Source organism: Palaemon carinicauda, chromosome 35 (assembly GCF_036898095.1).
Source record: "Palaemon carinicauda isolate YSFRI2023 chromosome 35, ASM3689809v2, whole genome shotgun sequence".
Taxonomy (NCBI): domain Eukaryota; kingdom Metazoa; phylum Arthropoda; class Malacostraca; order Decapoda; family Palaemonidae; genus Palaemon; species Palaemon carinicauda.
The window spans coordinates 57903535-58042356 of NC_090759.1; the positions used below are offsets into that span (position 1 = coordinate 57903535).

A 138822-nucleotide genomic window follows, 5' to 3' on the forward strand; every position below is an offset into this window, starting at 1 on the left:
GTTGCAGAAAATGCTTGAGCAGGTCAACCCCACTCAGTCCCCGTGGCCTGTTATAAGTAATTTCTTCACATTCCATGAGATAATGACTGAGAGTGTGCTTCCTTAGCCCGCCACATAGTCTGCAGCATGTTTCTGATGGACTGGCAGCTGGCAGCACCTCCCATAGGTATCGATTCTGCATCCTAAGTCTGCTATACGTTGTTTGTTCTCTTCTGCTCTCTAGTCCAAGGAGTTTGTAATCAGGTGGTTTTCCTTCAGTAATTTCAAGATATTTTCTTATTGATGTGTGTGTTTCTTTGAGCATCTCTATTCTCTCATTGTAACTATTCATTATTTCCATTCCAACAGAGTCCTTCAACATATTCAGGGATGGTGTCAGTTTGTAGTCTACTCTCTCCTTCCTTGCGCCCTTTTTAGCGAGCTCATCAGCTCTCTCATTGCCTCTAATTCCAATATGTGAAGGCACCCATATGAATGCAACCATTCTGCCTGCTTGTTTGATTTGTGACAGCAGGTCTATAGCTCTTCTCACTGTGGTGTTTGCTTCAGCTTTTCTTGGTGTTAAGAGATTGCAGGGCACTCAGGCTGTCTGTTGCTATTATGGCATTGTCCTTATTCCTTTTTATAATGCTTGGTGCAGCCGTAATACTCAACAGTTCTGACTGTAGTACGGAGCATCCATCTGTCGATCGTAGGGACAGAGAGTGTACCTCTGCTCCATTCTGATACAGTTACCCCGCTTCCTGCTCTCCCATCTTCCAGAAGTGACCCATCTGTGTAATAATGAACTCGTTCCCTTTGAATACTGTCCAGCCTCTGAAAATATTCATTCTTCAACAATGCAGGATTCATCTCTTCCTTTTTCCCTTTTAAAGATGAAAGCAGTATCTCAGTCTCTGGTATACTCCATGGCGGAATGCTTTTTACATCTATCTTGGTTACGTCTAGATATTCTTTCATGCTAGCGGCCTCTATTAGTTTTCTTGCTGCAGTAACCCAATCATTCTTTAGTCTTTTAGGGTAGCTGTGAATTAGAGTATCTCATTAATCCATCGTCATCTGTCATGATAGACCTATACAACTGGATGATTGCTGTTATTGCTAATCTATGATGTATTGGCTTCAGACATGCCTCATTCCTCAATATTTCTTGCCTGACACTTTTAGGTGCCCCTAGTATACTTCTTGCAGCCTTGTTCTGGATGATTTCTAGGATACCAATATAGCTCTTCCTCAGTGGCAGCAACATGCTACTACTGTAATCAATGATTGATCTTATCATAGATGTATAGAGTTGCTTTACCATTGGTACACTTGCACCCACAGAGCCACATGCTACTTTCCAAAGAAGGCGCAATCTCATTGCTGAAGCCTGAACTATTCTCTTAACTTCATACAATTTATGACACCTGTTACTGAGTATGACACCCATGTACTTGTATTGGGCTACCTTCTCTATGCTTTGCCCTTGTATGTGCAGTATCAAGGGGTTGCGTGTGCCCCTTGCTATCATCTTTGTTTTTTCAGGTGATATGACTAATCCTATGCTGTTACATAATGATGTGCAAGCCCTAATTGCCCTTTTTATTCTCTTATCTGTGCTAGCTTGTACCACTATGTCATCTGCATATATGGTTATTATGATTCCTGGTATATTAATTTTCCCAAGTACATTCATTAGAATATTAAAAAGAGTAGGTGATGGAACACCTCCCTGAGGGGTACCCAATTCCATTTTTTCCCATCTTAATTGTACGCCTTCAAAGTAGACACAACTGACTCTATCTGTTAGGTAGTCCATTATAAGCTGTAGGAGTCTTCCTTCTATCATTTCTGCTAGCTCAGTCAAAATAATTATATGGCTAGCCCTATCAAAGGCCCCCTTTAAATCTATGAACACTGTGTATTTTAACCCTAAGGCTGCACTTACTCTATGAATACAGTGGTGTGTGCTCCTCCCAGGTCGGCAGCCATATAAATTCTTTGACAGCTTTTTCCTAATAAAGAAATTAAGCCTGTTTAGTAACATTCTTTCAAATACCTTGCACAGACATGATGTTAATTAAATGGGTCGAAATTCACCTGGCTTTCCTGGTTTTGGTACTGGTATTATGAGGGACTTCTTCCATGCTTTGGGTATGGGCTGCCCTGACCATATCATGTTGTAGAGTTTCAGAACTGGATTTCCACTCACTGTTGTGAGGAACCTGATAGCATTATATGTAATCCCATCTAATCCGGGTGCAGTAGACTTCCCACTCCTTAAAGTTTCCTGCAGCTCTTGTTCTGTGAAGGGTTTGTCATCACACTTCCCTATCTTCTTAAGCTCTTCTCTTAACTTCTTTATTTTCTTCCTTATCCTTTTCTCAACAGCCATTCTAACCTTGATAGGTAATGAATCATTGCTTGCATCAGATGCCCACTTTGTCATAAGTTCATTTTCTCTTTCTCTTGGATTCGGATGGAGTGGTTCTCTGTTTTTCTTCTCTTGGGCTATCCTCACTCGCCTTGCGACCTCACAAGGAGGTGTTTTTTCATTGATGCCTTGCATAAACTTAATCCAGTACTTCTCTCTTGAGTTCTTTTTAACGTCTTGCACTTGTTTCTCTAGTCTTCTATATGTTGTTAGGTTTTCTGGGCTGGGTTTATTCATCCACTTCTTTGCTTTGCTATAATGCCTGTTTATTCTCTTCACTGCATCATCTGCATTATACCAGCTTGTTAGTGGCTTTTGTGGTTCTCTTCTCTGCTGATGTGTGCGCTCTAGCACTTCCTCTTCTAGCCTTTTTATAAGATCCTCATTATACTGGTCACTGCTTTTGGCTTCATAGCCATCATGCCAAACATTCATACTTTTTCTGATGCTGTCTTCCCATTTTTTTGGTACGTTGATTTTCTTTCGTGCTGTAATCTTTCTTTTAAAGGTTATGTTCAGTACAATCTCTGCATAGATGCCAAAGTGGTCTGATGTTAGGGTATGCACTATCTCACAGCTGTGTTGCAGATCTGTATCTCCAACTATACAGATGTAGTCAAGCTTGTTTCCTTTAATATGTGTTGGTTCTGCATCATTTAGAATTCTTATATTGTTTTCTCTGCTCATGAGATATTAGGCTTAATTCGTTGCAGAGCCTAATTTTGGATATACTGCATTAAGATCACCCACTATCAGCAAGGGATTATCTTGTGCTAGTAGGTTATTACTATCAATGTCCAGGGCCTGTGCTGGGGAATATGTATTGCACACACGGAATAGCTGCTTTCCACCTTCATCATGTACTCCTATGGTAAGGCAGTCTGTGTTTGCACCTAATCTCGGGTTTGTGCATTTTTTTTACAGCTAGGTTCTTTCTGTAGTATGTTATTAGCCCTCTACTCATTATTGTTCTGCCATCAGTCCTATTGGCTTGGACACTATCTTTTGAAACAAAGTGATACCCTGGAATGGCTATATAATCTGTGGGCATGTGCTTCGTTTCCTGCAGACATATGATGTCCACCAGATTTTCAAGAGCAAATTGTTGCACTTCAATTAGTCTATTTGCCAGACTGTTTGTATTCCAACTACAGATCTTGAGAAGGTCCATCTTGTTCATTCTCAGAGTTAGTATCTTTTATCATCTCTCTTATTAATTCTCTCATCTCCATACTACTTCTGTGGGCAGCTACTGCCACTTTTGTTATCATTGCTGGTGTTTCAGAGCTATTTTCTTGATATACTCTTGCGAGTAATTCCTTGATCTTTTTTGCTGATATGTCCCTTGGAAAAAAAGAAAAAGAAAAAACATTAGCTAAAATTTTAACCAGAGTCCGCTATAAATGCACCTAGGAATAGCTCAATCCCTCCACCTATTAGTCGAGGTGTTCGTCGTTGGTGTGGGCCTCCTATTTCTTTTCAGATTTACTCTTGGAATTTTCACCAAGGAAAGAGAGCCCACTTCGGCAAGGTGATGAAATGGAAAATCCGAGCATGCGCTGTCCGAGTCTAGGTCGGAACCCCAAATGTCGTATGGGGCGATCCTCGGGGAGACTTCAACTTCTTCTCTGCGGAAATAGTTGTCGGAGGCAGAAGGTCCAGATTCGACGTGTTCGTTATCATATGCGAACTGGAAGATAAACAAAATAATTATATACAGTATATAATATATATATATATACACACATATATATTTATATTATATATACATATATAAATGTGTATATATATATATATGTCTATATATACATATATATGTATATATATGTGTATATATATACATATATATATATATATATATATATATATATGTATGTATATATGTTTATTTACATTGGAGTACCAGAAAAAATAGCTATGGGTGTAATGTTTTTCCTAAATCCCACACATTTAGGCATTGGAGAGATTAAAGAGAATATTATGACAGGTTTTCATGTTTATGGACACTGGAGTGGAAGGAGAGGATTGTGACCAGTTGCGTAGAGTACATACTTTCAAGTGGAAGGAGAGAGCATTTTTTTTGGCATCTGGATACTTGAAAGAAATGAGAGATTATTACCACATGCAGGCCTATTCGACCGCAATAATAATAATAATAATAATAATAATAATTATTATTATTATAATTAATACTAATTAAGCTATAACTCTAGCTGGAAAACCAGGATCCTATAAGCCCAAGGGCTCCAGCAGGGAAAACAACCCAGTGAAGAAAGGAAATAAGGAAATGGATAGTGTCTGAGTGTACCTTAAGTAAGAAAACTCTAAGCCAAGACAGTGAAACACCATGGTACAGAGGCTATGGCACCACTCAAGACTAGAGAACAATGGTTTGATTTTGAAAAGACCTAGAAGAGCTACTTACCATAGCTAAAGAGTCTCTTCTATCATTACCAAGTGGAAAGTAACCACTGATCAGCTACAGTGCAGTAGATAACCCATTGAGTTAAGAAGAATTTTTCGGGTATCTTGGTGTTGTCAGGTGTATGGGGAATGAGGAGATTGTGTAAATTTATGTGTAGGCAAAGGAAAAATTAGCCTTAACTAGAGAAGGATCCAATGTAGTACTATTTGGCCAGTCAAAGGCCCAAATAACTCTCTAGCGGTAGTGGTACTTAATGATTTTTGTCTCGGAAAGTAAAATTTTTCATTACCTTAATAAGAATTTGTACTTTGGTGTAACGGATCTTGAGGTTATTGTATTATCAGTTTTAGTAACTGTGCTTCCTATGCCGATAATATGTTTATGCATATGTATGTTTATGCATGTGTGTGTGTGTGGCCTCTGTGGCCGCGGGGGCATAAAAACAATTAGAATAGTGCCAACATATCCCTGCGTGTCGTAAGAGGCGACTAAAAGGGACATGACGAGGGGGATGGGAACCCTCTCTCCTATATTTACAATCCTGTAAGACATCAAAGAGGTGGAGCTGGGGGGAGAGTGACTGCTCCCTGCACTCTAGTTTTGGGGTGTTTGAATGTGCTTGGATGTAGTACGATAGAGAGTACAAGATGTGAGATTGGAAGTATGTTTAGGAATAGAAGGATGGATGTTTGGTGAAATGTCTGGTAGCGTGTCTGGGATTGAAAGGGGAAGAGCAAGAGAGGGTGTGGCTTTATTGCTGAGTGAATGGATGACAGGTAAAGTAGTGGAATGGAAGGAGATATCATCTAGGTTAATGTGGGTAAGGGTTAGGTTGGGAAGGGAATGTTGGGCTTTTGTCAGTGCGTATGGACCAGGTTGTGAGAAAAGTGAAGAAGAGCGGAATGAGTTCTGGAATGAATTAACTATGTGTGTAGAAGGACTGGGTAGAAGGAATTATGTAGTTGTCATGGGTGACTTAAATACTAGAGTGGGCGCTGGAGAGGTAGAAGGTGTCATTGGGAAGTATGGCATACCAGGTGAAAATGAGAGTGGTGAGAGACTGGTAGATATATGTGTTGAGCAAGAGATGGTGATAAGTTTTAGCTTTTTTCAAAAAGAAAGATAAAAACAAGTATACGTGGGTAAGAGTGGCAAATGGAAGAGTAGTAGAAAGGGCATTAATGGATTATGTGTTGATAACTAAAAGAATGTTTGGAAGATTGAAAGACGTGCACGTGTTTAGGGGTATGGCTAACGGTATGTCTGATCATCTTTTGGTGAAAGGAAAATTAGTTGTAGCAAAAGAGTGGGGGAATAGAGTAGGTGGATATAAAAGGGAGCTAGTGAGGGTTGAAGAGCTAATAAAACCGGGGATAAAAAGTAAATATCAAGAAAGGTTAAAAATGGCATATGACGAAGTGAAAGTAAGAGAAACTGGTAATTTAGAGGAGGAGTGGAAGTTAGTAAAAGAAAATTTTGTTGGGATTGCAAGTGATGTGTGTGGCAAGAAGTTTGTTGGAGGCAGCATGAGGAAGGGCAGTGAATGGTGAAATGAAGGAGTGAAGGTAAAAGTGGAAGAGAAAGAGGGCTTTTGAAGAATGGCTGCAGTGTAATAGTGTAGAGAAGTGTGAAAAATATAGAGAGAAAAATGTGGAAGTAAAGCGCAAGGTAAGTGAGGCAAAGAGGGCAGCTGACCTGAGGTGGGGTCAGGGATTGGTCGTTCATATGAAGAGAATAAGAGGTTTTGGAAAGAAGTGAAGAGAGTAAGGCTTTCTCAAGAATTGAAAACAGTGAAAGATGGAAATGGAAGGTTGTTAAAAGGAGAGGAGGCAAGGAAAAGGTGGGCGGAATATTTTTAAAGTTTACTGAATGTTGACGATAATTGGGAGGCATATATAATTGCTGTTGCAGGTGTTAAGGTGCCGGTGATGGGAGATGAGAATGAGAGAGACACTACAAGAGAGGAAGTGAGAAGAGCACTATAGGAAACGAGAGTAGGAAAAGCATCTGGTATGGATGGTGTGAGAGCTGAGATGTTGAAGGAAGGGGGTGTGACTGTACTTGAATGGTTGGTGAGATTGTTTAATATGTGTTTTGTGCACGTATTGTACCACTATATAAGGGTAAGGGAGATGTGCATGAGTGTTGTAATTCAAGGGGTATTAGTTTGTTGAGCGTAGTTGGAAAAGTGTATGGTAGAGTACTGATTAATAGGATTAAGGATAAAACAGAGAATGCAATCTTAGAAGTAGGTAGGGGTTGTATGAATCAGATTTTTATAGTTAGGCAGATATGTGAGAAATATTTAGCAAAAGGTAAGGAGGTGTCTGTTGCATTTATGGATCTGGAGAAAGCGCATGATAGAGTTGATAGGGAAGCAATGTGGAATGTGATGAGGTTATTTGGAGTTGGTGGAAGGTTGTTGCAAGCATTGAAAAGTTCCTACAAAGGTAGAAAAGCATGTGTTAGGATAGGAAATGAAGTGAGCGATTGGTTTCCGGTGAGAGTGGGGCTGAGTCAGGGATGTGTGATGTTGCCGTGGTTGTATAACTTGTATGTGAATGGAGTGGTGAGAGAGGTGAATGCTCGAGTGTTTGGATGAGGATTGAAACTGGTAGATGAGAATGACCATGAATGGGAGGTAAATCAGTTGTTGTTTGCAGATGATACTGTACTGGTTGCAGACGCGGAAGAGAAGCTTGACCGATTAGTGACAGAATTTGGAAGGGTGTGTGAGAGAAGGAAGTTCAGAGGTAATGTGGGTAAGAGTAAGGTTATGAGATGTATGAGAAGGGAAGGTGGTGCAAGGTTGAATGTCACGTTGAATGGAGAGTTACTTGAGGAGGTGGATCAGTTTAAGTACTTGGGGTCTGTTGTTGCAGCAAATGGTGGAGTGGAAGCAGATGTTCGTCAGAGAGTGAATGAAGGATGCAAAGTGTTGGGGGCAGTTAAGGAAGTAGTAAAAAAATAGAGGGTTAAGCATGAATGTAAAGAGACTTCTGTATGAGAAAGTGATTATACCAACTGTAATGTATGGATCAGAGTTGTGGGGAATGAAAGTGACGGAGAGACAGAAATTGAATGTGTTTGAAATGAAGTGTCTAAGGAGTATGGCTGGTGTATCTCGAGTAGATACAGTAGGGTTAGGAACGAAGTGGTGAGGGTGTGAACGGGTGTAAGAAATGAGTTAGCAGCTAGAGTGGATATGAATTTGATGAGGTGGTTTAGCCATGTTGAGAGAATGGAAAATGGGTGTCTGCTAAAGAAGGTGATGAATGCATGAGTTGATAGGAGAAGTACAAGAGGAAGGCCAAGGTTTGGGTGGATGGATGGAGTGAAGAAAGCTTTGGGTGATAGGAGGATAGATGTGAGAGAGGCAGGGAGGAAAGTAGAGAGGAGAGGTCCCCTTTTTTGTTTCATTTGTTTCATGTCGGCTACCCCCCAAAATTTGGGAAAGTGCCTCGGTGTATATATATAATATATATATATATATATATATATATATATATATATATATATATATATATATATATATATGTGTGTGTATTCATATGCATGTATATGTGTGCATATGCATGTATATGTATGCATATGCATGTGTATGTATACATATGCACATATATGTATATATATATATATATATATATATGTATGTATATAAATGTACATATTTGTATATGTATATATAAGTATATATTTGTATATACAGTGTATATAAGTATATATTTGAATATACAGTATATATATGTATATATGTATATTTATATATACATATATTTATATATATATATATTTATATATATATATTTATATATTTATATATATATTTATATATTTCTATATATATATAAATATATATATATATTTATATATATTTTTATATATATATTTATATATATATATATTTATATATATGTATATTTATATATATACAGTATATATACATATATATATATATATATATATATATATTTATAAATATATACTGTATATATATATATATATATATATATATATTTATAAATATATACTGTATATATATATATATAAATATATATATATATATATATATATATATATATATATATATATATATTTATATATGTATTTATATATATATATATTTATATATATATATTTATATATATATATTTATATATATATTTATATTTATATATATATTTATATTTATATATATATTTATATTTATATATATTTATATATATATATATATATATATATATATATATATATATATATATATATGTGTGTGTATATATATGTGTATATATATATGTATATATATTTGTATATATATATATATACAGTATATATATATATATATTCAAATAAGCCATATATTATATACTCTTCTTAATATCTGGATTCTCTCTGTACCTAGAGATCAGAGACCCAAGGGGGAATCAACTCAAAGATAGCTTCTGGTTGGTTGGGGAATCGAACCCAGGTCCGAGAAACTGATATGACAGTGACATATCATGGCTAGATGGTATGTCACTGTCGTCTTAGTTTCTCGGAGCCAGGTTCGATTCCTCGGCTGACTAGAAGCTATTATCTTTGAGCTGATCCCCCTTTGGGTCTCTGATCCCAAGGTAGAGAGAATCCAGATATTAAAAGGAGTAACTATATGCCTTATTTGAATATGAAAAACATGTCTAAATATGCAAAATTTATCGTAGGTAATAAGTTGGCTAGGACACCAGTCACCCGTTGAGATACTACTGCTAGAGATTTATGGGGTCCTTTGACTAGCCAGACAGTACTACATAGGATTCTTATCTCGGGTTACGGTTCATTTTCCCTTTGTCTACACATACATTGAATAGTCTGGCCTATTCTTTACAGATTCTACTCTGTCCTCATACACCTAACAACACTGAGATTACCTAACAATTCTTATTCACCCAAGGGTTAACTACTGCACTGTAATTGATCAGTGGCTACTTTCCTCTTGGTAAGGGTAGAAGAGACTCTTTAGCCATGGTCAGCAGTTCTTCTAGGAGAGGGACACTCCAAAATCAAACCATTGTTCTCTAGTCTTGGGTAGTAACATAGCATCTGTACCATGTTCTTCTACTATCCTGGGTTAGAGTTCTCTTGCTTGAGGGTACACTTGGGCACGCTATTATATCTAATTTCTCTTCCTCTTGTTTTGCTCAAGATTTTATAGTTTAAAGATATTTATTTTAATGATGTTACTGTTCTAAAATATTTTTTTCCTTGTTTCCTTTCCTCACTGGGCTTATAGCATCCTGTTTTTCCAATTGGGGTTGTAGCCTAGCAAGTAATAATATATATATATATATATATATATATATATAAATATATATATATACAATGTTCTTTAATATATAGGAGAGATGTTTGTACGCTCCTATAACTTGGTTTTCAGAGTAAAGAAAATATAAATTTTCAAGATCACAACTTATGAGACAAATAGTAAAGTATCAGAATTTTAAGTTAAGGGCTCGAAAAGTAAATTCCTCACTATTTGTTATTTAAGAAGGTTAAACACCACCTGTTCTCATCAGTGGATTGGGTGTCCTTACCTTTAAAGCCCTAGAACGGATCTTACTTTTCAAAAGGCTGTGTTGATTAATTTATGTAAGTATAAGGAATGTGTCCGAGGAATTATCGTCATTTCACAAGGATGGTATTGGCTGGTCGAATTTTTAAAATTCATTTTGAGATATTCCAATGTTATGTTTCCTACACATAGACCAGGGAATTGGCAATTAATTACCTAAATTTTATTACATTTTTTTATTTCTGGTTTAATCAATGATTATCAAATTTAGATGTGTAAAACAAATTACTAATTCACTCTTTGTAACTTCAGAAGGTTAAACTTGGCGCAAATGCCTTTTTTTCTGCAGTCTCACATGTCTCGTTTCATAGTTTATAGGTAACCACTATTTAACGTCGTTGTTTATTTTCATATGTCTTATTTTTCACTTTTTTTTTTTTTGTTTAAATTTCTTCGTTTCTCTTCTACATTGGGGCACATCCCTGTTTGAGATCATTGGCCTTGTAACATTCTGCATTTCCAACGCAGAACGCTGGTAGTGATAACAAAATACATATTATGTTGATCTCTCCTCTAATGCTAAAACAACCTCACCATACCCAAGAGGCTGTAGAGTGTAGAGCATTCTTACCTCAGTCGGCGATGACCCTTCGGCTCGTTTCATCCTTATTGTTTTCGTGGCAAAAACAACACCGGTTATGACGAGGGCAGCTAACATAAGTCCCCCTAAGACCCCGAATATAGCTTTGAAGGTAATGGACGTTTGTTCTTTGGCCTCGATCTCATTGATTAAGACTTCCACAACTTTAGTTGCATTATTAATTTCCTGTCAAAAAATGGAGCATTCATTGTAGTATAAATTAGAATAGTTTTCACTCTAACATAAGAAGTGAGAACAATAGCATATGAAGTGTACGTTGTGAAATAGCACACTTGGCAATAATATATGCTTTGACAACTTGCATCATAATGACTGAAGGCAGAGGTGTTTGAAACATCTGACACACTCGTGACCAAAAGTACTTGAAAGGGGTTAGTGACTGATTAAGTAATTTGTTTGAAATAATTAGGCACTAATAAAGGGGCGAGTTTGATATAGACACGCTATAATGAATGAACAAGTTTATGAAATTCGTCAGATGGTTTTCATAAAAAGTTTATAAATCTTTAGACTCTAATGAACGAGTCTGAAATTCATGATATTGTAATGAATTCGTCCAAAATATCATTTAACATTTTACTGGATACATCTCTGAATCCATGAGCCACTATAATGCACAAGTCTCTGAAATTCATATGATGCTGTAATGAAGAGTGAAATTCATCTGATACTGTAATGATTGAGTCTGAAATTAATTTTGCATTGTGATGACCAGGCCTCTGAAGTTTATTCTACTCTGTAATGAATAGGAGTTTGAAGAACCCGTATGGTGGAGCTAATGAATGATTTGAATCTGCAATTAGTCTTAAAGCAATAGGTGTATGAAAAGCATGTTGCAGTAATGAATAAGTGTTTGAAAACAACCTCATACTATGATGGCGGAGGTCTAATATATAATGTGACGCACTGGATGCCTTCTGTAACTTTGTCTTTCATGAATCAAGAAAGTGTACCAGGAGGTGCAATTAAGTAACCTTTGCAATTATCCCTTATTGAGTGAGATAAGAAGTTGGAATTAGTGATACTCACATCAATGAGATCTCCAAATACCGCATTTGTAGCTTCCTTGTTGATATGAACAGTCATGAACGTTATGTCCTTCTTAGCGTCTTCTAGAGTCAAGTTGAGTTTCTCAGTTATCTGTATCAAACCGGAAAGTTGAAAAACTCCCCAGCTATGAGCATCGTTCAGTATTTCATCCACAACCTTATAAGTGTCGTCAAGTATGTCTTGCAATTGTTCACATTTTGGGATTGAAACTTCACATATCTGAGTGGTGGCCATGTGGTCCAATTCTTTGTTATTCTTATATACTTGTAATACTGAAGATAATGGAATTACTGATTTCTTCCCGGCACGTAGGAATATCCTTTCGAGTGCATCCAAGAATGCTATTAATAAGTCTCTGATGGCAGGAAGTATTGCTTGCATTCGTTGTAGTATTTCTTTTTCTAGAAAAGGAAAGTTATTATTTTTATTCAAATAGTGTGTTATTTTTCTTACTTAGTTGGTAAAGATACAAAAGTTGAATGAATCTTGCATAGAGAAGGTACAATTTTCTAAACAACAAAAAATTCTTTAACAAACAGAATAATTTCAAAGCTGATTTCAAAACTCAAAATTTGGTAGTTATTGTTACAAATAATGTGAATTATGAAAATGACATTCCTAATTTCAATAATCATTTACATGGGCATCATTCTTTTATTTCATCTGGATTTGTTGTGCTTACTTACGTGTCAATGCTGTTGAAGCGGGAGAGGCCGTGGTAAGAGTGAACCGTGGAGAGGTCTCACTTGTGACCACAGAGGAAGAGAAGGTAGTAACAATGGATGATTGAGGAGAGGTCTTAATTGTTGGTTCACTGGTAAGGACTGATGAAGAAGAGTTGCTGTTCAATGACAAAGAAGTGGAAGAGGTGATGGTGTAACTGGATGACGGAGAAGTCTCAGTAGTAAGAGATGTGGAGGTAGAAAAAATGGTGATTCCAGTTGATATTAAGGAGGTATCACTTGTAAGTATATTGGAAGAATAGACTGTTGTTTCATTTGATATTGAGGATGTTTCAATAGTGGGTGCAGTAGATGAAGGAGACGAGGTGGTTTCAGTTGCTATTGAGGATGTTTCACTGGTAAGTATACTGAAGGGAGAATAGACGGTGGTTCCAGTTGATATTGAGGATGTTTCACTAGTAGGTGTAGTAAAAGGAGAGGTGTTGGTTTCAGTTGAAATTGCGGATGTTTCACTTGAAATTATATTGGAAGAAGGAGTGAGACTGGTTTCAGTTGAAATTGCAGATGTTTCACTTGAAATTATATTGGAAGGAGTGAGACTGGTTTCAGTTGATATTAAGGATGTTTCACTAGTGGGTGTAGTGGAAGAAAGAGGGGTCGTCATTTCAGTTGATATTAACGATTTTTTACTAGTGGGTGAAGTGGAGGGAGGAGACACAGTGGTTTTACTGGAGTATAGAGAGGTAGTGGTTTCAGTTGATATTGACGATGTTTCACTCGTGGGTGTAGTGGAGGAAGAATAGGAAGTGGTTTCAGTGGAAAAGGGGACGGTGGTAGTTTCAAATAATATTGAAGATATCTCATTGGTGGATGTAGTGAAGGAAAGAGAGGTGGTACTTATAGTTGATATTAAAGAAGTTTCAGTAGTAGATGTAGAGGAGGAAGGCGAGATGGTAGTATTAGTTGATACTGATGATGTTTCATTAGTGGGTGTAGTGGACAAAGGAGAGGAGGTGGTTTTAGTTGAAATTGAAGATGTTTCTCTGGTAGATATAATGAAGGAAGAATAGGCAGTGGTTTCAGCAGAGGGAGAGGTGCTTTGAGTTGATATTGAAGATGTTCGACTAGTAGGTGTAGTGGAGGAAGGAAAGGTGGTGGTATCCGTTGCTGTTGAGGATGTTTCACTAGTAGGTGTAATTGAGGAAGGAGAGCTGGTGGTATCAATTGATATTGAGGACATTTTACTGGTAGGTGTTGTGGAAGGAGAGGTGGCGGTAGCAGTTGATATTGTGGTTGTTTTACTATACAGCGTAGTAGAGGAAGGAGAGTTGGTAGTATCAGTTGATATTGAGGACGTTTCACTGGTAGGTGTAGTGATGGAAGGAAAGGTGGTGGTATCATTTAATTTTGTGGAAGTTTCACTGGTAGGTGTAATGGAGGAAGAAGAGGTGGTGGTATCAGTTAATATTGTGGACGTTTCACTGGGAGGTGCAATGGAGGAAGGAGAGGATGTGGTATCAATTGATATTGTGGTTGTTTTACTAGTCAGCGGAGTGGAGGAAGGAGAGTTGGTGGTATCATTTGATATTGTGGATGGTTCACTAGCAGGTGTAGTAGAAGGAAAGGTGGTGGTATCAGTTGATATTGTGGATGTTTCACTAGTAGGTGTATTGGTGAAAGGAGAGGTTGTGGTAAAAGTTGATATTGAGGATATTTCACTGGTAGGAGGTTGAGTGATGTAAGGAAAGGTGGTGGTATCAGTGAATATTGTAGATGTTTCAATGGTAGGTGTAGTGATGGAAGGAGAGATGGTGGTATCAGTTAATATTGTAGACGTTTCACTGGTAGGTTTAGTGGAGGAAGGAGAGGTGCTGGTATCAGTGAATATTGTAGATGTTTCAATGGTAGGTGTAGTGATGGAAGGAGAGGTGGTGGTATCAGTTAATATTGTAGACGTTTCACTGGTAGGTGTAGTGGAGGAAGGAGAGTTGGTGGTATCATTTGATATTGTGGATGTTTCATTAGTAGGTGTAATGGAGGAAGGAGAAGTGGTGGTATCAGTTAATATTGTAGACGTTTCACTGGTAGGTGTAGTGATGGACGGAGAAGTGGTGGTATCAGTTGATATTGTGGTTGTCTTACTATTCAGCGTACTCAAGAAAGGAGCGTTAGTGGTATCAGTTAATATTGTGTATGTTTCACTAGTAGGTGTAATGGAGGAAGGAGAGGTGGTTGTATCAGTGAATATTGTGGACGTTTCACTGGTAGGTGTAGTGATGGAAGGAGAGGTGCTGGTATCTGTGAATATTGTGGATGTTTCAATGGTAGGTGTAGTGATGGAAGGAGATGTGCTGGTATCAGTGAATATTGAGGATGTTTCAATGGTTGGGTTACTGATGGAAGGAGAGGTGGTGGTATCAGTCAATATTGTAGACGTTTCACTGGTAGGTGTAGTGGAGAAAGGAGAGTTGGTGGTATCAATTGATATTGTGGATGTTTCACTAGTAGGTGTAATGGAGGAAGGAGAGGTGGTGGAATCAGTTGATATTGAGGACGTTTCAATGGTAGGTGTAGTGATGGAAGGAGAGGTGCTGGTATCAGTGAATATTTTGGATGTTTCACTGGTAGGTGTAGTGATGGAAGGAGAGGTGGTGGTATCACTTGATATTGTGGACATTTCACTGGTAGGAGTAGTGATGGAAGGAGAGGTGGTGGTATCAGTTGATATTATGGATGTTTCACTAGTAGGTGTAATAGAGGAAGGAGATGTGGTGGTATCAGTTGATATTGTGGATGTTTCACTAGTAGGTGTAATGGAGGAAGGAGAGGTGGTGGTATCACTTGATATTGTGGATGTTTCATTAGTAGGTGTAATGGAGGAAGGAGAGGTGGTTGTATCAGTGAATATTGTGGACGTTTCACTGGTAGGTGTAGTGATGGAAGGAGAGGTGCTGGTATCAGTGAATATTGTGGATGTTTCAATGGTAGGTGTAGTGATGGAAGGAGATGTGCTGGTATCAGTGAATATTGAGGATGTTTCAATGGTTGGGTTACTGATGGAAGGAGAGGTGGTGGTATCAGTCAATATTGTAGACGTTTCACTGGTAGGTGTAGTGGAGGAAGGAGAGTTGGTGGTATCAATTGATATTGTGGATGTTTCACTAGTAGGTGTAATGGAGGAAGGAGAGGTGGTGGAATCAGTTGATATTGAGGACGTTTCAATGGTAGGTGTAGTGATGGAAGGAGAGGTGCTGGTATCAGTGAATATTTTGGATGTTTCACTGGTAGGTGTAGTGATGGAAGGAGAGGTGGTGGTATCACTTGATATTGTGGACATTTCACTGGTAGGAGTAGTGATTAAAGGAGAGGTGGTGGTATCAGTTGATATTATGGATGTTTCACTAGTAGGTGTAATAGAGGAAGGAGATGTGGTGGTATCAGTTGATATTGTGGATGTTTCACTAGTAGGTGTAATGGAGGAAGGAGAGGCGGTGGTATCACTTGATATTGTGGATGTTTCATTAGTAGGTGTAATGGAGGAAGGAGAGGTGGTGGTATCACTTGATATTGTGAATGTTTCACTAGTAGGTGTAATGGAGGAAGAAGAGGTGGTGGTATCACCAGTTGATATTGTAGATCGTTCAATAGTAGGTGTGGTGTAAGGAGAAGTGGTGGTATCACTTGATATTGTGGATGTTTCACTGCTAGGTGTAGTGATGGACACAGAAGTGGTGGTATCAGTTGATATTGTGGTTGTTTTACTATTCAGCGTAGTCAAGGAAGGAGAGTTAGTGGTATCAGTTAATATTGTGGATGTTTCAGTAGTAAGTGTAATGGAGGAAGGAGAGCTGGCGGTAACAGTTGATATTGTGGATGTTTCAGTGGTAGGTGTAGTGGAGGAAGGAGAGTTGGTGGTATCAATTGATATTGTGGATGGTTCACTAATAGGTGTAGTGGAAGAAGAAGAGGTGGTGGTATCAGTTGATATTGAGGACGTTTCACTGGTAGGTGTAGTGATGGAAGGAGAAATGGTGGTATCAGATAATATTGTGGATGTTTCACTAGTTGGTGTAATGGAGGAAGGAGAGGCTGTGGGATCATTTAATATTATGGATGTTTCGCTAGTGGGTGTAGTGGTGGAAAGATAGGTGGTGGTATCAGTGAATATTGTGGACATTCCACTGGTAGGTGTAGTGATGGAAGGAGAGGTGGGGGTATCAGTTAATATTATGGATGTTTCATTAGTAGGTATAATGGAGGAAGGAGAGGCTGTGTGATCAGTTAATATTGTGGATGTTTCACTAGTAGGTGTAGTAGTGGAAGGAGAGGTGGTGGTATCAGTGAATATTGTGGACGTTTCACTGTTAGGTGTAGTGATGGAAGGATAGGTGGTGGTATCAGTTAATATTATGGATGTTTCAGGAGTAGCTGTAATGGGGAAAGAGAGGTGGTGGTATCAGTTGATATTGTGGATGTTTCAGTGGTAGGTTTAGTGAAGGAAGGAGAGTTGGTGGTATCAATTGATATTGTGGATGGTTCACTAATAAGTGTAGTGGAAGAAGAAGAGGTGGTGGTATCAGTTGATATTGAGGACGTTTCACTGGTAAGTGTAGTGATGGAAGGAAAAGTGGTGGTATCAGTTAATATTGTGGATGTTTCACTAGTTGGTGTAATGGAGGAAGGAGAGGTGGTGGTGTCAGTTGATATTGTGGACGTTTCATTAGTAGGTGTAATGGAGGAAGGAGAAGTGGTGGTATCACTTGATATTGTGGATGTTTCACTGGTAGGTGTAGTGATGGACGGAAAAGTGGTGGTATTAGTTGATATTGTGGTTGTTTTACTATTCAGTGTAGTCAGGGGAGGTGAGTTAGTGGTATCAGTTGATATTGTGGATGGTTCACTAGTAGGTGTAGTGGAAGGAGAGGTGGTGGTATCAGTTGATATTGAGGACGTTTCACTGGTAGGTGTAGTGATGGAGGAGAGTAGGTGGTATCAGTTAATATTGTGGACGTTTCACTGGTAGTTGTGATGGAGGATATTGTGGTTGTTTTACTATTCAGCGTAGTGGAGGAAGGAGAGTTGGTGGTATCAGTTGATATTGAGGACGTTTCACTGGTAGGTGTAGTGATGGAAAGAGAGGTGGTGATATCAGTTAATTTTGTGGAAGTTTCACTGGTAGGTGTAATGGAGGAATGAGAGGTGGTGGTATCAGTTAATATTGTGGACGTTTCACTGGTAGGTGTAATGGAGGAAGGATAGGTGGTGATAATAGTTGATATTGTGGTTGTTTTACTAGTCAGCATAGTGGAGGAAGGAGAGTTGGTGGTATCAGTTGATATTGTGGATGGTTCACTAGTAGGTGTAGTGGAAGGAGTGGTGGTAGTATCAGTTGATATTGTGGACGTTTCACTAGTAGGTGTAGTGGTGGAAGGAGAGGTGGTGGTATCAGTTGATATTGAGGATGTTTCACTGATAGGAGGTGTAGTGATGGAAGAGAGGTGGTGGTATCAGTTAATATTGTGGATGTTTCACTGGTAGGTGTAGTGATGTGAGGAGAGGTGGTGGTATCAGTTAATATTGTGGATGTTTCACTGGTAGGTGTAGTGATGGAAGGAGAGGTGGTGGTATTAGTTAATATTGTGACGTTTCACTAGTAGGTGTAATGGAGGAAGGAGAGGTGGTGGTATCAGTTAATATTATGGACGTTTCACTGGTAGGTGTAATGTAGGAAGGAGAGGTGGTGGTATCAGTTGATATTATGGATGTTTCACTAGTAGGTGTAATGGAGGAAGGAGAGGTGGTGGTATCAGTTAATATTGTGGATGTTTCACTAGTAGGTGTAAAGGAGAAAGAGAGGTGGTGGTATCAGTTAATATTGTGACGTTTCACTGGTAGGTGTAGTGGAGGAAGGAGAGTTGGTGGTATCAATTGATATTGTGGATATTTCACTAGTAGGTGTAGTGGAGGAAGGAGAGGTGGTGGTATCAGTTGATATTGAGGACGTTTCACTGGTAGGTGTAGTGATGGAAGGAGAGGTGGTGGTATCAGTTAATATTGTGGACGTTTCACTGGTAGGTGTAGTGGGAAGGAGAGGTGGTGGTATCAGTTAATATTGTGGATGTTTCACTGTAGGAATGTGATGGAAGGAGAGGTGGTGGTATCAGTTGATATTGTGGATGTTTCACTAGTAGGTGTAATGGAGGAAGGAGAGTGGTGGTATCAGTTGATATTGTGGATGTTTCACTGGTAGGTGTAATGAGGAAGGAGAGGTGGTGGTATCAGTTGATATTGAGGATGTTTCACTGGTAGGTGTAATGGAGGAAGGAGAGGTGGTGGTATCAGTGAATATTGTGGACGTTTCACTGGTTTCACTGGTAGGTGTAGTGATGGAAGGAGAGGTGGTGGTATCAGTTAATATTGTGGATGTTTCACTGGTAGGTGTAGTGATGGAAGGAGAGGTGGTGGTATCAGTTAATATTGTGACGTTTCACTGGTAGGTGTAGTGAGGAAGGAGAGGTGGTGGTATCAGTTGATATTGTAGGATTTCACTGTAGGTGTAATGGAGGAAGGAGAGGTGGTGGTATCAGTTAATATTGTGGATGTTTCACTGGTAGGTGTAATGGAGGAAGGAGATGGTGGTATCAGTTGATATTGTGGATGTTTCACTAGTAGGTGTAATGGAGGAAGGAGAGTGGTGGTATCAGTTAATATTGTGGATGTTTCACTAGTAGGTGTAGTGGAGGAAGAGAGGTGGTGGTATCAGTTGATATTGTGGATGGTTCACTAGTAGGTGTAGGTGGAAGGAGAGGTGGTGGTATCAGTTGATATTGTGGATGTTTCACTAGTAGGTGTAATGGAGGAAGGAGAGGTGGTGGTATCAGTTGAATATTGTGGACGTTTCACTGGTAGGTGTAGTGATGGAAGGAGAGGTGGTGGTATCAGTTGATATTGTGGATGTTTCACTGGTAGGTGTAGTGATGGAAGGAGAGTGGTGGTATCAGTTGAATATTGTGGATGTTTCACTGGTAGGTGTAGTGATGGAAGGAGAGGTGGTGGTATCAGTTAATATTGTAGACGTTTCACTGGTAGGTGTAGTGGAGGAAGGAGAGGTTGGTGGTATCAGTTGAATATTGTGGATGTTTCACTAGTAGGTGTAATGGAGGAAGGAGAGGTGGTGGTATCAGTGAATATTGTGGACGTTTCACTGGTAGGTGTAGTGATGGAAGGAGAGGTGGTGGTATCAGTTAATATTGTGGATTTTCACTGGTAGGTGTAGTGATGGAAGGAGAGGTGGTGGTATCAGTTGATATTGTGGATGTTTCACTAGTAGGTGTAATGGAGGAAGGAGAGGTGGTGGTATCAGTTAATATTGTGGATGTTTCACTAGTAGGTGTAATGGAGGAAGGAGAGGTGGTGGTATCAGTTGATATTGAGGACGTTTCACTGTAGGTGTAGTGATGGAAGGAGAGGTGGTGGTATCAGTGAATATTGTGGACGTTTCACTGGTAGGTGTAGTGATGGAAGGAGAGGTGGTGGTATCAGTTAATATTGTGGACGTTTCACTGGTAGGTGTAGTGATGGAAGGAGAGGTGGTGGTATCAGTTAATATTGTGGATGTTTCAATGGTAGGTGTAGTGGAGGAAGGAGAGGTGGTGGTATCAGTTGATATTGTGGAGTTTCACTGGTAGGTGTAGTGGAAGGAGAAGTGGTGGTATCAGTTGATATTGAGACGTTTCACTGGTAGGTGTAGTGATGGAAGGAGAAGTGGTGGTATCAGTTGATATTGAGGACGTTTCACTGGTAGGTGTAATGAGGAAGGAGAGGTGGTGGTATCAGTTGATATATGTGGATGTTTCACTAGTAGGTGTAGGAGGAAGGAGAGGTGGTGGTATCAGTTGAATATTGTGGATGTTTCACTAGTAGGTGTGGATGGAAGGAGAGGTGGTGGTATCAAATGATTTGTGGATTGTTTCACTAGTAGTGTAGTGGAGGAAGGAGAGGTGGTGGTATCAGTTGATATTGAGGATGTTTCACTAGTAGGTGTAATGGAGGAAGGAGAGGTGGTGGTATCAGTGAATATTGTGGATTTTCACTGGTAGGTGTAGTGATGGAAGGAGAGGTTGGTATCAGTTGAATATTGTGGATGTTTCACTGGTAGGTGTAGTGATGGAAGGAGAGGTGGTGGTATCAGTTAATATTGTGGACGTTTCACTGGTAGGTGTAGTGGAGGAAGGAGAGGTGGTGGTATCAGTTGATATTGTGGATGTTTCACTAGTAGGTGTAGTGGAAGGAAGAGAGGTGGTGGTATCAGTTGATATTGTGGATGTTTCACTGTAGTGTAGTGATGGAAGGAGAGGTGGTGGTATCAGTTATATTGTGGATGTTTCATAGTAGGTGTAATGGAGGAAGGAGAGGTGGTGGTATCAGTTGATATTGTGGATGTTTCACTGTAGGTGTAATGGAGGAAGGAGAAGTGGTGGTATCAGTTGATATTGTGGATGTTTCACTGTAGGTGTAGTGATGGAGGAGAAGTGGTGGTATCAGTTGATATTGTGGTGTTTACTAGTAGGTGTAAGGAAAGAGAGTGGTGGTATCAGTTAATATTGTGGATGTTTCACTAGTAGGTGTAGTGGAGGAAGGAGAGGTGGTGGTATCAGTGAATATTGTGGACGTTTCACTGTAGGTGTAGTGATGGAAGGAGAGGTGCTGGTATCAGTGAATATTGTGGATGTTTCAATGGTAGGTGTAGTGATGGAAGGAGAGGTGGTGGTATCAGTGAATATTGTGGATGTTTCAATGGTAGGTGTAGTGATGGAAGGAGAGGTGGTGGTATCAGTTAATATTGTAGACGTTTCACTGTAGGTGTAGTGGAAGGAGAGGTGGTGGTATCAGTTGATATTGAGGATGTTTCACTGTAGGTGTAGTGGAGGAAGGAGAGGTGGTGGTATCAGTGAATATTGTGGACGTTTCACTGGTAGGTGTAGTGATGGAAGGAGAGGTGGTGGTATCAGTGAATATTGTGGACGTTTCACTGGTAGGTGTAGTGATGGAAGGAGAGGTGGTGGTATCAGTTAATATTGTGGATGTTTCACTGGTAGGTGTAGTGATGGAAGGAGAGGTGGTGGTATCAATTAATATTGTGGACGTTTCACTGGTAGGTGTAGTGATGGAAGGAGAGGTGGTGGTATCAGTTAATATTGTGGATTTTCACTGGTAGGTGTAATGGAAGGAGAGAGTGGTGGTATCAGTTAATATTGTGGATGTTTCACTGGTAGGTGTAGTGATGGAAGGAGAGGTGCTGGTATCAGTGAATATTGTGGATGTTTCAATGGTAGGTGTAGTGATGGAAGGAGAGGTGGTGGTATCAATTGATATTGTGGACTTTTCACTGGTAGGTGTAGTGATGGAAGGAGAGGTGGTGGTATCAGTTAATATTGTGGACGTTTCACTGGTAGGTGTAATGGAGGAAGGAGAGGTGGTGGTATCAGGTAATATTGTGGACGTTTCACTGGTAGGTGTAATGTAGGAAGGAGAGGTGGTGGTATCATTTGATATTGTGGATGTTTCACTAGTAGGTGTAATGGAGTTAGGAGAGGTGGTGGTATCACTTAATATTGTGGATGTTTCACTAGAAGGTGTAATGGAGGAAGAAGAGGTGGTGGTATCACCAGTTGATATGTAGATGTTTCACTAGTAGGTGTGGTGGAAGGAGAGGTGGTGGTATCAAATGATGTTGTGGCTGTTTTACTAGTAGTGTAGTGGAGGAAGAGAGGTGGTGGTATCAGTTAATATTGTGGACGTTTCACTGGTAGGTGTAATGGAGGAAGGAGAGGTGGTGGTATCAGTTGATATTGTGGATGTTTCACTAGTAGGTGTAATGGAGGAGGAGAGGTGGTGATATCACTTAATATTGTGGATGTTCACTAGTAGGTGTAATGGAGGAAGAAGAGGTGGTGGTATCACCAGTTGATATTGTAGGATGGTTCACCAGTAGGTGTGGTGGAAGGAGAGGTGGTGGTATCAAATGATGATGTGGTTGTTTTACTAGTAGTGTAGTGGAGGAAGGAGAGGTGGTGGTATCAGTTGATATTGAGGATGTTCACTAGTAGGTGTAATGGAGGAAGGAGAGGTGGTGGTATCAGTGAATATTGTGGACGTTTCACTGGTAGGTGTAGTGATGGAAGGAGAGGTGGTGGTATCAGTGAATATTGTGGATGTTTCAATGGTAGGTGTAGTGATGGAAGGAGAGGTGGTGGTATCAGTGAATATTGTAGATGTTTCAATGGTAGGTGTAGTGATGGAAGGAGAGGTGGTGGTATCAGTTAATATTGTAGACGTTTCACTGGTAGGTGTAGTGGAGGAAGGAGAGTGGTGGTATCAGTTGATATTGTGGCTGTTTCACTGTAGGTGTAATGGAGGAAGGAGAAGTGGTGGTATCAGTTAATATTGTGACGTTTCACTGGTAGGTGTAGTGATGGAAGGAGAAGTGGTGGTATCAGTTGATATTGTGGTTGTCACTATAGGTAGTGAAGGAAGGAGAGTGTGGTATCAGTTATATTGTGGATGTTTCACTAGTAGGTGTAATGGAGGAAGGAGAGGTGGTGTATCAGTGAATATTGTGGACGTTTCACTGGTAGGTGTAGTGATGGAAGGAGAGGTGCTGGTATCAGTGAATATTGTGGATGTTTCAATGGTAGGTGTAGTGATGGAAGGAGATGTGCTGGTATCAGTGAATATTGTGGATGTTTCAATGGTAGGTGTACTGATGGAAGGAGAGGTGGTGGTATCAGTAATATTGTGGACGTTTCACTGGTAGGTGTAGTGGAGGAAGGAGAGGTGGTGGTATCAGTTGATATTGTGGATGTTTCACTAGTAGGTGTAATGGAGGAAGGAGAGGTGGTGGTATCAGTTGATATTGAGGACGTTTCAATGGTAGGTGTAGTGATGGAAGGAGAGGTGGTGGTATCAGTGAATATTTTGGATGTTTCACTGGTAGGTGTAGTGATGGAAGGAGAGGTGGTGGTATCAGTTGATATTGTGGATTTCACTGGTAGGTAGTGATGGAAGGAGAGGTGGTGGTATCAGTTGATATTGTGGATGTTTCACTAGTAGGTGTAATGAGGAAGGAGAGGTGGTGGTATCAGTTGATATTGTGGATGTTTCACTAGGTGTAATGGAGGAAGGAGAGGTGGTGGTATCAGTTGATATTGTGGATGTTTCACTAGTAGGTGTAATGGAGGAAGGAGAGGTGGTGGTATCAGTTGATATTGTGGATGTTTCACTGGTAGGTGTAATGAGGAAGGAGAGGTGGTGGTATCAGTTGATATTGTGGATGTTTCACTGGTAGGTGTAGGTGGAAGGAGAGGTGGTGGTATCAGTTGAATATTGTGGATGTTTCACTGGTAGGTGTAGTGATGGAAGGAGAAGGTGGTGGTATCAGTTGAATATTGTGGTTTCACTATAGGTGTAGTGAGGAAGGAGAGTGGTGGTATCAGTTAATATTGTGGATGTTTCACTAGTAGGTGTAATGGAGGAAGGAGAGGTGGTGGTATCAGTTGATATTGTGGATGTTTCACTGGTAGGTGTAGTGGAGGAAGGAGAGTGGTGGTATCAGTTGATATTGTGGATGTTTCACTATAGGTGTAGTGGAGGAAGGAGAGGTGGTGGTATCAGTTAATATTGTGGACGTTTCACTGGTAGGTGTAGTGATGGAAGGAGAGTGGTGGTATCAGTTAATATTGTGGATGTTTCACTAGTAGGTGTAATGGAGGAAGGAGAGGTGGTGGTATCATTGAATATTGTGGATGTTTCACTAGTAGGTGTAGTGGTGGAAGGAGAGGTGGTGGTATCAGTTGAATATTGTGGATTTCACTGGTAGGTGTAGTGATGGAAGGAGAGGTGGTGGTATCAGTTAATATTGTGGATGTTTCACTGTAGGTGTAATGGAGGAAGGAGAGGTGGTGGTATCAGTTAATATTGTGGATGTTTCACTAGTAGGTGTAGTATGGAAGGAGAGGTGGTGGTATCAGTGAATATTGTGGACGTTTCACTGTAGGTGTAGTGATGGAAGGAGAGGTGGTGGTATCAGTTAATATTGTGGATGTTTCACTGGAGTAGGTGTAATGGAGGAAGGAGAGGTGGTGGTATCAGTTGATATTGTGGATGTTTCACTGGTAGGTGTAGTGAGGAAGGAGAGTGGTGGTATCAGTTGAATATTGTGGATGTTTCACTAGTAGGTGTAGTGGAGGAAGGAAGAGGTGGTGGTATCAGTTGATATTGTGGGTTTCACTGGTAGTGTAGTGATGGAAGGAAGTGGTGGTATCAGTTGATATTGTGGATGTTTCACTAGTAGGTGTAATGGAGGAAGGAGAGGTGGTGGTATCAGTTGATATTGTGGATGTTTCACTGGTAGGTGTAGTGATGGAAGGAGAGGTGGTGGTATCAGTTAATATTGTGGATGTTTCACTGGTAGGTGTAGTGGAGGAAGGAGAGGTGGTGGTATCAGTTAATATTGTGGATGTTTCACTGGTAGGTGTAGTGATGGAGGAAAAGTGGTGGTATCAGTTGAATATTGTGGTTGTTTACTATTGGTGTAGTAGGAAGGAGAGTGGTGGTATCAGTTGATATTGTGGATGTTTCACTAGTAGGTGTAGTGGAAGGAGAGGTGGTGGTATCAGTTGATATTGTGGATGTTTCACTGGTAGGTGTAGTGATGGAAGGAGAGGTGGTGGTATCAGTTAATATTGTGGACGTTTCACTGGTAGTGTGATGGAGGATGTGGTTGTTTTACTATTCACGTAGTGGAGGAAGGAGAGTGGTGGTATCAGTTGATATTGAGGACGTTTCACTGGTAGGTGTAATGGAGGAAGGAGAGGTGGTGGTATCAGTTAATATTGTGGACGTTTCACTGGTAGGTGTAATGGAGGAAGGAGAGGTGGTGGTATCAGTTGATATTGTGGTTGTTTTACTAGTAGGTAGTGGAGGAAGGAGAGGTGGTGGTATCAGTTGATATTGTGGACGTTTCACTGGTAGGTGTAGTGGAAGGAGTGGTGGTGTATCAGTTAATATTGTGGACGTTTCACTAGTAGGTGTAATGGTGGAAGGAGAGGTGGTGGTATCAGTTGATATTGTGGATGTTTCACTGTAGGAGGTGTAGTGAGGAAGAGAGGTGGTGGTATCAGTTGATATTGTGGATGTTTCACTGGTAGGTGTAATGATGGAGGAGAGGTGGTGGTATCAGTTGATATTGTGGATGTTTCACTGGTAGGTGTAGTGAGGAAGGAGAGGTGGTGGTATCAGTTGAATATTGTGACGTTTCACTAGTAGGTGTAATGGAGGAAGGAGAGGTGGTGGTATCAGTTAATATTGTGGACGTTTCACTGGTAGGTGTAATGTGGAAGGAGAGGTGGTGGTATCAGTTGATATTGTGGATGTTTCACTGTAGGTGTAGTGGAGGAAGGAGAGGTGGTGGTATCAGTTAATATTGTGGATGTTTCACTAGTAGGTGTAATGGAGGAAGGAGAGGTGGTGGTATCAGTTAATATTGTAGGACGTTTCACTGGTAGGTGTAGTGGAGGAAGGAGAGGTGGTGGTATCAATTGATATTGTGGATGTTTCACTAGTAGGTGTAGTGGAGGAAGAGAGGTGGTGGTATCAGTTAATATTGTAGGACGTTTCACTGGTAGGTAGGTGTTGGAAGGAGAGGTGGTGGTATTGTTGATATTGTGGATGTTTCACTAGTAGGTAGTGAGGAAGGAGAGGTGGTGGTATCAGTTGATATTGTGGATGTTTCACTAGTAGGTGTAGTGGAGGAAGGAGAGATGGTGGTATCAGTTGATATTGTGGATGTTTCACTGGTAGGTGTAGTGAGGAAGGAGAGGTGGTGGTATCAGTTGATATTGTGGATGTTTCACTGGTAGGTGTAATGGATGGAAGGAGAGGTGGTGGTATCAGTTGAATATTGTGGATGTTTCACTGGTAGGTGTAGTGATGGAAGGAGAGGTGGTGGTATCAGTTGAATATTGTGGATGTTTCAATGGTAGGTGTAGTGATGGAAGGAGAGGTGGTGGTATCAGTTAATATTGTAGACGTTTCACTGGTAGGTGTAGTGATGGAAGGAGAGGTGGTGGTATCAGTTAATATTGTGGACGTTTCACTGGTAGGTGTAATGGAGGAAGGAGATGGTGGTATCAGTTGATATTGTGGATGTTTCACTAGTAGGTGTAATGAGGAAGGAGAGGTGGTGGTATCACTTAATATTGTGGATGTTTCACTAGTAGGTGTAATGGAGGAAGGAGAGGTGGTGGTATCAGTTGATATTGTAGGATGTTTCACTGTAGGTGTAGGTGGAAGGAGAGGTGGTGGTATCAGTTGATATTGTGGATGTTTCACTAGTAGGTGTAATGGAGGAAGGAGAGGTGGTGGTATCAGTGAATATTGTGGACGTTTCACTGGTAGGTGTAGTGATGGAAGGAGAGGTGGTGGTATCAGTGAATATTGTGGATGTTTCAATGGTAGTGTAGTGATGGAAGGAGAGGTGGTGGTATCAGTTAATATTGTGGATGTTTCAATGGTAGGTGTAGTGATGGAAGGAGAGGTGGTGGTATCAGTTAATATTGTGGACGTTTCACTGGTAGGTGTAGTGGAGGAAGGAGAGTGGTGGTATCAGTTGATATTGTGGATGTTTCACTGTAGGTGTAATGGAGGAAGGAGAGGTGGTGGTATCAGTTGATATTGAGGACGTTTCACTGGTAGGTGTAGTGATGGAAGGAGAGGTGCTGGTATCAGTGAATATTGTGGATTTTCACTGGTAGGTGTAGTGATGGAAGGAGAGGTGGTGGTATCAGTTGAATATTGTGGATTTCACTGTAGGGTAGTGATGGAAGGAGAGGTGGTGGTATCAGTTGATATTATGGATGTTTCACTAGTAGGTGTAGTGGAGGAAGGAGAGGTGGTGGTATCAGTTAATATTGTGGATGTTTCACTAGTAGGTGTAATGGAGGAAGGAGAGGTGGTGGTATCAGTTGATATTGGGATGTTTCACTGGTAGGTGTAGTGATGGAAGGAGAGGTGCTGGTATCAGTGAATATTGTGGATGTTTCACTGGTAGGTGTAGTGATGGAAGGAGAGGTGGTGGTATCAGTTAATATTGTGGACGTTTCACTGGTAGGTGTAGTGGATGGAAGGAGAGTGGTGGTATCAGTTGATATTGTGGATGTTTCACTAGTAGGTGTAGTGGAGGAAGGAGAGGTGGTGGTATCAGTTGATATTGTGGATGTTTCACTAGTAGGTGTAGTGGAAGGAAGAGGTGGTGGTATCAGTTGATATTGTGGATGTTTCACTGTAGGTGTAGTGATGGAAGGAGAGGTGGTGGTATCAGTTGATATTGTGGATGTTTCACTGTAGGTGTAATGGAGGAAGAGAGGTGGTGGTATCAGTTGATATTGTGGATGTTTCACTAGTAGGTGTAATGGAGGAAGAAGAGGTGGTATATCAGTTGATATTGTGGATGTTTCACTAGTAGGTGTGGTGAAAGGAGAGGTGGTGGTATCAAATGATTTGTGGATGTTTCACTAGTAGGTGTAGTGGAGGAAGGAGAGGTGGTGGTATCAGTTGAATATTGTGGATGTTTCACTGGTAGGTGTAATGGAGGAAGGTGATGTGTGGTATCAGTGAATATTGTGGATGTTTCACTGGTAGGTGTAGTGATGGAAGGAGAGGTGCTGGTATCAGTGAATATTGTGGATGTTTCAATGGTAGGTGTAGTGATGGAAGGAGAGGTGGTGGTATCAGTTAATATTGTAGACGTTTCACTGTAGGTGTAGTGGAGGAAGGAGAGGTGGTGGTATCAGTTGATATTGTGGATGTTTCACTTAGGTGTAGTGGAGGAAGGAGAGGTGGTGGTATCAGTGAATATTGTGGACGTTTCACTGGTAGGTGTAGTGATGGAAGGAGAGGTGGTGGTATCAGTTAATATTGTGGACGTTTCATGGTAGGTGTAGTGGAGGAAGGAGAGTGGTGGTATCAGTTGATATTGTGGATGTTTCACTGGTAGGTGTAGTGATGGAAGGAGAGGTGGTGGTATCAGTTAATATTGTGGTTTCACTGGTAGGTGTAGTGATGGAAGGAGAGGTGGTGGTATCAGTTAATATTGTGGATGTTTCACTGGTAGGTGTAATGAAGGAGAAGGGTGGTGGTATCACTTAATATTGTGGATGTTTCACTAGTAGGTGTAGTGATGGAAGGAGAGGTGCTGGTATCAGTGAATATTGTGGATGTTTCAATGGTAGGTGTAGTGATGGAAGGAGAGGTGGTGGTATCAGTTGATATTGTGGATTTTCACTGTAGGTGTAGTGATGGAAGGAGAGGTGGTGGTATCAGTTAATATTGTGGACGTTTCACTGGTAGGTGTAATGGAGGAAGGAGAGGTGGTGGTATCAGGTAATATTGTGGACGTTTCACTGGTAGGTGTAATGTAGGAAGGAGAGGTGGTGGTATCATTTGATATTGTGGATGTTTCACTGGTAGGTGTAATGGAGTAGGAGAGGTGGTGGTATCACTTAATATTGTGGATGTTTCACTAGTAGGTGTAATGGAGGAAGGAGAGGTGGTGGTATCAGTTGATATTGTAGATGTTTCACTAGTAGGTGTGGAGGAAGGAGAGGTGGTGGTATCAAATGATGTTGTGGCTGTTTCACTAGTAGTGTAGTGGAGGAAGAGAGGTGGTGGTATCAGTTAATATTGTGGACGTTTCACTGGTAGGTGTAATGGAGGAAGGAGAGGTGGTGGTATCAGTTGATATTGTGGATGTTTCACTAGTAGGTGTAATGGAGGAAGGAGAGGTGGTGGTATCACTTGATATTGTGGATGTTCACTAGTAGGTGTAATGGAGGAAGAAGAGGTGGTGGTATCACCAGTTGATATTGTAGATGGTTCACTAGTAGGTGTGGTGGAAGGAGAGGTGGTGGTATCAAATGATATGTGGTGTTTTACTAGTAGTGTAGTGGAGGAAGGAGAGGTGGTGGTATCAGTTGATATTGAGGATGTTCACTAGTAGGTGTAGTGGAGGAAGGAGAGGTGGTGGTATCAGTTGAATATTGTGGACGTTTCACTGGTAGGTGTAGTGATGGAAGGAGAGGTGGTGGTATCAGTGAATATTGTGGATGTTTCAATGGTAGGTGTAGTGATGGAAGGAGAGGTGGTGGTATCAGTGAATATTGTAGATGTTTCAATGGTAGGTGTAGTGATGGAAGGAGAGGTGGTGGTATCAGTTAATATTGTAGACGTTTCACTGGTAGGTGTAGTGGAGGAAGGAGAGTTGGTGGTATCATTTGATATTGTGGCTGTTTCATAGTAGGTGTAATGGAGGAAGGAGAAGTGGTGGTATCAGTTAATATTGTAGACGTTTCACTGGTAGGTGTAGTGATGGACGGAGAAGTGGTGGTATCAGTTGATATTGTGGTTGTTTACTATTCAGCGTAGTCAAGGAAGGAGAGTTAGTGGTATCAGTTATTATTGTGGATGTTTCACTAGTAGGTGTAATGGAGGAAGGAGAGGTGGTTGTATCAGTGAATATTGTGGACGTTTCACTGGTAGGTGTAGTGATGGAAGGAGAGGTGCTGGTATCAGTGAATATTGTGGATGTTTCAATGGTAGGTGTAGTGATGGAAGGAGATGTGCTGGTATCAGTGAATATTGAGGATGTTTCAATGGTAGGGTTACTGATGGAAGGAGAGGTGGTGGTATCAGTAATATTGTAGACGTTTCACTGGTAGGTGTAGTGGAGGAAGGAGAGTTGGTGGTATCAATTGATATTGTGGATGTTTCACTAGTAGGTGTAATGGAGGAAGGAGAGGTGGTGGAATCAGTTGATATTGAGGACGTTTCAATGGTAGGTGTAGTGATGGAAGGAGAGGTGCTGGTATCAGTGAATATTTTGGATGTTTCACTGGTAGGTGTAGTGATGGAAGGAGAGGTGGTGGTATCACTTGATATTGTGGACGTTTCACTGGTAGGTGTAGTGTGGAAGGAGAGGTGGTGGTATCAGTTAATATTGTGGACGTTTCACTGGTAGGAATAGTGATGGAAGGAGAGGTGGTGGTATCAGTTGATATTGTGGATGTTTCACTAGTAGGTGTAATGGAGGAAGGAGAGGTGGTGGTATCAGTTGAATATTGTGGATGTTTCACTGGTAGGTGTAATGAGGAAGGAGAGGTGGTGGTATCAGTTGATATTGTAGGATGTTTCACTGTAGGTGTAATGGAGGAAGGAGAGGTGGTGGTATCAGTTAATATTGTGGACGTTTCACTGGTAGGTGTAGTGATGGAAGGAGAGGTGGTGGTATCAGTTGAATATTGTGGATGTTTCAATGGTAGGTGTAGTGATGGAAGGAGAGGTGGTGGTATCAGTTAATATTGTGGATGTTTCACTGGTAGGTGTAGTGATGGAAGGAGAGGTGGTGGTATCAGTTAATATTGTGGACGTTTCACTGGTAGGTGTAGTGGAGGAAGGAGAGATGGTGGTATCAGTTGATATTGTGGATGTTTCACTAGTAGGTGTAGTGGAGGAAGGAGAGGTGGTGGTATCAGTTAATATTGTGGATGTTTCACTGGTAGGTGTAATGGAGGAAGAGAGGTGGTGGTATCAGTTGATATTGTAGGACGTTTCACTGGTAGGTGTAGGTGGAAGGAGAGGTGGTGGTATCAAATATTGTGGATGTTTCACTAGTAGGTGTAGTGGAGGAAGGAGAGGTGGTGGTATCATTGATATTGTGGATGTTTCACTAGTAGGTGTAGTGGAGGAAGAAGAGGTGGTGGTATCAGTTGATATTGTGGATGTTTCACTGGTAGGTGTAGTGATGGAAGGAGAGGTGGTGGTATCAGTTAATATTGTGGATGTTTCACTAGGTGTAATGGAGGAAGGAGAGGTGGTGGTATCAGTTAATATTGTGGATGTTTCACTAGTAGGTGTAGTGGTGGAAGGAGAGGTGGTGGTATCAGTGAATATTGTGGACATTTCACTGGTAGGTGTAGTGATGGAAGGAGAGGTGGTGGTATCAGTTAATATTATGGATGTTTCATAGTAGGTGTAATGGAGGAAGGAGAGGTGGTGGTATCAGTTAATATTGTGGATGTTTCACTAGTAGGTGTAGTGTAGGAAGGAGAGGTGGTGGTATCAGTTGATATTGTGGATGTTTCACTGTAGGTGTAGTGATGGAAGGAAGGTGGTGGTATCAGTTAATATTGTGGATGTTTCACTGGAGTAGGTGTAATGGAGGAAGAGAGGTGGTGGTATCAGTTGATATTGTGGATGTTTCACTGGTAGGTGTAGTGAGGAAGGAGAGGTGGTGGTATCAGTTGATATTGTGGATGTTTCACTAGTAGGTGTAGTGGAGGAAGGAGAGGTGGTGGTATCAGTTGAATATTGTGGGCGTTTCACTGGTAGGTGTAGTGATGGAAGGAGAGTGGTGGTATCAGTTAATATTGTGGATGTTTCACTGTAGGTGTAATGGAGGAAGGAGAGTGGTGGTATCAGTTGATATTGTGGATGTTTCATGTAGGTGTAATGGAGGAAGGAGAGTGGTGGTATCAGTTGATATTGTGGATGTTTCACTGGTAGGTGTAGTGATGGAGGAAGTGGTGGTATCAGTTGATATTGTGGTGTTTCACTAGTGTAGTAGGAAGGAGAGTGTGGTATCAGTTGATATTGTGGATGTTTCACTAGTAGGTGTAGTGGGAAGGAGAGGTGGTGGTATCAGTTGATATTGAGGACGTTTCACTGGTAGGTGTAGTGATGGAAGGAGAGGTGGTGGTATCAGTTAATATTGTGGACGTTTCACTGGTAGTGTGATGGAGGATATTGTGGTTGTTTTACTATTCAGCGTAGTGGAGGAAGGAGAGGTGGTGGTATCAGTTGATATTGAGGACGTTTCACTGGTAGGTGTAGTGATGGAAGGAGAGGTGGTGGTATCAGTTAATTGTGGACGTTTCACTGGTAGGTGTAGTGGAGGAAGGAGAGGTGGTGGTATCAGTTAATATTGTGGACGTTTCACTGGTAGGTGTAGTGATGGAAGGAGAGGTGGTGGTATCAGTTGATATTGTGGATGTTTCACTAGTAGGTAGTGGAGGAAGGAGAGGTGGTGGTATCAGTTGATATTGTGGATGTTCACTGGTAGGTGTAGTGGAAGGAGAGGTGGTGGTATCAGTTGATATTGTGGACGTTTCACTGATAGGAGGTGTAGTGATGGAAGGAGAGGTGGTGGTATCAGTTAATATTGTGGATGTTTCACTGGTAGGTGTAGTGATGTGAGGAGAGGTGGTGGTATCAGTTAATATTGTGGATGTTTCAATGGAGGTGTAGTGAGGAAGGAGAGGTGGTGGTATCAGTTAATATTGTAGATGTTTCACTAGTAGGTGTAATGGAGGAAGGAGAGGTGGTGGTATCAGTTGATATTATGGATGTTTCACTAGTAGGTGTAATGGAGGAAGGAGAGGTGGTGGTATCAGTTAATATTGTGGATGTTTCACTAGTAGGTGTAAAGGAGAAGGAGGGTGGTGGTATCAGTTAATATTGTAGGACGTTTCACTGGTAGGTGTAGTGGAGGAAGGAGAGGTGGTGGTATTAATTGATATTGTGGATTTCACTGGTAGGTGTAGTGGAGGAAGGAGAGGTGGTGGTATCAGTTGATATTGAGGACGTTTCACTGGTAGGTGTAGTGAGGAAGAGAGGTGGTGGTATCAGTATATTGTGGACGTTTCACTGGTAGGTGTAGTGTGGAAGGAGAGGTGGTGGTATCAGTTAATATTGTGGACGTTTCACTGGTAGGAATAGTGATGGAAGGAGAGGTGGTGGTATCAGTTGATATTGTGGATGTTTCACTGTAGGTGTAATGGAGGAAGGAGAGATGGTGGTATCAGTTGATATTGTGGATGTTTCACTGGTAGGTGTAATGAGGAAGGAGAGGTGGTGGTATCAGTTGATATTGTGGATGTTTCACTGGTAGGTGTAATGGAGGAAGGAGAGGTGGTGGTATCAGTGAATATTGTGGACGTTTCACTGGTAGGTGTAGTGATGGAAGGAGAGGTGGTGTATCAGTGAATATTGTGGACGTTTCACTGGTAGGTGTAGTGATGGAAGGAGAGGTGGCGGTATCAGTTAATATTGTGGACGTTTCACTGGTAGGTGTAGTGATGGAAGGAGAGGTGGTGGTATCAGTTAATATTGTGGACGTTTCACTGGTAGGTGTAATGGAGGAAGGAAGGTGGTGGTATCAGTTGATATTGTGGATGTTTCACTAGTAGGTGTAATGGAGGAAGGAGAGGTGGTGGTATCAGTTAATATTGTGGATGTTTCACTAGTAGGTGTAATGGAGGAAGGAGAGGTGGTGGTATCAGTTGAATATTGTGGATGTTTCACTAGTAGGTGTGGTGGAAGGAGAGGTGGTGGTATCAGTTGATATTGTGGATGTTTCACTAGTAGGTGTAATGGAGGAAGGAGAGGTGGTGGTATCAGTGAATATTGTGGACGTTTCACTGGTAGGTGTAGTGATGGAAGGAGAGGTGGTGGTATCAGTGAATATTGTGGATGTTTCAATGGTAGGTGTAGTGATGGAAGGAGAGGTGGTGGTATCAGTGAATATTGTGGATGTTTCAATGGTAGGTGTAGTGATGGAAGGAGAGGTGGTGGTATCAGTTAATATTGTGGACGTTTCACTGGTAGGTGTAGTGAGGAAGGAGAGGTGGTGGTATCAGTTGAATATTGTGGATGTTTCACTAGTAGGTGTAGTGGAGGAAGGAGAGGTGGTGGTATCAGTTGATATTGTGGATGTTTCACTGGTAGGTGTAGTGATGGAAGGAGAGGTGGTGGTATCAGTTGAATATTGTGGACTTTTCACTGGTAGGTGTAGTGATGGAAGGAGAGGTGGTGGTATCAGTTAATATTGTGGACGTTTCACTGGTAGGTAGTGATGGAAGGAGAGGTGGTGGTATCAGTTGAATATTGTGGATGTTTCACTAGTAGGTGTAATGGAGGAAGGAGAGGTGGTGGTATCAGTTAATATTGTGGATGTTTCACTAGTAGGTGTAATGGAGGAAGGAGAGGTGGTGGTATCAGTTGAATATTGTGGACGTTTCACTGGTAGGTGTAGTGATGGAAGGAGAGGTGGTTGGTATCAGTTGAATATTGTGGACGTTTCACTGGTAGGTGTAGTGATGGAAGGAGAGGTGGTGGTATCAGTTAATATTGTGGACGTTTCACTGGTAGGTGTAGTGATGGAAGGAGAGGTGGTGGTATCAGTTAATATTGTGATGTTTCACTAGTAGGTGTAATGGAGGAAGGAGAGGTGGTGGTATCAGTTGATATTGTGGATGTTTCACTAGTAGGTGTAGTGGAAGAAGAGGTGGTGGTATCAGTTGATATTGTCGACGTTTCACTGGTAGGTGTAGTGATGGAAGGAGAAGTGGTGGTATCAGTTGATATTGAGGACGTTTCACTAGTAGGTGTAATGGAGGAAGAGAGGTGGTGGTATCAGTTGATACTATGGATGTTTCGCTAGTAGGTGTAATGGAGGAAGAAGAGGTGGTGGTATCACCAGTTGATATTGTAGATGGTTCACTAGTAGGTGTGGTGGAAAGGAGAGGTGGTGGTATCAAATGATGTTGTGGTTGTTTTACTAGTAGGTGTAGTGGAGGAAGGAGAGTGGTGGTATCAGTTTGATATTGAGATGTTTCACTAGTAGGTGTAATGGAGGAAGGAGAGGTGTGGTATCAGTGAATATTGTGGATGTTTCACTGGTAGGTGTAGTGATGGAAGAGAGGTGCTGGTATCAGTGAATATTGTGGATGTTTCAATGATAGGTGTAGTGATGGAAGGAGAAGTGGTGGTATCAGTTAATATTGTAGACGTTTCACTGGTAGGTGTAGTGGAGGAAGGAGAGTGGTGGTATCAATTGATATTGTGGATGGTTCACTAATAGGTGTAGTGGAAGAAGAAGAGGCGGTGGTATCAGTTGATATTGTGGGCGTTTCACTGGTAGGTGTAGTGATGGAAGGAGAGGTGGTGGTATCAGTTAATATTGTGGATGTTTCATTAGTAGGTGTAATGGAGGAAGGAGAAGTGGTGGTATCACTTGATATTGTGGATGTTTCACTGCTAGGTGTAGTGATGGAAGGAGAAGTGGTGGTATCAGTTGATATTGTGGTTGTCTCACTATTCAGGTAGTGAAGGAAGGAGAGTTAGTGGTATCAGTTAATATTGTGGATGTTTCACTAGTAGGTGTAATGAAGGAAGGAGAGGTGGTGTATCAGTGAATATTGTGGACGTTTCACTGGTAGGTGTAGTGATGGAAGGAGAGGTGCTGGTATCAGTGAATATTGTGGATGTTTCAATGGTAGGTGTAGTGATGGAAGGAGAGTGCTGGTATCAGTGAATATTGTGGATGTTTCAATGGTAGGGTAGTGATGGAAGGAGAGGTGGTGGTATCAGTCAATATTGTAGGACGTTTCACTAGTAGGTGTAGTGGAAGGAGAGGTGGTGGTATCAGTTGATATTGAGGATGTTTCACTTGTAGGTGTAATGGAGGAAGGAGAGGTGGTGGTATCAGTGAATATTGTGGACGTTTCACTGGTAGGTGTAGTGATGTTAGGAGAGGTGGTGGTATCAGTGAATATTGTGGACGTTTCACTGGTAGGTGTAGTGATGGAAGGAGAGGTGGTGGTATCAGTGAATATTGTGGATGTTTCAATGGTAGGTGTAGTGATGGAAGGAGAGGTGGTGGTATCAATTAATATTGTAGACGTTTCACTGGTAGGTGTAATGATGGAAGGAGAGGTGGTGGTATCAGTTAATATTGTAGACGATTCACTGGTAGGTGTAATGGAGGAAGGAGAGGTGGTGGTATCAGTCAATATTGTGGACGTTTCACTGGTAGGTGTAATGAAGGAGAAGAGGTGGTGGTATCAGTTAATATTGTGGATGTTTCACTAGTAGGTGTAGTGATGGAAGGAGAGGTGCTGGTGTCAGTGAATATTGTGGATGTTTCAATGGTAGGTGTAGTGATGGAAGGAGAGGTGGTGGTATCAGTTGAATATTGTAGACTTTTCACTGGTAGGTGTAGTGATGGAAGGAGAGGTGGTGGTATCAGTTAATTTGTGGACGTTTCACTGGTAGGTGTAATGTAGGAAGGAGAGGTGGTGGTATCAGTTAATATTGTGGACGTTTCACTGGTAGGTGTAATGGAGGAAGGAGAGGTGGTGGTATCATTTGATATTGTGGATGTTTCACTAGTAGGTGTAATGGAGGAAGAGAGGTGGTGGTATCACTTAATATTGTGGATGTTTCACTAGTAGGTGTAATGGAGGAAGAAGAGGTGGTGGTATCCAGTTGATATGTAGATGGTTCACTAGTAGGTGTGGTGGAAGGAGAGGGGTGGTATCAAATGATGTTGTGGCTGTTTTACTAGTCAGTGTAGTGGAGGAAGGAGAGGTGGTGGTATCAGTTAATATTGTGGACGTTTCACTGGTAGGTGTAATGGAGGAAGGAGAGGTGGTGGTATCAGTTGATATTGTGGATGTTTCACTAGTAGGTGTAATGGAGGTGGAGAGGTGGTGATATCACTTAATATTGTGGATTTTCACTAGTAGGTGTAATGGAGGAAGAGAGGTGGTGGTATCACCAGTTGATATTGTAGATGTTCACTAGTAGGTGTGGTGGAAGTAGAGGTGGTGGTATCAAATGATATGTGGTTGTTTTACTAGTAGTGTAGTGGAGGAAGGAGAGGTGGTGGTATCAGTTGATATTGAGGATGTTTCACTGGTAGGTGTAGGAGGAAGGAGAGGTGGTGGTATCAGTGAATATTGTGGACGTTTCACTGGTAGGTGTAGTGATGGAAGGAGAGGTGGTGGTATCAGTGAATATTGTGGATGTTTCAATGGTAGGTGTAGTGATGGAAGGAGAGGTGGTGGTATCAGTGAATATTGTAGATGTTTCAATGGTAGGTGTAGTGGAGGAAGGAGAGTGGTGGTATCAGTTTGATATTGTGATGTTTCACTGTAGGTGTAATGGAGGAAGGAGAAGTGGTGGTATCAGTTAATATTGTGACGTTTCACTGGTAGGTGTAGTGATGGACGGAGAAGTGGTGGTATCAGTTGATATTGTGGTTGTCTTACTATTCAGCGTAGTCAAGGAAGGAGAGTTAGTGGTATCAGTTAATATTGTGGATGTTTCACTAGTAGGTGTAATGGAGGAAGGAGAGGTGGTTGTATCAGTGAATATTGTGGACGTTTCACTGGTAGGTGTAGTGATGGAAGGAGAGGTGCTGGTATCAGTGAATATTGTGGATGTTTCAATGGTAGGTGTAGTGATGGAAGGAGATGTGCTGGTATCAGTGAATATTGAGGATGTTTCAATGGTAGGGTACTGATGGAAGGAGAGGTGGTGGTATCAGTCAATATTGTAGACGTTTCACTGGTAGGTGTAGTGGAGGAAGGAGAGTTGGTGGTATCAATTGATATTGTGGATGTTTCACTAGTAGGTGTAATGGAGGAAGGGGAGGTGGTGGAATCAGTTGATATGAGGACGTTTCAATGGTAGGTGTAGTGATGGAAGGAGAGGTGCTGGTATCAGTGAATATTTTGGATGTTTCACTGGTAGGTGTAGTGATGGAAGGAGAGGTGGTGGTATCACTTGATATTGTGGACATTTCACTGGTAGGAGTAGTGATGGAAGGAGAGGTGGTGGTATCAGTTGATATTATGGATGTTTCACTAGTAGGTGTAATAGAGGAAGGAGATGTGGTGGTATCAGTTGATATTGTGGATGTTTCACTAGTAGGTGTAATGGAGGAAGGAGAGGTGGTGGTATCACTTGATATTGTGGATGTTTCATTAGTAGGTGTAATGGAGGAAGGAGAGGTGGTGGTATCACTTGATATTGTGAATGTTTCACTAGTAGGTGTAATGGAGGAAGAAGAGGTGGTGGTATCACCAGTTGATATTGTAGATCGTTCAATAGTAGGTGTGGTGTAAGGAGAAGTGGTGGTATCACTTGATATTGTGGATGTTTCACTGCTAGGTGTAGTGATGGACACAGAAGTGGTGGTATCAGTTGAAATTGTGGTTGTTTTACTATTCAATGTAGTCAAGGAAGGAGAGTTAGTGGTATAAGTTAATATTGTGGATGTTTCAATGTAGGTGTAATGATGGAAGGAGAGGTGGTGGTATCAGTTAATATTGTAGACATTCCACTGGTAGGTGTAGTGATGGAAGGAGAGGTGGTGGTATCAGTTAATATTGTAGACGTTTCACTGGTAGGTGTAATGGAGGAAGGAGAGGTGGTGGTATCAGTTAATATTGTAGGACATTTACTGGTAGGTGTAATGGAGGAAGGAGAGGTGGTGGTATCATTGATATTGTGGATGTTTCACTAGTAGGTGTAATGGAGGTAGGAGAGGTGGTGGTATCACTTAATATTGTGGATGTTACACTGGTAGGTGTAATGGAGGAAGAAGAGGTGGTGGTATCACCAGTTGATATTGTAGATGGTTCACTAGTAGGTGTGTTGGAAGGAGAGGTGGTGGTATCAAATGATGTGGTTGTTTTACTATTCAGTGTAGTAGAGGAAGGAGAGGTGGTGGTATCAGTTGATATTGAGGATGTTTCACTAGTAGGTGTAATGGAGGAAGGAGAGGTGGTGGTATCAGTGAATATTGTGGACGTTTCACTGGTAGGTATAGTGATGTTAGGAGAGGTGCTGGTATCAGTGAATATTGTGGACGTTTCACTGGTGAGTGTAGTGATGGAAGGAGAGGTGCTGCTATCAGTGAATATTGTGGATGTTTCAATGGTAGGTGTAGTGATGGAAGTAGAGGTGGTGGTATCATTTATATTGTAGACGTTTCACTGGTAGGTGTAGTGATGGAGGGAGAGGTGGTGGTATCAGTTAATATTGTAGACGTTTCACTGGTAGGTGTAATGGAGGAAGGAGAGGTGGTGGTATCAGTGAATATTGTGGACGTTTCACTGGCAGGTGTAGTGATGGAAGGAGAGGTGCTGGTATCAGTGAATATTGTGGATGTTTCAATGGTAGGTGTAGTGATGGAAGGAGAGGTGGTGGTATCAGTTAATATTGTAGACGTTTCACTGGTAGGTGTAGTGATGGAAGGAGAGGTGGTGGTATCAGTTAATATTGTAGACATTTCACTGGTAGGTGTAATGGAGGAAGGAGAGGTGGTGGTATCAGTTATATTGTGGACGTTTCACTGGTAGGTGTAATGGAGGAAGGAGAGATGGTGGTATCAGTTAATATTGTGGATGTTTCATTAGTAGGTGTAATGGAGGTAGGAGAGGTGATGGTATCACTTAATATTGTGGATGTTTCACTAGTAGGTGTAATGGAAGAAGAAGAGGTGGTGGTATCACCAGTTGATCTTGTAGATGGTTCACTAGTAGGTTTGGTGGAAGGAGAGGTGGTGGTATCAAATGATGTGGTTGTTTTACTAGTCAGTGTAGTGGAGGAAGGAGAGGTGGTGGTATCAGTTGATATTGAGGATGTTTCACTAGTAGGTGTAATGGAGGAAGGAGAGGTGGTGGTATCAGTGAATATTGTGGACGTTTCACTGGTAGGTGTAGTGATGGAAGGAGAGGTGGTGGTATCAGTTAATATTGTAGACGTTTCACTGGTAGGTGTAGTGATGGAAGGAGAGGTGCTGGTATCAGTTAATATTGTAGACGTTTCACTGGTAGGTGTAGTGATGGAAGGAGAGGTGCTGGTATCAGTTAATATTGTAGACGTTTCACTGGTAGGTGTAGTGATGGAAGGAGAGGTGGTGGTATCAGTTAATATTGTAGACATTTCACTGGTAGATGTAATGGAGGAAGGAGAGGTGGTGGTATCAGTTAATATTGTGGACGTTTCACTGGTAGGTGTAATGGAGGAAGGAGAGATGGTGGTATCAGTTAATATTGTGGATGTTTCACTAGTAGGTGTAATGGAGGTAGAGAGGTGGTGGTATCACTCAATATTGTGGATGTTTCACTAGTAGGTGTAATGGAGGAAGGAGAGGTGGTGGTATCAGTGAATATTGTGGACGTTTCACTGGTAGGTGTAGTGATGGAAGGAGAGGTGGTGGTATCAGTTAATATTGTAGACGTTTCACTGGTAGGTGTAGTGATGGAAGGAGAGGTGGTGGTATCAGTTAATATTGTAGATGTTTCACTGGTAGGTGTAATGTAGGAAGGAGAGGTGGTGGTATCAGTTAATATTGTGGACGTTTCACTGGTAGGTGTAATGGAGGTAGGAAGAGGTGGTGGTATCACTTAATATTGTGGATGTTTCACTAGTAGGTGTAGTGATGGAAGGAGAGGTGCTGGTATCAGTGAATATTGTAGATGTTTCACTGGTAGGTGTAGTGATGGAAGGAGAGGTGCTGGTATCAGTTGATATTGTGGATGTTTCACTAGTAGGTGTAATGGAGTTAGGAGAGGTGGTGGTATCACTTAATATTGTGGATGTTTCACTAGTAGGTGTAATGGAGGAAGAAGAGGTGGTGGTATCACCAGTTGATATTGTAATGGTTCACTAGTAGGTGTGGTGGAAGGAGAGGTGGTGGTATCAAATGATGTTGTGGTTGTTTTACTAGTCAGTGTAGTGGAGGAACGAGAGGTGGTGGTATCAGTTAATATTGTGGACGTTTCACTGGTAGGTGTAATGGAGGAAGGAGAGGTGGTAGTATCAGTTGATATTGTGGATGTTTCACTAGTAGGTGTAATGGAGGTAGGAGAGGTGGTGATATCACTTAATATTGTGGATGTTTCACTAGTAGGTGTAATGGAGGAAGAAGAGGTGGTGGTATCACCAGTTGATATTGTAGATGGTTCACTAGTAGGTGTGGTGGAAGGAGAAGTGGTTGTATCAAATGATGTTGTGGTTGTTTTACTAGTCAGTGTAGTGGAGGAAGGAGAGGTGGTGGTATCAGTTGATATTGAGGATGCTTCACTAGTAGGGTGTAATGGAGGAAGGAGAGGTGGTGGTATCAGTGAATATTGTGGACGTTTCACTGGTAGGTGTAGTGATGGAAGGAGAGGTGGTGGTATCAGTGAATATTGTGGATGTTTCAATGGTAGGTGTAGTGATGGAAGGAGAGGTGCTGGTATCAGTGAATATTGTGGATGTTTCAATGGTAGGTGTAGTGATGGAAGGAGAGGTGGTGGTATCAGTTAATATTGTAGACGTTTCACTGGTAGGTGTAGTGGAGGAAGGAGAGTTGGTGGTATCAATTGATATTGTGGATGTTTCACTAGTAGGTGTAATGGAGGAAGGAGAGGTGGTGGTATCAGTTAATATTGTAGACGTTTCACTGGTAGGTGTAATGGAGGAAAGAGAGGTGGTGGTATCAGTTAATAATGTAGACATTTCACTGGTAGGTGTAATGGAGGAAGGAGAGGTGGTGGTATCAGTTGATATTGTGGATGTTTCACTAATAGGTGTAATGGAGGTAGGAGAGGTGGTGGTATCACTTAATATTGTGGATATTTCACTATTAGGTGTAATGGAGGAAGAAGAGGTGTGGTATCACAAGTTGATATTGTAGATGGTTCACTAGTAGGTTTGGTGGAAGGAGAGGTGGTTGTATCAAATGATGTGGTTGTTTTACTAGTCAGTGTAGTGGAGGAAGGAGAGGTGGTGGTATCAATTGATATTGAGGATGTTTCACTAGTAGGTGTAATAGAGGAAGGAGGTGTGGTGGTATCAGTGAATATTGTGGACGTTTCACTGGTAGGTGTAGTGATGGAAGGAGAGGTGGTGGTATTAGTGAATATTGTGGACGTTTCACTGGTAGGTGTAGTGATGGAAGGAGAGGTGCTGGTATCAGTGAATATTGTGGATGTTTCAATGGTAGGTGTAGTGATGGAAGGAGAGGTGGTGGTATCAGTTAATATTGTAGACGTTTCACTTGTAGGTGTAGTGATGGCAGGATAGGTGGTGGTATCAGTTAATATTATGGACGTTTCACTGGTAGGTGTAATGGAGGAAGGAGAGGTGGTGGTATCAGTTATATTGTGGACGTTTCACTGGTAGGTGTAATGTAGGAAGGAGAGGTGGTGGTATCAGTTGATATTGTGGATGTTTCACTAGTAGGTGTAATGGAGTTAGTAGAGGTGGTGGAATCACTTAATATTGTGGATGTTTCACTAGTAGGTGTAATGGAGGAAGAAGAGGTGGTGGTATTACCAGTTGATAATGTAGATGGTTCACTAGTAGGTGTGGTGGAAGGAGAGGTGGTGGTATCAAATGATGTTGTGGTTTTTATACTAGTCAATGTAGTGGAGGAACGAGAGGTGGTGGTATCAGTTAATATTGTGGACGTTTCACTGGTAGGTGTAATGGAGGAAGGAGAGGTGGTGGTATCAGTTGATATTGTGGATGTTTCACTAGTAGGTGAAATGGAGGAGGAGAGGTGGTGGTATCACTTAATATTGTGGATGTTTCACTAGAAGGTGTAATGGAGGAAGAAGAGGTGGTGGTATCACCAGTTGATATTATAGATGTTCACTAGTAGGTGTGGTGGAAGGAAAGGTGGTGGTATCAAATGATGTTGTGGTTGTTTTACTAGTAGTGTAGTGGAGGAAGGAGAGGTGGTGGTATCAGTTGATATTGAGGATGCTTCACTAGTAGGTGTAATGGAGGAAGGAGAGGTGGTAGTATCAGTGAATATTGTGGACGTTTCACTGGTAGGTGTAGTAGTGGAAGGAGAGGTGGTGGTATCAGTGAATATTGTGGATGTTTCAATGGTAGGTGTAGTGATGGAAGGAGAGGTGCTGGTATCAGTGAAAATTGTGGATGTTTCAATGGTAGGTGTAGTGATGGAAGGAGAGGTGGTGGTATCGGTTAATATTGTAGACGTTTCACTGGTAGGTGTAGTGGAGGAAGGAGAGTTCGTGATATCAATTGATATTGTGGATGTTTCACTAGTAGGTGTAATGGAGGAAGGAGATGTGGTGGTATCAGTTAATATTGTAGACGTTTCACTGGTAGGTGTAATGGAGGAAGGAGAGGTTGTGGTATCAGTTAATATTGTGGACATTTCACTGGTAGGTGTAATGGAGGAAGGAGAGGTGGTGGTATCAGTTGATATTGTGGATGTTTCACTAGTAGGTGTAATGGAGGTAGGAGAGGGTGTGGTATCACTTAATATTGAGGATGTTTCACTATTAGGTGTAATGGAGGAAGAAGAGGTGGTGGTATCACCAGTTGATATTATAGATGGTTCACTAGTAGGTGTGGTGGAAGGAGAGGTGGTGGTATCAAATGATGTGGTTGTTTTACTAGTCAGTGTAGTGGAGGAAGGAGAGGTGGTGGTATCAGTTGATATTGAGGATGTTTCACTAGTAGGTGTAATGGAGGAAGGAGGTGTGGTGGTATCAGTGAATATTGTGGACGTTTCACTGGTAGGTGTAGTGATGGAAGGAGAGGTGGTGGTATCAGTGAATATTGTGGACATTTCACTGGTAGGTGTAGTGATGGAAGGAGAGGTGCTGGTATCAGTGAATATTGTGGATGTTTCAATGGTAGGTGTAGTGATGGAAGGAGAGGTGGTGGTATCAGTTAATATTGTAGACGTTTCACTGGTAGGTGTAGTGATGGAAGGAGAGGTGGTGGTATCAGTTAATATTGTAGACGTTTCACTGGTAGGTGTAATGGAAGAAGGAGAGGTGATGGTATCAGTTAATATTGTGGACGTTTCACTGGTAGGTGTAATGGAGGTAGAAAAATTGGTGGTATCACTTAATATTGTGGATGTTTCACTAGTAGGTGTAGTGATGGAAGGAGAGGTGCTGGTATCAGTGAATATTGTGGATGTTTCAAGGGTAGGTGTAGTGATGGAAGGAGAGGTGGGTGTATCAGTTGATATTATAGACTTTTCACTGGTAGGTGTAGTGATGGAAGGAGAGGTGGTGGTGTCAGTTAATATTTTGGACGTTTCACTGGTAGGTGTAATGGAGGAAGGAGAGGTGGTGGTATCAATTAATATTGTGGATGTTTCACTGGTAGGTGTAATGGAGGAAGGAGAGGTGGTGGTATCAGTTGATATTGTGGATGTTTCACTAGTAGGTGAAATGGAGGTAGGAGAGGTGGTGATATCACTTAATATTGTGGATGTTTCACTAGTAGGTGTAATGGAGGAAGAAGAGGTGGTGGTATCACCAGTTGATATTGTAGATGGTTCACTAGTAGGTGTGGTGGAAGGAGAGGTGGTGGTATCAAACGATATTGTGGTTGTTTTACTAGTCAGTGTCGTGGAGGAAGGAGAGGTGGTGGTATCAGTTGATATTGAGGATGCTTCACTAGTAGGTGTAATAGAGGAAGGAGAGGTGGTGGTATCAGTGAATATTGTGGACGTTTGACTGGTAGGTGTAGTGATGGAAGGAGAGGTGGTGGTATCAGTGAATATTGTGGATGTTTCACTAGTAGGTGTAATGGAGGTAGAAGAGGTGGTGGTATCACTTAATATTGTGGATGCTTCACTAGTAGGTGTAATGGAGGAAGAAGAGGTGGTGGTATCACCAGTTGATCTTGTAGATGGTTCACTAGTAGGTGTGGTGGAAGGAGAGGTGGTGGTATCAAATGATGTTGTGGTTGTTTTACTAGTCAGTGTAGTGGAGGAAGGAGAGGTGGTGGTATCAGTTGATATTGAGGATGTTTCACTAGTAGGTGTAATGGAGGAAGGAGAGGTGGTGGTATCAGTGAATATTGTGGACGTTTCACTGGTAGGTGTAGTGATGGAAGGAGAGGTGGTGGTATCAGTTAATATTGTAGACGTTTCGCTGGTAGGTGTAGTGATGGAAGGAGAGGTGCTGGTATCAGTTAATATTGTAGACGTTTCACTGGTAGGTGTAGTGATGGAAGGAGAGGTGCTGGTATCAGTTAATATTGTAGACGTTTCACTGGTAGGTGTAGTGATGGAAGGAGAGGTGCTGGTATCAGTTAATATTGTGGACATTTCACTGGTAGGTGTAATGGAGGAAGGAGAGATGGTGGTATCAGTTAATATTGTGGATGTTCCACTAGTAGGTGTAATGGAGGTAGGAGAGGTGGTGGTATCACTTAATATTGTGGATGTTTCACTAGTAGGTGTAATGGAGGAAGAAGAGGTGGTGGTATCACCAGTTGATCTTGTAGATGGTTCACTAGTAGGTGTGGTGGAAGGAAAGGTGGTGGTATCAAATGATGTTGTGGTTGTTTTACTAGTCAGTGTAGTGGAGGAAGGAGAGGTGGTGGTATCAGTTGATATTGAGGATGTTTCACTAGTAGGTGTAATGGATGAAGGAGAGGTGGTGGTATCAGTGAATATTGTGGACGTTTCACTGGTAGGTGTAGTGATGGAAGGAGAGGTGGTGGTATCAGTTAATATTGTAGACGTTTCACTGGTAGGTGTAGTGATGGAAGGAGAGGTGGTGGTATCAGTTAATATTGTAGATGTTTCACTGGTAGGTGTAATGGAGGAAGGAGAGGTGGTGGTATCAGTTAATATTGTGGACGTTTCACTGGTAGGTGTAATGGAGGTAGAAGAGGTGGTGGTATCAGTTGAATATTGTGGATGTTTCACTAGTAGGTGTAGTGATGGAAGGAGAGGTGCTGGTATCCGTGAATATTGTGGATGTTTCACTGGTAGGTGTAGTGATGGAAGGAGAGGTGCTGGTATCAGTTGATATTGTGGATGTTTCACTAGTAGGTGTAATGGAGTTAGGAGAGGTGGTGGTATCACTTAATATTGTGGATGTTTCACTAGTAGGTGTAATGGAGGAAGAAGAGGTGGTGGTATCACCAGTTGATAATGTAGATGGTTCACTAGCAGGTGTGGTGGAAGGAGAGGTGGTGGTATCAAATGATGTTTTGGTTGTTTTACTAGTCAGTGTAGTGGAGGAACGAGAGGTGGTGGTATCAGTTAATATTGTGGACGTTTCACTGGTAGGTGTAATGGAAGAAGGAGAGGTGGTGGAATCAGTTGATATTGTGGATGTTTCACTAGTAGGTGTAATGGAGGTAGGAGAGGTGGTGATATCACTTGATATTGTGGATGTTTCACTAGTAGGTGTAATGGAGGAAGAAGAGGTGGTTGGTATCACCAGTTGATATTGTAGATGGTTCACTAGTAGGTGTGGTGGAAGGAGAGGTGGTGGTATCAAATGATGTTGTGGTTGTTTTACTAGTCCGTGTAGTGGAGGAAGGAGAGGTGGTGGTATCAGTTGATATTGAGGATGCTTTACTAGTAGGTGTAATGGAGGAAGGAGAGGTGGTGGTATCAGTGAATATTGTGGACGTTTCACTGGTAGGTGTAGTGATGGAAGGAGAGGTGGTGGTATCAGTGAATATTGTGGATGTTTCAATGGTAGGTGTAGTGATGGAAGGAGAGGTGGTGGTATCAGTTAATATTGTAGACGTTTCACTGGTAGGTGTAGTGGAGGAAGGAGAGTTGGTGGTATCATTGATATTGTGGATGTTTCACTAGTAGGTGTAATGGAGGAAGGAGAGGTGGTGGTATCAGTTAATATTGTAGACGTTTCACTGGTAGGTGTAATGGAGGAAGGAGAGGTGGTGGTATCAGTTAATAATGTGGACATTTCACTGGTAGGTGTAATGGAGGAAGGAGAGGTGGTGGTATCAGTTGATTTTGTGGATGTTTCACTGGTAGGTGTAATGGAGGAAGGAGAGGCTGTGGGATCATTTAATATTATGGATGTTTCGCTAGTAGGTGTAGTGGTGGAAGGAAAGGTGGTGGTATCAGTTAATATTATGGACGTTTCACTGGTAGGTGTAATGGAGGAAAGAGAGGTGGTGGTATCAGTGAATATTGTGGATGTTTCAATGGTAGGTGTAGTGATGGAAGGAGAGGTGGTGGTATCAGTTAATATTGTGGATGTTTCACTAGTAGGTGTAATGGAGGAAGGAGAGGTGGTGGTATCAGTTAATATTGTGGATGTTTCACTAGTAGGTGTAATGGAGGAAGGAGAGGTGGTGGTATCAGTTGATATTGTGGATGTTTCACTAGTAGTGTAATGGAGGAAGGAGAGGTGGTGGTATCACTTAATATTGTGGATGTTTCACTAGTAGGTGTGGAGGAAGGAGAGGTGGTGGTATCACCAGTTGATATTGTAGATGGTTCACTAGTAGGTGTGGAGGAAGGAGAGGTGGTGGTATCAAATGATGTTGTGGTTGTTTTACTAGTAGTGTCGTGGAGGAAGGAGAGGTGGTGGTATCAGTGAATATTGTGGATGTTTCACTAGTAGGTGTAATGAGGAAGGAGAGGTGGTGGTATCAGTGAATATTGTGGATGTTTCACTAGTAGGTGTAGTGATGGAATGAGAGGTGGTGGTATCAGTGAATATTGTGGATGTTTCACTAGTAGGTGTAATGGAGAAAGGAGAGGTGGTGGTATCACTTAATATTGTGGATGTTTCACTAGTAGGTGTAATGGAGGAAGGAGAGGTGGTGGTATCACCAGTTGATCTTGTAGATGTTCACTAGTATGTGTGTTGGAAGGAGAGGTGGTGGTATCAAATGATGTTGTGGTTGTTTTACTAGTAGGTGTAGTGGTGGAAGGAGAGGTGGTGGTATCAGTTGAATATTGAGGACGTTTCACTGGTAGGTGTAATGATGGAAGGAGAGGTGGTGGTATCAGTTAATATTGTAGATGTTTCACTGGTAGGTGTAGTGATGGAAGGAGAGGTGGTGGTATCAGTTAATATTGTAGATGTTTCACTGGTAGGTGTAGTGATGGAAGGAGAGGTGGTGGTATCAGTTAATATTGTGGATGTTTCACTGATAGGTGTAATGGAGGAAGGAGAGGTGGTGGTATCAGTTAATATTGTGGATGTTTCACTGGTAGGTGTAATGGAGGTAGAAGAGGTGGTGGTATCACTTAATATTGTGGATGTTTCACTAGTAGGTGTAGTGATGGAAGGAGAGGTGCTGGTATCAGTGAATATTGTGGAAGTTTCACTGGTAGGTGTAGTGATGGAAGGTGAGGTGCTGGTATCAGTTGATATTGTGGATGTTTCACTAGTAGGTGTAATGGAGTTAGGAGAGGTGGTGGTATCACTTAATATTGTGGATGTTTCACTAGTAGGTGTAATGGAGGAAGAAGAGGTGGTGGTATCACCAGTTGATAATGTAGATGGTTCACAAGTAGGTGTGGTGGAAGGAGAGGTGGTGGTATCAAATGATGTTGTGGTTGTTTTACTAGTCAGTGTAGTGGCGGAACGAGAGGTGGTGGTATCAGTTAATATTGTGGACGTTTCACTGGTAGGTGTAATGGAAGAAGGAGAGGTGGTGGTATCATTTGATATTGTGGATGTTTCACTAGTAGGTGTAATGGAGGTAAGAGAGGTGGTGATATCACCTAATATTGTGGATGTTTCACTAGTAGGTGTAATAGAGGAAGAAGAGGTGTTGGTATCACCAGTTGATATTGTAGATGGTTCTCTAGTAGGTGTGGTGGAAGGAGAGGTGGTTGTATCAAATGATGTTGTGGTTGTTTTACTAGTCAGTGTAGTGGAGGAAGGAGAGGTGGTGGTATCAGTTGATATTGAGGATGCTTTACTAGTAGATGTAATGGAGGAAGGAGAGGTGGTGGTATCAGTGAATATTGTGGACGTTTTACTGGTAGGTGTAGTGATGGAAGGAGAGGTGGTGGTATCAGTGAATATTGTGGATGTTTCAATGGTAGGTGTAGTGATGGAAGGAGAGGTGCTGGTATCAGTGAATATTGTGGATGTTTCATTGGTAGGTGTAGTGATGGAAGGAGAGGTGGTGGTATCAGTTAATATTGTAGACGTTTCACTGGTAGGTGTAGTGGAGGAATGAGAGGTGGTGGTATCACCAGTTGATATTGTAGATGGTTCACTAGTAGGTGTAGTGATGGAAGGAGAGGTGGTGGTATCAGTTAATATTGTAGATGTTTCACTGGTAGGTGTAATGGAGGAAGGAGAGGTGGTGGTATCAGTTAATATTGTGGACGTTTCACTGGTAGGTGTAATGGAGGTAGAAGAGGTGGTGGTATCAGTTGATATTGTGGATGTTTCACTAGTAGGTGTAGTGATGGAAGGAGAGGTGCTGGTATCCGTGAATATTGTGGATGTTTCACTGGTAGGTGTAGTGATGGAAGGAGAGGTGCTGGTATCAGTTGATATTGTGGATGTTTCACTAGTAGGTGTAATGGAGTTAGGAGAGGTGGTGGTATCACTTAATATTGTGGATGTTTCACTAGTAGGTGTAATGGAGGAAGAAGAGGTGGTGGTATCACCAGTTGATAATGTAGATGGTTCACTAGCAGGTGTGGTGGAAGGAGAGGTGGTGGTATCAAATGATGTTGTGGTTGTTTTACTAGTCAGTGTAGTGGAGGAACGAGAGGTGGTGGTATCAGTTAATATTGTGGACGTTTCACTGGTAGGTGTAATGGAGGAAGGAGAGGTGGTAGTATCAGTTGATATTGTGGATGTTTCACTAGTAGGTGTAATGGAGGTAGGAGAGGTGGTGATATCACTTAATATTGTGGATGTTTCACTAGTAGGTGTAATGGAGGAAGAAGAGGTGGTGGTATCACCAGTTGATAATGTAGATGGTTCACTAGCAGGTGTGGTGGAAGGAGAGGTGGTGGTATCAAATGATGTGTGGTTGTTTTACTAGTCAGTGTAGTGGAGGAACGAGAGGTGGTGGTATCAGTTAATATTGTGGACGTTTCACTGGTAGGTGTAATGGAGGAAGGAGAGGTGGTAGTATCAGTTGATATTGTGGATGTTTCACTAGTAGGTGTAATGGAGGTAGGAGAGGTGGTGGTATCACCTAATATTGTGGATGTTTCACTAGTAGGTGTAATAGAGGAAGAAGAGGTGTTGGTATCACCAGTTGATATTGTAGATGGTTCTCTAGTAGGTGTGGTGGAAGGAGAGGTGGTTGTATCAAATGATGTTGTGGTTGTTTTACTAGTCAGTGTAGTGGAGGAAGGAGAGGTGGTGGTATCAGTTGATATTGAGGATGCTTTACTAGTAGATGTAATGGAGGAAGGAGAGGTGGTGGTATCAGTGAATATTGTGGACGTTTTACTGGTAGGTGTAGTGATGGAAGGAGAGGTGGTGGTATCAGTGAATATTGTGGACGTTTCACTGGTAGGTGTAGTGATGGAAGGAGAGGTGGTGGTATCAGTTAATATTGTAGATGTTTCACTGGTAGGTGTAGTGATGGAAGGAGAGGTGGTGGTATCAGTTAATATTGTAGATGTTTCACTGATAAGTGTAATGGAGGAAGGAGAGGTGGTGGTATCAGTTAATATTGTGGATGTTTCACTGGTAGGTGTAATGGAGGTAGAAGAGGTGGTGGTATCACTTAATATTGTGGATGTTTCACTAGTAGGTGTAGTGATGGAAGGAGAGGTGCTGGTATCAGTGAATATTGTGGAAGTTTCACTGGTAGGTGTAGTGATGGAAGGTGAGGTGGTGGTATCAGTTAATATTGTAGACGTTTCACTTGTAGGTGTAGTGATGGCAGGATAGGTGGTGGTATCAGTTAATATTATGGACGTTTCACTGGTAGGTGTAATGGAGGAAGGAGAGGTGGTGGTATCAGTTATTATTGTGGACGTTTCACTGGTAGGTGTAATGTAGGAAGGAGAGGTGGTGGTATCAGTTGATATTGTGGATGTTTCACTAGTAGGTGTAATGGAGTTAGTAGAGGTGGTGGAATCACTTAATATTGTGGATGTTTCACTAGTAGGTGTAATGGAGGAAGAAGAGGTGGTGGTATTACCAGTTGATAATGTAGATGGTTCACTAGTAGGTGTGGTGGAAGGAGAGGTGGTGGTATCAAATGATGTTGTGGTTTTTATACTAGTCAATGTAGTGGAGGAACGAGAGGTGGTGGTATCAGTTAATATTGTGGACGTTTCACTGGTAGGTGTAATGGAGGAAGGAGAGGTGGTGGTATCAGTTGATATTGTGGATGTTTCACTAGTAGGTGAAATGGAGGTAGGAGAGGTGGTGATATCACTTAATATTGTGGATGTTTCACTAGAAGGTGTAATGGAGGAAGAAGAGGTGGTGGTATCACCAGTTGATATTATAGATGGTTCACTAGTAGGTGTGGTGGAAGGAGAGGTGGTGGTATCAGTTGATATTGTGGATGTTTCACTAGTAGGTGTAATGGAGGTGGGAGAGGTGGTGATATCACTTAATATTGTGGATATTTCACTAGTAGGTGTAATGGAGGAAGAAGAGGTGGTGGTATCACCAGTTGATATTGTAGATGGTTCACTAGTAGGTGTGGTGGAAGGAGAGGTGGTTGTATCAAATGATGTTGTGGTTGTTTTACTAGTCAGTGTAGTGGTGGAAGGAGAGGTGGTGGTATCAGTTGATATTGAGGATGTTTCACTAGTAGGTGTAATGGAGGAAGGAGAGGTGCTGGTATCAGTGAATATTGTGGAAGTTTCACTGGTAGGTGTAGTGATGGAAGGTGAGGTGGTGGTATCAGTTAATATTGTAGACGTTTCACTTGTAGGTGTAGTGATGGCAGGATAGGTGGTGGTATCAGTTAATATTATGGACGTTTCACTGGTAGGTGTAATGGAGGAAGGAGAGGTGGTGGTATCAGTTATTATTGTGGACGTTTCACTGGTAGGTGTAATGTAGGAAGGAGAGGTGGTGGTATCAGTTGATATTGTGGATGTTTCACTAGTAGGTGTAATGGAGTTAGTAGAGGTGGTGGAATCACTTAATATTGTGGATGTTTCACTAGTAGGTGTAATGGAGGAAGAAGAGGTGGTGGTATTACCAGTTGATAATGTAGATGGTTCACTAGTAGGTGTGGTGGAAGGAGAGGTGGTGGTATCAAATGATGTTGTGGTTTTTATACTAGTCAATGTAGTGGAGGAAGGAGAGGTGGTGGTATCAGTTAATATTGTGGACGTTTCACTGGTAGGTGTAGTGATGGAAGGAGAGGTGGTGGTATCAGTTAATATTGTAGATGTTTCACTGGTAGGTGTAGTGATGGAAGGAGAGGTGGTGGTATCAGTTAATATTGTAGATGTTTCACTGATAAGTGTAATGGAGGAAGGAGAGGTGGTGGTATCAGTTAATATTGTGGATGTTTCACTGGTAGGTGTAATGGAGGTAGAAGAGGTGGTGGTATCACTTAATATTGTGGATGTTTCACTAGTAGGTGTAGTGATGGAAGGAGAGGTGCTGGTATCAGTGAATATTGTGGAAGTTTCACTGGTAGGTGTAGTGATGGAAGGTGAGGTGGTGGTATCAGTTAATATTGTAGACGTTTCACTTGTAGGTGTAGTGATGGCAGGATAGGTGGTGGTATCAGTTAATATTATGGACGTTTCACTGGTAGGTGTAATGGAGGAAGGAGAGGTGGTGGTATCAGTTATTATTGTGGACGTTTCACTGGTAGGTGTAATGTAGGAAGGAGAGGTGGTGGTATCAGTTGATATTGTGGATGTTTCACTAGTAGGTGTAATGGAGTTAGTAGAGGTGGTGGTATCAGTTAATATTGTGGATGTTTCACTGGTAGGTGTAATGGAGGTAGAAGAGGTGGTGGTATCACCAGTTGATATTGTAGATGGTTCACTAGTAGGTGTGGTGGAAGGAGAGTTGGTGGTATCAAATGATGTTGTGGTTGTTTTACTAGTCAGTGTCGTGGAGGAAGGAGAGGTGATGGTATCAGTTGATATTGAGTATGCTTCACTAGTAGGTGTAACGGAGGAAGGAGAGGTGGTGGTATCAGTGAATATTGTGGACGTTTGACTGGTAGGTGTAGTGATGGAAGGAGAGGTGGTGGTATCAGTGAATATTGTGGATGTTTCACTAGTAGGTGTAATGGAGGTAGAAGAGGTGGTGGTATCACTTAATATTGTGGATGTTTCACTAGTAGGTGTAATGGAGGAAGAAGAGGTGGTGGTATCACCAGTTGATCTTGTAGATGGTTCACAAGTAGGTGTGGTGGAAGGAGAGGTGGTGGTATCAAATGATGTTGTGGTTGTTTTACTAGTCAGTGTAGTGGCGGAACGAGAGTTGGTGGTATTGGTTAATATTGTGGATGTTTCAATGGTAGGTGTAGTGATGGAAGGAGAGGTGGTGGTATCAGTTGATATTGTGGATGTTTCACTAGTAAGTGTAATGGAGGTAGGAGAGGTGGTGGTATCAGTTAATAATGTGGACATTTCACTGGTAGGTGTAATGGAGGAAGGAGAGGTGGTGGTATCAGTTAATAATGTGGACATTTCACTGGTAGGTGTAATGGAGGAAGGAGAGGTGGTGGTATCAGTTGATATTGTGGATGTTTCACTAGTAGGTGTAATGGAGGTAGGAGAGGTGGTGGTATCACTTAATATTGTGGATGTTTCACTATTAGGTGTAATGGAAGAAGAAGAGGTGGTAGTATCACCAGTTGATATTGTAGATGGTTCACTAGTAGGTTTGGTGGAAGGAGAGGTGGTGGTATCAGTTAATATTGTAGACGTTTCATTGGTAGGAGTAGTGATGGAAGGAGAGGTGGTGGTATCAGTTAATATTGTGGATGTTTCAGTAGTAGGTGTAATGGAGGAAGGAGAGGTGGTGGTATCAGTTAATATTGTGGATGTTTCAGTAGTAGGTGTAATGGAGGAAGGAGAGGTGGTGGTATCAGTTGATATTGTGGATGTTTCAGTAGTAGGTGTAATGGAGGAAGGAGAGGCTGTGGGATCATTTAATATTATGGATGTTTCGCTAGTAGGTGTAGTGGTGGAAGGAGATGTGGTGGTATCAGTGAATATTGTGGATGTTTCAATGGTAGGTGTAGTGATGGAAGGAGAGGTGCTGGTATCAGTGAATATTGAGGATGTTTCAATGGTAGGTGTAGTGATGGAAGGAGAGGTGGTGGTATCAGTTAATATCGTAGACGTTTCACTGGTAAGTGTAGTGGAGGAAGGAGAGTTCGTGGTATTAATTGATATTGTGGATGTTTCACTAGTAGGTGTAATGGAGGAAGGAGAGGTGGTGGTGTCAGTTAATATTGTAAACGTTTCACTGGTAGGTGTAATGGAGGAAGGAGAGGTGGTGGTATCAGTTAATATTGTGGACATTTCACTGGTAGGTGTAATGGAGGAAGGAGAGGTGGTGGTATCAGTTGATATTGTGGACGTTTCACTGGTAGGTGTAATGGAGGAAGGAGAGGTGGTGGTATCAGTTGATATTGTGGATGTTCCACTAGTATTTGTAATAGAGGTAGGAGAGGTGCTGATATCACTTAATATTGTGGATGTTTCACTAGTAGGTGTAATGGAGGAAGAAGAGGTGGTGGTATCACCAGTTGATATTGTAGATGGTTCACTAGTAGGTGTGGTGGAAGGAGAGGTGGTGGTATCAAATGATGTTGTGGTTGTTTTACTAGTCAGTGTCGTGGAGGAAGGAGAGGTGGTGGTATCAGTTGATATTGAGGATGCTTCACTAGTAGGTGTAATGGAGGAAGGAGAGGTGGTGGTATCAGTGAATATTGTGGATGTTTCACTGGTAGGTGTAATGTAGGAAGGAGAGGTGGTGGTATCAGTTGATATTGTGGATGTTTCACTAGTAGGTGTAATGGAGTTAGGAGAGGTGGTGGTATCACTTAATATTGTGGATGTTTCACTAGTAGGTGTAATGGAGGAAGAAGAGGTGGTGGTATCACGAGTTGATAATGTAGATGGTTCACTAGTAGGTGTGGTGGAAGGAGAGGTGGTGGTATCAAATGATGTTGTGGTTGTTTTACTAGTCAGTGTATTGGAGGAAGTAGATGTGGTGGTATCAGTTAATATTGAGGATGCTTCACTAGTAGGTGTAATGGAGGAAGGAGAGGTGGTGGTATCAGTGAATATTGTGGATGTTTCACTAGTAGGTGTAGTGATGGAAGGAGAGGTGCTTGTATCAGGGAATATTGTGGATGTTTCAATGGTAGGTGTAGTGATGGAAGGAGAGGTGGGTGTATCAGTTGATATTATAGGCTTTTCACTGGTAGGTGTAATGGAAAAAGGAGAGGTGATGGTATCAGTTAATATTGTGGACGTTTCAATGGTAGGTGTAATGGAGGAAGAAGAGGTGGTGGTATCATCAGTTGATAATGTAGATGGTTCACTAGTAGGTGTGGTGGAAGGAGAGGTGGTGGTATCAAATGATGTTGTGGTTGTTTTACTAGTCAGTGTAGTGGAGGAAAGAGAGGTGCTGGTATCAGTGAATATTGTGGACGTATCACTGGTAGGTGTAGTGATGGAAGGAGAGGTGGTGGTATCAGTTGATATTGTGGATGTTTCACTGGTAGATGTAATGGAGGTAGGAGAGGTGGTGGTATCAGTTGATATTGTGGATGTTTCATTATTGAGTGTAATGGAGGAAGAAGAGGTGGTGGTATCACCAGTTGATATTGCATATGGTTCACTAGTAGGTTTGGTGGAAAGAGAGGTGGTGGTATCAAATGATGTGGTTGTTTTACTTGTCAGTGTAGTGGAGGAAGGAGAGGTGGTGGTATCAATTGATATTGAGGATGTTTCACTAGTATGTGTAATGGAGGAAGGAGGTGTGGTGGTATCAGTGAATATTGTGGACGTTTCACTGGTAGGTGTAGTGATTGAAGGAGAGGTGGTGGTATCAGTTGATATTGAGGATGCTTTACTAGTAGGTGTAATGGAGGAAGGAGAGGTGGTGGTATCAGTGAATATTGTGGACGTTTCATTGGTAGGTGTAGTGATGGAAGGAGAGGTGGTGGTATCAGTTAATATTGTGGACGTTACACTGGTAGGTGTAATGTAGGAAGGAGAGGTTGTGGTATCAGTTGATATTGTGGATGTTTCAGTAGTAGGTGTAATGGAGGAAGGAGAGGCTGTGGGATCATTTAATATTATGGATGTTTCGCTAGTAGGTGTAGTGGTGGAAGGAGATGTGGTGGTATCAGTTAATATTATGGACGTTTCACTGGTAGGTGTAATGGAGGAAGGAGAGGTGGTGGTAGCAGTTAATATTGTAGACGTTTCACTGGTAGGTGTAGTGATGGAAGGAGAGGTGCTGGTATCAGTGAATAATGTGGATATTTCACTGGTAGGTGTAGTGATGGAAGGAGAGGTGCTGGTATCAGTTGATATTGTGGATGTTTCACTAGTAGGTGTAATGGAGTTAGGACAGATGGTGGTATCACTCAATATTGTGGATGTTTCACTAGTAGGTGTAATGGAGGAAGGAGAGGTGGTGGTATCAGTTGATATTGTGGATGTTTCACTAGTAGGTGTAATGGAGGTAGGAGAGGTGATGGTATCACTTAATATTGTGGATGTTTCATTATTGAGTGTAATGGAGGAAGAAGAGGTGGTGGTATCACCAGTTGATATTGTATATGGTTCACTAGTAGGTTTGGTGGAAAGAGAGGTGGTGGTATCAAATGATGTGGTTGTTTTACTTGTCAGTGTAGTGGAGGAAGGAGAGGTGGTGGTATCAATTGATATTGAGGATGTTTCACTAGTATGTGTAATGGAGGAAGGAGGTGTGGTGGTATCAGTGAATATTGTGGACGTTTCACTGGTAGGTGTAGTGATTGAAGGAGAGGTGGTGGTATCAGTTGATATTGAGGATGCTTTACTAGTAGGTGTAATGGAGGAAGGAGAGGTGGTGGTATCAGTGAATATTGTGGACGTTTCATTGGTAGGTGTAGTGATGGAAGGAGAGGTGGTGGTATCAGTTAATATTGTGGACGTTACACTGGTAGGTGTAATGTAGGAAGGAGAGGTTGTGGTATCAGTTGATATTGTGGATGTTTCAGTAGTAGGTGTAATGGAGGAAGGAGAGGCTGTGGGATCATTTAATATTATGGATGTTTCGCTAGTAGGTGTAGTGGTGGAAGGAGATGTGGTGGTATCAGTTAATATTATGGACGTTTCACTGGTAGGTGTAATGGAGGAAGGAGAGGTGGTGGTAGCAGTTAATATTGTAGACGTTTCACTGGTAGGTGTAATGGAGGAAGGAGAGGTGGTGGTATCAGTTAATAATGTGGTCATTTCACTGGTAGGTGTAATGGAGGAAGGAGAGGTGGTGGTATCAGTTGATTTTGTGGATGTTTCACTAGTAGGTGTAATGGAGGTAGGAGAGGTGGTGGTATCACTTAATATTGTGGATGCTTCACTATTGAGTGTAATGGAGGAAGAAGAGGTGGTGGTATCACCAGTTGATATTGTAGATGGTTCACTAGTAGGTTTGGTGGAAAGAGAGGTGGTGGTATCAAATGATGTGGTTGTTTTACTAGTCAGTGTAGTGGAGGAAGGAGAGGTGGTGTTATCAATTGATATTGAGGATGTTTCACTAGTAGGTGTAATGGAGGAAGGAGGTGTGGTGGTATCAGTGAATATTGTGGACTTTTCACTGGTAGGTGTAGTGATGGAAGGAGAGGTGGTGGTATCAGTGAATATTGTGGACGTTTCACTGGTAGGTGTAGTGATGGAAGGAGAGGTGCTGGTATCAGTGAATATTGTGGATGTTTCAATGGTAGGTGTAGTGATGGAAGGAGAGGTGGTGGTATCAGTTAATATTGTAGACGTTTCACTGGTAGGTGTAGTGATGGAAGGAGAGGTGGTGGTATCAGTTAATATTGTGGACGTTTCACTGGTAGGTGTAATGGAGGAACGAGAGGTGGTGGTATCAGTTAATATTGTGGACGTTTCACTGGTAGGTGTAATGGAGGTAGAAGAGGTGGTGGTATCACTTATTATTGTGGATGTTTCACTAGAAGGTGTAGTGATTGAAGGAGAGGTGCTGGTATCAGTGAATATTGTGGATGTTTCAATGGTAGGTGTAGTGATGGAAGGAGAGGTGCTGGTATCAGTGAATATTGAGGATGTTTCAATGGTAGGTGTAGTGATGGAAGGAGAAGTGGTGGTATCAGTTAATATCGTAGACGTTTCAATGGTAGGTGTAATGGAGGAAGGAGAGGTGGTGGTATCAGTGAATATTGTGGACGTTTCACTGGTAGGTGTAGTGATGGAAGGAGAGGTGGTGGTATCAGTGAATATTGTGGATGTTTCAGTAGTAGGTGTAATGGAGGTAGAAGAGGTGGTGGTATCACTTAATATTGTGGATGTTTCACTAGAAGGTGTAGTGATTGAAGGAGAGGTGCTGGTATCAGTGAATATTGTGGATGTTTCACTGGTAGGTGTAGTGATGGAAGAAAAGGTGGTGGTATCAGATAATACTGTGGACGTTTCACTGGTAGGTGTAATAGAGGAAGGAGAGGTGGTGGTATCAGTTAATATTGTGGACGTTTCACTGGTATGTGTAATGTAGGAAGGAGAGGTGGTGGTATCAGTTGATATTGTGGATGTTTCAGTAGTAGGTGTAATGGAGGAAGGAGAGGCTGTGGGATCATTTAATATTATGGATGTTTCGCTAGTAGGTGTAGTGGTGGAAGGAGAGGTGGTGGTATCAGTTAATATTATGGACGTTTCACTGGTAGGTGTAATGGAGGAAGGAGAGGTGGTGGTATCAGTTAATATTGTGGATGTTTCACTGGTAGGTGTAATGTAGGAAGGAGAGGTGGTGGTATCAGTTGATATTGTGGATGTTTCACTAGTAGGTGTAATGGAGGAAGGAGAGGTGGTGGTATCAGTTAATATTGTGGATGTTTCACTGGTAGGTGTAATGTAGGAAGGAGAGGTGGTGGTATCAGTTGATATTGTGGATGTTTCACTAGAAGGTGTAATGGAGTTAGGAGAGGTGGTGGTATCACTTAATATTGTGGATGTTTCACTAGTAGGTTTAATGGAGGAAGAAGAGGTGGTGGTATCACCAGTTGATAATGTAGATGGTTCACTCGTAGGTGTGGTGGAAGGGGAGGTGGTGGTATCAAATGATGTTGTGGTTGTTTTATTAGTCAGTGTAGTGGAGGAACGAGAGGTGGTGGTATCAGTTAATATTGTGGACGATTCACTGGTAGGTGTAATGGAGGAAGGAGAGGTGGTGGTATGAGTTGATATTGTGGATGTTTCACTAGTAGGTGAAATGGAGGTAGGAGAGGTGGTGATATCACTTAATATTGTGGATGTTTCACTAGAAGGTGTAATGGAGGAAGAAGATGTGGTGGTATCACCAGTTGATATTGTAGATGGTTCACTAGTAGGTGTGGTGGAAGGAAAGGTGGTGGTATCAAATGATGTTGTGGTTGTTTTACTAGTCATTGTAGTGGAGGAAGGAGAGATGGTGGTATCAGTTGATATTGAGGATGCTTCACTAGTAGGTGTAATGGAAGAATGAGAGGTGGTGGTATCAGTGAATATTGTGGATGTTTCAATGGTAGGTGTAGTGATGGAAGGAGAGGTGCTGGTATCAGTGAATATTGAGGATGTTTCAATGGTAGGTGTAGTGATGGAAGGAGAGGTGGTGGTATCAGTTAATATCGTAGACGTTTCTTTGGTAAGTGTAGTGGAGGAAGGAGAGTTCGTGGTATTAATTGATATTGTGGATGTTTCACTAGTAGGTGTAATGGAGGAAGGAGAGGTGGTGGTATCAGTGAATATTGTGGATGTTTCAATGGTAGGTGTAGTGATGGAAGGAGAGGTGCTGGAATCAGTGAATATTGAGGATGTTTCAATGGTAGGTGTAGTGATAAAAGGAGAGGTGGTGGTATCAGTTAATATCGTAGACGTTTCAATGGTAGGTGTAATGGAGGAAGGAGAGGTGGTGGTATCAGTGAATATTGTGGACGTTTCACTGGTAGGTGTAGTGATGGAAGGAGAGGTGGTGGTATCAGTGAATATTGTGGATGTTTCACTAGTAGGTGTAATGGAGGTAGAAGAGGTGGTGGTATCACTTAATATTGTGGATGCTTCACTAGTAGGTGTAATGGAGGAAGGAGAGGTGGTGGTATCAGTGAATATTGTGGACGTTTCACTGGTAGGTGTAGTGATGGAAGGAGAGGTGGTGGTATCAGTGAATATTGTGGATGTTTCAATGGTAGGTGTAGTGATGGAAGGAGAGGTGCTGGTATCAGTGAATATTGAGGATGTTTCAATGGTAGGTGTAGTGATGGAAGGAGAGGTGGTGGTATCAGTTAATATCGTAGACGTTTCACTGGTAAGTGTAGTGGAGGAAGGAGAGTTCGTGGTATTAATTGATATTGTGGATGTTTCACTAGTAGGTGTAATGGAGGAAGGAGAGGTGGTGGTGTCAGTTAATATTGTAAACGTTTCACTGGTAGGTGTAATGGAGGAAGGAGAGGTGGTGGTATCAGTTAATATTGTGGACATTTCACTGGTAGGTGTAATGGAGGAAGGAGAGGTGGTGGTATCAGTTGATATTGTGGATGTTTCACTAGTAGGTGTAATGGAGGTAGGAGAGGTGGTGGTATCACTTAATATTGAGGATGTTTCACTATTAGGTGTAATGGAGGAAGAAGAGGTGGTGGTATCACCAGTTGATATTGTAGATGGTTCACTAGTAGGTGTGGTGGAAGGAGAGGTGGTGGTATCAAATGATGTGGTTGTTTTACTGGTCAGTGTAGTGGAGGAAGGAGAGGTGGTGGTATCAGTTGATATTGAGGATGTTTCACTAGTAGGTGTAATGGAGGAAGGAGGTGTGGTGGTATCAGTGAATATTGTGGACGTTTCACTGGTAGGTGTAGTGATGGAAGGAGAGGTGGTGGTATCAGTGAATATTGTGGACGTTTCACTGGTAGGTGTAGTGATGGAAGGAGAGGTGCTGGTATCAGTGAATATTGTGGATGTTTCAATGGTAGGTGTAGTGATGGAAGGAGAGGTGGTGGTGTCAGTTAATATTGTAGACGTTTCACTGGTAGGTGTAGTGATGGAAGGAGAGGTGGTGGTATCAGTTAATATTGTAGACGTTTCACTGGTAGGTGTAATGGAAAAAGGAGAGGTGATGGTATCAGTTAATATTGTGGACGTTTCAATGGTAGGTGTAATGGAGGTAGAAGAGGTGGTGGTATCACTTAATATTGTGGATGTTTCACTAGTAGGTGTAGTGATGGAAGGAGAGGTGCTGGTATCAGTGAATATTGTGGATGTTTCAATGGTAGGTGTAGTGATGGAAGGAGAGGTGGGTGTATCAGTTGATATTATAGGCTTTTCACTGGTAGGTGTAGTGATGGAAGGAGAGGTGGTGGTATCAGTTAATATTGTGGACGTTTCACTGGTAGGTGTAATGGAGGAAGGAGAGGTGGTGGTATCAGTTGATATTGTGGACGTTTCACTGGTAGGTGTAATGGAGGAAGGAGAGGTGGTGGTATCAGTTGATATTGTGGATGTTCCACTAGTAGTTGTAATAGAGGTAGGAGAGGTGCTGATATCACTTAATATTGTGGATGTTTCACTAGTAGGTGTAATGGAGGAAGAAGAGGTGGTGGTATCACCAGTTGATATTGTAGATGGTTCACTAGTAGGTGTGGTGGAAGGAGAGGTGGTGGTATCAAATGATGTTGTGGTTGTTTTACTAGTCAGTGTCGTGGAGGAAGGAGAGGTGGTGGTATCAGTTGATATTGAGGATGCTTCACTAGTAGGTGTAATGGAGGAAGGAGAGGTGGTGGTATCAGTGAATATTGTGGACGTTTCACTGGTAGGTGTAGTGATGGAAGGAGAGGTGGTGGTATCAGTGAATATTGTGGATGTTACACTAGTAGATGTAATGGAGGTAGGAGAGGTGGTGGTATCACTTAATATTGTGGATGTTTCACTAGTAGGTGTAATGGAGGAAGAAGAGGTGGTGGTATCACCAGTTGATCTTGTAGATGGTTCACTAGTAGATGTGGTGGAAGGAGAGGTGGTGGTATCAAATGATGTTGTGGTTGTTTTACTAGTCAGTGTAGTGGAGGAAGGAGAGGTGGTGGTATCAGTTGATATTGAGGATGTTTCACTAGTAGGTGTAATGGAGGAAGGAGAGGTGGTGGTATCAGTGAATATTGTGGACGTTTCACTGGTAGGTGTAGTGATGGAAGGAGAAGTGGTGGTATTAGTTAATATTGTAGACGTTTCACTGATAGGTGTAGTGATGGAAGGAGAGGTGCTGGTATCAGTTAATATTGTAGACGTTCCACTGGTAGGTGTAGTGATGGAAGGAGAGGTGCTGGTATCAGTTAATATTGTAGACGTTTCACTGGTAGGTGTAGTGATGGAAGGAGAGGTGCTGGTATCAGTTAATATTGTGGACGTTTCACTGGTAGGTGTAATGGAGGAAGGAGAGATGGTGGTATCAGTTAATATTGTGGATGTTTCACTAGTAGGTGTAATGGAGGTAGGAGAGGTGGTGGTATCACTTAATATTGTGGATGTTTCACTAGTAGGTGTAATGGAGGAAGAAGAGGTGGTGGTATCACCAGTTGATCTTGTAGATGGTTCACTAGTAGGTGTGGTGGAAGTAGAGGTGGTGGTATCAAATGATGTTGTGGTTGTTTTACTAGTCAGTGTTGTGGAGGAAAGAGAGGTGGTGGTATCAGTTGATATTGAGGATGTTTCACTAGTAGGTGTAATGGAGGAAGGAGAGGTGGTGGTATCAGTGAATATTGTGGACGTTTCACTGGTAGGTGTAGTGATGGAAGGAGAGGTGGTGGTATCAGTTAATATTGTAGACGTTTCACTGGTAGGTGTAGTGATGGAAGGAGAGGTGGTGGTATCAGTTAATATTGTAGATGTTTCACTGGTAGGTGTAATGGAGGAAGGAGAGGTGGTGGTATCAGTTAATATTTTGGACGTTTCACTGGTAGGTGTAATGGAGGTAGAAGAGGTGGTGGTATCAGTTGATATTGTGGATGTTTCACTAGTAGGTGTAGTGATGGAAGGAGAGGTGCTGGTATCAGTGAATAATGTGGATATTTCACTGGTAGGTGTAGTGATGGAAGGAGAGGTGCTGGTATCAGTTGATATTGTGGATGTTTCACTAGTAGGTGTAATGGAGTTAGGAGAGATGGTGGTATCACTCAATATTGTGGATGTTTCACTAGTAGGTGTAATGGAGGAAGGAGAGGTGGTGGTATCAGTTGATATTGTGGATGTTTCACTAGTAGGTGTAATGGAGGTAGGAGAGGTGATGGTATCACTTAATATTGTGGATGTTTCATTATTGAGTGTAATGGAGGAAGAAGAGGTGGTGGTATCACCAGTTGATATTGTATATGGTTCACTAGTAGGTTTGGTGGAAAGAGAGGTGGTGGTATCAAATGATGTGGTTGTTTTACTTGTCAGTGTAGTGGAGGAAGGAGAGGTGGTGGTATCAATTGATATTGAGGATGTTTCACTAGTATGTGTAATGGAGGAAGGAGGTGTGGTGGTATCAGTGAATATTGTGGACGTTTCACTGGTAGGTGTAGTGATGGAAGGAGATGTGGTGGTATCAGTGAATATTGTGGACGTTTCACTGGTAGGTGTAGTGATGGAAAGAGATGTGCTGGTATCAGTGAATATTGTGGATGTTTCAATGGTAGGTGTAGTGATGGAAGGAGAGGTGGTGGTATCAGTTAATATTGTAGACGTTTCACTGGTAGGTGTAGTGATGGAAGGAGAGGTGGTGGTATCAGTTAGTATTGTAGACGTTTCACTGATAGGTGTAATGGAGGAACGAGAGGTGGTGGTATCAGTTAATATTGTTGACGTTTCACTGATAGGTGTAATGGAGGTAGAAGAGGTGGTGGTATCAGTTAATATTGTAAACGTTCCACTGGTAGGTGTAGTGATTGAAGGAGAGGTGCTGGTATCAGTTAATATTGTGGATGTTTCACTGGTAGGTGTAGTGATGGAAGGAGAGGTGGTGGTATCAGTTAATACTGTGGACATTTCGCTGGTAGGTGTAATGGAGGAAGGAGAGGTGGTGGTATCAGTTAATATTGTGGACGTTTCACTGGTAGGTGTAATGTAGGAAGGAGAGGTGGTGGTATCAGTTGATATTGTGGATGTTTCACTAGTAGGTGTAATGGAGGAAGGAGAGGCTGTGGGATCATTTAATATTATGGATGTTTCGCTAGTAGGTGTAGTGGTGGAAGGAGAGGTGGTGGTATCAGTTAATATTGTGGACGTTTCACTGGTAGGTGTGATGGAGGAAGGAGAGGTGGTGGTATCAGTTAATATTGTGGACGTTTCACTGGTAGGTGTAATGTAGGAAGGAGAGGTGGTGGTATCAGTTGATATTGTGGATGTTTCACTAGTAGGTGTAATGGAGTTAGGAGAGGTGGTGGTATCACTTAATATTGTGGATGTTTCACTAGTAGGTGTAATGGAGGAAGAAGAGGTGGTGGTATCACGAGTTGATAATGTAGATGGTTCACTAGTAGGTGTGGTGGAAGGAGAGGTGGTGGTGTCAAATGATGTTGTGGTTGTTTTACTAGTCAGTGTATTGGAGGAAGTAGATGTGGTGGTATCAGTTAATATTGAGGATGCTTCACTAGTAGGTGTAATGGAGGAAGGAGAGGTGGTGGTATCAGTGAATATTGTGGATGTTTCACTAGTAGGTGTAGTGATGGAAGGAGAGGTGCTTGTATCAGGGAATATTGTGGATGTTTCAATGGTAGGTGTAGTGATGGAAGGAGAGGTGGGTGTATCAGTTGATATTATAGGCTTTTCACTGGTAGGTGTAATGGAAAAAGGAGAGGTGATGGTATCAGTTAATATTGTGGACGTTTCAATGGTAGGTGTAATGGAGGTAGAAGAGGTGGTGGTATCACTTGATATTGTGGATGTTTCACTAGTAGGTGTAGTGATGGAAGGAGAGGTGCTGGTATCAGTGAATATTGTGGATGTTTCAATGGTAGGTGTAGTGATGGAAGGAGAGGTGGGTGTATCAGTTGATATTATAGGCTTTTCACTGGTAGGTGTAGTGATGGAAGGAGAGGTGGTGGTATCAGTTAATATTGTGGACGTTTCACTGGTAGGTGTATTGGAGGAAGGAGAGGTGGTGGTATCAGTTAATATTGTGGACGTTTCACTGGTAGGTGTAATGGAGGAAGGAGAGGTGGTGGTATCAGTTGATATTGTGGATGTTTCACTAGTAGGTGTAATGGAGGTAGGAGAGGTGGTGATATCACTTAATATTGTGGATGTTTCACTAGTAGGTGTAATGGAGGAAGAAGAGGTGGTGGTATCACCAGTTGATCTTGTAGATGGTTCACTAGTAGGTGTGGTGGAAGGAGAGGTGGTGATATCAAATAATGTTGTGGTTGTTTTACTAGTCAGTGTAATGGAGGAAGGAGAGGTAGTGGTATCAGTTGATATTGAGGATGTTTCACTAGTAGGTGTAATGGAGGAAGGAGAGGTGGTGGTATCAGTGAATATTGTGGACGTTTCACTGGTAGGTGTAGTGATGGAAGGAGAGGTGGTGGTATTAGTTAATATTGTAGACGTTTCACTGGTAGGTGTAGTGATGGAAGGAGAGGTGCTGGTATCAGTTAATATTGTAGACGTTCCACTGGTAGGTGTAGTGATGGAAGGAGAGGTGCTGGTATCAGTTAATATTGTAGACGTTTCACTGGTAGGTGTAGTGATGGAAGGAGAGGTGCTGGTATCAGTTAATATTGTGGACGTTTCACTAGTAGGTGTAATGGAGGAAGGAAGAGGTGGTGGTATCAGTTGATATTGTAGATGTTTCACTAGTAGGTGTGGTGGAAGGAGAGGTGGTGGTATCAAATGATTTGTGGTTGTTTTACTAGTAGTGTAGTGGAGGAAGAGAGGTGGTGGTATCAGTTGATATTGAGGATGTTTCACTAGTAGGTGTAATGAAGGAAGGAGAGGTGGTGGTATCAGTGAATATTGTGGACGTTTCACTGGTAGGTGTAGTGATGGGAGAGGTGGTGGTATCAGTTATATTGTAGACGTTTCACTGGTAGGTGTAGTGATGGAAGGAGAGGTGGTGGTATCAGTTAATATTGTAGATGTTTCACTGGTAGGTGTAATGGAGGAAGGAGAGGTGGTGGTATCAGTTAATATTGTGGACGTTTCACTGGTAAGTGTAATGGAGGAGAAGAGGTGGTAGTATCACTTAATATTGTGGATGTTTCACTAGTAGGTGTAATGGAGGAAGGAGAGGTGGTGGTATCAATTGATATTGAGGATGTTTCACTAGTAGGTGTAATGGAGGAAGGAGAGTGTGGTGGTATCAGTGAATATTGTGGACGTTTCACTGGTAGGTGTAGTGATCGAAGGAGAGGTGGTGGTATCAGTGAATATTGTGGACGTTTCACTGGTAGGTGTAGTGATGGAAGGAGAGGTGCTGGTATCAGTGAATATTGTGGATGTTTCAATGGTAGGTGTAGTGATGGAAGGAGAGGTGGTGGTATCAGTTAATATTGTAGACGTTTCACTGGTAGGTGTAGTGATGGAAGGAGAGGTGGTGGTATCAGTTAGTATTGTAGACGTTTTACTGGTAGGTGTAATGGAGGAAGGAGAGGTGGTGGTATCAGTTAATATTGTGGACGTTTCACTGATAGGTGTGATGGAGGTAGAAGAGGTGGTGGTATCAGTTAATATTGTGGACGTTTCACTACTAGGTGTAGTGATGGAAGGAGAGGTGCTGGTATCAGTGAATATTGTGGATGTTTCACTGGTAGGTGTAGTGATGGAAGGAGAGGTGGTGGTATCAGTTAATATGTGGACGTTTCACGGTAGGTGTAATGTAGGAAGGAGAGGTGGTGGTATCAGTTGATATTGTGGATGTTTCACTGGTAGGTGTAATGGAGGAAGGAGAGGCTGGTGGTATCAGTTTAATATTATGGATGTTTCACTAGTAGGTGTAGTGGTGGAAGGAGAGGTGGTGGTATCAGTTAATATTATGGACGTTTCACTGGTAGGTGTAATGGAAGGAGAGGTGGTGGTATCAGTTGATATTGTGGACGTTTCACTGGTAGGTGTAATGTGGGAAGGAGAGGTGGTGGTATCAGTTGATATTGTGGATGTTTCACTAGTAGGTGTAATGGAGTTAGGAGAGGTGGTGGTATCACTTAATATTGAGGATGTTTCACTAGTAGGTGTAATGGAGGAAGAAGAGGTGGTGGTATCACCAGTTGATATGTAGATGGTTCACTAGTAGGTGTGGTGGAAGGAGAGGTGGTGGTATCAAATGATGTTGTGGTGTTTTCACTAGTCAGTGTAGTGGAGGAAGGAGAGGTGGTGGTATCAGTTGATATTGAGGATGTTTCACTAGTAGGTGTAATGGAGGAAGGAGAGGTGGTGGTATCAGTTGATATTGAGGTTGCTTCACTAGTAGGTGTAATGGAGGAAGGAGAGGTGGTGGTATCAGTGAATATTGTGGATGTTTCAATGGTAGGTGTAGTGATGGAAGGAGAGGTGCTGGTATCAGTGAATATTGTGGATGTTTCAATGGTAGGTGTAGTGATGGAAGGAGAGGTGGTGGTATCAGTTAATATTGTAGAGTTTCACTGGTAGGTGTAGTGGAGGAAGGAGAGTGTGGTATCAGTTGATATTGTGGATATTTCACTAGTAGGTGTAATGGAGGAAGGAGAGGTGGTGGTATCAGTTAATATTGTGGACGTTTCAAAACTGGTAGGTGTAATGGAGGAAGGGAGGTGATGGTATCAGTTAATATTGTGGATTTCACTGGTAGGTGTAATGGAGGAAGGAGAGGTGGTGGTATCAGTTGATATTGTGGATGTTTCACTAGTAGTGTAATGGAGGAGGAGAGGTGGTGGTATCAGTTAATATGTGGACATTTCACTGGTAGGTGTAATGGAGGAAGGAGAGGTGGTGGTATCAGTTAATATGTGGACATTTCACTGGTAGGTGTAATGGAGGAAGGAGAGGTGGTGGTATCAGTTGATATTGTGGATGTTTCACTAGTAGGTGTAATGGAGGAAGGAGAGGTGGTGGTATCACTTAATATTGTGGATGTTTCACTATAGGTGTAATGGAAGAAGAAGAGGTGGTAGTATCACCAGTTGATATTGTAGATGGTTCACTAGTAGGTTTGGTGGAAGGAGAGGTGGTGGTATCAAATGATGTAGTTGTTTCACTAGTCAGTGTAGTGAGGAAGGAGAGGTGGTGGTATCAGTTGATATTGAGGATGTTTCACTAGTAGGTGTAATGGAGGAAGGAGGTGTGGTGGTATCAGTGAATATTGTGGACGTTTCACTGGTAGGTGTAGTGATGGAAGGAGAGGTGGTGGTATCAGTGAATATTGTGGACGTTTCACTGGTAGGTGTAGTGATTGAAGGAGAGGTGCTGGTATCAGTGAATATTGTGGATGTTTCAATGGTAGGTGTAGTGATGGAAGGAGAGGTGGTGGTATCAGTTAATATTGTAGACGTTTCACTGGTAGGTGTAGTGATGGAAGGAGAGGTGGTGGTATCAGTTAATATTGTAGACGTTTCACTGGTAGGTGTAATGGAGGAAGAGAGGTGGTGGTATCAGTTAATATTGTGACGTTTCACTGGTAGGTGTAATGGAGGAAGGAGAGGTGGTGGTATCAGTTAATATTGTGGACGTTTCACTGGTAGGTGTAATGGAGGAGAGAGGTGGTGGTATCAGTTAATATTGTGGATGTTTCACTGGTAGGTGTAGTGATGGAAGGAGAGGTGGTGGTATCAGTGAATATTGTGGATGTTTCACTGGTAGGTGTACTGATGGAAGGAGAGGTGGTGGTATCAGTTGAATATTGTGGACGTTTCACTGGTAGGTGTAATGGAGGAAGGAGAGGTGGTGGTATCAGTTAATATTGTGGACGTTTTACTAGTAGGTGTAATGTAGGAAGGAGAGGTGGTGGTATCAGTTGATATTGTGGATGTTTCACTAGTAGGTGTAATGGAGGAAGAAGAGGTGGTGGTATCAGTTGATATTGTAGGATGTTCACTAGTAGGTGTGGTGGAAGGAGAGGTGGTGGTATCAAATGATGTGGTTGTTTCACTAGTAGGTGTAGTGGAGGAAGGAGAGGTGGTGGTATCAGTTGATATTGAGGATATTTCACTAGTAGGTGTAATGGAGGAAGGAGAGGTGGTGGTATCAGTGAATATGTGGACGTTTCACTAGTAGGTGTAGTGATGGAAGGAGAGGTGGTGGTATCAGTGAATATTGAGGATGTTTCACTGTAGGTGTAGTGAGGAAGGAGAGGTGGTGGTATCAGTTGATATTGTGGATGTTTCACTATGGTAGGTGTAGTGATGGAAGGAGAGGTGGTGGTATCAGTTAATATTGTAGGACATTTCACTGGTAGGTGTGGTGATGGAAGGAGAGGTGGTGGTATCAGTTGATATTGTAGGACGTTTCACTGGTAGGTGTAATGGAAGGAGAGGTGGTGGTATCAGTTAATATTGTGGATGTTTCACTGGTAGGTGTAATGGAGGAGAGAGGTTGGTATCAGTTAATATTGTGGATGTTTCACTAGTAGGTGTAGTGATGGAAGGAGAGGTGGTGGTATCAGTTGAATATTGTGGATGTTTTAATGGTAGGTGTAGTGATGGAAGGAGAGGTGGTGTATCAGTTGATATTGTAGACTTTTCACTGGTAGGTGTAATGGATGGAAGGAGAGGTGGTGGTATCAGTTAATATTGTGGATGTTTCACTGTAGGTGTAATGGAGGAAGGAGAGGTGGTGGTATCAGTTAATATTGTGACGTTTCACTGGTAGGTGTAATGGAAGGAAGGAGAGGTGGTGGTATCAGTTAATATTGTGGACGTTTCACTAGTAGGTGTAGTGATGGAAGGAGAGGTGGTGGTATCAGTAATATTGTGGACGTTTCACTGGTAGGTGTAGTGGGAAGGAGAGGTGGTGGTATTGTTAATATTGTGGACGTTTCACTGGTAGGTGTAGTGATGGAAGGAGAGGTGGTGGTATCAGTTGAATATTGTGATGTTTCACTAGTAGGTGTAATGGAGGAAGGAGAGGTGGTGGTATCAGTTAATATTGTGGATGTTTCACTGTAGGTGTAGGAGGAAGGAGAGGTGGTGGTATCAGTTGATATTGTAGGATGTTTCACTAGTAGGTGTAGTGGAGGAAGGAGAGGTGGTGGTATCAGTGAATATTGTGGACGTTTCACTGGTAGGTGTAGTGATGGAAGGAGAGGTGGTGGTATCAGTGAATATTGTGGATGTTTCAATGGTAGGTGTAGTGAGGAAGGAGAGGTGGTGGTATCAGTTGAATATTGTAGATGTTTCACTAGTAGGTGTAGTGATGGAAGGAGAGGTGGTGGTATCAGTTAATATTGTAGATTTCACTAGTAGGTGTAGTGAGGAAGGAGAGGTGGTGGTATCAGTTAATATTGTGGATGTTTCACTGGTAGGTGTAATGAGGAAGGAGAGTGGTGGTATCAGTTAATATTGTGGATGTTTCACTGGTAGGTGTAATGGAGGAAGAGAGGTGGTGGTATCAGTTGATATTGTAGATGTTTCACTAGTAGGTGTAGGATGGAAGGAGAGGTGGTGGTATCAAATGATTTGTGGTTGTTTCACTAGTAGGTGTAGTGGAGGAAGGAGAGGTGGTGGTATCAGTTGATATTGAGGATGTTTCACTAGTAGTGTAATGGAGGAAGGAGAGGTGGTGGTATCAGTTGAATATTGTAGACGTTTCACTAGTAGGTGTAGTGATGGAAGGAGAGTGGTGGTATCAGTGAATATTGAGGATGTTTCACTGGTAGGTGTAGTGATGGAAGGAGAGTGCTGGTATCAGTGAATATTGTGGATGTTTCACTGGTAGGGTAGTGATGGAAGGAGAGGTGGTGGTATCAGTTAATATTGTAGACGTTTCACTGGTAGGTGTAGTGGAGGAAGGAGAGGTGGTGGTATCAGTTGATATATTGGATGTTTCACTAGTAGGTGTAATGGAGGAAGGAGAGGTGGTGGTATCAGTTGATATTGAGGACGTTTCACGGGTAGGTGTAGTGATGGAAGGAGAGTGCTGGTATCAGTGAATATTGTGGACGTTTCACTGGTAGGTGTAGTGATGGAAGGAGAGGTGGTGGTATCAGTTAATATTGTGGACGTTTCACTGGTAGGAGTAGTGATGGAAGGAGAGGTGGTGGTATCAGTTGATATTGTGGATGTTTCAATAGTAGGTGTAATGGAGGAAGGAGAGGTGGTGGTATCAGTTAATGTTGTGGATGTTTCACTAGTAGGTGTAATGGATGGAAGGAGAGGTGGTGGTATCAGTTGATATTGAGGACGTTTCACTGGTAGGAGTAGTGATGGAAGGAGAGGTGCTGGTATCAGTTGAATATTGTGGACGTTTCACTGGTAGGTGTAGTGATGGAAGGAGAGGTGGTGGTATCAGTTAATATTGTGGACGTTTCACTGGTAGGTGTAGTGATGGAAGGAGAGGTGGTGGTATCAGTTAATATTGTGGATGTTTCACTAGTAGGTGTAATGGAGGAAGGAGAGGTGGTGGTAACAGTTGATATTGTGGATGTTTCACTGGTAGGTGTAGTGGAGGAAGGAGAGGTGGTGGTATCAGTTGATATTGTGGATGGTTCACTAGTAGTGTAGTGGAAGGAAGAGGTGGTGGTATCAGTTGATATTGACGACGTTTCACTAGTAGGTGGAGTGATGGAAGGAGAGTGGTGGTATCAGTTGATATTGAGGGTGTTTCACTGGTAGGTGTAATGGAGGAAGGAGAGGTGGTGGTATCAGTTTGATATATGGATGTTTCACTAGTAGGTGTAATGGAGGAAGAGAGGTGGTGGTATCAGTTGATATTTTAGATGTTCACTAGTAGGTGTGGTGGAAGGAGAGGTGGTGGTATCAAATGATGTTGTGGTTGTTTTACTAGTAGGTGTATGGAGGAAGGAGAGTTGGTGGTATCAGTTGATATTGAGGATGTTTCACTAGTAGGTGTAATGGAGGAAGGAGAGGTGTGGTATCAGTGAATATTGTGGACGTTTCACTGGTAGGTGTAGTGATGGAAGGAGAGGTGCTGGTATCAGTGAATATTGTGGATGTTTCAATGTAGGTGTAGTGATGGAAGGAGAGGTGGTGGTATCAGTTAATATTTTGGACGTTTCACTGGTAGGTGTAGTGGAGGAAGGAGAGTGGTGGTATCAGTTGATATTGTGGATGTTCATTAATAGGTGTAGTGGAAGAAGAAGAGGTGGTGGTATCAGTTGATATTGAGGACGTTTCACTGGTAGGTGTGGTGATGGAAGGAGAGGTGGTGGTATCAGTTAATATTGTGGATGTTTCACTAGTAGGTGTAATGGAGGAAGGAGAGGTGATGGTATCAGTTGATATTGTGGATGTTTCACTAGTAGGTGTAATGGAGGAAGGAGAGGTGGTGGTATCAGTTGATATTGTGGATGTTTCACTGTAGGTGTAATGGATGGAAGGAGAAGTGGTGGTATCAGTTGATATAGTGGTTGTTTACTATAGGTAGTCAAGGAAAGGAGAGTGGTGGTATCAGTTAATATTGTGGATGTTTCACTAGTAGCTGTAATGGAGGAAGGAGAGGTGGTGTATCAGTGAATATTGTGGACGTTTCACTGGTAGGTGTGGTGATGGAAGGAGAGGTGGTGGTATCAGTTAATATTGTGGATGTTTCACTAGTAGGTGTAATGGAGGAAGGAGAGGTGGTGGTATCAGTTGATATTGTGGATGTTTCATTAGTAGGTGTAATGGAGGAAGGAGAGTGGTGGTATCAGTTGATATTGTGGATGTTTCACTGGTAGGTGTAGTGATGGAAGGAGAAGTGGTGGTATCAGTTGATATAGTGGTTGTCTTACTATAGGTAGTGAAGAAAGGAGAGTGGTGGTATCAGTTAATATTGTGGATGTTTCACTAGTAGCTGTAATGGAGGAAGGAGAGGTGGTGTATCAGTGAATATTGTGGACGTTTCACTGGTAGGTGTAGTGATGGAGGAGAGGTGGTGGTATCAGTGAATATTGTGGACGTTTCACTGGTAGGTGTAGTGATGGAAGGAGAGGTGCTGGTATCAGTGAATATTGTGGATGTTTTAATGGTAGGTGTAGTGATGGAAGGAGAGGTGGTGGTATCAGTTAATATTGTGGACGTTTCACTGGTAGGTGTAGTGATAGAACAGGAGTGGTGGTATCAGTTGATATTGTGGTTGTTTTACTATTCAGGTAGTCAAGGAAGGAGAGTTAGTGGTATCAGTTAATATTGTAGACGTTTCACTGGTAGGTGTAATGGAGGAAGGAAAGGTGGTGGTATCAGTTAATATTGTGGACATTTCACTGGTAAGTGTAATGGAGGAAGGAGAGGTGGTGGTATCAGTTGATATTGTGGATGTTTCACTAGTAGGTGTAATGGAGGTAGGAGAGGTGGTGGTATCACTTAATATTGTGGATGTTTCACTAGTAGGTGTAATGGAGGAGAAGAGGTGGTGGTATCACCAGTTGATATTGTAGACGGTTCACTAGTAGGTGTGGTGGAAGGAGAGGTGGTGGTATCAAATGATGTGGTTGTTTTACTAGTCAGTGTAGTGAGGAAGGAGAGTGGTGGTATCAGTTGATATTGAGGATGTTTCACTAGTAGGAGTAGTGATGGAAGGAGAGGTGGTGTATCAGTTGATATTATGGATGTTTCACTAGTAGGTGTAATGGAGGAAGGAGAGGTGGTGGTATCAGTTAATATTGTGGACATTTCACTGGTAGGAGTAGTGATGGAAGGAGAGGTGGTGGTATCAGTTGATATTATGGATGTTTCACTAGTAGGTGTAATGGAGGAAGGAGAGGTGGTGGTATCAGTTAATATTGTGGATGTTTCACTAGTAGGTGTAATGGAGGAAGGAGAGGTGGTGGTATCAGTTGATATTGTGGATGTTTCACTGGTAAGTGTAGTGGAAGGAAGAGGTGGTGGTATCAGTTGATATTGTGACGATTTCACTGGTAGGTGGAGTGATGGAAGGAGAGTGGTGGTATCAGTTGATATTGAGGGCGTTTCACTGGTAGGTGTAGTGATGGAAGGAGAGGTGGTGGTATCAGTTGATATTGTAGATGGTTTCACTAGTAGGTGTGATGGAAAGGAGAGGTGGTGGTATCAGTTAATATTGTGGACGTTTCACTGGTAGGTGTAATGGAGGAAGGAGAGGTGGTGGATCAGTTAATATTGTGGACGTTTCACTGGTAGGTGTAATGGAAGAAGGAGAGGTGGTGGTATCAGTTGATATTGTGGATGTTTCACTGGTAGGTGTAATGGAGGAAGGAGAGGTAGTTATCAGTTAATATTGAGGATGTTTCACTAGTAGGTGTAATGGAGGAAGGAGAGGTGGTGGTATCAGTGAATATTGTGGACGTTTCACTGTAGGTGTAGTGATGGAAGGAGAGGTGGTGGTATTAGTTAATATTGTGGACGTTTCACTGTAGGTGTAGTGATGGAAGGAGAGGTGGTGGTATCAGTTAATATTGTAGACGTTTCACTGGTAGGTGTAGTGATGGAAGAGAGGTGGTGGTATCAGTGAATATTGTGGACGTTTCACTGGTAGGTGTAGTGATGGAAGGAGAGGTGGTGGTATCAGTGAATATTGTGGATGTTTCACTAGTAGGTGTAATGTAGGAAGGAGAGGTGGTGGTATCAGTTGAATATTGTGGATGTTTCACTAGTAGGTGTAATGAGGAAGGAGAGGTGGTGGTATCAAATATTTGTGGTTGTTTTACTAGTAGTGTAGTGGAGGAAGGAGAGGTGGTGGTATCAGTTAATATTGTGGATGTTTCACTGGTAGGTGTAGTGATGGAAGGAGAGGTGGTGGTATCAGTTGAATATTGTGGACGTTTCACTGGTAGGTGTAATGGAGGAAGGAGAGGTGGTGGTATCAGTTGATATATGGATGTTTCACTAGTAGGTGTAATGGAGGAAGGAGAGGTGGTGGTATCAGTTGATATTTGATGGTTCACTAGTAGGTGTGGAGGAAGGAGAGGTGGTGGTATCAAATGATGTTGTGGTTGTTTTACTAGTCAGTGTAGTGGAGGAAGGAGAGGTGGTGGTATCAGTGATATTGTGGATGTTTCAATAGTAGGTGTAGTGGAGGAAGGAGAGGTGGTGGTATCAGTGAATATTGTGGACGTTTCACTGGTAGGTGTAGTGATGGAAGGAGAGGTGCTGGTATCAGTGAATATTGTGGATGTTTCAATGAGGTGTAGTGATGGAAGGAGAGGTGGTGGTATCAGTTAATATTGTAGACGTTTCACTGGTAGGTGTAGTGGAGGAAGGAGAGTGGTGGTATCAATTGATATATTGGATGTTTCACTAGTAGGTGTAGTGGAGGAAGGAGAGCTGGTGGTATCAGTTGATATTGAGGACGTTTCACGGTAGGTGTAGTGATGGAAGGAGAGTGCTGGTATCAGTGAATATTGTGGACGTTTCACTGGTAGGTGTAGTGATGGAAGGAGAGGTGGTGGTATCAGTTAATATTGTGGATGTTTCACTGGTAGGGTAGTGATGGAAGGAGAGGTGGTGGTATCAGTTGATATTATGGATGTTTCACTGTAGGTGTAATGGAGGAAGGAGAGGTGGTGGTATCAGTTGATATTTGTGGATGTTTTACTAGTAGGTATAATGGATGAAGGAGAGGTGGTGGTATCAGTTGATATTGAGGACGTTTCACTGGTAGGAGTAGTGATGGAAGGAGAGGTGCTGTATCAGTGAATATTGTGGACGTTTCACTGGTAGGTGTAGTGATGGAAGGAGAGGTGGTGGTATCAGTTAATATTGTGGACGTTTCACTGGTAGGAGTAGTGATGGAAGGAGAGGTGGTGGTATCAGTTAATATTGTGGATGTTTCAATGTAGGTGTAGTGATGGAAGGAGAGGTGGTGGTATCAGTTGATATTGTGGATGTTTCACTGGTAGGTGTAGTGGAGGAAGGAGAGTTGTGGTATCAGTTGATATTGTGGATGTTTCACTAGTAAGTGTAGTGGAAGGAAGAGGTGGTGGTATCAGTTGATATTGAGGACGTTTCACTGGTAGGTGTAGTGATGGAAGGAGAGGTGGTGTATCAGTTGATATTGAGGGTGTTTCACTGGTAGGTGTAGTGATGGAAGGAGAGGTGGTGGTATCAGTTGATATATGTGATGTTTCACTAGTAGGTGTAATGGAGGAAGGAGAGGTGGTGGTATCACCAGTTGATATTTGATGGTTTCACTAGTAGGTGTGGTGGAAGGAGAGGTGGTGGTATCAGTTGATATTGTGGTGTTTCACTAGTAGTGTAATGGAGGAAGGAGAGTGGTGGTATCAGTTGATATTGAGGATGTTTCACTAGTAGGTGTAATGGAGGAAGGAGAGGTGTGGTATCAGTGAATATTGTGGACGTTTCACTGGTAGGTGTAGTGATGGAAGGAGAGGTGGTGGTATCAGTGAATATTGTGGATGTTTCACTGTAGGTGTAGTGATGGAAGGAGAGGTGGTGGTATCAGTTAATATTTTAGACGTTTCACTGGTAGGTGTAGTGGAGGAAGGAGAGTTGGTGGTATCAGTTGATATTGTGGATGTTCATTAATAGGTGTAGTGGAGAAGGAGAGGTGGTGGTATCAGTTGATATTGAGGACGTTTCACTGGTAGGTGTGGTGATGGAAGGAGAGGTGGTGGTATCAGTTAATATTGTGGATGTTTCACTAGTAGGTGTAATGGAGGAAGGAGAGGTGGTGGTATCAGTTGAATATTGTGGATGTTTCACTAGTAGGTGTAATGGAGGAAGGAGAGGTGGTGGTATCACTTGATATTGTGGATGTTTCACTGTAGGTGTAGTGATGGAAGGAGAGTGGTGGTATCAGTTGATATAGTGGTTGTCTTACTATAGGTAGTAAGAAAGGAGAGGTGGTGGTATCAGTTGAATATTGTGGATGTTTCACTAGTAGGTGTAATGTAGGAAGGAGAGGTGGTGGTATCAGTGAATATTGTGGATGTTTCACTGGTAGGTGTGGTGATGGAAGGAGAGGTGGTGGTATCAGTTAATATTGTGGATGTTTCACTAGTAGGTGTAATGGAGGAAGGAGAGGTGGTGGTATCAGTTGATATTTGGATGTTTCATTAGTAGGTGTAATGGAGGAAGGAGAAGTGGTGGTATCAGTTGATATTGTGGATGTTTCACTGCTAGGTGTAGTGATGGAAGGAGAGTGGTGGTATCAGTTGATATAGTGGTTGTCTTACTATAGCGTAGTAAGAAAGGAGAGTGTGGTATCAGTTAATATTGTGGATGTTTCACTGGTAGGTGTAATGGAGGAAGGAGAGGTGGTGGTATCAGTGAATATTGTGGATGTTTCACTGGTAGGTGTAGTGATGGAGGAGAGGTGCTGGTATCAGTGAATATTGTGGATGTTTCAATGGTAGGTGTAGTGATGGAAGGAGAGTGGTGGTATCAGTTGAATATTGTGATGTTTCAATGGTAGGGTAGTGATGGAAGGAGAGGTGGTGGTATCAGTTAATATTGTAGACGTTTCACTGGTAGGTGTAGTGATAGACAGGAGTGGTGGTATCAGTTGATATTGTGGTTGTTTTACTATTCAGCGTAGTCAAGGAAGGAGAGTTAGGTGGTATCAGTTAATATTGTGGACGTTTCACTGGTAGGTGTAATGGAGGAAGGAAGGTGGTGGTATCAGTTAATATTGTGGACATTTCACTGGTAGGTGTAATGGAGGAAGGAGAGGTGGTGGTATCAGTTGATATTGTGGATGTTTCACTAGTAGGTGTAATGGAGGAAGGAGAGGTGGTGGTATCAGTTAATATTGTGGATGTTTCACTAGTAGGTGTAATGGAGGGAGAGAGGTGGTGGTATCAGTTGATATTGTGACGTTCACTAGTAGGTGTGGTGGAAGGAGAGGTGGTGGTATCAAATGATGTGGTTGTTTTACTAGTAGTGTAGTAGAGGAAGGAGAAGTGGTGGTATCAGTTGATATTGAGGATGTTTCACTAGTAGGAGTAGTGATGGAAGGAGAGGTGGTGGTATCAGTTGATATTATGGATGTTTCACTAGTAGGTGTAATGGAGGAAGGAGAGGTGGTGGTATCAGTTAATATTGTGGATTTCACTGGTAGGAGTAGTGATGGAAGGAGAGGTGGTGGTATCAGTTGATATTATGGATGTTTCACTAGTAGGTGTAATGGAGGAAGGAGAGGTGGTGGTATCAGTTAATATTGTGGATGTTTCACTAGTAGGTGTAATGGAGGAAGGAGAGGTGGTGGTATCAGTTGATATTGAGGATGTTTCACTAGTAGGAGTAGTGATGGAAGGAGAGGTGGTGGTATCAGTTGATATTGTGGATGTTTCACTAGTAGGTGTAATGGAGGAAGGAGAGGTGGTGGTATCAGTTAATATTGTGGACGTTTCACTGGTAGGAGTAGTGATGGAAGGAGAGGTGGTGGTATCAGTTAATATTGTGGATGTTTCACTAGTAGGTGTAATGGAGGAAGGAGAGGTGGTGGTATCAGTTAATATTGTGGATGTTTCACTGGTAGGTGTAGTGGAGGAAGGAGAGGTGGTGGTATCAGTTGATATTGTGGATGTTTCACTAGTAAGTGTAGTGGAAGAAGAGCTGGTGGTATCAGTTGATATTGTGACGATTCACTGGTAGGTGGAGTGATGGAAGGAGAAGTGGTAGTATCAGTTGAATATTGAGGGCGTTTCACTGGTAGGTGTAATGGAGGAAGGAGAGGTGGTGGTATCAGTTGATATTGTGGATGTTTCACTAGTAGGAGTGATGGAAGGAGAGGTGGTGGTATTAGTTAATATTGTGGACGTTTCACTGGTAGGTGTAGTGAGGAAGGAGAGGTGGTGGATCAGTTAATATTGTTGACGTTTCACTGGTAGGTGTAATGGAAGAAGGAGAGGTGGTGGTATCAGTTGATATTGTGGATGTTTCACTAGTAGGTGTAATGGAGGTAGGAGAGGTGTGGTATATCACTTAATATTGTGGATGTTTCTCTAGTAGGTGTAATGGAGGAAGGAGAGGTGGTGGTATCAGTGAATATTGTGGACGTTTCACTGTAGGTGTAGTGATGGAAGGAAAGGTGCTGGTATCAGTTAATATTGTAGACGTTTCACTAGTAGGTTTAGTGATGGAAGGAGAGGTGGTGGTATCAGTTAATATTGTAGACGTTTCACTGGTAGGTGTAGTGATGGAAGGAGAGGTGGTGGTATCAGTGAATATTGTGGACGTTTCACTGGTAGGTGTAGTGATGGAAGGAGAGGTGGTGGTATCAGTGAATATTGTGTATGTTTCAGTAGTAGGTGTAATGTAGGAAGGAGAGGTGGTGGTATCAGTTGATATTGTGGATGTTTCACTAGTAGGTGTAATGGAGGAAGGAGAGGTGGTGGTATCAAATGATGTTGTGGTTGTTTTACTAGTCAGTGTAGTGGAGGAAGGAGAGGTGGTGGTATCAGTGAATATTGTGGATGTTTCAATGTAGGTGTAGTGATGGAAGGAGAAGGTGGTGGTATCAGTTGATATTGAGGACGTTTCACTGGTAGGTGTAATGGAGGAAGGAGAGGTGGTGGTATCAGTTGATATATGGATGTGTTCACTAGTAGGTGTAATGGAGGAAGAAGAGGTGGTGGTATCACCAGTTGATATTTTAGATGGTTCACTAGTAGGTGTGGTGGAAGGAGAGGTGGTGGTATCAAATGATGTTGTGGTTGTTTTACTAGTCAGTGTAGTGGAGGAAGGAGAGCTGGTGGTATCAGTTGATATTGAGGATGTTTCAATAGTAGGTGTAATGGAGGAAGGAGAGGTGTGGTATCAGTGAATATTGTGGACGTTTCACTGGTAGGTGTAGTGATGGAAGGAGAGGTGCTGGAATCAGTGAATATTGTGGATGTTTCAATGATGGGTGTAGTGATGGAAGGAGAGGTGGTGGTATCAGTTAATATTGTAGACGTTTCACTGGTAGGTGTAGTGGAGGAAGGAGAGTTGGTGGTATCAATTGATATTGTGGATGTTCATTAATAGGTGTAGTGGAGGAAGGAGAGGTGGTGGTATCAGTTGATATTGAGGACGTTTCACTGGTAGTGTGTGATGGAAGGAGAGGTGGTGGTATCAGTTAATATTGTGGATGTTTCACTGGTAGGTGTAATGAGGAAGGAGAGGTGGTGGTATCAGTTGATATTGTGGATGTTTCACTGGTAGGTGTAGTGATGGAAGGAGAGGTGGTGGTATCAGTTGATATTGTGGATGTTTCACTGTAGGTGTAGTGATGGAAGGAGAGGTGGTGGTATCAGTTGATATTGTGGATGTTTACTATAGGTAGTAAGGAAAGGAGAGGTGGTGGTATCAGTTAATATTGTGGATGTTTCACTAGTAGTGTAATGGAGGAAGGAGAGGTGGTGTATCAGTGAATATTGTGGACGTTTCACTGGTAGGTGTAGTGATGGAGGAGAGGTGGTGGTATCAGTTGAATATTGTGGATGTTTCACTGGTAGGTGTAGTGATGGAAGGAGAGGTGGTGGTATCAGTGAATATTGTTGATGTTTTAGTAGGTGTAGTGGAGGAAGGAGAGGTGGTGGTATCAGTTAATATTGTGACGTTTCACTGGTAGGTGTAGTGGAGGAAGGAGAGTGGTGGTATCAGTTGATATTGTGGATGTTTCACTAGTAAGTGTAATGGAGGAAGGAGAGGTGGTGGTATCAGTTGATATTGAGGACGTTTCACTGGTAGGTGTAGTGATGGAAGGAGAGGTGGTGGTATCAGTGAATATTGTGGACGTTTCACTGGTAGGTGTAGTGATGGAAGGAGAGGTGGTGGTATCATTGATATTGTGGATTTTCACTGTAGGGTAGTGATGGAAGGAGAGGTGGTGGTATCAGTTGATATTATGGATGTTTCACTATAGGTGTAATGGAGGAAGGAGAGGTGGTGGTATCAGTTGATATTGTGGATGTTTCATAGTAGGTGTAATGGAGAGGAGAGGTGGTGGTATCAGTGAATATTGTGGACGTTTCACTGTAGGTGTAGTGATGGAAGGAGAGGTGGTGGTATCAGTTAATATTGTAGACGTTTCACTAGTAGGTGTAGTGATGGAAGGAGAGGTGGTGGTATCAGTTAATATTGTGGACGTTTCACTGGTAGGTGTAGGAGGAAGGAGAGGTGGTGGTATCAGTTAATATTGTGGACGTTTCACTGGTAGGTGTAGTGAGGAAGGAGAGGTGGTGGTATCAGTTAATATTGTGGATGTTTCACTGGTAGGTGTAATGGAGAAGGAGAGGTGGTGGTATCAGTTGATATTGTGGATGTTTCACTAGTAGGTGTAATGGAGTTAGGAGAGGTGGTGGTATCACTTAATATTGTGGATGTTTCACTAGTAGGTGTAATGGAGGAAGGAGAGGTGGTGGTATCACTTAATATTGTGGATGTTTCACTAGTAGGTGTAATGGAGGAAGAGAGGTGGTGGTATCACTAGTTGATATGTGATGTTCACTAGTAGGTGTGGTGGAAGGAGAGGTGGTGGTATCAAATGATGATGTGGTTGTTTTACTATCAGTGTAGTAGAGGAAGGAGAGGTGGTGGTATCAGTTGATATTGAGGATGTTTCACTAGTAGGTGTAATGAGGAAGGAGAGGTGGTGGTATCAGGTAATATTGTGGATGTTTCACTGGTAGGTGTAATGGAGGAGAGAGTGGTGGTATCAGTTAATATTGTGGATGTTTCACTAGTAGGTGTAGTGATGGAAGGAGAGGTGCTGGTATCAGTGAATATTGTGGATGTTTCAATGGTAGGTGTAGTGATGGAAGGAGAGGTGGTGTATCAGTTGATATTGTGGATGTTTCACTGGTAGGTGTAGTGATGGAAGGAGAGGTGGTGGTATCAGTTAATATTGTGGACGTTTCACTGGTAGGTGTAGGAGGAAGGAGAGGTGGTGGTATCAGTTAATATTGTGGATGTTTCACTAGTAGGTGTAATGGAGGAAGGAGAGGTGGTGGTATCAGTTGATATTGTGGATGTTTCACTAGTAGGTGTAATGGAGAGGAGAGGTGGTGGTATCACTTAATATTGTGGATGTTTCACTAGTAGGTGTAATGGAGGAAGGAGAGGTGGTGGTATCAAGTTGATATTGTAGATGGTTCACTAGTAGGTGTGGTGAAAGGAGAGGTGGTGGTATCAAATGATGTTGTGGTTGTTTTACTAGTAGGTGTAGTGTAGGAAGGAGAGGTGGTGGTATCAGTTAATATTGTGGACGTTCACTGGTAGGTGTAGTGATGGAAGGAGAGGTGGTGGTATCAGTTGATATTGTGGATGTTTCACTGGTAGGTGTAGTGATGGAAGGAGAGGTGGTGGTATCAGTTAATATTGTAGACATTTCACTGGTAGGTGTAATGGAAGAAGGAGAGGTGGTGGTATCAGTTAATATTGTGGACGTTTCACTAGTAGGTGTAATGGAGGAAGGAGAGGTGGTGGTATCAGTTAATATTGTGGATGTTTCACTAGTAGGTGTAATGGAGGAGGAGAGGTGGTGGTATCACTTAATATTGTGGATGTTTCACTAGTAGGTGTAATGGAGGGAGAGGTGGTGGTATCACCAGTTGATATTGTGATGTTCACTAGTAGGTGTGGTGGAAGGAGAAGTGGTGGTATCAAATGATGTGGTTGTTTTACTAGTAGTGTAGTGGAGGAAGGAGAGGTGGTGGTATCAGTTGATATTGAGGATGTTTCACTAGTAGGTGTAATGGAGGAAGGAGAGGTGGTGGTATCAGTGAATATTGTGGACGTTTCACTGGTAGGTGTAGTGATGGAAGGAGAGGTGGTGGTATCAGTGAATATTGTGGACGTTTCACTGGTAGGTGTAGTTATGGAAGGAGAGTGGTGGTATCAGTTAATATTGTGGACATTTCACTGGTAGGAGTAGTGATGGAAAGAGAGGTGGTGGTATCAGTTGATATTATGGATGTTTCACTAGGAGGTGTAATGGAGGAAGGAGAGGTGGTGGTATCAGTTAATATTGTGGATGTTTCACTAGTAGGTGTAATGGAGGAAGGAGAGGTGGTGGTATCAATGAATATTGTGGATGTTTCACTGGTAGGTGTAGTGATGGAAGGAGAGGTGGTGGTATCAGTGAATATTGTGGATGTTTCAATGGTAGGTGTAGAGATGGAAGGAGAGGTGGTGGTATCAGTTAATATTGTGGACGTTTCACTGGTAGGTGTAGTGGAGGAAGGAGAGTGGTGGTATCAGTTAATATTGTAGACGTTTCACTGGTAGGTGTAATGGAAGAAGGAGAGGTGGTGGTATCAGTTAATATTGTGGACGTTTCACTGGAGGTGTAATGGAGGTAGAAGAGGTGGTGGTATCACTTAATATTGTGGATGTTTCACTAGTAGGTGTAGTGATGGAAGGAGATGTGGTGGTATCAGTGAATATTGTGGATGTTTCAATGGTAGGTGTAGTGATGGAAGGAGAGGTGGGTGTATCAGTTAATATTGTAGACTTTTCACTGGTAGGTGTAGTGATGGAAGGAGAGGTGGTGGTATCAGTTAATATTGTGGACGTTTCACTGGTAGGTGTAATGGAGGAAGGAGAGGTGGTGGTATCAGTTGATATTGTGGATGTTTCACTAGTAGGTGTAATGGAGTTAGGAGAGGTGCTGGTATCACTTAATATTGTGGATGTTTCACTAGTAGGTGTAATGTAGGAAGGAGAGGTGGTGGTATCAGTTGATATTGTAGATGTTTCACTAGTAGGTGTGGTGGAAGGAGAGGTGGTGGTATCAAATGATGTTGTGGTTGTTTTACTAGTCAGTGTCGTGGAGGAAGGAGAGGTGGTGGTATCAGTTGATATTGAGGTTGCTTCACTAGTAGGTGTAATGGAGGAAGGAGAGGTGGTGGTATCAGTGAATATTGTGGACATTTCACTGGTAGGTGTAGTGATGGAAGGAGAGGTGGTGGTATCAGTGAATATTGTGGATGTTTCAATGGTAGGTGTAGTGATGGAAGGAGAGGTGGTGGTATCAGTTAATATTGTAGATGTTTCACTGGTAGGTGTAGTGGAGGAAGGAGAGTTGGTGGTATCAATTGATATTGTGGATGTTTCACTAGTAGGTGTAATGGAGGAAGGAGAGGTGGTGATATCACCTAATATTGTGGATGTTTCACTAGTAGGTGTAATGGAGGAAGAAGGTGGTGGTATCACCAGTTGATATTGTAGATGGTTCACTAGTAGGTGTGGTGGAAGGAGAGGTGGTGGTATCAGTTGATATTGTGGATGTTTCACTAATAGGTGTAATGTAGGAAGAAGAGGTGGTGGTATCACCAGTTGATAATGTAGATGGTTCACTAGTAGGTGTGGTGGAAGGAGAGGTGGTGGTATCAAATGATGTTGTGGTTGTTTTACTAGTCAGTGTAGTGGAGGAAGGAGAGGTGGTGGTATCAGTTGATATTGAGGATGTTTCACTAGTAGGTGTAATGGAGGAAGGAGAGGTGGTGGTATCAGGTAATATTGTGGACTTTTCACTGGTAGGTGTAATGGAGGTAGAAGAGGTGGTGGTATCACTTAATATTGTGGATGTTTCACTAGTAGGTGTAGTGATGGAAGGAGAGGTGGTGGTATCAGTGAATATTGTGGATGTTTCAATGGTAGGTGTAGTGATGGAAGGAGAGGTGGTGTATCAGTTAATATTGTAGACTTTTCACTGGTAGGTGTAGTGATGGAAGGAGAGGTGGTGGTATCAGTTAATATTGTGGACGTTTCACTGGTAGGTGTAACTGAGGAAGGAGAGGTGGTGATATCAGTTGATATTGTGGATGTTTCAATGGTAGGTGTAATGATGGAAGGAGAGGTGGGTGTATCAGTTGATATTGTAGACTTTTCACTGGTAGGTGTAGTGATGGAAGGAGAGGTGGTGGTATCAGTTAATATTAAGGACGTTTTACTGGTAGGTGTAATGGAGGAAGGAGAGGTGGTGGTATCAGTTAATATTGTGGATGTTTCACTGGTAGGTGTAATGGAGGAAGGAGAGGTGGTGGTATCAGTTGATATTGTGGATGTTTCACTAGTAGGTGTAATGGAGTTAGGAGAGGTGGTGGTATCACTTAACATTGTGGATGTTTCACTAGTAGGTGTAATGGAGGAAGAAAAGGTGGTGGTATCACCAGTTGATAATGTAGATGGTTCACTAGTAGGTGTGGTGGAAGGAGTGGTGGTGGTATCAAATGATGTTGTGGTTGTTTTACTAGTCAGTGTAGTGGAGGAAGGAGAGGTGGTGGTATCAGTTAATATTGTGGACGTATCACTGGTAGGTGTAATGGAGGAAGGAGAGGTGGTGGTATCAGTTGATATTGTGGATGTTTCACTAGTAGATGTAATGGAGGTAGGAGAGGTTGTGATATCACTTAATATTGTGGATGTTTCACTAGTAGGTGTAATGGAGGAAGAAGAGGTGGTGGTATCACCAGTTGATAATGTAGATGGTTCACTAGTAGGTGTGGTGGAAGGAGAAGTGATGGTATCAAATGATGTTGTGGTTGTTTTACTAGTCAGCGTAGTGGAGGAAGGAGAGGTGGTGGTATCAGTTGATATTGAGGATGCTTCACTATTAGGTGTAATGGAGGAAGGAGAGGTGGTGGTATCAGTGAATATTGTGGACGTTTTACTGGTAGGTGTAGTGATGGAAGGAGAGGTGGTGGTATCAGTGAATATTGTGGATGTTTCACTAGTAGGTGTAATGGAGGTAGAAAAGGTGGTGGTATCACTTAATATTGTGGATGCTTCACTAGTAGGTGTAATGGAGGAAGGAGAGGTGGTGGTATCAGTGAATATTGTGGACGTTTCACTGGTAGGTGTAGTGATGGAAAGAGAGGTGGTGGTATCATTGAATATTGTGGACGTTTTACTGGTAGGTGTAGTGATGGAAGGAGAGGTGGTGGTATCAGTTAATATTGTGGACATTTCACTGGTAGGAGTAGTGATGGAAGGAGAGGTGGTGGTATCAGTAGATAATATAGATGTTTCACGAGTAGCTGTAATGGAGTTAGGAGAGATGCTGGTATCACTTAATATTGTGGATGTTTCACTAGTAGGTGTAATGTAGGAAGAAGAGGTGGTGGTATCACCAGTTGATAATGTAGATAGTTCACTAGTAGGTGTGGTGGAAGGAGAGGTGGTGGTATCAAAATATGTTGTGGTTGTTTTACTATTAGGTGTAATGGAGGTAGGAGAGGTGGTAGTATCACTTAATATTGAGGATGTTTCACTATTAGGTGTAATGGAGGAAGAAGAGGTGGTGGTATCACCAGTTGATATTGTAGATGGTTCACTAGTAGGTGTGGTGGAAGGAGAGGTGGTGGTATCAAATGATGTTGTGGTTGTTTTACTAGTCAGTGTCGTGGAGGAAGGAGAGGTGGTGGTATCAGTTGATATTGAGGATGCTCCACTAGTAGGTGTAATGGAGGAAGGAGAGGTGGTGATATCAGTGAATATTGTGGACGTTTCACCGGTAGGTGTAGTGATGGAAGGAGAGGTGGTGGTATTAGTGAATATTGTGGATGTTTCAATGGTAGGTGTAGTGATGGAAGTAGAGGTGCTGGTATCAGTGAATATTGTGGATGTTTCAATGGTAGGTGTAGTGATGGAAGGAGAGTTGGTGGTATCAATTGATATCGTGGATGTTTCACTAGTAGGTGTAATGGAGGTAGGAGAGGTGGTGATATCACTTAATATTGTGGATGTTTCACTAGTAGGTGTAATGGAGGAAGAAAAGGTGGTGGTATCACCAGTTGATATTGTAGATGGTTCACTAGTAGGTGTGGTGGAAGGAGAGGTGGTGGTATCAAATGATGTTGTGGTTGTTTTACTAGTCAGTGTAGTGGAGGAAGGAGAGGTGGTGGTATCAGTTGATATTGAGGATGCTCCACTGGTAGGTGTAATGGAGGAAGGAGAGGTGGTGGTATTACTGAATATTGTGGATGTTTCAATGGTAGGTGTAGTGATGGAAGTAGAGGTGCTGGTATCAGTGAATAGTGTGGATGTTTCAATGGTAGGTGTAGTGATGGAAGGAGAGGTGGTGGTATCAGTCAATATTGTAGACGTTTCACTTGTAGGTGTAGTGGAGGAAGGAGAGTTGGTGGTATCAATTGATATTGTGGTTGTTTCACTAGTAGGTGTAATGGAGGAAGGAGAGGTGGTGGCATCAGTTGATATTGAGAACGTTTGACTGGTAGTTGTAGTGATGGAAGGAGAGGTGCTGGTATCAGTAAATATTGTGGACGTTTCACTGGTAGGTGTAGTGTTGGAAGGAGAGTTGGTGGTATTGGTTAATATTGTGGACGTTTCACTGGTAGGAGTAGTGATGGAAGGAGAGGTGGTGGTATCAGTTGATATTGAGGATGTTTCACTAGTAGGTGTAATGGAGGAAGGGGAGGTGGTGGTATCAGTGAATACTGTGGACGTTTCACTGGTAGGTGTAGTGATGGAAGGAGAGGTGCTGGTATCAGTGAATATTATGGACGTTTCACTGGTAGGTGTAGTGATGGAAGGAGAAGTGGTGGTATCAGTTAATATTGTGAACATTTTACTGGTAGATGTAATGGAGGAAGGAGAGATGGTGGTATCAGTTAATATTGTGGACATTTCACTGGTAGGTGTAATGGAGGAAGGAGAGATGGTGGTATCAGTTGATATTGTGGATGTTTTACTAGTAGGTGTAATGGAGGTAGGAGAGGTGGTGGTATCACTTAATATTGTGGATGTTTCACTAGTAGGTGTAATGGAGGAAGAAGAGGTGGTGGTATCAATAGTTGATATTGTAGATGGTTCACTAGTAGGTGTGATTGAAGGAGAGGTGGTGGTATCAAATGATGTTGTGGTTGTTTTACTAGTCAGTGTAGTGGAGGAAGGAGAGGTGGTGGTATCAGTTGATATTGAGGATGTTTCACTAGTAGGTGTAATGGAGGAAGGAGAGGTGGTGGTATCAGTGAATATTGTGGACTTTTCACTGGTAGGTGTAGTGATGGAAGGAGAGGTGCTGGTATCAGAGAATATTGTGGATGTTTCAATGGTAGGTGTAGTGATGGAAGGAGATGTGCTGGTATCAGTGAATATTGTGGATGTTTCAATGGTAGGGCTAGTGATGGAAGGAGAGGTGGTGGTATCAGTTAATATTGTAGACGTTTCACTGGTAGGTGTAATGGAGGAAGAAGAGGTGGTGGTATCACCAGTTGATATTGTAGATGGTTCACTAGTAGGTGTAGTGGAAGGAGAGATGGTGGTATCAAATGATGTTGTAGTTGGTTTACTATTCAGTGTAGTGGAGGAAGGAGAGGTGGTGGTATCAGTTGATATTGTGGATGTTTCACTAGTAGGTGTAATGGAGGAAGGAGAGGTGGTGGTATTAGTGAATATTGTGGACGTTTCACTGGTAGGTGTAGTGATGGAAGGAGAGGTGCTGGTATCAGTGAATATTGTGGATGTTTCAATGGTAGGTGTAGTGATGGAAGGAGAGGTGGTGGTATCAGTTAATATTGTAGACGTTTCACTGGTAGGTGTAGTGATGGAAGGAGAGGTGGTGGTATCAGTTAATATTGTAGACGTTTCACTGGTAGGTGTAAAGGAGGAAGGAGAGGTGGTGGTATCAGTTAATATTTTGGATGTTTCACTGGTAGGTGTAATGGAGGAAGAAGAGGTGGTGGTATCAGTCGATATTGAGGACGTTTCACTGGTAGGTGTTGTGCTGGAAGGAGATGTGCTGGTATCGGTTGATATTATGGATGTTTCACTAGTAGGTGTAATGGAGGAAGGAGAGTAGGTGGTATCACTTGATATCGTGGATGTTTCACTGGTAGGTGTAGTGGAGGAAGGAGAGAAGGTGGTATCAGTTGATATTGAGGATGTTTCACTAGTAGGTGTAATGGAGGAAGGAGAGGTGGTGGTATCAGTGAATATTGTGGACGTTTCACTGGTAGGTGTAGTGATGGAAGGAGAGGTGCTGAAATCAGAGAATATTGTGGATGTTTCAATGGTAGGTGTAGTGATGGAAGGAGAGGTGGTGGTATCAGTTGATATTGAGGATGCTCCACTAGTAGGTGTAATGGAGGAAGGAGAGGTGGTGATATCAGTGAATATTGTGGACGTTTCACCGGTAGGTGTAGTGATGGAAGGAGAGGTGGTGGTATTAGTGAATATTGTGGATGTTTCAATGGTAGGTGTAGTGATGGAAGTAGAGGTGCTGGTATCAGTGAATATTGTGGATGTTTCAATGGTAGGTGTAGTGATGGAAGGAGAGTTGGTGGTATCAATTGATATTGTGGATGTTTCACTAGTAGGTGTAATGGAGGTAGGAGAGGTGGTGATATCACTTAATATTGTGGATGTTTCACTAGTAGGTGTAATGGAGGAAGAAAAGGTGGTGGTATCACCAGTTGATATTGTAGATGGTTCACTAGTAGGTGTGGTGGAAGGAGAGGTGGTGGTATCAAATGATGTTGTGGTTGTTTTACTAGTCAGTGTAGTGGAGGAAGGAGAGGTGGTGGTATCAGTTGATATTGAGGATGCTCCACTGGTAGGTGTAATGGAGGAAGGAGAGGTGGTGGTATTACTGAATATTGTGGATGTTTCAATGGTAGGTGTAGTGATGGAAGTAGAGGTGCTGGTATCAGTGAATATTGTGGATGTTTCAATGGTAGGTGTAGTGATGGAAGGAGAGGTGGTGGTATCAGTTAATATTGTAGACGTTTCACTTGTAGGTGTAGTGGAGGAAGGAGAGTTGGTGGTATCAATTGATATGGTGGTTGTTTCACTAGTAGGTGTAATGGAGGAAGGAGAGGTGGTGGCATCAGTTGATATTGAGAACGTTTGACTGGTAGTTGTAGTGATGGAAGGAGAGGTGCTGGTATCAGTAAATATTGTGGACGTTTCACTGGTAGGTGTAGTGTTGGAAGGAGAGTTGGTGGTATTGGTTAATATTGTGGACGTTTCACTGGTAGGAGTAGTGATGGAAGGAGAGGTGGTGGTATCAGTTGATATTGAGGATGTTTCACTAGTAGGTGTAATGGAGGAAGGGGAGGTGGTGGTATCAGTGAATACTGTGGACGTTTCACTGGTAGGTGTAGTGATGGAAGGAGAGGTGCTGGTATCAGTGAATATTATGGACGTTTCACTGGTAGGTGTAGTGATGGAAGGAGAAGTGGTGGTATCAGTTAATATTGTGAACATTTTACTGGTAGATGTAATGGAGGAAGGAGAGATGGTGGTATCAGTTAATATTGTGGACATTTCACTGGTAGGTGTAATGGAGGAAGGAGAGATGGTGGTATCAGTTGATATTGTGGATGTTTTACTAGTAGGTGTAATGGAGGTAGGAGAGGTGGTGGTATCACTTAATATTGTGGATGTTTCACTAGTAGGTGTAATGGAGGAAGAAGAGGTGGTGGTATCAATAGTTGATATTGTAGATGGTTCACTAGTAGGTGTGATTGAAGGAGAGGTGGTGGTATCAAATGATGTTGTGGTTGTTTTACTAGTCAGTGTAGTGGAGGAAGGAGAGGTGGTGGTATCAGTTGATATTGAGGATGTTTCACTAGTAGGTGTAATGGAGGAAGGAGAGGTGGTGGTATCAGTGAATATTGTGGACTTTTCACTGGTAGGTGTAGTGATGGAAGGAGAGGTGCTGGTATCAGAGAATATTGTGGATGTTTCAATGGTAGGTGTAGTGATGGAAGGAGATGTGCTGGTATCAGTGAATATTGTGGATGTTTCAATGGTAGGGCTAGTGATGGAAGGAGAGGTGGTGGTATCAGTTAATATTGTAGACGTTTCACTGGTAGGTGTAATGGAGGAAGAAGAGGTGGTGGTATCACCAGTTGATATTGTAGATGGTTCACTAGTAGGTGTAGTGGAAGGAGAGATGGTGGTATCAAATGATGTTGTAGTTGGTTTACTATTCAGTGTAGTGGAGGAAGGAGAGGTGGTGGTATCAGTTGATATTGTGGATGTTTCACTAGTAGGTGTAATGGAGGAAGGAGAGGTGGTGGTATTAGTGAATATTGTGGACGTTTCACTGGTAGGTGTAGTGATGGAAGGAGAGGTGCTGGTATCAGTGAATATTGTGGATGTTTCAATGGTAGGTGTAGTGATGGAAGGAGAGGTGGTGGTATCAGTTAATATTGTAGACGTTTCACTGGTAGGTGTAGTGATGGAAGGAGAGGTGGTGGTATCAGTTAATATTGTAGACGTTTCACTGGTAGGTGTAAAGGAGGAAGGAGAGGTGGTGGTATCAGTTAATATTTTGGATGTTTCACTGGTAGGTGTAATGGAGGAAGAAGAGGTGGTGGTATCAGTCGATATTGAGGACGTTTCACTGGTAGGTGTTGTGCTGGAAGGAGATGTGCTGGTATCGGTTGATATTATGGATGTTTCACTAGTAGGTGTAATGGAGGAAGGAGAGTAGGTGGTATCACTTGATATCGTGGATGTTTCACTGGTAGGTGTAGTGGAGGAAGGAGAGAAGGTGGTATCAGTTGATATTGAGGATGTTTCACTAGTAGGTGTAATGGAGGAAGGAGAGGTGGTGGTATCAGTGAATATTGTGGACGTTTCACTGGTAGGTGTAGTGATGGAAGGAGAGGTGCTGAAATCAGAGAATATTGTGGATGTTTCAATGGTAGGTGTAGTGATGGAAGGAGAGGTGGTGGTATCGGTTAATATTGTAGACGTTTCACTGGTAGGTGTAATGGAGTAAGAAGAGGTGGTGGTATCAGTCGATATTGTGGATGTTTCACTAGTAGGTGTAATGGAGGAAAAAGAGGTGGTGGTATCACCAGTTGATATTGTAGATGGTTCACTATTAGGTGTGGTGGAAGGAGAGGTGGTGGTATCAAATGATGTTGTGGTTGTTTTACTAATCAGTGTAGTGGAGGAAGGAGAGGTGGTGGTATCAGTTGATATTGAGGATGTTTCACTAGTAGGTGTAATGGAGGAAGGAGAGGTGGTGGTATCAGTGAATATTGTGGATGTTTCACTGGTAGGTGTAGTGATGGAAGGAGAGGTGCTGAAATCGGTGAATATTGTGGATGTCTCAATGGTAGGTGTAATGGAGGAAGGAGATGTGGTGGTATCAGTTAATATTGTGGACGTTTCACTGGTAGGTGTAATGGAGTAAGAAGAGGTGGTGGTATCAGTCGATATTGTGGATGTTTCTCTAATAGGTGTAATGGAGGAAGTAGAGGTTGTGGAATCAGTTGATATTGAGGACGTTTCACTGGTAGGTGTAGTGATGGAAGGAGAGGTGCTGGTATCAGTTAATATTGTGGACGTTTCACTGGTAGGTGTAGTGATGGAAGGAGAGTTGGTGGTATTAGTTAATATTGTGGACATTTCACTGGTAGGAGTAGTGATGGTAGAAGTAGTGATGGAAGGAGAGGTGCTGGTATCAGTGAATATTGTGTACGTTTCACTGGTAGGTGTAGTGATGAAAGGAGAGGTGGTGGTATCAGTTAATATTGTGGACATTTCACTGGTAGGAGTAGTGATGGAAGGAGAGGTGCTGGTATCAGTGAATATTGTGGACGTTTCACTGGTAGGTGTAGTGATGGAAGGAGAGGTGGTGGTATCAGTTAATATTGTAGACATTTCACTGGTAGGAGTAGTGATGGAAGGAGAGGTGGTGGTATCAGTTGATATTATGGATGTTTCACTAGTAGGTGTAATGGAGGAAGGAGAGGTGGTGGTATCAGTTAATATTGTCGATGTTTCACTAGTAGGTGTAATGGAGGAAGGAGAGGTGGTGGTATCAGTTGATATTGAGGACATTTCACTGGTAGGGGTAGTGATGGAAGGAGAGGTGCTGGTATCAGTGAATATTGTGGACGTTTCACTGGTAGGTGTAGTGATGGAAGGAGAGGTGGTGGTATCAGTTAATATTGTGAACATTTCACTGGTAGGAGTAGTGATGGAAGGAGAGGTGCTGGTATTAGTTAATATTATGGATGTTTCAGTAGTAGGTGTAATGGAGGAAGGAGAGGTGGTGGTATCAGTTGATATTGTGGATGTTTCACTGGTAGGTGTAGTGGAGGAAGGAGAATTGGTGGTATTAGTTGATATTGTGGATGGTTCACTAGTAAGTGTAGTGGAAGAAGAGGTGGTGGTATCAGTGGATATTGACGACGTTTCACTGGTAGGTGTAGTGATGGAAGGAGAAGTGGTGGTATCAGTTGATATTGAGGACGTTTCACTGGTAGGTGTAATGGAGGAAGGAGAGGTGGTGGTATCAGTTGATACTATGGATGTGTCACTAGTAGGTGTAATGGAGGAAGAAGAGGTGGTGGTATCACCAGTTGATATTGTAGATGGTTCACTAGTAGGTATGGTGGAAGGAGAGATGGTGGCATCAAATGATATTGAGGATGTTTCACTAGTAGGTGTAATGGAGGAAGGAGAGGTGGTGATATCAGTGAATAATGTGGACGTTTTACTGGTAGGTGTAGTGATGGAAGGAGAGGTGGTGGTATCAGTTAATATTGTAGACGTTTCACTGGTATATGTAGTGATGGAAAGAGAGGTGGTGGTATCAATTAATATTGTAGACATTTCACTGGTAGGTGTAAAGGAGGAAGGAGAGGTGGTCGTATCAGTTAATATTGTGGACGTTTCACTGTTAGGTGTAATGAAGGAAGGAGAGGTAGTGGTATCAGTTGATATTGAGGACGTTTCACTGGTAGGTGTAGTGATGGAAGGAGAGGTGCTGGTATCATTGAATATTGGGGACATTTCACTGGAAGGTGTAGTGATGGAAGGAGAGTTGGTGGTATCAGTTAATATTGTGGACGTTTCACTGGTAGGAGTTGTGATGGAAGGAGAGGTGGTGGTATCAGTTGATATTATGGATGTTTCAGTAGTAGGTGTAATGGAGGAAGGAGAGGTGGTGGTATCAGTTGATATTGTGGATGTTTCACTGGTAGGTGTAATGGAGGAAGGAGAGATGGTGGTATCAGTTGATATTGAGGATGTTTCACTAGTAGGTGTAATGGAGGAAGGAGGGGTGCTGGTATCAGTGAATATTGTGGATGTTTCAATGGTAGGTGTAGTGATGAAAGGAGAGGTGGTGGTATCAGTTAATATTGTAGACGTTTCACTGGTAGGTGTAGTGATGGAAGGAGAGGTGTTGGTATCAGTTAATATTGTAGACATTTCACTGGTAGGTGTAAAGGAGGAAGGAGAGGTGGTGGTATCAGTTAACATTGTGGATGTTTCACTGGTAGGTGTAATGGAGGAAGGAGAGATGGTGGTATCATTCGATATTGTGGATGTTTCACTAGTAGGTGTAATGGAGGTAGGAGAGGTGTCGGTATCACTTAATATCGTGGATGTTTCACTAGTAGGTGTAATGGAGGAAGAAGAGGTGGTGGTATTACCAATTGATATTGTAGATGGTTCACTAGTAGGTGTGCTGGAAGGAGAGGTGGTGGTATCAAATGATGTTGTTGTTGTTTTACTAGTCAGTGTAGTGGAGGAAGGAGAAGTGGTGGTATCAGTTGATATTAAGGATGTTTCACTAGTAGGTGCAATGGAGGAAGGAGAGGTGGTGGTATCAGTGAATATTGTGGACGTTTCACTGGTAGGTGTAGTGATGGAAGGAGAGGTGCTGGTATCAGTGAATATTGTGGATGTTTTAATGGTAGGTGTAGTGATGGAAGGAGAGGTGCTGGTATCAGTGATTATTGTGGATGTTTCAATGGTAGGGTTAGTGATGGAAAGAGAGGTGGTGGTATCAGTTAATATTGTAGACGTTTCACTGGTAGGTGTACTGGAGGAAGGAGAGGTGGTGGTATTAGTTGATATTGTGGATGTTTCACTAGTAGGTGTAATGGAGGAAGGAGAAGTTGTGGAATCAGTTGATATTGAGGACGTTTCACTGGTAGGTGTAGTGATGGAAGGAGAGGTACTGGTATCAGTGAATATTGTGGACATTTCACTGGTAGGTGTAGTGATGGAAGGAGAGGTGGTGGTATCAGTTAATATTGTGGACATTTCACTGGTAGAGTAGTGATGGAAGGAGAGGTGGTGGTATCAGTTGATATTATGGATGTTTCACTAGTAGGTGTATGGAGGAAGGAGAGGTGGTGGTATCAGTTAATATTGTGGATGTTTCTCTAGTAGGTGTAATGTAGGAAAGAGAGGTGGTGGTATCAGTTGATATTGAGGGCGTTTCACTGGTAGGTGTAGTGATGGAAGGAGAGGTGCTGGTATCAGTTAAAATTGTGGACGTTTCACTGGTAGGTTAGTGATGGAAGGAGAAGTGGTGGTATCAGTTAATATTGTGGATGTTTCAGTAGTAGGTGTAATGGAAGGAGGAGAGGTTGTGGTATCAGTTGATATTGAGGACGTTTCACTGGTAGGAGTAGTGATGGAAGGAGAGGTGGTGGTATCAGTGAATATTGTGGACGTTTCACTGGTAGGTGTAGTGATGGAAGGAGAGGTGGTGGTATCAGTAAATATTGTGGACGTTTCACTGGTAGGGAGTAGTGATGGAAGGAGAGGTGGTGGTATCAGTTAATATTGTGGATGTTTCAGTAGTAGGTGTAATGGAGGAAGGAGAGGTGGTGGTATCAGTTGATATTGTGGATGTTTCACTTGTAGGTGTAGTGGAGGAAGGAGAGGTGGTGGTATCAGTTGAAATTGTGGATTGTTCACTAGTAGGTGTAGTGGAAGGAAGAAGGTGGTGGTATCAGTTGATATTGTTGTTGTTTTACTATAGGTAGTGGAGGAAGGAGAGGTGGTGGTATCAGTTGATATTGTGGATGTTTCACTAGTAGGTGTAGTGGAAGGAGAGGTGGTGGTATCGGTTAATATTGTGGATGTTTCAATAGTAGGTGTAATGGAGGAAGGAGAGGTGGTGGTATCACTTAATATCGTGGATGTTTCACTAGTAGGTGTAATGGAGGAAGGAGAGGTGGTGGTATCAGTTGATATTGTAGATGGTTCACTAGTAGGTGTGGTTGAAGGAGAGGTGGTGGTATCAGTTGATATTGAGGACATTTCACTGGTAGGTGTAATGGAGGAAGGAGAGGTGGTGGTATCAGTTGATATTGTGGATGTTTCACTAGTAGGTGTGATGGAGGAAGGAGAGGTGGTGGTATCAGTTAATATTGTGGACGTTTCACTGGTAGGTGTAATGGAGGAAGGAGAGGAGGTGGTATCAGTTGATATTGTGGATGTTTCACTAGTAGGTGTAGTGATGAAAGGAGAGGTGCTGGTATCACTTAATATTGTGGATGTTTCACTAGTAGGTGTAATGGAGGAAGAAGAGGTGGTGGTATCACCAGTTGATATTGTAGATGGTTCACTAGTAGGTGTGGTGGAAGGAGAGGTGGTGGTATCAAATGATTTGTGGTTGTTTCACTAGTAGGTGTAGTGGAGGAAGGAGAGGTGGTATATCAGTTAATATTGTGGATGTTTCACTGGTAGGTGTAATGGAGGAAGGAGAGGTGGTGGTATCAGTTGATATTGTGGATGTTTCACTAGTAGGTGTAATGGAGGAAGAGAGGTGGTGGTATCACTTATATTGAGGATGTTTCACTAGTAGGTGTAATGGAGGAAGGAGAGGTGGTGGTATCAGTTGATATTGAGGACGTTTCACTAGTAGGTGTAATGGAGGAAGGAGAGGTGGTGGTATCAATGAATATTGTGGATGTTTCAATGGTAGGTGTAGTGATGGAAGGAGAGGTGCTGGTATCAGTGAATATTGTGGATGTTTCAATGGTAGGTGTAGTGATGGAAGGAGAGGTGGTGGTATCAGTTAATATTGTAGACGTTTCACTGGTAGGTGTAGTGGAGGAAGGAGAGGTGGTGGTATCAGTTGATATTGTGGATGTTTCACTAGTAGGTGTAATGGAGGAAGGAGAGGTGGTGGTATCAGTTGATATTGTGGACGTTTCACTGGTAGGTGTAGTGATGGAAGGAGAGGTGGTGGTATCAGTGAATATTGTGGACGTTTCACTGGTAGGTGTAGTGATGGAAGGAGAGTGGTGGTATCAGTTAATATTGTGGACGTTTCACTGGTAGGTTGTGATGGAAGGAGAGGTGGTGGTATCAGTTGATATTGTGGATGTTTCAATAGTAGGTGTAATGGAGGAAGGAGAGGTGGTGGTATCAATTGATATTGTGGATGTTTCACTGGTAGGTGTAGTGGAGGAAGGAGAGGTGGTGGTATCAGTTGATATTGAGGATGTTTCACTAGTAGGTGTAATGGAGGAAGGAGAGGTGGTGGTATCAGTGAATATTGTGGACGTTTCACTGGTAGGTGTAGTGATGGAAGGAGAGGTGGTGGTATCAGTTGAATATTGTAGATGTTTCACTAGGTAGGTATAGTGATGGAAGGAGAGGTGGTGGTATCAGTGAATATTGTGGATGTTTCAATGGTAGGTGTAGTGATGGAAGGAGAGGTGGTGGTATCAGTTAATATTGTAGACGTTTCACTGGTAGGTGTAGTGATGGAAGGAGAGGTGGTGGTATCAGTTAATATTGTGACATTTCACTGGTAGGTGTAATGGAGGAAGGAGAGGTGGTGGTATCAGTTAATATTGTGGACGTTTCACTGTAGGTGTAATGGAGGAAGGAGAGGTGGTGGTATCAGTTGATATTGTGGATTTTCACTAGTAGGTGTAGTGATGGAAGGAGAGGTGGTGGTATCAGTTAATATTGTGGATGTTTCACTAGTAGGTGTAATGGAGGAAGAAGAGGTGGTGGTATCAGTTGATATTGTGGATGTTTCACTAGTAGGTGTAGGAGGAAGGAGAGGTGGTGGTATCAAATGATATTGTGGATGTTTCACTAGTAGGTGTAGTGGAGGAAGGAGAGGTGGTGGTATCAGTTGATATTGAGGATGTTTCACTAGTAGGTGTAATGGAGGAAGGAGAGGTGGTGGTATCAGTTAATATTGTGGACGTTTCACTGGTAGGTGTAGTGATGGAAGGAGAGGTGGTGGTATCAGTGAATATTGTGGATGTTTCACTGGTAGGTGTAGTGATGGAAGGAGAGGTGGTGGTATCAGTGAATATTGTGGATGTTTCACTATGGTAGGTGTAGTGATGGAAGGAGAGGTGGTGGTATCAGTTAATATTGTGGATGTTTCACTGGTAGGTGTAGTGGAGGAAGGAGAGGTGGTGGTATCAATTGATATTGTGGATGTTTCACTAGTAGGTGTAATGGAGGAAGGAGAGGTGGTGGTATCAGTTGATATTGTGATGTTTCACTAGTAGTGTAGTGGAGGAAGGAGAGGTGGTGGTATCAGTAATATTGTGGACGTTTCACTGGTAGGTGTAGTGGGAAGGAGAGTGGTGGTATCAGTTAATATTGTGGATGTTTCACTAGTAGGTGTAGTGGAGGAAGGAGAGGTGGTGGTATCAGTTGATATTGTGGATGTTTCACTAGTAGGTGTAATGGAGGAAGGGAGGTGGTGGTATCAGTGAATATTGTGGACGTTTCACTGGTAGGTGTAGTGATGGAAGGAGAGGTGCTGGTATCAGTGAATATTGTGGATGTTTCACTGTAGGTGTAGTATGGAAGGAGAGGTGGTGGTATCAGTTAATATTGTGATTTCACTGGTAGGTGTAATGGAGGAAGGAGAGGTGGTGGTATCAGTTAATATTGTGGACGTTTCACTGGTAGGTGTAATGGAGGAAGGAGAGGTGGTGGTATCAGTTGATATTGTGGATGTTTCACTAGTAGGTGTGATGGAGGAGGAGAGGTGGTGGTATCAGTTAATATTGTGGATGTTTCACTAGTAGGTGTAATGGAGGAAGAAGGTGGTGGTATCAGTTGATATTGTGGATGTTTCACTAGTAGGTGTGGAGGAAGGAGAGGTGGTGGTATCAGTTGAATATTGTAGGACGTTTCACTGGTAGGTGTAATGGAGGAAGGAGGTGGTGGTATCAGTGAATATTGTGGATGTTTCACTGGTAGGTGTAGTGATGGAAGGAGAGGTGGTGGTATCAGTTGAATATTGTGGATGTTTCAATGGTAGGTGTAGTGATGGAAGGAGAGGTGGTGGTATCAGTTAATATTGTGGATGTTTCACTATGGTAGGTGTAGTGATGGAAGGAGAGGTGGTGGTATCAGTTATATTGTAGATGTTTCACTGGTAGGTGTAGTGGAGGAAGAGAGGTGGTGGTATCAGTTGATATTGTAGATGTTTCACTAGTAGGTGTAGTGGAAGGAGAGGTGGTGGTATCAAATGATTTGTGGTTGTTTCACTATTCAGGTAGTGGAGGAAGGAGAGGTGGTGGTATCAGTTAATATTGTGGACGTTTCACTGGTAGGTGTAATGGAGGAAGGAGAGGTGGTGGTATCAGTGAATATTGTGGACGTTTCACTAGTAGGTGTAGTGATGGAAGGAGAGGTGGTGGTATCAGTTAATATTGTGGATGTTTCACTAGTAGGTGTAGTGATGGAAGGAGAGGTGGTGGTATCAGTTAATATTGTAGATGTTTCACTGGTAGGTGTAGTGATGGAAGGAGAGGTGGTGGTATCAGTTAATATTGTGGACGTTTCACTAGTAGGTGTAGGAGGAAGGAGAGGTGGTGGTATCAGTTGATATTGTGGATGTTTCACTGGTAGGTGTAGTGGAGGAAGGAGAGGTGGTGGTATCAGTTGATATTGTGGACGTTTCACTGGTAGGTGTAGTGTGGAAGGAGAGGTGGTGGTATCAGTTGATATTGTGGATGTTTCACTAGTAGGTGTAATGGAGGAAGGAGAGGTGGTGGTATCAGTTGATATAGTGGATGTTTCACTAGTAGGTGTAATGGAGGAAGGAGAGGTGGTGGTATCAGTTGATATTGTGGATTGTTTCACTAGTAGGTGTGGAGGAAGGAGAGGTGGTGGTATCAGTTAATATTGTGGATGTTTCACTAGTAGGTGTAGTGGAAGGAAGAGGTGGTGGTATCAGTTGATATTGTGGATGTTTCACTGGTAGGTGTAATGGAGGAAGGAGAGGTGGTGGTATCAGTTGATATTGTGGATGTTTCACTAGTAGGTGTAATGGAAGAGGAGAGGTGGTGGTATCAGTTGAATATTGTGGATGTTTCACTATGTAGGTGTAGTGATGGAAGGAGAGGTGGTGGTATCAGTTAATATTGTAGACGTTTCACTAGTAGGTGTAGTGTGGAAGGAGAGGTGGTGGTATCAGTTAATATTGTGGTTTCACTAGTAGGTGTAATGGAGGAAGAAGGTGGTGGTATCAGTTAAATTGTGGATGTTTCACTAGTAGGTGTAATGGAGGAAGGAGAGGTGGTGGTATCATTGAATATTGTGGATGTTTCACTAGTAGGTGTAATGGAGGAAGAGAGGTGGTGGTATCAGTTGATATTGTAGATGTTTCACTAGTAGGTGTAGGTGGAAGGAGAGGTGGTGGTATCAAATGATTTGTGGTTGTTTCACTAGTAGGTGTAGTGGAGGAAGGAGAGGTGGTGGTATCAGTTGATATTGTGGATGTTTCACTAGTAGGTGTAATGGAAGGAGAGAGGTGGTGGTATCAGTGAATATTGTGGATGTTTCACTGGTAGGTGTAGTGATGGAAGGAGAGGTGCTGGTATCAGTTAATATTGTGGATGTTTCACTGGTAGGTGTAGTGATGGAAGGAGAGGTGGTGGTATCAGTTAATATTGTAGGACGTTTCACTGGTAGGTGTAGTGGAGGAAGGAGAGGTGGTGGTATCAGTTAATATTGTGGATTTTCACTGTAGGTGTAATGGAGGAAGGAGAGGTGGTGGTATCAGTTAATATTGTGGACATTTCACTGGTAGGTGTAGTGAGGAAGGAGAGGTGGTGGTATCAGTTGATATTGAGGACGTTTCACTAGTAGGTGTAATGGAGGAGAGAGGTGGTGGTATCACTTAATATTGTGGATGTTTCACTAGTAGGTGTAATGGAGGAAGGAGAGGTGGTGGTATCACGTTGATATTGTAGGATGTTTCACTAGTAGGTGTGGTGGAAAGAGGTGGGTGGTATCAAATTGATATTGTGGTGTTTTACTACTCAGTGTAGTGGAGGAAGGAGAGGTGGTGGTATCAGTTGATATTGAGGATGTTTCACTAGTAGGTGTAATGGAGGAAGGAGAGGTGGTGGTATCAGTGAATATTGTGGACGTTTCACTGGTAGGTGTAGTGATGGAAGGAGAGGTGGTGGTATCAGTTAATATTGTAGGACGTTTCACTAGTAGGTGTAGTGATGGAAGGAGAGGTGGTGGTATCAGTTAATATTGTAGACGTTTCACTGGTAGGTGTAGTGATGGAAGGAGAGGTGGTGGTATCAGTTGAATATTGTGGACGTTTCACTGGTAGGTGTAGTGATGGAAGGAGAGGTGGTGGTATCAGTTAATATTGTGGATGTTTCACTAGTAGGTGTAATGGAGGAAGGAGAGGTGGTGGTATCAGTTGATATTGTGGATGTTTCACTGTAGTGTAGTGGAGGAAGGAGAGGTGGTGGTATCAGTTGATATTGTGGATGTTCACTAGTAGTGTAGTGGAAGGAAGAGGTGGTGGTATCAGTTGATATTGAGATGTTTCACTGGTAGGTGTAGTGATGGAAGGAGAGGTGGTGGTATCAGTTGAAATTGAGGACGTTTCACTGGTAGGTGTAATGGAGGAAGGAGAGGTGGTGGTATCAAGTTGATATTGTGGATGTTTCACTAGTAGGTGTAATGGAGGAAGGAGAGGTGGTGGTATCAGTTGATATTGTAGGATGTTCACTAGTAGGTGTGGATGGAAGGAGAGGTGGTGGTATCAAATATTTGTGGTTGTTTCACTAGTAGGTGTAGTGGAGGAAGGAGAGGTGGTGGTATCAGTTGAATATTGTGGATGTTTCACTAGTAGGTGTAATGGAGGAAGGAGAGGTGGTGGTATCAGTGAATATTGTGGATGTTTCACTGGTAGGTGTAGTGATGGAAGGAGAGGTGGTGGTATCAGTTGAATATTGTGGATGTTTCACTGGTAGGTGTAGTGGAGGAAGGAGAGGTGGTGGTATCAGTTAATATTGTGGACGTTTCACTGGTAGGTGTAGTGGAGGAAGGAGAGGTGGTGGTATCAGTTGATATTGTGGATGTTTCACTATAGGTGTAGTGGAAGAGAGGTGGTGGTATCAGTTAATATTGTGGATGTTTCACTAGGTGTAGTGGATGGAAGAGAGGTGGTGGTATCAGTTAATATTGTGGATGTTTCACTAGTAGTGTAGTGGAGGAAGGAGAGGTGGTGGTATCAGTTGATATTGTGGATGTTTCACTAGTAGGTGTAATGGAAGGAGAGGTGGTGGTATCAGTTGATATTGTGGATGTTTCACTGTAGGTGTAGTGGAGGAAGGAGAGGTGGTGGTATCAGTTGATATTGTGGATGTCTTCACTAGTAGGTGTAATGGAAAGGAGAGGTGGTGGTATCAGTTAATATTGTGGATGTTTCACTGGTAGGTGTAATGGAGGAGAGAGTGGTGGTATCAGTTGAATATTGTGGATGTTTCACTAGGTAGGTGTAGTGGAGGAAGGAGAGGTGGTGGTATCAGTTAATATTGTGGATGTTTCACTAGTAGGTGTAATGGAGGAAGGAGAGGTGGTGGTATCAGTTGATTTGTGGATGTTTCACTAGTAGGTGTAGTGGAGGAAGGAGAGGTGGTGGTATCAGTTGATATTGTGGATGTTTCACTAGTAGGTGTAATGGAGGAAGGAGAGGTGGTGGTATCAGTTGAATATTGTGGATGTTTCACTAGTAGGTGTAGTGGAGGAAGGAGAGGTGGTGGTATCAGTGAATATTGTGGATGTTTCAGTAGGTGTAGTGAGGAAGGAGAGGTGGTGGTATCAGTTAATATTGTGGATGTTTCACTGGTAGGTGTAGTGAGGAAGGAGAGGTGGTGGTATCAGTTATATTGTGGATGTTTCACTAGTAGGTGTAATGGAGGAAGAAGAGGTGGTGGTATCACCAGTTGATATTGTAGATGGTTCACTAGTAGGTGTAGTGGAAGGAGAGGTGGTGGTATCAAATGATGTTGTGGTTGTTTTACTAGTAGGTAGTGGAGGAAGGAGAGGTGGTGGTATCAGTTGATATTGTGGATGTTTCACTAGTAGGTGTAATGGAGGAAGGAGAGGTGGTGGTATCAGTGAATATTGTGGACGTTTCACTGTAGGTGTAGTGATGGAAGGAGAGGTGGTGGTATCAGTGAATATTGTGGATGTTTCAATGGTAGGTGTAGTGATGGAAGGAGAGGTGGTGGTATCAGTTAATATTGTAGACGTTTCACTGGTAGGTGTAGTGGAGGAAGGAGAGGTGGTGGTATCAGTTAATATTGTGGATGTTTCACTGGTAGGTGTAATGGAGGAAGGAGAGGTGGTGGTATCAGTTAATATTGTGGATGTTTCACTAGTAGGTGTAATGGAGGAAGGAGAGGTGGTGGTATCAGTTGATATTGTGGATGTTTCACTGTAGGTGTAGTGTGGAAGGAGAGGTGGTGGTATCAGTTGATATTGTGGATGTTTCACTAGTAGGTGTAGTGGAGGAAGGAGAGGTGGTGGTATCAGTTGATATAGTGGATGTTTCACTAGTGTGTGGAGGAAGGAGAGGTGGTGGTATCAGTTGATATTGGGGTTTTTCACTAGTAGGTGTGGAGGAAGGAGAGGTGGTGGTATCAGTTAATATTGTGGACGTTTCACTAGTAGGTGTAGTGGAGGAAGGAGAGTGGTGGTATCAGTTGATATTGTGGATGTTTCACTAGTAGGTGTAGTGGAGGAAGGAGGTGGTGGTATCAGTTGATATTGTGGATGTTTCACTAGTAGGTGTAATGGAGGAAGGAGAGGTGGTGGTATCAGTTGAATATTGTGGATGTTTCACTAGTAGGTGTAGTGGATGGAAGGAGAGGTGGTGGTATCAGTGAATATTGTGGATGTTTCACTGGTAGGTGTAGTGATGGAAGGAGAGGTGGTGGTATCAGTTAATATTGTAGACGTTTCACTGGTAGGTGTAGTGATGGAGGAAGAGGTGGTGGTATCAGTTAATATTGTGGACGTTTCACTGGTAGGTGTAATGGAGGAGGAGAGGTGGTGGTATCATTCGATATTGTGGATGTTTCACTAGTAGGTGTAATGGAGGAAGGAGAGGTGGTGGTATCACTTAATATTGTGGATGTTTCACTAGTAGGTGTAATGGAGGAAGAAGAGGTGGTGGTATTACAGTTGATATTGTAGATGGTTCACTAGTAGGTGTGGTGGAAGGAGAGGTGGTGGTATCAAATGATGTTGTGGTTGTTTCACTAGTAGGTGTAGTGGAGGAAGGAGAGGTGGTGGTATCAGTTGATATTGTGGGATGTTTCACTAGTAGGTGTAATGGAAGGAGGAGAGGTGGTGGTATCAGTGAATATTGTGGACGTTTCACTGGTAGGTGTAGTGATGGAAGGAGAGGTGCTGGTATCAGTGAATATTGTGGATGTTTCAATGGTAGGTGTAGTGATGGAAGGAGAGGTGGTGGTATCAGTTAATATTGTAGACGTTTCACTGGTAGGTGTAATGAGGAAGGAGAGGTGGTGGTATCAGTTAATATTGTGGACATTTCACTGGTAGGTGTAATGAGGAAGGAGAGGTGGTGGTATCAGTTGATATTGTGGATTTCACTAGTAGGTGTATGATGGAAGGAGAGGTGGTGGTATCAGTTGATATTGTGGATGTTTCACTAGTAGGTGTAATGGAGGAAGAGAGGTGGTGGTATCAGTTGATATTGTGGATGTTTCACTAGTAGGTGTAATGGAGGAAGGAGAGGTGGTGGTATCAGTTGATATTGTGGATGTTTCACTAGTAGGTGTGGAGGAAGGAGAGGTGGTGGTATCAAATATTTGTGGATGTTTCTACTAGGTGTAGTGGAGGAAGGAGAGGTGGTGGTATCAGTTGAATATTGTGGATGTTTCACTAGTAGGTGTAGTGGAGGAAGGAGAGGTGGTGGTATCAGTTAATATTGTGGACGTTTCACTAGTAGGTGTAGTGATGGAAGGAGAGGTGGTGGTATCAGTTAATATTGTAGACGTTTCACTAGTAGGTGTAGTGATGGAAGGAGAGGTGGTGGTATCAGTTAATATTGTGGATGTTTCACTGGTAGGTGTAGTGATGGAAGGAGAGGTGGTGGTATCAGTGAATATTGTGGATGTTTCACTAGTAGGTGTAATGGAGGAAGGAGAGGTGGTGGTATCAGTTGAATATTGTGGATGTTTCAGTAGTAGGTGTAATGGAGGAAGGAGAGGTGGTGGTATCAGTTGATATTGTGGATGTTTCACTAGTAGGTGTAATGGAGGAAGGAGAGGTGGTGGTATCAGTTGATATTGTGGATGTTTCACTAGTAGGTGTAGTGGAAGAAGAGGTGGTGGTATCAGTTGATATTGTGACGTTTCACTAGTAGGTGTAGTGATGGAAGGAGAGTGGTGGTATCAGTTGAATTGTGGATGTTTCACTAGTAGGTGTAATGGAGGAAGGAGAGGTGGTGGTATCAGTTGATATTGTGGATGTTTCACTAGTAGGTGTAATGGAGGAAGGAGAGGTGGTGGTATCAGTTGATATTGTGGATGTTTCACTAGTAGGTGTGGAGGAAGGAGAGGTGGTGGTATCAGTTGATATTGTGGATGTTTCACTAGTAGGTGTAGTGGAGGAAGGAGAGGTGGTGGTATCAGTTGAATATTGTGGATGTTTCACTAGTAGGTGTAATGAGGAAGGAGAGGTGGTGGTATCAGTTGAATATTGTGGACGTTTCACTGGTAGGTGTAGTGGAGGAAGGAGAGGTGGTGGTATCAGTTAATATTGTGGACGTTTCACTGTAGGTGTAGTGGAGGAAGGAGAGGTGGTGGTATCAGTTGATATTGTGGATGTTTCACTGGTAGGTGTAGTGGAGGAAGGAGAGGTGGTGGTATCAGTTGATATTGTGGATGTTTCACGTAGGTGTAATGGAGGAAGAGAGGTGGTGGTATCAGTTAATATTGTGGATGTTTCACTAGTAGGTGTAATGGAGGAAGGAGAGGTGGTGGTATCAGTTGATATTGTGGATGTTTCACTAGTAGGTGTGGAGGAAGGAGAGGTGGTGGTATCAGTTAATATTGTGGATGTTTCACTAGTAGGTGTAGTGGAGGAAGGAGAGGTGGTGGTATCAGTTGATATTGTGGATGTTTCACTAGTAGGTGTAATGGAGGAAGGAGAGGTGGTGGTATCAGTTGATATTGTGGATGTTTCACTAGTAGGTGTAATGGAGGAAGGAGAGGTGGTGGTATCAGTTGAATATTGTGGATTTTCACTAGTAGGTGTAGTGGAGGAAGGAGAGGTGGTGGTATCAGTTAATATTGTGGATGTTTCACTAGTAGGTGTAGTGAGGAAGGAGAGGTGGTGGTATCAGTTAATATTGTGGATTTCACTAGTAGGTGTAATGGAGGAAGAAGGTGGTGGTATCAGTTGAATTGTGGATGTTTCACTAGTAGGTGTAATGGAGGAAGGAGAGGTGGTGGTATCAGTTGATATTGTGGATGTTTCACTAGTAGGTGTAATGGAGGAAGGAGAGGTGGTGGTATCAGTTAATATGTGGATGTTTCACTAGTAGGTGTAATGGAGGAAGAGAGGTGGTGGTATCAGTTGATATTGTGGATGTTTCACTAGTAGGTGTGGAGGAAGGAGAGGTGGTGGTATCAGTTAATATTTGTGGTTGTTTCACTAGTAGGTGTAATGGAGGAAGGAGAGGTGGTGGTATCAGTTGATATTGTGGATGTTTCACTAGTAGGTGTAATGGAAGGAGAGAGGTGGTGGTATCAGTTGAATATTGTGGATGTTTCACTAGTAGGTGTAGTGAGGAAGGAGAGGTGGTGGTATCAGTTGAATATTGTGGATGTTTCACTAGTAGGTGTAGTGGAGGAAGGAGAGGTGGTGGTATCAGTTGATATTGTGGATGTTTCACTAGTAGGTGTAATGGAGGAAGGAGAGGTGGTGGTATCAGTTAATATTGTGGATTTCACTAGTAGGTGTAATGGAGGAAGGAGAGGTGGTGGTATCAGTTGATATTGTGGATTTCACTAGTAGGTGTAGTGATGGAAGGAGAGGTGGTGGTATCAGTTGATATTGTGGATGTTTCACTAGTAGGTGTAATGGAGGAAGGAGAGGTGGTGGTATCAGTTGAATATTGTGGATGTTTCACTAGTAGGTGTAATGGAGGAAGGAGAGGTGGTGGTATCAGTTAATATTGTGGATGTTTCACTAGTAGGTGTAATGGAGGAAGGAGAGGTGGTGGTATCAGTTAATATTGTGGATGTTTCACTAGTAGGTGTAGTGAGGAAGGAGAGGTGGTGGTATCAGTTGATATTGTGGATGTTTCACTAGTAGGTGTAGGAAGGAGAGGTGGTGGTATCAGTTAATTTGTGGATGTTTCACTAGTAGGTGTAATGGAGGAAGGAGAGGTGGTGGTATCAGTTGATATTGTGGATTTTCACTAGTAGGTGTAATGGAGGAAGGAGAGGTGGTGGTATCAGTTGAATATTGTGGATGTTTCACTAGTAGGTGTAATGGAGGAAGGAGAGGTGGTGGTATCAGTTGATATTGTGGATGTTTCACTAGTAGGTGTAGTGGAGGAAGGAGAGGTGGTGGTATCAGTTGATATTGTGGATGTTTCACTAGTAGGTGTAATGGAGGAAGGAGAGGTGGTGGTATCAGTTGAATATTGTGGATGTTTCACTGTAGGTGTAGTGAGGAAGGAGAGGTGGTGGTATCAGTTAATATTGTGGATGTTTCACTAGTAGGTGTAGTGGAGGAAGGAGAGGTGGTGGTATCAGTTAATATTGTGGACGTTTCACTGTAGGTGTAGTGGAGGAAGGAGAGGTGGTGGTATCAGTTGAATATTGTGGATTTTCACTAGTAGGTGTAATGGAGGAAGGAGAGGTGGTGGTATCAGTTAATATTGTGGATGTTTCACTAGTAGGTGTAATGGAGGAAGGAGAGGTGGTGGTATCAGTTGATATTGTGGATGTTTCACTAGTAGGTGTAATGGAGGAAGGAGAGGTGGTGGTATCAGTTGAATATTGTGATTTTCACTAGTAGGTGTAGTGAGGAAGGAGAGGTGGTGGTATCAGTTGAATATTGTGGATGTTTCACTAGTAGGTGTAGTGAGGAAGGAGAGGTGGTGGTATCAGTTGATATTGTGGATGTTTCACTAGTAGGTGTAGTGGAGGAAGGAGAGGTGGTGGTATCAGTTAATATTGTGGACGTTTCACTAGTAGGTGTAATGGAGGAAGGAGAGGTGGTGGTATCAGTTGATATTGTGGATGTTTCACTAGTAGGTGTAATGGAGGAAGGAGAGGTGGTGGTATCAGTTGATATTGTGGATGTTTCACTAGTAGGTGTAGGAGGAAGGAGAGGTGGTGGTATCAAATTGATTTGTGGATGTTTCACTAGTAGGTGTAGTGGAGGAAGGAGAGGTGGTGGTATCAGTTGATATTGTGGATGTTTCACTAGTAGGTGTAGTGGAGGAAGGAGAGGTGGTGGTATCAGTTGATATTGTGGATGTTTCACTGTAGGTGTAATGGAGGAAGGAGAGGTGGTGGTATCAGTTAATATTGTGGATGTTTCACTAGTAGGTGTATGGAGGAAGGAGAGGTGGTGGTATCAGTTGATATTGTGGATGTTTCACTAGTAGGTGTAATGGAGGAAGAGAGGTGGTGGTATCAGTTAATATTGTGGATGTTTCACTAGGTGTGTGGAGGAAGGAGAGGTGGTGGTATCAGTTGATATATTGGGATGTTTCACTAGTAGGTGTACTGGAGGAAGGAGAGGTGGTGGTATCAGTTGATATTGTGGATTTTCACTAGTAGGTGTACTGGAGGAAGGAGAGGTGGTGGTATCAGTTGATATTGTGGATTTTCACTAGTAGGTGTAATGGAGGAAGGAGAGGTGGTGGTATCAGTTAATATTGTGGATGTTTCACTAGTAGGTGTAATGGAGGAAGGAGAGGTGGTGGTATCAGTTGATATTGTGGATGTTTCACTAGTAGGTGTACTGGAGGAAGGAGAGGTGGTGGTATCAGTTGATATTGTGGATGTTTCACTAGTAGGTGTACTGGAGGAAGGAGAGGTGGTGGTATCAGTTGATATTGTGGATGTTTCACTAGTAGGTAGTGGAGGAAGGAGAGGTGGTGGTATCAGTTAATATTGTGGATGTTTCACTAGTAGGTGTAGTGGAGGAAGGAGAGGTGGTGGTATCAGTTGATATTGTGGATGTTTCACTAGTAGGTGTAGTGGAGGAAGGAGAGGTGGTGGTATCAGTTGATATTGTGGATGTTTCACTAGTAGGTGTAATGGAGGAAGGAGAGGTGGTGGTATCAGTTGATATTGTGGATGTTTCACTAGTAGGTGTAGTGGAAAGGAGAGGTGGTGGTATCAGTTGATATTGGATGTTTCACTAGTAGGTGTAATGGAGGAAGGAGAGGTGGTGGTATCAGTTGATATTGTGGATGTTTCACTAGTAGGTGTACTGGAGGAAGGAGAGGTGGTGGTATCAGTTGATATTGTGGATGTTTCACTAGTAGGTACTGGAGGAAGGAGAGGTGGTGGTATCAGTTGATATTGGGATTGTTTCACTAGTAGGTAGTGGAGGAAGGAGAGGTGGTGGTATCAGTTAATATTGTGGACGTTTCACTAGTAGGTGTAGTGGAGGAAGGAGAGGTGGTGGTATCAGTTGATATTGTGGATGTTTCACTAGTAGGTGTATGGAGGAAGGAGAGGTGGTGGTATCAGTTGAATATTGTGGATGTTTCACTAGTAGGTGTAATGGAGGAAGGAGAGGTGGTGGTATCAGTTAATATTGTGGATGTTTCACTAGTAGGTGTAATGGAGGAAGGAGAGGTGGTGGTATCAGTTGAATTGTGGATGTTTCACTAGTAGGTGTAGTGGAAGGAGAGGTGGTGGTATCAGTTGATATTGTGGATGTTTCACTAGTAGGTGTAGTGGAGGAAGGAGAGGTGGTGGTATCAGTTGATATTGTGGATGTTTCACTAGTAGGTGTAATGGAGGAAGGAGAGGTGGTGGTATCAGTTGATATTGTGGATGTTTCACTAGTAGGTGTAGTGAGGAAGGAGAGGTGGTGGTATCAGTTGATATTGTGGATGTTTCACTAGTAGGTAGTGGAGGAAGGAGAGGTGGTGGTATCAGTTGATATTGTGGATGTTTCACTAGTAGGTGTAGTGGAAGGAGAGGTGGTGGTATCAGTTGATATTGTGGATGTTTCACTAGTAGGTGTAATGGAGGAAGAGAGGTGGTGGTATCAGTTGATATTGTGGATGTTTCACTAGTAGGTGTACTGGAGGAAGGAGAGATGGTGGTATCAGTTGATATTGTGGATGTTTCACTAGTAGGTGTACTGGAAGGAAGAGGTGGTGGTATCAGTTAATATTGTGGATGTTTCACTAGTAGGTGTATGGAGGAAGGAGAGGTGGTGGTATCAGTTGATATTGTGGATGTTTCACTAGTAGGTGTACTGGAGGAAGGAGAGGTGGTGGTATCAGTTAATATTGTGGATGTTTCACTAGTAGGTGTAATGGAGGAAGGAGAGGTGGTGGTATCAGTTAATATTGTGGATTTTCACTAGTAGGTGTACTGAGGAAGGAGAGGTGGTGGTATCAGTTGATATTGTGGATGTTTCACTGTAGGTGTGGTGGAAGGAGAGGTGGTGGTATCAAATGATATTGTGGATGTTTCACTAGTAGGTGTAGTGGAGGAAGGAGAGGTGGTGGTATCAGTTGAATATTGTGGATGTTTCACTAGTAGGTGTAATGGAGGAAGGAGAGGTGGTGGTATCAGTTGAATATTGTGGATGTTTCACTAGTAGGTGTAATGGAGGAAGGAGAGGTGGTGGTATCAGTTGATATTGTGGACGTTTCACTAGTAGGTGTATGGAGGAAGGAGAGGTGGTGGTATCAGTTGATATTGTGGATGTTTCACTAGTAGGTGTACTGGAGGAAGGAGAGGTGGTGGTATCAGTTGATATTGTGGATTTTCACTAGTAGGTGTACTGGAGGAAGGAGAGGTGGTGGTATCAGTTAATATTGTGGATGTTTCACTAGTAGGTGTACTGGAGGAAGGAGAGGTGGTGGTATCAGTTGATATTGTGGATTTCACTAGTAGGTGTACTGGAGGAAGGAGAGGTGGTGGTATCAGTTGATATTGTGGATGTTTCACTAGTAGGTGTACTGGAGGAAGGAGAGGTGGTGGTATCAGTTAATATTGTGGATGTTTCACTAGTAGGTGTAATGGAGGAAGGAGAGGTGGTGGTATCAGTTGATATTGTGGATGTTTCACTAGTAGGTGTACTGGAGGAAGGAGAGGTGGTGGTATCAGTTGATATTGTGGATGTTTCACTAGTAGGTGTAGTGGAGGAAGGAGAGGTGGTGGTATCAGTTGATATTGTGGATGTTTCACTAGTAGGTGTGGAGGAAGGAGAGGTGGTGGTATCAGTTGAATATTGTGGACGTTTCACTAGTAGGTGTAATGGAGGAAGGAGAGGTGGTGGTATCAGTTGATATTGTGGATGTTTCACTAGTAGTGTGTGGAGGAAGGAGAGGTGGTGGTATCAGTTAATATTGTGGATGTTTCACTAGTAGGTGTATGGAGGAAGGAGAGGTGGTGGTATCAGTTAATATTGTGGATGTTTCACTAGTAGGTGTAATGGAGGAAGAGAGGTGGTGGTATCAGTTGAATTGTGGATGTTTCACTAGTAGGTGTAGTGGAAGGAGAGGTGGTGGTATCAGTTGATATTGTGGATGTTTCACTAGTAGGTGTAATGGAGGAAGGAGAGGTGGTGGTATCAGTTGATATTGTGGATGTTTCACTGGTAGGTGTAGTGGAGGAAGGAGAGGTGGTGGTATCAGTTGATATTGTGTGTTTCACTAGTAGGTGTAGAGGAAGGAGAGGTGGTGGTATCAGTTGATATTGTGGATGTTTCACTAGTAGGTGTAGTGGAGGAAAGTGGTGGTATCAGTTGATATTGTGGATGTTTCACTAGTAGGTGTAATGGAGGAAGGAGAGGTGGTGGTATCAGTTGATATTGTGGATGTTTCACTAGTAGGTGTACTGGAGGAAGGAGAATGGTGGTATCAGTTGATATTGTGGATGTTTCACTAGTAGGTGTACTGGAGGAAGGAGAGGTGGTGGTATCAGTTGAATATTGTGGATGTTTCACTAGTAGGTGTAATGGAGGAAGGAGAGGTGGTGGTATCAGTTGATATTGTGGATTTCACTAGTAGGTGTACTGGAGGAAGGAGAGGTGGTGGTATCAGTTATATTGTGGATGTTTCACTAGTAGGTGTAATGGAGGAAGGAGAGGTGGTGGTATCAGTTGAATATTGTGGATGTTTCACTAGTAGGTGTAATGGAGGAAGGAGAGGTGGTGGTATCAGTTGAATATTGTGGATGTTTCACTAGTAGGTGTACTGGAGGAAGGAGAGGTGGTGGTATCAGTTGATATTGTGGATGTTTCACTAGTAGTGTACTGAGGAAGGAGAGGTGGTGGTATCAGTTGATATTGTGGATGTTTCACTAGTAGGTGTACTGGAGGAAGAGAGGTGGTGGTATCAGTTGATATTGTGGATGTTTCACTAGGTGTAGTGGAGGAAGGAGAGGTGGTGGTATCAGTTGATATTGTGGATGTTTCACTAGTAGGTGTAGTGGAGGAAGGAGAGGTGGTGGTATCAGTTGATATTGTGGATTTTCACTAGTAGGTGTACTGGAGGAAGGAGAGGTGGTGGTATCAGTTGAATATTGTGGATGTTTCACTAGTAGGTGTTGGAGGAAGGAGAGGTGGTGGTATCAGTTGATATTGTGGATGTTTCACTAGTAGGTGTACTGGAGGAAGGAGAGGTGGTGGTATCAGTTAATATTGTGGATGTTTCACTAGTAGGTGTAGTGGAGGAAGGAGAGGTGGTGGTATCAGTTGATATTGTGGATGTTTCACTAGTAGGTGTAGTGGAGGAAGGAGAGGTGGTGGTATCAGTTAATATTGTGGACGTTTCACTAGTAGGTGTAGTGGAGGAAGGAGAGGTGGTGGTATCAGTTAATATTGTGGATGTTTCACTAGTAGGTGTAATGGAGGAAGGAGAGGTGGTGGTATCAGTTGATATTGTGGATGTTTCACTAGTAGGTGTAGTGGAGGAAGGAGAGGTGGTGGTATCAGTTGATATTGTGGATGTTTCACTAGTAGGTGTAGTGGAAGGAAGAGAGTGGTGGTATCAGTTGATATTGTGGATGTTTCACTAGTAGGTGTAGTGGAGGAAGGAGAGGTGGTGGTATCAGTTAATTGTGGACGTTTCACTAGGTAGGTGTAATGGAGGAAGGAGAGGTGGTGGTATCAGTTGATATTGTGGATGTTTCACTAGTAGGTGTAATGAGGAAGGAGAGGTGGTGGTATCAGTTGATATTGTGGATGTTTCACTAGTAGGTGTAGGAGGAAGGAGAGGTGGTGGTATCAAATTGATTTGTGGATGTTTCACTAGTAGTGTAGTGGAGGAAGGAGAGGTGGTGGTATCAGTTGATATTGTGGATGTTTCACTAGTAGGTGTAATGGAGGAAGGAGAGGTGGTGGTATCAGTTGATATTGTGGATGTTTCACTAGTAGGTGTAGTGGAGGAAGGAGAGGTGGTGGTATCAGTTGATATTGTGGATGTTTCACTAGTAGGTGTAGTGGAGGAAGGAGAGGTGGTGGTATCAGTTAATATTGTGGACGTTTCACTAGTAGGTGTAGTGGAGGAAGGAGAGGTGGTGGTATCAGTTGATATTGTGGATGTTTCACTAGTAGGTGTAGTGGAGGAAGGAGAGGTGGTGGTATCAGTTGATATTGTGGATGTTTCACTGTAGGTGTAGTGGAGGAAGGAGAGGTGGTGGTATCAGTTGAATATTGTGGATGTTTCACTAGTAGGTGTAGTGGAGGAAGGAGAGGTGGTGGTATCAGTTGAATATTGTGGATGTTTCACTAGTAGGTGTAATGGAGGAAGGAGAGGTGGTGGTATCAGTTAATATTGTGGATGTTTCACTGTAGGTGTAGTGGAGGAAGGAGAGGTGGTGGTATCAGTTGATATTGTGGATGTTTCACTAGTAGGTATAAGGAAGAGAGGTGGTGGTATCAGTTAATTTGTGGATGTTTCACTAGTAGGTGTAATGGAGGAAGGAGAGGTGGTGGTATCAGTTGATATTGTGGATTTTCACTAGAGGTGTAATGGAGGAAGGAGAGGTGGTGGTATCAGTTAATATTGTGGATGTTTCACTAGTAGGTGTAATGGAGGAAGGAGAGGTGGTGGTATCAAATGATTTGTGGATTGTTTCACTAGTAGGTGTAGTGGAGGAAGGAGAGGTGGTGGTATCAGTTGATATTGTGGATGTTTCACTAGTAGGTGTAATGGAGGAAGGAGAGGTGGTGGTATCAGTTAATATTGTGGACGTTTCACTGTAGGTGTAGTGGAGGAAGGAGAGGTGGTGGTATCAGTTGAATATTGTGGATGTTTCACTAGTAGGTGTAGTGGAGGAAGAGAGGTGGTGGTATCAGTTGAATTGTGGATGTTTCACTGGTAGGTGTAGTGATGGAAGGAGAGGTGGTGGTATCAGTTAATATTGTAGGATAGGTGGTTGGTATCAGTTAATATTGTGATATTTCACTGGTAGGTGTAATGGAGGAAGGAGGTGGTGGTATCAGTTAATATTGTGGATCGTTTCACTGGTAGGTGTAATGGAGGAAGGAGAGGTGGTGGTATCAGTTGATATTGTGGATGTTTCACTATAGGTGTAATGGAGGAAGGAGAGGTGGTGGTATCAGTTGATATTGTGGATGTTTCACTAGTAGGTGTAATGGAGGAAGGAGAGGTGGTGGTATCAGTTAATATTGTGGATTTTCACTAGTAGGTGTAATGGAGGAAGGAGAGGTGGTGGTATCAGTTGATATTGTGGATGTTTCACTAGTAGGTGTAATGGAGGAAGGAGAGGTGGTGGTATCAGTGATGTTGTGGATGTTTCACTAGTAGGTGTAGTGGAGGAAGGAGAGGTGGTGGTATCAGTTGATATTGTGGATGTTTCACTAGTAGGTGTAATGGAGGAAGGAGAGGTGGTGGTATCAGTTGAATATTGTGGACGTTTCACTAGTAGGTGTAATGGAGGAAGGAGAGGTGGTGGTATCAGTTGATATTGTGGATGTTTCACTAGTAGGTGTAGTGGAGGAAGGAGAGGTGGTGGTATCAGTTGATATTGTGGATGTTTCACTAGGTGTAATGAGGAAGGAGAGGTGGTGGTATCAGTTAATATTGTGGATGTTTCACTAGGTGTAGGGAGGAAGGAGAGGTGGTGGTATCAGTTGATATTGTGGACGTTTCACTAGTAGGTGTACTGGAGGAAGGAGAGGTGGTGGTATCAGTTGATATTGTGGATGTTTCACTAGTAGGTGTACTGGAGGAAGGAGAGGTGGTGGTATCAGTTGATATTGTGGATGTTTCACTAGTAGGTGTACTGGAGGAAGGAGAGGTGGTGGTATCAGTTAATATTGTGGATGTTTCACTAGTAGGTGTTCTGTAGGAAGGAGAGGTGGTGGTATCAGTTGATATTGTGGATTTTCACTAGTAGGTGTACTGGAGGAAGGAGAGGTGGTGGTATCAGTTGATATTGTGGATGTTTCACTAGTAGGTGTACTGGAGGAAGGAGAGGTGGTGGTATCAGTTAATATGTGGATGTTTCACTAGTAGGTGTAATGGAGGAAGGAGAGGTGGTGGTATCAGTTGATATTTGGACGTTTCACTAGTAGGTGTACTGGAGGAAGGAGAGGTGGTGGTATCAGTTGATATTGTGGATGTTTCACTAGTAGGTGTGTGGAGGAAGGAGAGGTGGTGGTATCAGTTGATATTGGGATTGTTTCACTAGTAGGTAGTGGAGGAAGGAGAGGTGGTGGTATCAGTTAATATTGTGGACGTTTCACTAGTAGGTGTAGTGGAAGGAAGAGGTGGTGGTATCAGTTGATATTGTGGACGTTTCACTAGTAGGTGTAGTGGAGGAAGGAGAGGTGGTGGTATCAGTTAATATTGTGGATGTTTCACTAGTAGGTGTAATGGAGGAAGGAGAGGTGGTGGTATCAGTTAATATTGTGGATTTTCACTAGTAGGTGTAATGGAGGAAGAGAGGTGGTGGTATCAGTTGAATTGTGGATGTTTCACTAGTAGGTGTAGTGGAAGGAGAGTGGTGGTATCAAATGATATTGTGGATGTTTCACTAGTAGGTGTAATGGAGGAAGAAGGTGGTGGTATCAGTTGATATTGTGGATGTTTCACTAGTAGGTGTAATGGAGGAAGAGAGGTGGTGGTATCAGTTGATATTGTGGATGTTTCACTAGTAGGTGTAGTGGAGGAAGGAGAGGTGGTGGTATCAGTTGATATTGTGGTTTCACTAGTAGGTGTAGAGGAAGGAGAGGTGGTGGTATCAGTTGATATTGTGGATGTTTCACTAGTAGGTGTAGTGGAAGGAGAGGTGGTGGTATCAGTTGAATATTGTGGATGTTTCACTAGTAGGTGTAATGGAGGAAGGAAGGTGGTGGTATCAGTTGATATTGTGGATGTTTCACTAGTAGGTGTACTGGAGGAAGGAGAGTGGTGGTATCAGTTGATATTGTGGATGTTTCACTAGTAGGTGTACTGAGGAAAGAGGTGGTGGTATCAGTTAATATTGTGGATGTTTCACTAGTAGGTGTAATGGAGGAAGGAGAGGTGGTGGTATCAGTTGATATTGTGGACATTTCACTAGTAGGTGTACTGGAGGAAGGAGAGGTGGTGGTATCAGTTGAATATGTGGATGTTTCACTAGTAGGTGTAATGGAGGAAGGAGAGGTGGTGGTATCAGTTAATATTGTGGATGTTTCACTAGTAGTGTACTGGAGGAAGGAGAGGTGGTGGTATCAGTTGATATTGTGGATGTTTCACTAGTAGGTGTGGTGGAAGGAGAGGTGGTGGTATCAGTTGATATTGTGGATTGTTTCACTAGTAGGTGTAGTGGAGGAAGGAGAGGTGGTGGTATCAGTTGATATTGTGGATGTTTCACTAGTAGGTGTAATGAGGAAGGAGAGGTGGTGGTATCAGTTGAATATTGTGGATGTTTCACTAGTAGGTGTAATGGAGGAAGGAGAGGTGGTGGTATCAGTTGATATTGTGGACGTTTCACTAGTAGGTGTACTGGAGGAAGGAGAGGTGGTGGTATCAGTTGATATAGTGGATGTTTCACTAATAGGTGTACTGGAGGAAGGAGAGGTGGTGGTATCAGTTGATATTGTGGATGTTTCACTAGTAGGTGTACTGGAGGAAGGAGAGGTGGTGGTATCAGTTAATATTGTGGATGTTTCACTAGTAGGTGTACTGGAGGAAGGAGAGGTGGTGGTATCAGTTGATATTGAGGACATTTCACTAGTAGGTGTACTGGAGGAAGGAGAGGTGGTGGTATCAGTTGATATTGTGGATTTTCACTAGTAGGTGTACTGGAGGAAGGAGAGGTGGTGGTATCAGTTAATATTGTGGATGTTTCACTAGTAGGTGTAATGGAGGAAGGAGAGGTGGTGGTATCAGTTGATATTGTGGATGTTTCACTAGTAGGTGTACTGGAGGAAGGAGAGGTGGTGGTATCAGTTGATATTGTGGATGTTTCACTAGTAGGTGTAGTGGAGGAAGGAGAGGTGGTGGTATCAGTTGATATTGGGATGTTTCACTAGTAGGTGTGGAGGAAGGAGAGGTGGTGGTATCAGTTAATATTGTGGACGTTTCACTAGTAGGTGTAGTGGAAGGAAGAGAGGTGGTGGTATCAGTTGATATTGTGGACGTTTCACTAGTAGGTGTGGAGGAAGGAGAGGTGGTGGTATCAGTTGATATTGTGGATGTTTCACTAGTAGGTGTAATGGAGGAAGGAGAGGTGGTGGTATCAGTTAATATTGTGGATGTTTCACTAGTAGGTGTAATGGAAGGAAGAGAGGTGGTGGTATCAGTTGATATTGTGGATGTTTCACTAGTAGGTGTAGTGGAAGGAGAGTGGTGGTATCATTGATATTGTGGATGTTTCACTAGTAGGTGTAATGGAGGAAGAGAGGTGTGGTATCAGTTGATATTGTGGAAGTTTCACTGTAGGTGTAGTGAGGAAGGAGAGGTGGTGGTATCAGTTGATATTGTGGATGTTTCACTAGTAGGTAGTGGAGGAAGGAGAGGTGGTGGTATCAGTTGATATTGTGGATGTTTCACTAGTAGGTGTAGTGGAGGAAAGTGGTGGTATCAGTTGAATATTGTGGATGTTTCACTAGTAGGTGTAATGGAGGAAGGAGAGGTGGTGGTATCAGTTGATATTGTGGATGTTTCAGTAATAGGTGTACTGGAGGAAGGATGGTGGTATCAGTTGATATTGTGGATGTTTCACTAGTAGGTGTACTGGAGGAAGGAGAGGTGGTGGTATCAGTTGATATTGTGGATGTTTCACTAGTAGGTGTAATGGAGGAAGGAGAGGTGGTGGTATCAGTTGATATTGTGGATGTTTCACTAGTAGGTGTACTGGAGGAAGGAGAGGTGGTGGTATCAGTTGAATATTGTGGATGTTTCACTAGTAGGTGTAATGGAGGAAGGAGAGGTGGTGGTATCAGTTGATATTGTGGATGTTTCACTAGTAGGTGTACTGGAGGAAGGAGAGGTGGTGGTATCAGTTGATATTGTGGATGTTTCACTAGTAGGTGTACTGGAGGAAGGAGTGGTGGTATCAGTTAATATTGTGGATGTTTCACTAGGTGTACTGGAGGAAGGAGAGTGGTGGTATCAGTTGATATTGTGGATGTTTCACTAGTAGGTGTACTGGAGGAAGGAGAGGTGGTGGTATCAGTTGATATTGTGGATGTTTCACTAGTAGGTGTATGGAGGAAGGAGAGGTGGTGGTATCAGTTGATATTGTGGATGTTTCACTAGTAGGTGTACTGGAGGAAGGAAGAGGTGGTGGTATCAGTTGATATTGTGGATTTCACTAGTAGGTGTACTGGAGGAAGGAGAGGTGGTGGTATCAGTTGAATATTGTGGATGTTTCACTAGTAGGTGTACTGGAGGAAGGAGAGGTGGTGGTATCAGTTGATATTGTGGATGTTTCACTAGTAGGTGTACTGGAGGAAGAGTGGTGGTATCAGTTGATATTGTGGATGTTTCACTAGTAGGTGTACTGGAAGAAGGAGAGGTGGTGGTATCAGTTAATATTGGGATGTTTCACTAGTAGGTGTACTGGAGGAAGGAGAGGTGGTGGTATCAGTTGATATTGTGGATGTTTCACTAGTAGGTGTACTGGAAAGGAGAGGTGGTGGTATCAGTTAATATTGTGGATGTTTCACTAGTAGGTGTACTGGAGGAAGGAGAGGTGGTGGTATCAGTTGATATTGTGGATGTTTCACTAGTAGGTGTACTGAGGAAGGAGAGGTGGTGGTATCAGTTGTATTGTGGATGTTTCACTAGTAGGTGTAATGGAAAAGGAGAGGTGGTGGTATCAGTTGATATTGTGGATGTTTCACTAGTAGGTGTATGGAGGAAGGAGAGGTGGTGGTATCAGTTGATATTGTGGATGTTTCACTAGTAGGTGTACTGGAGGAAGGAGAGGTGGTGGTATCAGTTGATATTGTGGATGTTTCACTAGTAGGTGTTGGAGGAAGGAGAGGTGGTGGTATCAGTTGATATTGTGGATGTTTCACTAGTAGGTGTATGGAGGAAGGAGAGGTGGTGGTATCAGTTGATATTGTGGATGTTTCACTAGTAGGTACTGGAGGAAAGAGTGGTGGTATCAGTTGATATTGTGGATGTTTCACTAGTAGGTGTACTGGAGGAAAGGAGAGGTGGTGGTATCAGTTGAATATTGTGGATGTTTCACTAGTAGGTGTACTGGAGGAAAGAGGTGGTGGTATCAGTTGATATTGTGGATGTTTCACTAGTAGGTGTACTGGAAAAGGAGAGGTGGTGGTATCAGTTAATATTGTGGATGTTTCACTAGTAGGTGTACTGGAGGAAGGAGAGGTGGTGGTATCAGTTGATATTGTGGATGTTTCACTAGTAGGTGTACTGGAGGAAGGAGAGGTGGTGGTATCAGTTGATATTGTGGATGTTTCACTAGTAGGTGTAATGGAGGAAGGAGAGGTGGTGGTATCAGTTGATATTGTGGATTTTCACTAGTAGGTGTATGGAGGAAGGAGAGGTGGTGGTATCAGTTGATATTGTGGATGTTTCACTAGTAGGTGTACTGAGGAAGGAAGAGGTGGTGGTATCAGTTGATATTGTGGATTTTCACTAGTAGGTGTACTGGAAAGGAGAGGTGGTGGTATCAGTTGATATTGTGGATGTTTCACTAGTAGGTGTACTGGAGGAAGGAGAGGTGGTGGTATCAGTTGATATTGTGGATGTTTCACTAGTAGGTGTACTGGAGGAAGGAGAGGTGGTGGTATCAGTTGAATATTGTGGATGTTTCACTAGTAGGTGTATGGAGGAAGGAGAGGTGGTGGTATCAGTTGATATTGTGGATGTTTCACTAGTAGGTGTACTGGAGGAAGGAGAGGTGGTGGTATCAGTTGAATATTGTGGATGTTTCACTAGTAGGTGTACTGGAGGAAGGAGAGGTGGTGGTATCAGTTGATATTGTGGATTTTCACTAGTAGGTGTACTGGAAAGGAGAGGTGGTGGTATCAGTTGATATTGTGGATGTTTCACTAGTAGGTGTACTGGAGGAAGGAGAGGTGGTGGTATCAGTTGATATTGTGGATGTTTCACTAGTAGGTGTACTGGAGGAAGGAGAGGTGGTGGTATCAGTTGATATTGTGGATGTTTCACTAGTAGGTGTACTGGAGGAAGGAGAGGTGGTGGTATCAGTTGATATTGTGGATGTTTCACTAGTAGGTGTATGGAGGAAGGAGAGGTGGTGGTATCAGTTGATATTGTGGATGTTTCACTAGTAGGTGTACTGGAGGAAGGAAGAGGTGGTGGTATCAGTTGATATTGTGGATTTTCACTAGTAGGTGTACTGGAAAGGAGAGGTGGTGGTATCAGTTAATATTGTGGATGTTTCACTAGTAGGTGTACTGGAGGAAGGAGAGGTGGTGGTATCAGTTGATATTGTGGATGTTTCACTAGTAGGGTATGGAGGAAGGAGAGGTGGTGGTATCAGTTGAATATGTGGATGTTTCACTAGTATGTACTGGAGGAAGGAGAGGTGGTGGTATCAGTTGATATTGTGGATGTTTCACTAGTAGGTGTATGGAGAAGGAGAGGTGGTGGTATCAGTTAATATTGTGGATGTTTCACTAGTAGGTGTACTGTAGGAAGGAGAGTGGTGGTATCAGTTGATATTGTGGATTTTCACTAGTAGGTGTACTGGAAAAGGAGAGGTGGTGGTATCAGTTAATATTGTGGATGTTTCACTATAGGTGTACTGGAGGAAGGAGAGGTGGTGGTATCAGTTGATATTGTGGATGTTTCACTAGTAGGTGTACTGAGGAAGGAGAGGTGGTGGTATCAGTTGATATTGTGGATGTTTCACTAGTAGGTGTAATGGAGGAAGGAGAGGTGGTGGTATCAGTTGATATTGTGGATGTTTCACTAGTAGGTGTATGGAGGAAAGGGAGGTGGTGGTATCAGTTGAATATTGTGGATGTTTCACTAGTAGGTGTACTGGAGGAAGGAAGAGGTGGTGGTATCAGTTGATATTGTGGATTTTCACTAGTAGGTGTACTGGAAAGGAGAGGTGGTGGTATCAGTTAATATTGTGGATGTTTCACTAGTAGGTGTACTGGAGGAAGGAGAGGTGGTGGTATCAGTTGATATTGTGGATGTTTCACTAGTAGGGTATGGAGGAAGGAGAGGTGGTGGTATCAGTCAATATGTGTATGTTTCACTAGGTATACTGGAGGAAAGAGTGGTGGTGGTATCAGTTGATATTGTGGATGTTTCACTAGTAGGTGTATGGAGGAAGGAGAGGTGGTGGTATCAGTTGATATTGTGGATTTTCACTAGTAGGTGTACTGGAGGAAGGAGAGGTGGTGGTATCAGTTAATATTGTGGATGTTTCACTAGTAGGTGTACTGGAGGAAGGAGAGGTGGTGGTATCAGTTGATATTGTGGATGTTTCACTAGGTGTACTGGAGGAAGGAGAGGTGGTGGTATCAGTTGATATTGTGGATGTTTCACTAGTAGGTGTACTGAGGAAGAGAGGTGGTGGTATCAGTTAATATTGTGGATGTTTCACTAGGTGTGTGGAGGAAGGAGAGGTGGTGATCAGTTGATATTGTGGATGTTTCACTAGTAGGTGTATGGAGGAAGGAGAGGTGGTGGTATCAGTTGATATTGTGGATTTTCACTAGTAGGTGTACTGGAAGGAAGGAGAGGTGGTGGTATCAGTTGATATTGTGGATGTTTCACTAGTAGGTGTACTGGAGGAAGGAGAGGTGGTGGTATCAGTTGATATTGTGGATGTTTCACTAGTAGGGTACTGGAGGAAGGAGAGGTGGTGGTATCAGTTAATATTGTGGATGTTTCACTAGTAGGTGTACTGGAGGAAGGAGAGGTGGTGGTATCAGTTGTATTGTGGATGTTTCACTGGTAGGTGTAGTGATGGAAGGAGAGGTGGTGGTATCAGTTAATATTGTGGAGTTTCACTAGTAGGGTAGTGATGGAAGGAGAGGTGGTGGTATCAGTTAATATTGTGGATGTTTCACTAGTAGGTGTACTGGAGGAAGGAGAGGTGGTGGTATCAGTTGATATTGTGGATGTTTCACTAGTAGTGTAGTGGAGGAAGGAGAGGTGGTGGTATCAGTTGATATTGTGGATGTTTCACTAGTAGGTGTAGTGGAAGGAAGAGAGTGGTGGTATCAGTTGATATTGTGGATGTTTCACTGTAGGTGTAGTGGAGGAAGGAGAGGTGGTGGTATCAGTTGAATTGTGGATGTTTCACTAGTAGGTGTAATGGAGGAAGGAGAGGTGGTGGTATCAGTTGATATTGTGGATGTTTCACTAGTAGGTGTAATGGAGGAAGGAGAGGTGGTGGTATCAGTTGATATTGTGGATGTTTCACTAGTAGGTGTGGAGGAAGGAGAGGTGGTGGTATCAGTTGATATTGTGGATGTTTCACTAGTAGGTGTACTGGAGGAAGGAGAGGTGGTGGTATCAGTTGATATTGTGGATGTTTCACTAGTAGGTGTAATGGAGGAAGGAGAGGTGGTGGTATCAGTTGATATTGTGGACGTTTCACTAGTAGGTGTAGTGGAGGAAGGAGAGGTGGTGGTATCAGTTGAATATTGTGGATGTTTCACTAGGTAGGTGTAGTGGAGGAAGGAGAGGTGGTGGTATCAGTTGAATATTGTGGATGTTTCACTAGTAGGTGTAGTGGAGGAAGGAGAGGTGGTGGTATCAGTTGATATTGTGGATGTTTCACTAGTAGGTGTAGTGGAGGAAGGAGAGGTGGTGGTATCAGTTGATATTGTGGATGTTTCACTAGTAGGTGTAGTGAGGAAGAGAGGTGGTATCAGTTAATATTGTGGATGTTTCACTAGTAGGTGTAGTGGAGGAAGGAGAGGTGGTGGTATCAGTTAATATTGTGGATGTTTCACTAGTAGGTGTAATGGAGGAAGGAGAGGTGGTGGTATCAGTTGATATTGTGGATGTTTCACTGTAGGTGTAGTGGAGGAAGGAGATGGTGGTATCAGTTGATATTGTGGTTGTCTTACTATAGGTGTAAGGAAGGAGAGGTGGTGGTATCAGTTAATTTGTGGATGTTTCACTAGTAGGTGTAATGGAGGAAGGAGAGGTGGTGGTATCAGTTGATATTGTGGATTTTCACTAGTAGGTGTAATGGAGGAAGGAGAGGTGGTGGTATCAGTTAATATTGTGGATGTTTCACTAGTAGGTGTAATGGAGGAAGGAGAGGTGGTGGTATCAAATGATTTGTGGATTGTTTTACTAGTAGTGTAGTGGAGGAAGGAGAGGTGGTGGTATCAGTTGATATTGTGGATGTTTCACTAGTAGGTGTAATGGAGGAAGAGAGGTGGTGGTATCAGTGAATATTGTGGACGTTTCACTGGTAGGTGTAGTGATGGAAGGAGAGGTGGTGGTATCAGTTGAATATTGTGGATGTTTCAAGGTAGGTGTAGTGATGGAAGAGAGGTGGTGGTATCAGTTAATTTGTGGATGTTTCACTGGTAGGTGTAGTGATGGAAGGAGAGGTGGTGGTATCAGTTAATATTGTAGGATAGGTGGTTGTATCAGTTAATATTGTGATATTTCACTGGTAGGTGTAATGGAGGAAGGAGGTGGTGGTATCAGTTAATATTGTGGTCGTTTCACTGGTAGGTGTAATGGAGGAAGGAGAGGTGGTGGTATCAGTTGATATTGTGGATGTTTCACTATAGGTGTAATGGAGGAGGAGAGGTGGTGGTATCAGTTAATATTGTGGATTTTCACTAGTAGGTGTAATGGAGGAAGGAGAGGTGGTGGTATCAGTTGATATTGTGGATGTTTCACTAGTAGGTGTGGTGGAAGGAGAGGTGGTGGTATCAAATGATGTTGTGGTTGTTTTACTAGTCAGTGTAGTGGAGGAAGGAGAGGTGGTGGTATCAGTTGATATTGAGGATGTTTCACTAGTAGGTGTAATGGAGGAAGGAGAGGTGGTGGTATCAGTGAATATTGTGGAAGTTTCACTGGTAGGTGTAATGGAGGAAGGAGAGGTGGTGGTATCAGTTGATATTGTGGACGTTTCACTAGTAGGTGTATGGAGGAAGGAGAGGTGGTGGTATCAGTTGATATAGTGGATGTTTCACCAATAGGTGTACTGAGGAAGGAGAGGTGGTGGTATCAGTTAATATTGTGGATGGTTCACTAGGTGTGGGAGGAAGGAGAGGTGGTGGTATCAGTTGATATTGTGGACGTTTCACTAGTAGGTGTACTGGAGGAAGGAGAGGTGATGGTATCAGTTGATATAGTGGATGTTTCACTAGTAGGTGTACTGGAGGAAGGAGAGCTGGTGGTCTCAGTTGATATTGTGGATGTTTTACTAGTAGGTGTACTGGAGGAAGGAGAGGTGGTGGTATCAGTTAATATTGTGGATGTTTCACTAGTAGGTGTTCTGTAGGAAGGAGAGGTGGTGGTATCAATTGATATTGTGGACATTTCACTAGTAGGTTACTGGAGGAAGGAGAGGTGGTGGTATCAGTTGATATTGTGGATGTTTCACTAGCAGGTGTACTAGAGAAAGGAGAGGTGGTGGTATTAGTTAATATCGTGGATGTTTCACTAGTAGTTGTAATGGAGGAAGGAGAATGGTGGTATCAGTTGATATATTGGACGTTTCACTAGTAGGTGTACTGGAGGAAGGAGAGGTGGTGGTATCAGTTGATATAGTGGATGTTTCACCAATAGGTGTGCTGGAGGAAGGAGAGGCGGTGGTATCAGTTGATATTGGGGTTGTTTTACTAGTCAGCGTAGTGGAGGAAGGAGAGATGGTGGTATCAGTTAATATTGTGGACGTTTCACTAGTAGGTGTAGTGGAAGAAGAGAGGTGGTGGTATCAGTTGATATTGAGGACGTTTCACTGGTAGGTGTAGTGATGGATGGAGAAGTGGTGGTATAAGTTAATATTGTGGATGTTTCACTAGTAGGTGTAATGGAGGAAGGAGAGGTGGTGGTATCACTTAATATTGTGGATTTTTCACTAGTAGGTGTAATGAAGGAAGAAGAGGTGGTGGTATCACCAGTTGACATTGTGGATGGTTCACTAGTAGGTGTAGTGGAAGGAGATGTGGTGGTATCAAATGATGTTGTGGTTGGTTTACTAGTCAGTGTAGTGGAGGAAGAAGAGATGGTGGTATCAGCTGATATTGTGGATGTTTCACTAGTAGGTGTAATGGAGGAAAGAGAGGTAGTGGTATCACTTGATATTGTGGAAGTTTCACTGGTAGGTGTAGTGATGGAAGGAGAAGTGCTGGTATCAGTTGATATTGTTGTTGTTTTACTATTGAGCGTAGTAGAGGAAGGAGAGATGGTGGTATCAGTTGATATTGTGGATAGCTCACTAGTAGGTGTAGTGGAAGGATAGGTGGTGGTATCAGTTAATATTGTGGATGTTTCACTAGTAGGTGTAATGGAGGAAGAAAGGTGGTGGTATCAGTTGGTATTGAGGAAGTTTCACTAATAGGTGTAATGGAGGAAGAAAGGTGGTGGTATCAGTTGATATTGTGGATGTTTCACTAGGTGTACTGGAGGAAGGATAATTGGTATCAGTTGATATTGTGGATTTCACTAGTAGGTGTACTGAAGGAAGAGTGGTGGTATCAGTTAATATTGTGAATGTTTCACTTTTAGTAGGTCTAATGGAGGAAGTAGAGGTGGTGGTATCAGTTGATTTTGTGGACATTTCACTAGTAGGTGTACTGGAGGAAGGAGAGGTGGTGGTATCAGTTAATACTGTGGATGTTTCACTAGTAGGTGTAATGGAGGAAGGAGAGTTGGTGGTATCACTTAATATTGTGGATATTTCACTAGCAAGTGTACTGAAGGAAGGAGAGGTGGTGGTATCAGTTGATATTGTGGATGTTTCACTCGTAGGTGTGGTGGAAGGAGAGGTGGTGGTATCAAATGATGTTGTGGTTGTTTTACTAGTCAGTGTAGTGGAGGAAGGAGAGGTGATGGTATCAGTTGATATTGAGGATGTTTCACTAGTAGGTGTAATGAAGGAAGGAGAGGTGGTGGTATCAGTGAATATTGTGGAAGTTTCACTGGTAGGTGTAATGGAGGAAGGAGAGGTGGTGGTATCAGTTGATATTGTGGACGTTTCACTAGTAGGTGTATTGGAGGAAGGGGAGGTGGTGGTATCAGTTGATATAGTGGATGTTTCACCAATAGGTGTACTGGAGGAAGGAGAGCTGGTGGTCTCAGTTGATATTGTGGATATTTTACTAGTAGGTGTACTGGAGGAAGGAGAGGTGGTGGTATCAGTTAATATTGTGGATGTTTCACTAGTAGGTGTTCTGTAGGAAGGAGAGGTGGTGGTATCAATTGATATAGAGGACATTTCACTAGTAGGTTTACTGGAGGAAGGAGAGGTGGTGGTATCAGTTGATATTGTGGATTTTCACTAGTAGGTGTACTAGAGAAAGGAGAGGTGGTGGTATTAGTTAATATCGTGGATGTTTCACTCGTAGTTGTAATGGAGGAAGGAGAGGTGGTGGTATCAGTTGATATTGTGGACGTTTCACTAGTAGGTGTACTGGAGGAAGGAGAGGTAGTAGTATCAGTTGATATAGTGGATGTTTCACCAATAGGTGTGCTGGAGGAAGGAGAGGTGGTGGTATCAGTTGATATTGGGGTTGTTTTACTAGTCAGCGTAGTGGAGGAAGGAGAGTGGTGGTATCAGTTAATATTGTGGACGTTTCACTAGTAGGTGTAGTGGAAGAAGAAGAGGTGGTGGTAACAGTTGATATTGAGGACGTATCACTAGTAGATGTGCTGGAAGAAGGAGAGGTGGTGGTATCAGTTAATACTGTGGATGTTTCACTAGTAGGTGTAATGGAGGAAGGAGAGGTGGTGGTATCACTTAATATTGTGGATGTTTCACTAGTAGGTGTAATGAAGGAAGAAGAGGTGGTGGTATCACCAGTTGACATTGTGGATGGTTCACTAGTAGGTGTAGTGGAAGGAGATGTGGTGGTATCATCTGATATTGTGGATGTTTCACTAGTAGGTGTAATGGAGGAAAGAGAGGTAGTGGTATCACTTGATATTGTGGAAGTTTCACTGGTAGGTGTAGTGATGGAAGGAGAAGTGCTGGTATCAGTTGATATTGTTGTTGTTTTACTATTGAGCGTAGTGGAGGAAGGAGAGATGGTGGTATCAGTTGTTATCGTGGATAGCTCACTAGTAGGTGTAGTGGAAGGATAAGTGGTGGTATCAGTTAATATTGTGGATGTTTCACTAGTAGGTGTAATGGAGGAAGAAGAGGTGGTGGTATCAGTTGGTATTGAGGAAGTTTCAGTAATAGGTGTACTGGAGGAAGGATACTTGGTCGTATCAGTTGATATTGTGGATGTTTCACTAGTAGGTGTACTGAAGGAAAGAGTGGTGGTATCAGTTAATATTGTGGATGTTTCACTTTTAGTAGGTCTAATGGAGGAAGTAGAGGTGGTGGTATCAGTTGATTTTGTGGACGTTTCACTAGTAGGTATACTGGAAGAAGGAGAGGTGGTGGTATCAGTTAATACTGTGGATGTTTCACTAGTAGGTGTAATGAAGGAAGGAGAGGTGGTGGTATCAGTTGATATTGTGGATGTTTCACTAGAGGTGTACTAAAGGAAGAAGAGGTGGTGGTATCGTTGATATTGTGGATGTTTCACTAATAGGTGTACTAGAGGAAGATGTGGTGGTATCAGTTAATATTGTGGATGTTTCACTAGGTGTGCTGGAGGAAGGAGAGTTGGTGACATCAGTTGATATTGTGGATGTTTCACTAGTAGGTTTACTGGAGGAAGGAGAGGTGGTGGTATCAGTTGATTATTGTGGATGTTTCACTAGTACTTGTATTGGAGAAAGGGAGGTGGTGGTATCAGTTGATATTGTGGATGTTTCACTAGTAGGTGTACTGTAGGAATAAGATGTGGTGGCATCAGTTGATATTGTGGATTTTCACTAGTAGGTGTACTGGAATAAGGAGAGGTGGTGGTATCAGTTGATATTGTGGATGTTTCACTAGTAGGTGTACTGGAGGAAGGAGAGGTGGTGGTATCAGTTGATATTGTGGATGTTTCACTAATAGGAGTACTAGAGGAAGTGTGGTGGTATCAGTTAATATTGTTAGGATGTTTCACTAGTAAGGGTACTGGAAGAAGGAGAGGTGGTGGTATCAGTCAATATTGAGGATATTTCACTAGTAGGTTTACTGGAGGAAGGAGAGGTGGTGGTATGAGTTGTTATTGTGGATGTTTCACTAGTAGGTGTACTGGAGGAAGGAGAGGTGGTGGTATCAGTTGATATTGTGGATGTTTCACTAGTAGGTGTATGGAGGAAGGAGAGGTGGTGGTATCAGTTGAATATTGTGGATGTTTCACTAGTAGGTGTACTGTAGGAAAGAGGTGGTGGTATCAGTTGATATTGTGGATGTTTCACTAGTAGGTGTACTGGAATAAGGAGAGGTGGTGGTATCAGTTGATATTGTGGATGTTCACTAGTAGGTGTACTGGAGGAAGGAGAGGTGGTGGTATCAGTTGATATTGTGGATGTTTCACCAGTAGGGTACTGGAGGAAGGAGAGGTGGTGGTATCAGTTGTATTGTGGATGTTTCACTAGTAGGTGTACTGGAGGAAGGAGAGGTGGTGGTATCAGTTGATATTGTGGATGTTTCACTAGTAGGTGTATTGGAGGAAGGAGAGGTGGTGGTATCAGTTGAATATTGTGGATGTTTCACTAGTAGTGTACTGTAGGAAAAGAGGTGGTGGTATCAGTTGATATTGTGGATTTTTCACTAGTAGGTGTACTGGAAAAGGAGAGGTGGTGGTATCAGTTAATATTGTGGATGTTTCACTAGTAGGTGTACTGGAGGAAGGAGAGGTGGTGGTATCAGTTGATATTGTGGATGTTTCACTAGTAAGGGTACTGGAGGAAGGAGAGGTGGTGGTATCAGTTGAATATTGTGGATGTTTCACTAGTATACTGGAGGAAGGAGAGGGTGGTGGTATCAGTTGATATTGTGGATGTTTCACTAGTAGGCGTACTGGAGGAAGGAGAGTGGTTGGTATCAGTTGATATTGTGGATGTTTCACTAGTAGGTGTACTGGAGGAAGGAGAGGTGGTGGTATCAGTTGATATTGTGGATGTTTCACTAGTAGGTGTACTGGAGAAAGGAGAGGTGGTGGTATCAGTTGATATTGTGGATGTTTCACTAGTAGGTGTAATGGAGGAAGGAGAGGTGTGTATCAGTTGATATTGTGGATGTTTCACTAGTATGTGTAATGGAGGAAGAAAAGGTGGTGGCATCTGTTGATATTTTGGATTTTTCATTAGTAGGTGTACTGGAAGAAGGAGACGTTGTTGTATCAGTTGATATTGTGGATGTTTCACTAGTAAGGGTACTGGAGGAAGGAGAGGTGGTGGTCTCAGTTAATATTGTGGATGTTTCACTGATAGGTGTAATGGAGGAAGGAAAGGTGGTGGTATCAGTTGATATTGTGGATGTTTCACTAGTAGGTGTACTGGAGGAAGGAGAGGTGGTGGTATCAGTTAATATTGTGGATGTTTCACTAGTAGGTGTACTGGAGGAAGGAGAGGTGGTGGTATCAGTTGATATTGTGGATGTTTCACTAGTAGGTGTACTGGAGGAAGGAGAGGTGGTGGTATCAGTTGATATTTTGGATCTTTCACTAGTAGGTATAGTGGAGGAAGGAGAGGTGGTGGTATCAGTTGATATTGTGGATGTTTCACTAGTAGGTGTAATGGTGGAAGGAGAGGTGGTGGTATCAGTTGATATTGAGGATGTTTTACTAATAGGTGTAGTGGAGGAAGGAGAGGTGGTGGTATCAATTGCTATTGAGGATGTTTCACTTTTAGGTGTAGTGGAGGAAGGAGAGGCGCTGGCTTCCCCGCTTGCTAATGATGCTTCAGCGGCTGTGGGGGGAGAGGAGGCACTGGTTTTACTGGGTGCTGAGGATGTTTGAGCAGCTGTGGGAGAAGCAGAGGAGGCGCTGTTTCCACTGTCTACTGATGAGTTTTGAGCTGCTGTGGAAGAAGGAGAGGAGGTGGTAGTTTCTCCGACTTCTGAGGATGTTCGAGTAGCTGTGGTAGAAGTATAGTTGCTGGTTTCCCCAGTTGCTGTGGATATTTGCACAGCAGTTGGAGATGGAGAGGATGTGGTGATTTTCCTGGCTTCTGAGTATGTTTGCACAGCGGTGGGAGGAGAGGAGTTGCTGGTTTCCCAGGCTGCTGAAGATGTTTGCTCAGCAGTGGGAGATGTAGAGGAGGTGCTGGTTTCCCCAACTGCTGAGGATGTTTTAGCGACAGTTGTTGAAGGAAAGGCGACGTTGGTTTCCCCAGTAAATGAGAATGTTTGTGAGGCAGTGGGAGAAGGAGAGGAGGCGCTGGTTTCCCCGGCTACTGAGGATGTTTCACGAGGGGGTTTGACAGTGGGTGAAGGAGTGGAAGTGCTGGTTTCCCCAGCTACTGGGGATGTGTCCAAAGAGGGTGTAGTAGTGGAAGAAGGAGAGGATCTGGAGGATGTATTATTAGTTGTTGTAATGAAAGAAGGATAGGAAATAAATGAAGTGTTGATTGTTGCTGGTTTGCAGTATGAACCAGGTTTAATTACTTGTATTATAAACAGTATCCTAATCGTCCATGTTATCCAGTTCATCCTAGAAAAAAGAAAAACATATTGATTTAATTTGTTCGATCATACAATTATCTAGAACAGGGGTTCCCAACCTTTTATTTACCTCGCTCCTCTAGAAAATATTTTAAAATTCTCTCATGCCCTTGAAGAGTAATATTGGAGCCCGCTTTGGTTATGGCTCATTTTCCCTTTGCTTACACATACACAGAATAATCTGGCCTATTCTTTACATGTTTGTGCATGCGACCCATCAAAAATGAGGACTAGATATTCAGATTTACACATGTGCAGATTTAACCCTTCCCCCTTTCCTAACTACTCCCTCTCCCCTTACCGCCACGGGATGGAGAGAGACCGAGTAGTCATACATTTGGCACTGCTCAGTGTGACAGGATATATATATATATATATATATATATATATATATATATATATATATATATATATATATATATATATATATATATATATATATATAGTTGAACTGTAAAGTCATGTCTATGTTTATAAGATCTCAGTAGACAGTCATACTTACGAATCACATATATTGAAATTCTCCACTTAAATCCTCTTCAAATGTCAAAAACTATATCTTAAAATAAACATTTTTTGTACCTAATAGTGAATATGTAGTAACCCAGAAGGTAATGATTTGAATGGGATTGGATTGTAAAATCTAGGTTTAAAGCCAACCACTGGGACCTGTGAAGTTACTTGGAACCGTCATAGAAAACCATATTAATTTTAGATTTAGTTAATAGCAATATTTAAGAAATATGTATAAACTACTACATTTAGGTAAATCACTTGAAAAAAATTTGCTAAAATTATAACTTTTCATTAAAAAAACATTTTCAGTAGATTTAATCATGTTTCGTTGCAATCAAGAGGCATATGATCAGGCGCTGGGACAGAGAAACGCATCCATCGTAGTTCTAACTTGTAGGCTGACCAAGGTCCCTTGAATTTTTATTAACGCTTTAGATATATACTGGCATCTTAAAGGGGTATCAACCTTTTCCCGGTAATAAAACTTGAAAAGATTTACGAGATAAAATCTAGTGTGTCTTTCTGTCTTTTGAAGATGAATACTGACAATGAAATATAACAGGATCTGAAGGGTTAACAGGATCTGAAGGGTTGACAGTATATGATATGCGTTTGTGTGAAAAGCTTTATTAATTTTTTTTTCTTTTGTTTAAAGAGCCTCTAGCCCTCTAACAAAATGTTGTAAAATGTTTTTCGGTTTTTCTTAACAGGTAATTGACATCGCGCCTTACACTCAGTATGGATGCAAATAAATGCCGAGCACAGGAGAGTTTGTTCTGTAGTAGAATTAAAGACACAGCATTTTTGTTTGTCTTGCCTGATATCATCAGAAAAAAAATGGTGATACGGCTACCAGTGAGACTTGAAATGCTAGATCAACGACACGAAACGATTTCTGCCTCTTATCGAGTATAGTGTATTAAGAACACATATGCATCACATAAAACCGTTTGGTTAACGGCTGTCAACCTATAGTATTAAGGGCAACCTTTTGGAGATTAGAGCTAAAATATTCACGGGGTTAATCTTCTCATTCACCGTCCACTTCCTCCAACCGAGTTTCCTTAGTACATTATCATTGCTAATCGCAATCAGGCGCTTAAATATGCAACTATTCTCACTAGCTTCAGCCAACCAATGACAAAAAAATCTCTAACACTCCTAATTCTTTTTGGGGGGACACCTTAACGTGTAAAAGGGTTTGTACATCGCCATTATCAGCAAAGCTGTACTAATCAGGGGCACCCATACTAGGTTGGTTGGGTCTGAGAAATCATGACAAAAATCTCCCATCATTACCAATTCAGTGGCCAGCATGGTGATTAAAATGGTCAAACCCCTCACATGAATAAAGACATGTCTGAGGCCTTTGTCCTGCTGTGGACTAGAAATGGCTACAGTTGTTATATATATATATATATATATATATATATATATATATATATATATATATATATATATTATATATATATATATATATATATATATATATATATATATATATAGAGAGAGAGAGAGAGAGAGAGAGAGTTGCTCTTTATTATATAGGGAAGATTATCCTGTTGCCTCATACACCTGGCAACACTAAGATAACCAAAAAAATGCTTCTTCGTACAAGGGGTTAACTACTACACTATAGCTATGGTAAGCAGCTCTTATAGGAGAGCACTCTAAAATCAAGCCATTGTTCTTTAGTCTTGGGTAGTGCCATAGCCTCTGTGCCAAGGACTTGCCAAGGACTTTCACTGCCTTGGGTTAGAATTCTATTGTCTCCTCACTGGGCTATTTCACTGTTGGAGCCCACTTATAGCATCTTGATTTTCCAACTAAGGTTGTAGCTTAGCTAGTAGTAATAATACCTCATTTGAAATTTATACTATATAAAAGCCATATTTATTTAAGGTAACTTTTGAAGGACATGGAAAGGAAGAAATAAAATAGAACAAATTCAGATACGAACAAAAAATACACAATACAGCAATACCTCGAGATACGAGCTTAATGCGTTCCGGGACCCAAGCTTGTATGTCAATTCGCTCGTATCTCGGATCAATTTTTCCCATATAAAATAACTAAAAAAAAATTAATCCATTCCCACCCTCTGAAAAAACACCTAAACACAGTATAATACAGTAGAAAAACATGTTTTTAAATTGTTCTAATTCACAACCTACGCTCACAAAATAACAAATACCTATGTACTGGTTATGATCTGCAATAAAATGTTTCACTATTATGGAGTTCTTACCTTCGAGACAGCAGTAGCAACTAACGGAGGTTTGTGCGGAGGAGGAGGGAGAGAGAAAGTGGAGGAACCATAGGGAACCATCTCGTATCCTCGTATCTCAGATTTGGCTCATATCTTGGGGCAAAAATTTGCTCAATTTTCCTCGTATCTCAAATTTCACGTATGTTGGGACACTCTTATGTCGAGGTATTACTGTCATAAGCTTATATTCTGATAAGTTTAAAACTGTAAATTAAACAATAAGAAAATTAAAGGCCTATAAACTAACATTAAAAATCTAATAATTTAAAATGTAGAATTTAAATCTAATAGTTAAACATGTAAACAGCAACTAAGTCATTTTATTTATTTTTTTTTTTTTTTGCTGAATCGCATAATCCTAGTTTTGCACCCCTAATTGGGAAACCCTGATCTAGATAATGTTTTATATTTTAACATGACGCATATGATTCGAATCTTATTACTAGCAAACATATCAATTCTACATTAAGGTTAAGATTATGTGTATAATGTTTGAGATAAGCCAGAAACTTAGATCTTGATTTTGACAGTTCATTCCTCTGTGTTTCTGTTTTACTTTTCCTGCCTTGTATTAGAAACAGAATTTTGGAGATATCCATGAAAAATTGAAGGATGCAACATTTTCACGTATGAGGCTTGATTTGCTGCCGAGCTGCTCACCCTTTTGTGAAGGTGTTTGCAGCATGCAATATGCACAATAGGGGTTATTCTAATATTGAAAAGTTATCGTATGAATGTAGCCTTGACTGTTTAGGTCTGAAAAAGGGTATTGAAATCACAAATCACCTCGCTGATAAATTATCTGTTCCCATTGAGAGAGGCCATCTATTATAATCTTTTTAAGGTCCACTTGGAGTTACTGTGACACCTCAGTAAACAAAGGGGAGAACGTTTCACAGTTAAAATGTAATTCTCTTTTAATAGTCTAGGCTCCGGGAGTGAGTTGGTGTCCATCTATAATGTACAAAGTATCCTATGTTTTTACTGTTGTACATATCAAGACCTTCTAAATGAAGTTTGGGTGTCCAGCCCACTTCCCTATACATTTTTCTACAGACTTCATTGACAGTTTTACCCATTCCCATCCAATTTTCACAAATAAGGTGTCTAATCCTATGTTTTGGAGGTCAAGGATTGCGATTATTATGATTTGATTGAATTCATTAGGATGTCATAAATATGCAAATTATTTCTAAAAATACCATAAAAGTCGTTATTTTTATTGAGTAAGCACGTATAACATCCATTAAGTGGCTGCCAAAGACAGTAAAATGGATGCTTAGAATATAATTATATCTATATGACATGTTTTCCATGACTGATAATTCCACAAATATGTGATATACATGTCCTAATTAATAATGCATATGAAAGGATGTAATAACTCTAGGCATTGCCTTCCGCCTTTTCAGGTAGATTGTGACGAAAACAGTAAAAAATTAACTATGGAAGCAATACAGTCCTCAATAACTGATGTCGAGAATGCTGATTTTGACAAAGCAAAATGTGTCATATGCCAAGTAAAGACTCGGGTAAATGTGATTAGTACACCAAACAGATGCAAACAAATACAGGGAGCAAGTGACATTCGAAACGTATCAAACTGATTGGCTTCAGACTGACTTATACTATCATATGTTGAACAAATGCCACAAGAAGTATACAAATTCAACTTTACTGTAACGTGTTTGTCAATGCGAAAAAACTGTAGAATATTTTACCATCATCATCAGGGGCACAAAGAACTGCAGCTCTTACTCAATCGACAGGACGTTCACCACCGAACCCTATCAATACATGAAGTGTGATTCTCCATATGAACTGCATTATTTGCCAACAAATTTCGTATCTCTGAGGATAATCGAGCTACGTCTTTCCTGGAAGTCACAAACTATATTCACGATGACATGTTTGCTCGTATTTGTCATATCCAGGGTAAACATAACAGTTTTTGGAGCAAACTTGTACTACCATAAACATTACATAACGGTATATCTTCAGAAATACTCGTATACTTCGCATACGACTTATGATCCACCGACTCAAATTGTCAACAATTTCAATAGACTTGATGAAGAAAATAAATTTTGAAATAAAGATACCACAATATATTTCTCGAGACAATTTAGCAGCAGCATAGATTTCACCTATCCTACCGTCATGTATAAATTGCTGATGGTTTTGATAGACCAGATACATTGGCAGAATGTATGTTTCAACACTCCTCTACAAGTCTATGCTAGTTTGTTAAGAAACAGTCTTGAAATTCATGACTTGGATCTTGATAGATTTGGTGATGTCCAAGATCTGAGACAAGCATGCTCTAGTATGAGCATATCAGAACTGATTATTTGTTTTTGGGTATGCAGAAAGAACAAAGCTTTGTTTCAGATTATGTATTATAAATATCGGTGTGGAAGAAAATGAACCCTGATGCATATAATGAATGCTGAATCAGCTCCCAGTCTTGGATGTGGGGGCAAAATCCTCACCAAAATCTTGAATCACCAAGGGGTTTAATTCAGTTATGCCGAACTGAGATGATATCAATATGATATAGCAACCTACACCGCACGGCAGAATAAAGACTGTATTGCGTTGCCAGCCTACTTTGGTCTTGGATAATTCACATCAACAGGGCTAGACAAATGGGACATTGTCAATCTATCTGAAGATAATACAGTGTGTTCTATACCAGGAAAAACCTGTTTCACAGAGATCAAAGCCAAGACAATCTGATACATTTGTGAGACATGGCCCGCAGGCCTTCAAGGGAACACTCCCATGCCAAGTTCTCAAAGACTTCCAAACACCCAGAATAAGGCCTGAACTTCCCAATGCTTTTGAGGGTTATGTCCAGCTAACCAAGTCAGGCAAAATTGACAATGCTAGACTTTCTGACAAAGAATGGTAAATTACCCATCTAAACCTAGAGGTCAAAGACAGCCAGGTGGCTGGAATCAATACATTCGACCACAAACTATGCCATCTCGGAGTGCGACTAATTCAGTCTTGACAACCGAAAATGTTCCTGTCAAATAGGTAGCTTTTCTTCCTGTTCTACCATCACTTGATATAGTGCTGTTTACACAGATATGAAGAATCTCATAGCAATCTGCACGCAATTGGTCAAGGACAAACTGCCCTTTTATGCAGACGAGAAGGTATACGGCATTGCAAAAGAAATACAACAGTCTCGTGCTCTGTCTTGGGATTTTCCACAAAGCAAATACACTTCTAAAATGCTGACAGCAGCAAAGACACTTCTAAAATGCTGCAGAAAGTGTTTAGATGGAAGCGGGGCAGAACATCTATGGCTTATGACAGGGATGTTCAACCCAAAGTGTTACCCAGAACTTTATTCTAAATGGTGCCAATACAATCGCTCCCTTGAAGGTCAACAACTACAAGCTGAAGCAATGCAACACCTACTGTACAAGGCAAATGTACAATGTATTCTTTGAGAAAAAGTGTTTCATATTACTCTGAGGAACTAGAAATACTAGAGAAACAAAGTACATCTTCTGGAAATATGTCAGAAAGGCAGAGACTCATGGCCCAGTTCCAAACATCATCCAAAAAGCTTGTTGATGATATGAATGCCTTTATCAATGGACGATCTGCCTCAAATGAGAACTTCAGATTTAGTTATCAGTTTCTGGAATGACATGTGATTGTACTTGATCTGTTGTGAGCCGATTGTCAATGAAAAATGTGCACCGTGAATATGATGGAGTCTTTGAGAGGACGTCTGAGGCCTGGTATTATAACGAATCACTTCAATTCACCACAGACCTCAAAGAGAGGGGAAGAAAGTTGAGACGTTCTACTCAGAAAGGTTCACCAACAAAACCTCCAAGCTGAGTGATGCTATTCATAAGGAAAACCTGACCATGATCACTGTTAATAACAAGCTAAAGAACTACCAAAAAGGTAATCCGAGAAATAAATATGAACGAAAAATGAATAGAAACAGCTCGAGATTGAGGTTTA

The 138822-nt window shown here is 42.3% G+C and overlaps 12 protein-coding genes across 12 annotated transcripts in view; 11 read left to right on the forward strand and 1 right to left on the reverse strand.

Moving 5' to 3' along the window:
• Positions 1-14159: 14159 nt before the first annotated feature.
• LOC137627319 (uncharacterized) lies at positions 14160-16445 on the forward strand. Its single transcript, XM_068358403.1, has 3 exons — positions 14160-14511; positions 15412-15591; positions 16072-16445. Exons 1-3 carry the CDS (start codon positions 14160-14162, stop codon positions 16443-16445), a joined length of 906 nt encoding a protein of 301 aa, XP_068214504.1.
• Positions 16446-17455: 1010 nt separating this feature from the next.
• On the forward strand, positions 17456-37389 carry LOC137627320 (uncharacterized). Its single transcript, XM_068358404.1, has 4 exons — positions 17456-17765; positions 18080-18317; positions 35697-35996; positions 37128-37389. The coding sequence occupies exons 1-4, from the start codon at positions 17456-17458 to the stop codon at positions 37387-37389; spliced, it is 1110 nt and encodes a 369-aa protein (XP_068214505.1).
• Positions 37390-48732: 11343 nt separating this feature from the next.
• On the forward strand, positions 48733-50463 carry LOC137627321 (uncharacterized). The gene is made up of 2 exons (XM_068358405.1): positions 48733-49444; positions 50048-50463. Exons 1-2 carry the CDS (start codon positions 48733-48735, stop codon positions 50461-50463), a joined length of 1128 nt encoding a protein of 375 aa, XP_068214506.1.
• Positions 50464-50591: 128 nt separating this feature from the next.
• LOC137627322 (uncharacterized) lies at positions 50592-53112 on the forward strand. Its single transcript, XM_068358406.1, has 4 exons — positions 50592-50882; positions 51438-51872; positions 52458-52742; positions 53107-53112. The coding sequence occupies exons 1-4, from the start codon at positions 50592-50594 to the stop codon at positions 53110-53112; spliced, it is 1017 nt and encodes a 338-aa protein (XP_068214507.1).
• A 599-nt stretch (positions 53113-53711) lies between these two features.
• On the forward strand, positions 53712-55092 carry LOC137627323 (uncharacterized). Its single transcript, XM_068358407.1, has 3 exons — positions 53712-54302; positions 54438-54902; positions 55087-55092. Exons 1-3 carry the CDS (start codon positions 53712-53714, stop codon positions 55090-55092), a joined length of 1062 nt encoding a protein of 353 aa, XP_068214508.1.
• An 8510-nt stretch (positions 55093-63602) lies between these two features.
• Positions 63603-65577, forward strand: LOC137627324 (uncharacterized). The gene is made up of 4 exons (XM_068358408.1): positions 63603-64067; positions 64683-64851; positions 65032-65447; positions 65572-65577. The coding sequence occupies exons 1-4, from the start codon at positions 63603-63605 to the stop codon at positions 65575-65577; spliced, it is 1056 nt and encodes a 351-aa protein (XP_068214509.1).
• A 179-nt stretch (positions 65578-65756) lies between these two features.
• LOC137627325 (uncharacterized) lies at positions 65757-81501 on the forward strand. Its single transcript, XM_068358409.1, has 7 exons — positions 65757-66051; positions 67123-67416; positions 68671-68783; positions 73830-74007; positions 79154-79265; positions 79627-79801; positions 81466-81501. Exons 1-7 carry the CDS (start codon positions 65757-65759, stop codon positions 81499-81501), a joined length of 1203 nt encoding a protein of 400 aa, XP_068214510.1.
• Positions 81502-85924: 4423 nt separating this feature from the next.
• LOC137627327 (uncharacterized) lies at positions 85925-87832 on the forward strand. The gene is made up of 3 exons (XM_068358410.1): positions 85925-86455; positions 86711-86942; positions 87720-87832. Exons 1-3 carry the CDS (start codon positions 85925-85927, stop codon positions 87830-87832), a joined length of 876 nt encoding a protein of 291 aa, XP_068214511.1.
• A 340-nt stretch (positions 87833-88172) lies between these two features.
• LOC137627328 (uncharacterized) lies at positions 88173-93243 on the reverse strand. The gene is made up of 5 exons (XM_068358411.1): positions 92747-93243; positions 91904-92152; positions 90347-90502; positions 88353-88492; positions 88173-88192 (listed from the first exon to the last, which is right to left on the reverse strand). The coding sequence occupies exons 1-5, from the start codon at positions 93241-93243 to the stop codon at positions 88173-88175; spliced, it is 1062 nt and encodes a 353-aa protein (XP_068214512.1).
• Positions 93244-93379: 136 nt separating this feature from the next.
• On the forward strand, positions 93380-95656 carry LOC137627329 (uncharacterized). The gene is made up of 3 exons (XM_068358412.1): positions 93380-94567; positions 94820-95054; positions 95292-95656. The coding sequence occupies exons 1-3, from the start codon at positions 93380-93382 to the stop codon at positions 95654-95656; spliced, it is 1788 nt and encodes a 595-aa protein (XP_068214513.1).
• A 31352-nt stretch (positions 95657-127008) lies between these two features.
• On the forward strand, positions 127009-128575 carry LOC137627330 (uncharacterized). Its single transcript, XM_068358413.1, has 3 exons — positions 127009-127243; positions 127780-127959; positions 128079-128575. The coding sequence occupies exons 1-3, from the start codon at positions 127009-127011 to the stop codon at positions 128573-128575; spliced, it is 912 nt and encodes a 303-aa protein (XP_068214514.1).
• Positions 128576-128620: 45 nt separating this feature from the next.
• Positions 128621-138822, forward strand: part of LOC137627331 (uncharacterized) — a 20159-nt gene continuing 9957 nt past the window's right edge. The window contains exons 1-6 of the mRNA XM_068358414.1: positions 128621-128851; positions 128973-129210; positions 130994-131323; positions 131492-131913; positions 136242-136361; positions 137528-137739. Of these exons, the coding sequence (XP_068214515.1) occupies positions 128621-128851; positions 128973-129210; positions 130994-131323; positions 131492-131913; positions 136242-136361; positions 137528-137739 (1553 nt within the window). The remainder of the gene's footprint in view (positions 128852-128972; positions 129211-130993; positions 131324-131491; positions 131914-136241; positions 136362-137527; positions 137740-138822) is intronic.

Bases quoted from the DNA above. Each gene is read 5' to 3' on its own strand.
- LOC137627329 (XM_068358412.1), top strand. From the start codon at position 93,380: ATGGAGGAAGGAGAGGTGGTGGTATCAGTTGATATTGAGGACATTTCA. The intron at 94,568-94,819 runs GTAGGTGTAATG...GTAGGTGTAAAG, and splicing joins ATATTGTGGATGTTTCACTG to GAGGAAGGAGAGGTGGTGGT. The intron at 95,055-95,291 runs GTGTGCTGGAAG...TTTTAATGGTAG, and splicing joins TGTAGATGGTTCACTAGTAG to GTGTAGTGATGGAAGGAGAG.
- LOC137627327 (XM_068358410.1), top strand. From the start codon at position 85,925: ATGGAGGAAGGAGAGGTGGTGGTATCAGTTGATATTGTGGATGTTTCA. The intron at 86,456-86,710 runs GTAGGTGTAGTG...GGTGTAATGTAG, and splicing joins ATATTGTGGACGTTTCACTG to GAAGAAGAGGTGGTGGTATC. The intron at 86,943-87,719 runs GTGTGGTGGAAG...TTTCACTTGTAG, and splicing joins TGTAGATGGTTCACTAGTAG to GTGTAGTGGAGGAAGGAGAG.
- LOC137627328 (XM_068358411.1), bottom strand. From the start codon at position 93,243: ATGTCTACAATATTAACTGATACCACCACCTCTCCTTCCATCACTACA. The intron at 92,153-92,746 runs GTCCACAATATT...TACACCTACTAG, and splicing joins ATTACACCTACCAGTGAAAC to TGAAACATCCTCAATATCAA. The intron at 88,493-90,346 runs GTCTACAATATT...TACACTGACTAG, and splicing joins ACTACACCTACAAGTGAAAC to TAAAACAACCACAACATCAT.
- LOC137627322 (XM_068358406.1), top strand. From the start codon at position 50,592: ATGGAGGTAGGAGAGGTGGTGGTATCACCTAATATTGTGGATGTTTCA. The intron at 50,883-51,437 runs GTAGGTGTAGTG...GGTGTAATGTAG, and splicing joins ATATTGTGGACGTTTTACTG to GAAGGAGAGGTGGTGGTATC. The intron at 51,873-52,457 runs GTATCACCAGTT...GGTGTAATGTAG, and splicing joins TGGAGGAAGAAGAGGTGGTG to GAAGGAGAGGTGGTGGTATC.
- LOC137627330 (XM_068358413.1), top strand. From the start codon at position 127,009: ATGGAGGAAGTAGAGGTGGTGGTATCAGTTGATTTTGTGGACATTTCA. The intron at 127,244-127,779 runs GTGTGGTGGAAG...TTTCACTAGTAG, and splicing joins TGTGGATGTTTCACTCGTAG to GTGTACTAGAGAAAGGAGAG. The intron at 127,960-128,078 runs GTGTGCTGGAGG...TTTCACTAGTAG, and splicing joins AGTGGATGTTTCACCAATAG to GTGTAGTGGAAGAAGAAGAG.
- LOC137627323 (XM_068358407.1), top strand. From the start codon at position 53,712: ATGGAGGAAGAAGAGGTGGTGGTATCACCAGTTGATCTTGTAGATGGT. The intron at 54,303-54,437 runs GTAGGAGTAGTG...GGTGTAATGGAG, and splicing joins ATATTGTAGACGTTTCATTG to GAAGGAGAGGTGGTGGTATC.
- LOC137627320 (XM_068358404.1), top strand. From the start codon at position 17,456: ATGGAGGAAGGAGAGGTGGTGGTGTCAGTTGATATTGTGGACGTTTCA. The intron at 17,766-18,079 runs GTAGGTGGTATC...TTGTTTTACTAG, and splicing joins AGGTGTAGTGATGGAGGAGA to TCAGCATAGTGGAGGAAGGA. The intron at 35,997-37,127 runs GTAGTGAAGGAA...TTTCACTAGTAG, and splicing joins GTGGTTGTCTCACTATTCAG to GTGTAATGGAGGAAGAAGAG.
- LOC137627324 (XM_068358408.1), top strand. From the start codon at position 63,603: ATGGAAGGAGAGGTGCTGGTATCAGTGAATAATGTGGATATTTCACTG. The intron at 64,068-64,682 runs GTATGTGTAATG...GGTGTAATGTAG, and splicing joins ATATTGAGGATGTTTCACTA to GAAGGAGAGGTGGTGGTATC. The intron at 64,852-65,031 runs GTGTGATGGAGG...TTTCACTAGTAG, and splicing joins TGTGGACGTTTCACTGGTAG to GTGTAATGGAGGAAGAAGAG.
- LOC137627321 (XM_068358405.1), top strand. From the start codon at position 48,733: ATGGAAGGAGAGGTGCTGGTATCAGTGAATATTGTGGAAGTTTCACTG. The intron at 49,445-50,047 runs GTGTAGTGATGG...TTTCACTAGTAG, and splicing joins TGTGGACGTTTTACTGGTAG to GTGTAATGGAGGAAGAAGAG.
- LOC137627319 (XM_068358403.1), top strand. From the start codon at position 14,160: ATGGAAGGAAAGGTGGTGGTATCATTTAATTTTGTGGAAGTTTCACTG. The intron at 14,512-15,411 runs GTTGAGTGATGT...TTTCACTGGTAG, and splicing joins GGATATTTCACTGGTAGGAG to GTGTAGTGATGGAAGGAGAG. The intron at 15,592-16,071 runs GTGTAATGGAGG...TTTCACTGGTAG, and splicing joins TGTGGATGTTTCACTAGTAG to GTGTAGTGATGGAAGGAGAG.
- LOC137627325 (XM_068358409.1), top strand. From the start codon at position 65,757: ATGGAGGAAGGAGAGGTGGTGGTATCAGTTGATATTGTGGATGTTTCA. The intron at 74,008-79,153 runs GTGTAATGGAGG...TTTCACTGGTAG, and splicing joins TGTGGATGTTTCACTAGTAG to GTGTAGTGGAGGAAGGAGAG. The intron at 79,266-79,626 runs GTAGGTGGAGTG...TTTCTCTAGTAG, and splicing joins GATATTGTGACGATTCACTG to GTGTAATGGAGGAAGGAGAG.